General features: G+C 45.3%; 1 protein-coding gene across 4 annotated transcripts; it reads left to right on the top strand.

Annotated features, from left to right (window-relative positions):
- Positions 1-8678: 8678 nt before the first annotated feature.
- Positions 8679-54317, top strand: LOC309521075 (carbonic anhydrase 15-like). 4 transcript variants are annotated; one of them, XM_082203372.1, is made up of 11 exons: positions 8679-8873; positions 8908-9008; positions 12145-12419; positions 37588-37608; positions 38178-38213; positions 42365-42535; positions 43409-43569; positions 47667-47759; positions 48672-48738; positions 49913-50079; positions 52510-54317. In XM_082203372.1, the coding sequence occupies exons 3-11, from the start codon at positions 12350-12352 to the stop codon at positions 52720-52722; spliced, it is 999 nt and encodes a 332-aa protein (XP_082059498.1). In that variant the 5' UTR covers positions 8679-8873; positions 8908-9008; positions 12145-12349; the 3' UTR covers positions 52723-54317. The 4 variants fall into 4 exon arrangements, with proteins under 4 accessions (XP_082059498.1, XP_082059497.1, XP_082059499.1 ...); XM_082203371.1 differs by lacking the exons at positions 8679-8873; positions 8908-9008 and having other exon boundaries at positions 11812-12419; XM_082203373.1 differs by lacking the exons at positions 8679-8873; positions 8908-9008; positions 37588-37608 and having other exon boundaries at positions 11813-12419.
- The last annotated feature ends 71795 nt before the right edge of the window (positions 54318-126112 follow it).

The raw sequence follows: 126112 nt of genomic DNA, 5'->3' as shown, positions 1-126112 counted from the left end.
ATGTGCATTTTTATGAACATTCCCTTAATGCACTAATTTTTGCACACATACATGTACGCTTGCATTCCCAAATTTGGAGGAGGGTTGCATTTCAAAAACCAGCTCCATTTGAGTTGGTGTGTTGCTTTGGAAATTGCAAGGTGGGTAGAAAATAGCTCACTCTCCTCCTGCCCCCCAATTGCAGCGTTTAGTTCTGAGTGCCATTCTCTTTTGGTTACACAAGTCACCCCCACAGATAGGTAAGAGGGAAAAGTACGCAGACCCTGAGATTTGCAGAAGCCCCGGAAGTCTATGGGAGATTTTAAAATATCTCTGTATTGGGGAAGGAACCCTGACCCCACACCACCCAATGTGTGCTGCAGAATGCTGTTATTTTTATTTATTCAATTTATATACTGCCATTCACCGCAAGATCTTGGGGCAGTTCACAGGATGAAAACACCAGGTGAAAACACCAGGAAACAGTTAAAAGAACAACCCCACTCCCACAATCACAATCAGAAGGCTGTAGAATGATGCGGGTCATGGGACGCGGGTGCTCGAAACACCTGGTGCTACCTTGATACAGCTGTGTGCTTCTGTTGCTGGGCTCTTGAAAATGGCTTCTCCATGCAAACCAGGAAACTACCTCTCCAGAAAACGGAATGGCTCTTCTTTTCTTATCTCTGTGGACGTCATGAGGCGGTTGAATGTGCATGCATACTCCATCCGTTTCCCTCATTCCCACCACCCCGGGCACTGGCAACCCACGCTATGCCACTGGGTGCTATAGTAGGTGTCGCAACTATGCCATACAATGGAAGGCAAGATGCAGGGCTGAGGAGACAAGATATTTTGGCTTTGTGCAAGGCACCACTGAAATTTCAGACGCCAAGGTCTGCCACTGGTGAGTTTTGAGGAAATGGGAAGTGGCCTTGCACTGAGTCAGACCATTGGTTCATATAGCGTAGTATTGTCTCCACTGAAGAGCAGCAACTCTCAGGAATTTCATTTCTCCAGCCCTGCTTGGAGATCAAACCTGGGATGTTCTGCATGCAAAACAACTGATCTACCATTGAGGTACAGGCACATATAAGCAAGAGCAAAAAAGGAGAGTTGAGATCATGCAGGTAACTCTCTTTTTATTGTAGGCAGGGGTGTGCTCCAGGCATAAGAGGGCAGGAAGGTGAAACACATAAATTCTGGGCATGATTATTGTGTCCTCCGGGCCAGACGTTCTCCCCCGTCTTGTACCTGAGTCACTCTTCAAGGAGATGCACGAACCTCGCTGCCAACGCTGCATTTAATATCGGCTCAGGCTGCGTCAGCCAGGAGCCTCTTTCAAGGCAATCACATTAGGGATGGGAAACTTTGTGCCAAACCAGTGAATGTCCTCATTTGCAAAGATCCGGCCCTGCAGAGCCCAGGCAGGCTCCCCGAATTTCTGTGATGCACAAGAGAGCTAGAAGCAGCCTGTCTTGACTTGCCAAGTTGCCAAAATATTCTCTCTCCCCCCCCCTTTCAGGGTTGTCTTAAAAAGGAGAGATGCTCTGATTTCCCAGCCAGTTTAACTGTGAGCAGAGAAGGAGATGTCTGCATGGACCCCTTGAATTTGGTTTGGGTCTGGAGCGCACCACGACTTCAAGTCTCATTTTGACCAGTGCAGATTTCGAAAGGAAGCCAAGGTGGGGGGCAGGAAAGGGCAGCTGCCCTCCCAGATCAAGTAAAACAGGTGTAGGTAAACTCCGGCCCTCCATATTTTTGGGACTACAATTCCCATCATCCCTGGCCACTGGTCCTGTCAGCTAGGGATGATGGGAATTGTAGTCCCAAACATCTGGAGGGCCAGAGTTTGCCTATGCCTGAAGTAAAACAATAGAAATACTAAACTAACTGACCAATCATGTCGGTTCTGCCCCCCCCAACAAAAATCCTGGCTTACACCCATGATCACTGCTATTTGTCCGTCTCCAAAGGTGCAATCCACATCCTTTGAATGACAAACCTCTCATTGATTTTCTCTTTTAAAAAAAATGCTATATAAAGCCAAGAACAACAGAAAAAAAGAGAGAAAACCCTTAACCAACAGAAATAAAATTCACATCTCGGATTGATTGATCAGTTATATTCCTGGCTTTCAGAATGCGTGCGCCTAATGTGTGTGTGACTAAAATGAAAATTGGACTTATCTAAGTTGTGATTCAAAATTTTGGCCACCAGAAGCAAATAGACAGGGGAGAAAAGCACGGTCAATTTCAGGGGAGCAAACTTTCTTTTGTGGCTGTGGGATATCTTATAACCATTGATCTTGTTTTGATATCTGTTGGGAAAGATGTACTGCCTATATGAAGGTGTATGTTTGAATCAGGACTGATATATTCTTGTTGTTAATCTGAGCTGAAATTTCTTTTGGTTATATTTGCGTATATATGTTTGTGTCTATATGTGCATATTTGTGTGTATAAAATGGGGAGGGGAATAATTGCAATTCTTTCTCGATTCTGTCAGAAGATATCAATGTGATTCTCCTCAAATGACAGATACATGGCAGGACCAATCCCCAAACGTGGAAGCAACATTGCTTAAGAGGCTAAAGAAGGGGAAAATGGATTTCTCGGTTTAAAAAGAATTTTGAATCTGAAGGGCAAGCTCTGAAAGGAGATTTCAGGGCCCTCCTAAGCATGAAATCACGTTGCGACTCTGAGTATATTTCAATCTCCTTTCTTGCAACTTAAAGCCATTGGTTTGAGTCCTACCCTTCAGAGCAGGGGGGAAAATTTCCCTACCAGAGAAGAATGGCAAATCAAGTTGTTGGATTATGCCGAAATGGCTTAAAATGACTGGAAGAATCAGAAATCAGGAAGACCAAAATTTTTATTAGGAATGGGAAAATTTTTATAACTTGTCTTAAAGACCATTGTAAACAGTTAAAATCGTTAGTAGGATTGGAATGTCACTTGTAGTTTAATGGTGTATTTTGGACACAATGGAGAGGTAAAATATTTGGATTGTTATAAAAGATGCAGGAGGAAATGATTAAGAAAAGGACCCACAAAGGGGAGGAGGGAAGTCCAAGAGATTCCTCGGAATCTTGCTTTTTATGTTGTATGTTGTATGTTGTTGTTGTTTAGTCGTGTCTGACTCTTCGTGACCCCATGGACCAGAGCACGCCAGGCACTCCTGTCTTCCACTGCCTCCCGCAGTTTAGTCAAACTCATGCTGGTAGCTTCGAGAGCACTGTCCAGCCATCTCGTCCTCTGTCGTCCCCTTCTTCCTGTGCCCTCCATCTTTCCCAACATCAGGGTCTTTTCCAGGGAGTCTTCTCTTCTCGTGAGGTGGCCAAAGTCTTGGAGCCTCAGCTTCAGGCTCTGTCCTTCCAGTGAGCACTCAGGGCTGATTTCCTTAAGAATGGATACGTTTGATCTTCTTGCAGTCCCTGGGACTCTCAAGAGTCTCCTCCAGCACCATAATTCAAAAGCATCAATTCTTCGGCAATCAACCTTCTTTATGGTCCAGCTCTCACTTCCACATATCACTACTGGGAAAACCATAGCATTTACTATACGGACCTTTGAAGGCAAGGTGATGTCTCTGCTTTTTAAGATGCTGAATGTATGTTGGATATGTGACTGTAAAATTTCAATCTGAAAAACCAAATAAATAAAATTTTAAAAAGAAAAGAAAACAAGCTTGTTCCTTCTTCCATGTGACAGTCCGGAAGATAGCTATCATGTCTCCTCAGTCTCAGTTTTTGCGGATTGAATTTGGGATCTTCTGCATGGAATAATAATGATGATGATGATGATAATAGGACCCTGTCCATTTGTCTGCATTTTCCCAGCCACTCTAGATGCCAAAGCAGACTCTGTGCGCCTCAGCTATGGCCCCAGATAAGACGATTGATCCCACCATGGTGAAACTTCATTGGGACTAAAGGTTTGTGAGACAGAACATCAAGCTGAGCATTGGGCTAGTTGGCTGTGATTGCGACCATCTGTTCAGCCAGGTAGCTGAGGGTTAATTGCCTCGGAAAGAAGGCTTTTGTCTTAAGCTTGGGGCAGCTGCAAAAATCGCCTGCCCCCACCGCTATCCAACACAATCAGCCATTGAGCGCAGAAGAACAGGGAATCCAGAGCAGGGCCATGGAGCTGGGAGGAGTCCTGAGTACTGGGCTGTTCTCTTCCACCTCTGCAATCCTGCCAACTGCTGCAAAGATCAGCTATGCTAGCAAATGCCCCTGGTAAGGGGAATTTGGCTGTGCTTGCATTTTCATGGGGTTCTACCTTTAATTTGGAACCGAATGCAAACAAAAGGGGACAACTATCCTAACGTGGATTTCTGGGATGCGGGTGGCGCTGTGGGTTAAACCACAGAGCCTAGGACTTGCTGATCAGAAGGTTGGCGGTTCGAATCCCCGTGACGGGGTGTGCTCCCATTGATCCGTCCCTGCTCCTGCCAACCTAGCTGTTTGAAAGCACGTCAAAGTGCAAGTAGATAAATAGGTACTGCTCCAGCAGGAAGGTAAATGGCGTTTCCGTGCGCTGCTCTGGTTTGCCAGAAGCGGCTTAGTCATGCTGGCCACATGACCCGGAAGCTGTACGCCGGCTCCCTCGGCCAATAAAGCAAGATGAGCGCCGCAACCCCAGAGTCGGTCACGACTGGATCTAATGGTCAGGGGTCCCTTTACCTTTTATCCTTCTAACTGTGTACGTCTCTGAATTTCGCGATGCAGTTCTGTAACCAAAAAGGGGCGCACAAACATATGTACTTTACGGAAAATCATGCATTAAAATGCGTATGCTTTTAGTAAAAGTAGCATGGGAAAGAACATTGCGTTACAGATAAGAGCTTGCAAAGGTGTGTCTTTTAGGTGCATGGATGGTGGGGAAATTTGATCAAGGTCTCATTTGAAGCTGAACCTATCAAATCTGCACTTTCTGAAAAGATTATGAGAACGGGATCAGAGCTATCCCTCAAAATTTGAACTCATCGGAATTTAGCTATGGAGTTATCCAAACAAACAATGTTTACCAAAATGCATATATTAGGGGAAAGCTTGCCTAAAAATGAATATATTGGTGAAGATAACACAGGCACAAACATATTCTGTTAGGGGAAGTTGCTTTAGAAATGTGTATGGTAGTCAAAACTGCATATGAAAAAGTGTGTGTCAGAAGAAATTCACACTAAAATGCTGATGAATTTTCAGGAGGATTTTTTAACCGCCCCCCAATTTCTTCAAAATGGGGAGAACTGAATTTACGACTGGGAAAATGAGAAATGGAGAGAACAGAAATTCACAGAGCCCTCCATCGCTAGTGAGAAATGAAGGGAACTGGGAGATGAGGATATATTCTGCAGAGCCAAAAAAGGTTCCTCTCTCATGTCTTCGAATTTGGGCATGTTTATCTGGTAGCTTCTATGTTCCCTGCTGTAGTAAGGTTAAAGCTTACTGGGAAATGATATACAATGCACTGAAAAGGATGTTCAAAATAACTTTTGTAAAAACAAACAAACCCAGAAGTATTTATTTTGGGAATTATGGAGACAGAACTACCTAAATTGTATAGAAATTTATTTATGCTACTTGCCCAGAAGTGGGAAGAAGCAGAAGTCCCAGTAAAGGAAGAACTGATACAAGAAGTGATGGAATATGTAGAAATGGCGAAACTTACTGGAAAAATAAGGAATCAAGATAACAAACTTTTTAATAAAAGAATGGAAATGGTTTATTGAATATTTACAGATAAATTGCAAACAGATAAAGACATGAGCAGGATTACTGTAATAACCTGCAGTTTCATTAGAGTGTATATTTAAGGTAGATAATGAAATGAGCAAATTAAATGAGCTTGGATATGCAGTAGATTAAATAAATAAGTAAATTTAAGGAACTGCCGAAAGAGGGGTGGGGGGGAGGAAGTCAAACTTTGAAATGTTGAATTGATTGTAAACGAATGGAATGTATAAACTTGAAAAGTATAAATAAAAACTTAAAAGAAGAAGAGGAGTGGTACAGGTCCCACAAGGTAGACTCAATGTGGGACTCTGAGGCTCCTGAAAGGTTGTGGTTCGGGTTTCAGCCCTCTGCCATTTATGATCTTAAGCATGTAGCATCGATCTCCTGTCATTTCATGGCTCAATGAATTGCGCCCAAGTGCTGAGCTAGCTAATTTGGTAGGTGGATGCAGAACTCAGCGTTTTGAGATTTTCAGCTTCCTTAAAATAGTAATACAGTGGTACCTCAGGATAAGTACTTAATTCATTCCAGAGGTCCGTTCTTAACCTGAAACTGTTCTTAACCTGAAGCACCACTTTAGCTAATGGGGCCTCCTGCTGCTGCCCCGCCGCCGGAGCACAATTTCTGTTCTCATCCTGAAGCAAAGTTCTTAACCTGAAGCACTATTTCTGGGTTAGCGGAGTCTGTAACCTGAAGCATATGTAACCTGAAGCGTATGTAACCCAAGGTACCACTGTAATTGCAAGCTTTCAGTGCTTCTAGTATGTGGCAAAGTCTCAGAATCCAGAACTAGGACTGATCAGGATACCAAGGGTTCTTCGTTGCCCCAACCACTTGTTTACTGGCATAAGTTTTCCTGGTATTTGAATGATTGGTATTAATAATTGTATTATAAATTGGTATTGTCATAATGAGGCCATTATTGGATTGTAATTGAAAACTAATAAAAATCATTATTAATTGTGCAAAATGAGCAGATATTTGAGTTTTCAAAGAGAATACTGATGTAGAATCTGATTTTTCTTGGGTTTTTTTTTTCCATTTTGCTTTTAGCTCACAGCCCTCCTATTACATTGTAAATCATGTTGCATGTATTGATCGATGACAATAACGGCTGCATGCACCCAATTAATGTTGCTTACCATTTCTCAAAAATGACACTTAGGGCATGTGACTTCTCCTAAAACATAACAATGCAGAGAATGAGCTCTTGCCAATATGGTGTTGTTCAACTGTACATTAAAGGTAAAGGTAAAGGGACCCCTGACCATTAGGTTGAGTCGTAGCTGACTCTGGGATTGCGGTGCTCATCTCGCTTTATTAGTTGAGGGAGCTGGCGTACAGCTTCCGGGTCGTGTGGCCAGCATGACTAAGCCGCTTCTGGCGAACCAGAGCAGCGCACGGAAACGCCGTTTACCTTCCCGCCAGAGTGGTACCTATTTATCTACTTGCACTTTGACGTGCTTTCGAACTGCTAGGTTGGCAGGAGAAGGGACCGAGAAGGGGAGCTCACCCCGTCGCGGGGATTCGAACCGCCGACCTTCTGATTGGCAAGTCCTAGGCTTTGTGGTTTAACCCACAGCGCCACCCGTATCTCAACTGTACATTAGGCTATGTGTATATTCCACATCCTACAAGTTACAATCATAGCCTGAGAATCTGATTCCCCTGTATCTTTAAAATATCATGCAGCTAGCCCTCATGGTGGAGGAGAGACCATGCTTGAAATGCCTTCACTATGCTTCCTGATCTGGATTCCCTTCTGCTTCCTCTTCTTTGTCCAAAATTCCAAGTGCTTTGAACTAACGACTTGTTTTAAAAGCCAGTGCGCTAGGCAGAACAAAGCAATAGTAAATTAGAGCCTCTGTGGTTTATTTAACAAAATGCATATACCACTTGATTGTCAGAAAACCTCCAAGCAGTTTACAAGAAATGCTAAAACTATCAATAAAAACAGTTAACAACAGTCAAAAACAGATACAGTGGTACCCCGGGTTAAGGTATTTTTCGCTCTATAAGACGCACCAGACCACAAGACGCACCTTGTTTTAGGAGGAGGAAAACAAGGAAAAAAATATTCTGAATCTCAGAAGCCAGAACAGCAAGAGGGATCGCTGTGCAGTGAAAGCAGCAATCCCTCTTGCTGTTCTGGCTTCTGGGATAGCTGCGCAGCCTGCATTCGCTCCATAAGACGCACACACATTTCCCCTTACTTTTTAGGAGGGAAAAAGTGAGTCTTAGAGAGCAAAAAATATGGTACTTAATTCGTTCCGGAGGTCCATTCTTAACCTGAAACTGTTCTTAACCACTTTAGCTAATGAGGCCTCCCGCTGTCACCGCGCTGTCGGAGCACTATTTCTGTTCTCATCCTGAAGCAAAGTTCTTAACCTGAAGCACTATTTCTGGGTTAGCGGAGTCTGTAACCTGAAGTGTATGTAACCTGAGGTAGCACTGTAATTAAAATTAACAGTAAAAAGAAAAAGATTAAAACACCTCAACATCTACATGCCCAAACATAACAGTTTTAAGCAGGTGCTCACAAGAGTGCAGCCAAGTCCTGGGTTCAAATCTCCCCAACGCCATGTTTTCACATCTTGCCTCTGGCAGCCCTGCATCGTCATTCCATCTATTAACCTCTGCTGCCGTGGGAGGAACGGAATATGCTGGGAAATGGTATAGCTGGCTCAGTGGCGTAGCGTGGGTTGTCAGCACCCGGGGCAAGGCAAGTAATTTGCGCCCCCTAACCTGTGGATTTGCGCCCCCTAACCCGTGGATTTGCGCCCCCTAACCCGTGGATTTGCGCCCCCTAACCCGTGGATTTGCGCCCCCTAACCCTTATCCCCAGATGTTGCGCCCAGTGCGGCGCCCCCCCCCGCACCCCCTACGCTACGCCACTGAGCTGGCTGGCGCTCTGAACAGGAGCCGCAGTATTTTGTTGCAGGACCCCAGTTCTTTGCAACATTGTCTTGTAAGTACTATCTTCGTACTCAGAAATAAATGGGGCTATTTTATCCAACCCACAGCTTTATGGGCTTTTCAAGGGAGGTGGTTCAAAGTTGATTTAAGTAGCTTTAAAAGGGAGGGGAGGTTTAAAAGTCCACCTGACAGCTCCCGGAGTCCTTTACTGATAAAAGTTGGCAGATATTTTCAAAGGGTGAGCCTTTTTATCAGGGTAATTTGATCATTAGCGCTCCTACTCACACAGCAGAGACTCAGTTGAGACTTGACCCGGCGCCATCTTCCCCAGAACTCCCATTTGTTGGGATAAGACGACAACCCTGTACGGTAGGTCAGAAAGGGTTTGTTATGCGGCTGGGCAAGCTATGTCCCTTGGTTTAATTTTGTGGCACTGGAGAGTGGGGTAGAATGGAGGAAAAGAGGGTGGGATAAAGAGAGAAATTGGATGCACACAGACACACATTTCGCCCTCTAACCTAAGGAAACTATTGTTTTTAAATTAAGCTTTCTTTCTTTTTTTTAAACATAATTTTTATTGAATTTGTCCATGCTTCATTTAATTCAATACATTTTCCCATCTATAAGACAACCTCATGTATAGGACGGCCCCTATTTTGGGGGACTCTTATTTTGGGGGGGAGATGGCACAGAGTTGTTCAGCTTTTTTTGGCGGAGGATTGCCCAGAGTTGTTTAGGGGGAGATTGCAGAAAATCGCTCACCCACACACGTCCATAAATCCACCTTCTGCCTGTCCCATCGCTGGCAGAAGCTGCTACTGCTGGAGCGTCGCCCAATCAACACCACCCATCAACACAGCAACCAATAGCATGCACAATAGCCGCTGACAGCTTTGGCAGCAACCAATCAAGCATCCACTCTATGCACTACCCATGTATATGACGCCCCCAACTTTTTAGCATGATTTTTACAGAAAAAAACATAGTCTTCTACACGGAAAAGTACAGTAATTTAAGGTATGGCATGCATATATATATATAGTTTCTCAAATTAAAGTTTTACAATCATATATCCAACATACATCTTAAAAACAAGATTTCAAAGAATCTCCTGGATTCCCTTCCTCCCCTTAGTGGGTCCTATTAGCAATCATTTCCTCCTGCATCTTTTATGATAATCCAAATCTTTTACCTCTCCATTGTGTCCAAAATCCACCATTAAACTGCAAGCGTTATTCCAATTGTACTAATGATTTTAACTGTTTAGAATGGTTTTTAAAGTAAGTTATAAATTTTCCCCATTCCTTATTAAAATTTTGGTCTTCCTGATTTCTGATTCTTCCGGTCATTTTTTGCCATTTTGGCATAATCCATCAACTTGATCTGCCATTCTTCTCGGGGAGGGACTTTATCTTATTTCCATCTCTGGACCAATAATATCTGTGCAGCCGTGGTCACATACATACATAAATAGTCAATTCTGCTGCCTTGGGATTTTGGCACCTAGAATTCCTAAAAGGAAGGCTTCAGTAAGGCATGGCTTATATAGAATGACTAAAACAGTAATGCCAGTACAGAAATAAGTAAGTAAAAATGTACTATTGAATAGAAGGCAAACACCTGTTTGCTTATCTGCAGTAAGGAGCAAGGGACATGTTCTGTATCTTAGATGCAAACTGTATACCTGAAGGAGCATCTCCACCCCCATCGTTCTGCCCGGACACTGAGGTCCAGCTCCAAGGGCCTTCTGGTGGTTCCCTCACTGTGAGAAGCCAAGTTACAGGGAACCAGGCAGAGGGCCTTCTCGGTAGTGGCACCCGCCCTGTTGAACGCCCTCCCATCAGATGTCAAGGAAATTAACAACTATCCGATTTTTAGAAGACATCTGAAGGCAGCCATGTTTAGGGAACCTTTTCTATCTAATGAATTATTGTACAGTGGTACCTCGAGTTAAGAACTTAATTCGTTCTGGAGGCTGTTCTTAACCTGAAACTGTTTTTAACCTGAAGCACCACTTTAGCTAATGGGGCCTCCCGCCAGTGCTGTGCTGCCACTGCACGATTTCTGTTCTCATCCTGAAGCAAAGTTTTTAACCCGAGGTAATATTTCTGGGTTAGTGGAGTCTGTAACCTGAAGTGTATATAACCTGAAGCGTATGTAACCTGAAGCGTATGTAACCCGAGGTACCACTGTATTTTAATGTTTTGTTGGAAGCCACCCAGAGTGGCTGGGGAAACCCAGCCAGATGGGTGGGGTATAAATTATTATTATTATTATTATTACTATTACTATCATCATCATCATCATCATCATCATCATCATCATCATCCTAAGCTCCCCTTGAGACATTCTCCTTATTGTGCAATTATGCTGATTTGAGCTCATGAAGGTACTGGGGCCATTATACATGATGATACGGCTTTCATTATTTGTTTGCCAGTGTGTTTTTTTGGGATGGACACACTGCTTTGTGTCTATTGCATGCATGTCTTGTAACATCTTGCTGAAATCCTGTAACTTTTTATACCCCAAATCCGATTTTTTTTGTCCTCTTCCCCCCACCCCCAGCAAGAGTGCTCATCTAGACAGTAGTGACACAGCAACATTGGGGGAGCGTCGTAGAACGAAGAATAAAGCAAAAATGATCACTCTATTGGTCATGCACTGGCATCAGTGAGATATAGCAGAATACCCCCCCCCCAAAAAAAAAAATCACCACTCTGGACTGGTCACAAGTTTTGCAATCAGTTTGCTTAATGCAACAGAAGGATAGTTAAGACATCCTCTTTTTTAAAAAGGCATCCAGCAATTTTTAAAAATAAAAAATTCCCTAAGTCCAAACCGGGTCTGTAATTAACCAGATCGCAGGACCTTAAATAGGGACTGCTTACCAGAAAGATAAGAAATCAAGATAACAAACTTTTTATATAAACGAATGGAAATGGATTATTTAATATTTACAGATAAATTTCAAGCCAATAAAAACATTGGTAGGATTATTGTAACCTCCTGCAGTTTTATAAGAGTATATATTTAAAGTAGATAAATAAATGAGCAAATTAACTGAATTTGGATCTGCAGAAGATATTAAAAAATAAATTTATGGAACCGACCGCAGAAAGAGGGGGGAGGAAGTCAAGTTTTCAAACGCTGGAACGATTGTAAAATTAATGAGATGTATAAACATGAAAAGCATAAATAAAAACTAAAAATAAATAAATAGGGACTGCTGTTGGATATAGCAAGCCTTTCTTGTCCGTAAGATCCTTTTGATCACATTGGCATCGCTTCCTTCCCACCCCTGATGTCAGATATCAGGGCTGGCAAATATACATTATTTTTCAAGTGAGGGTTAACCCTCCTGTTGCCCCTCATTTTTAGCCTTGCTTCTTGTCAGGAGACAAAGAGTTAAGCGCTCAGCCTTGGTCTCCTTGCGATGAATATTTAACAGCAGCCGGTACAGAAGAGCTGGCGCTGGAGATCTCTTCTTCCCCGGCTTCTCTTGACAGCCGTGGCTGGTGTAGAAGGAGCTTCCTCCGGTCGGGGGATTGATGCCCGGGGACTTTCTCCACAGCAGCAGGAGGAAGAAGAAGAAGAAGGGCGCAGAAGACAGACCTGAGGACACCGCTTGCTGGATCCTTCCCCCTGCCTGGGGTTTCCAGCGCATCACATCCCTCGGGGAGTCTCCTGACTGCCAGGACCCGTCTGGCTGCAATGAGGATGCTGCGTCTTCCTGGGATAACTTTTCTCACTTTGCCTTTTGTCATTCAGGCGGGCACAGCAGGTGAGCTGGTCATTGAGAGATGATGCTCTTTATCTCTCTTCTGAATGGATGTGGTTAGGGATGGGTGCTTTAGTCAAATTTCAATTTCTCGGTTCGGTCCAGTCTTCCCTTCCGCTCTCCACCTTTTGCCCATCAATTTACATTTTAAAGCAAAACAAAACAAAATTCTCAGTCCCCGTGAGAATTCGTGTTAGTGTCAATATCCTCGTTTTTCTTTGTAACCTTACCTAATACAAACATTTTTTTGGGCAAAGCTGGTTCCTCATACACCATTTTTAAAAAAGCACACCAAATATATGCATTTTAAGGCAGGTTTTGCTCGTGTGTGTGTGTGCGTGTGTTTAAAAAAATACATGTTACCTGGCTGGAAAAGTGCAAATTTTGATGAGTGGCTGTGGTCTGGTTCAAATCGGGTAGAGTTTGCCTTGAATTGTGAACTGAACTGAATACACCCCCCCCCCCAAATCACGAGTTGGAGGGACCTTCTCAAAGTGTGGGTGGATTGCTGGTCAATAGTGCAGTTTAGACCAGGGTTCAGCAACCCCTTATCTCCCACCTGGACCCACATTGCTCTAGACACCTGTTGGTCTTTGGCCAACTCTATTGAGGCTCCTCAGCGCTTCCTGATGCTGTTGTACCGAGACAGAAAAACCTCCCTCAAATTCCGGACTGGGCTGCCATTGTTCGTTCTCAGCTGGGTGTCAATCTCAATTAAGCGCCGTGCTTTGTAATTTGCAGATGGGCTAAAAGAGAGGCGTCCCTGTGCCAGAACTTTGAAGTCTTCTCCTCCATATTTAACAGGAGTCACTGATGGGTTCTCCTGCTGTGTGTGAGAGATGGAGATACTTTTAAATGAATCAGAGGGCTGATTCATGGCAGGTAGTATGCACACCTAAGCCTTGAGAATATTCAGACTGGATCTGTGGCCACATTGTAATGGCCACATGGCCGTCTCTCTTGGCACATGCTGGAATCATTCCAGCATGTGCCCATGCTTGTTGCAAAAGGCAGGAATATGTTGGTGCATTGGGATTGAGGTCCATGCTGGAGTCGTTGACAGTGTGTGCATGTCAATGTAAAATTTGGCCACGCATCTTGACTCCAGTGGATTTGATTCTCAGTGTTATGTACTGAGTTGAATAGGATCCAAAAGGCAGCAGTCTGATTGGTCCTAGAACAATAGGATTCAGAATGCAGCAGCCTGATTGGCTCTAGAACAATAGGGTCCAGAATGCAGCAGTCTGATTGGTCCTAGAACGATAGGGTCCAGAATGCAGCAGTCTGATTGGTCCTAGAACAATAGGATTCAGAATGCAGCAGTCTGATTGGTCCTAGAACAATATGGTCCAGAATGCAGCAGTCTGATTGGTCCACAGGAGCCACCCAATCCAGCTCCAGGTGGAAGTGAATCCGCAACCAGATTCGCCTACAGGTGAATCCCGGAATTAGCCAATCACTTGGGGCCCATTGTGTAAACAATGTATATAAAGCAGGCATTCTGGGGGAACTTTCATCCCTCCTCACCACTATGAGCTGAATAAAGAGCATGAAATCCACTCTCGACTCTGAGGATATTTCACTCAGGTTGGGTGTAAATCCAGAGTGATGCAACAGGGGAATCAACCACATATGCCAATTAAAGCCATTTAAGGGGGCAGTTGGTGGAAGTTGATTTGGAGTCACTCTGATTTGCTGATGGGAGGCGATTTTTCTGAACCGATTTCTCAGCTATGGCGAGGGCACTCAAGGATCGCAGTATACAGAAAGCTGGTAATCAAAAACAAAACAAATAGAGAACAGTAATAATAAATGTGTGTTATTCCAACAGAAATGACAATGGGTTACATTCCACGTTAGTCCTACTCAGAGTAGATCCATGGAAGTTGACGTACATGACTGCTATTATTTATTGCACTTATTAGTCACCTTTTAAAATGACCAGTAAACTTAAAGCCATTTACAATATAATGCAAAAGTTTAAACTAATATAAAACTAAAACAAATAAAAGCTAAAAACATGTGTATACATAAAAAGCAGTCTAACACACCCCACCTGCTCATGAGGGCCACAGCATCTAAAACATAATAATAATAATAATAATAATAATAATAATAATAATAATAATAATTTATTTATACCCCCACCCATCTGGCTTGGTTTCCCCAGCCACTCTGGGCAGCTCCCAACAGAATATTAAAAATATGATAAAATATCAAACATTAAAAACTTCCCTAAACAAGGTTGCCTTCAGATGTCTTATAAAAGTCAGATAGTTCTTTATCTCCTTTACATTGTGATGGAAGGGCATTCCACAGGATGGGCGCCACTACCGAGAAGACCCTCTGCCTGGTTCCCTGTAACCTCACCCAGAGGATGAATTTAGGTTTACTAATAATCCCAGTTCCAAATTCTGTAGAATTTAGGTGACTACAACCCAATGAAAATAGGAATAAAAAAGTTTGCTTTTGGAACAGACATGCACATGACTGTGCCCTTGCTGACTCCACTCACTAACCACCTGCCCACCCCTCACATTAACCCCCTAGAGTAGTAGCAGACCTTGGGGTCCCAAATTTCAGCGGCACCCTGTGCATTGCCAAAATTTAGCGCCCTTTCCTTTCATTACATATTATGGTTGTAGCACCCCTGGTGGCACACCCAAGGCTTTGTGCCCAGTGTGATCGAAAGGATCACATTCCCCTCAATCTGCCTCTGCCTAGAGTTTCCCCACCCCATGCTAATCCCGCTTTTCTTTGCCTCTTGAAATTTCCTCCATGAGAATCCAGGACTGTGATGTGGCACTGCCAATCCTCCAGTGGGAGCTGTGTGATGACGACCTTACCTTTTTATGTATATAGCAAGATACAAGCAAGGATGCAACTAAAAACTACCCATTTTAACTAAAGCATGTGTCTTGCACTAAACAACTACAGTCGAACCTCTACTTACCACCGCCTCTTCTTACGGTTGTTCCAAGTCATGACCACGGCAAACCTAGAAGTAACCGGTGGGTTTGCCACCGTTCACGCATGTGCACAACAGCACCTCTCCCAGCAACCCATTTCGACCTCCAGACGGACCTCTGGAATGGATTATGGTCTCAAATAGAGGTTCCACTGTATTGTTATGTTCTTAAGAACGCAGGAGAACTCCACTGAGCCTTATGTCTGTCCCTTTCCACACATATCCAACTATATTTTATTCAGAATAGAACCATTGAAATTAATAGGCCTAGGTTTGTCACGGCTATTGTTTTCCATGCATGTACTCTGTGTGGGGCTATCTTTGGATATTACTTGTGGAGTTACACACAAACGCACACACATGTACACACACACACACACACACACACACACACACGGAAGGACTGGACCCTTACTTTCAGGAAGAGATAAACAGTTGGTTAAAAATAAAATATTTCTGGCCCAAGTACTACCCTGAGAGACCATTTCATTTCTAAGTGAGAAATTAAAGTGCACCACCACTTGAACCACAAACATTAGCTTTCTTTCTTGCATGGTGTCTGCCAGCTGTGGCTCCCAGATCTTCTGGTTGTTAAGCTAGCTGTTTCTAATTTTGACACAGATATAGAAACATATATTTTTTAATGGAAGAGCATTCATCTTTGACCCTCCAGATACTTGGAATGAATGTCAATGACCAATACTTATGCGCTCTCTCTCTCTCTCTCTCTCTCTCTCTCCCCCTCTCTCTCTCATTTTATTGAATCTCACACTTGTAATGAAATATATATGCATACGAAATGATTAAAAAAACCCAATGAAATAAGACAAACATATACGGTAATAATAACAATTGGAGCAAATATGAATGACACAGGACAAATAATCCAAAAAAATATAGCAGAGGAAATGTGGAGTGTCAATAAGTACTAAGAGCGTTATATTTCTTTTTATCTCTCAATATAATAAAAACGTAAGGATGTCATTGTGCAGCCGCTATTGGATTTGCATGGAGTCAGGGGAGCAAAAACGAAGGCAGGTTGTGAAACAGCAGCGGCTGAGAAGGGAGTGACATTAAGAGGGGGAAAGTGGTGATTTAAAACAACGACCCAAATTTGAATAAGGTTGGGGTGGGAGAACCCGAGAGGGAAATGGCAGTTTTAAACAAGGGCAGAGGTTTTCAGTAAAGAACTATGGAATACTTGAAGACTCTATATCCTTGATGTTTCTCAAGCGAGGCGGCTTAGGAACAGAAGAGGGAGAAGTTGGAATACACAGTGAAAGGAGGAATACTGAAAGGGGGAAAAGTGCCTGCTACAAACAATGGCTGGAGTTTGAGTAAAGTGTGGATGGAGAGACACTGAGAGGAAAATGGTGGTGCTCAACAACAGCCAGGGACTTGACTAAAGCAGGGGCAGAAAAGTACTAAGAGGGAAAAATTGACCATTTTAAACATTGGCAGAGATTTGAGCTGGGGGTGGCGCTGGGATCAGTGAAGGGGCACTTCAAAACCAGGGACTGAGTACAGTGTGGTCGGAAACTCTCTTGCCGTGTTAGCTTTTGTGTTGCACCTTTTTCTGTTATTTCTCTTTGTCAATAATAATAATAATAATAATAATAATAATAATAATAATATATTTAACCCACCCGCCATCTGGCCAGGCCTTCCCAGCCACTCTGGGTGGCTTCCAACAGGATATTAAAAACATGATAAAACATCAAACATTAAAAACTTCCCTAAACAGGGCTGCCTTCAGATGCTTTCTAAAAGTCAGATCATTGTTTATTTCATTGACATCTGATGGGAGGGCACCACTACCGAGAAGGCCCTCTGCCTGGTTCCCTGTAACCTCACTTCTCACAGTGAGGGAACTGCCAGAAGGCCCTCAGAGCTGGACCTCAGTGTCCGGGCTGAACGATGGGGGTGGAGACGCTCCTTCAGGTATACTGGGCCGAGGCTGTTTAGGGCTTTAAAGGTCAGCACCAACACTTTGAATTGTGTTTGGAAATATACTGGGAGCCAATGTCGGTCTTTCAGGACTGGTGTTATATGGTCTTGGTGGCCACTCCCCGACACCAGTCTAGCTGCAGCATTCGGGATTGGTTGCAGTTTCCAGGTCAAATTCAAAGATAGCCCCACGTAGAGCGCATTGCAGTAGTCCAAGTGGGAGATAACCAGAGCATGCACCACTCTGGTGAGACAGTCCGCGGGCAGGTAGGGTCTCAGCCTGCGTACCAGATGGAGCTGGTAGACAGCCGCCCTGGACACAGAATTGACCTGCGCCTCCATGGACAGCTGTGAGTCCAAAATGACTCCCAGGCTGCGCAGCTGGTCCTTCAGGGGCACAGTTACCCCATTCAGGACCAGGGAATCCTCCACACCCACCCGTCCTCTGTCTCCCCAAAACAGTACTTCTGTCTTGTCAGCATTCATTCTCAATCTGTTAACTGCCATCCACCCTCCAACTATCTCCAGACACTCACACAGCTAGTTACATTTTTTAAAAAAACAGCTCAGCAGTGCCCAATCCGCCAACGCCCCCCAGTGACCCCAATGATCTCTCACCCCCTTTGTCCTTCACTTTCACTTCCTGTGAATCCATTGGCTATTATCTCTGAGCTCCCTGGCATCACTAGGAGGTGGGTGGATGGATGAATGAAATGAGCGTGCAGTATTTTCTCTGCAGTGCCATTCAATTTGTAGCTCAGCAGGGATGGCGTTGCTTCCTACCGTCAAACACATTTGTTCTCTGCCAAGCAGGATATGAGTGTTGGTTTTTTTTTTTACTTGGAGCCTATTACTTAACAAAGGAGGAGGAAGAGGAGGAGGAGGAGGAGGAGGAGGAGGAGGAGAAAAAGAAGGAAAACCACCAACAACCTGAGTCAACAAGTTTGGAGCTGATTCAGTGTAATCTCATTGGAATTGGTGGGTATTTACTAGGAAGGGTTTGGGTGCTCAAAAAATAAAAAAAAAAATTAAAAATATTAGCATGGAAAAGATTCACTGCTGCAAGTGGCAACTGAGATGATTTAGCTTTAAAATTTGGGGATGAAATCAATGGTGCCTGGTAGGTTATATGTTATAGGTAGACTAAATGTAATGCTGAACACTACCCTGGGATCTTGTGATAAAGGGTCACATATAAATTAAATTAAGAACAGCAGCAATAGTAATAAGTGCTATTTTTCTAGAAAAAGAGGCTCTGGAGCTCACCACGAACTTCTCACTTGTTTCCTTAGAATGGCAATGGCATCCACCTAAAAGGTGCTGGAGCTGAGCTCTGGTGAGCTCTGGTTGAAAAAAGTAATAATAATAATAATAATAATAAGCAGCTGCTCTATCATTGAGCTACAGTTCATCCCCTGAATACAGGAATCTGTCTGCTGGCAAGTCCAACCATTGATCCATCTACCTCAGCATCCAACAGCACTGATGTTTACGATGCATCAGTCAAATCTAAACCGTGGAATAATAATAATAATAATAATAATCCCCCCCCCCTTTATATCCTGCCCTCCCCAGCTGAAGCTGGGCTCAGAGCGGCTAACAACAGTAAAATGATACAACATTCTAAAATCATTTCATTATAAAATCAGTTCAAATCAAATTGATGGCAACCATTGGGCTAGAGTTCTGTGAAGATTGCCAAAGGAGGGAGTCAGGCTGTGCCCTGACCAAAGGCTTGGCGGAACAGCTCTGTCTCGCAGGCCCTGCGGAAAGATGTCAAGTCCGACAGGGCCCTAGTCTCTTGTGACACAGTGTTCCACCAGCTTGGAGCCGCAGCCGAAAAAGCCCTGGCTCTGGTTGAGGCCAGCCTAACCTCTCTGTGGCCTGGGACCTCCAAGATGTTTTTGTTTGAAGACGGTAAGGTCCTCTGTGGGACATACCAGGAGAGGCGGTCCCGTAGGTACGAGGGCCCTAGGCCATATAGGGCTTTAAAGGTTAAAACCAGCACCTTAAACCTGATCTTGTACTCCACCGGGAGCCAGTGCAGCTGGTATAGCACTGGGTGAATGTGATCCCGCAGTGAGGATCCCATAAGGAGTCTCGCCATGGCATTCTGCACCCGCTGGAGTTTCTGGGTCAGTCTCAAGGGCAGCCCCACGTAGAGCGAGTTACAGTAATCCAGTCTGGAGGTGAGACTTCATAAAAACATGTCTTACTGGGCCAATAAGAAAATTCCATTTTTGGACAGCAGATAAAGACAAGCTTAAATAATTATCTTCCTTCATTTAATCTAACTGACAGAGCAGTCCTAACCAGATGTACTCAGAAGCAGATCCTGCTGGATATGGCAGACAAGATGGCAAGCAAAATGATCAAGGGGATGGTCTGACTTTCCTACGAGGAAAGACTACAGCGCTTGGGACTTTTTAGTTTAGAGAAACGGCAAGCAGGAGGTGACATGCTCACTTGGATGACAAATCCATGGGGTTCAAGGCTATCAGCGGCTACTAGTCATTGTGGCCAAGTTCTCCCTCCACTGTCAGAAGCATTATGCCTCTGAACGATTATCAGTTGCTTGGGAATTGCAGGTGGGCAGAGTGCTGTTGTGTTCATGCTCTGCTTGTAGGATTCTCACATGCTTTGGGTCAGCCACTATGAGAACAGGAGGCTGGACTAGATGGGCCAGTGGCCTGATCCGGCAGGCTTGCCTTAGCTTCTTATATTCTAGTGGGATGTGGGTGGCACTGTGGTCTGAACCACTGAGCCTCTTGGGCTTGGTGATCGGAAAGTCAGTGGATCGAATCCCCGTGACGGAGTGAGCTCCCGTTGCTCTGTCCCTGCTCCTGCCAACCTAGCAATTCGAAAGCACATCAGTGCAAGTAGATAAATAGGTACCACTGTGGCGGGAAGGTAAACGGCGTTTTCATGCACTCTGGTTTCCATCACGGTGTTCTGTTGTGCCAGAAGCGGTTTAGTCCTACTGGCCAAATGACTCGGAAAGCTGTCTGTGAACAAATGCCGGCTCCCTCGGCCTGAAAGCGAGATGAGTGCCACAACCCCATAGTTGCCTTTGACTGGACTTAACCATCCAGGGGTCCTTTACCTTTTTTTACCTTTTATATTCTAGTAGGTAGACAGGGTTAGGATTGCAGTCATCATCATCAAATTCTGTCAGCCCATTCTGGATAGTTTATTTCTTTTATATAGCGGAATTTTGGCCCCCTCATTTCCCCCTGTTATTCCCAATGCTCAGGCTGTGAGTGCTGTTGGCTCACGTAGTGAAAACAGTAACACGAGATGAAGAGATTTGCAAACATGGGTAAACCCTCAGGTTTGCAGAAGTTCAAAAAATTATCAGGAAGATAAACCCTTAGAGGAAAATTAATAAACATCACCATGAAGACCGCATGTGCTCAAGTGCATTTGGAGAATGCTCACTGTCTATTGGGAAGTGAAAAATGAAAATATGTGGGAGGGGGAAAATGTCGAAGTGATGATTCTTCAACATCAACTTCTTTGGACTGGTCATGTTGTACAGATGCCTGATTATTGTCTTCCAAAGAAACTACAGTTGTACCTTGGGTTAAGAACTTAATTCGTTCTGGAGGTCCATTCTTAACCTGAAACTGTTCTTAACCTGAAGCACCACTTTAGCTAATGGGGCCTCCTGCTGCTGCTGCTGCGTGATTTCTGTTCTCATCCTGAAGCAAAATAGTACCCAAGCTACTATTTCTGGGTTAGGGGAGTCTGTAACCTGAAGTGTCTGTAACCTGAAGCATATGTAACCCGAGGTACCACTGTACTGCATTCTGAACATAAAAATGGAAAGCGTAATGCCGGTGGTCAGCAAAAGATGTTTAAGGACTCTCTCAAGGCAAATCTAAAAAAATGTAGTATAAATACTGACAACTGATAAACACTGGCCTGCGAGCGCTCCAATTGGAGAACAGCCTTTACCAAAGGTGTCATGGGCTTTGAAGATGCTTGAAATCAGGGCGAAAGGGCGAAACATGCTAAGAGGAAGGTACGCTTGGCAAACTCTCACTGTGATCAACTCCAGCCTGGAAACCTCTGTCCCCACTGTGGAAGGTTGTGTGGATCCAGAATTGGCCTCCACAGTCACTTATGGACTCAGTGTTAAGACCGTGTTTATGGAAGACAATCTTACTCGGCTACGAGGGATCGCAAAAGAAGAAGTTAGCGGATCATTTTTTATGTCAGCAAGAACAACAAAGGACCCACATGAAGTTTCCTTTCTGGATTTGTAGCTTCTGTAGCCTGTCGGGACTGATAGGGTGGAAGGCAGGGAATAAACCAGTAGGGGACACCAAAACCCCAAAACACAAAACATTGGCAGAGCCAGTGATGACCGAAGGCAGCTAATTCTCTCTCCCTCCTCCTCACTGCTGAGTCAATACTGAAAGGAGGAAGAAGAAGCTGGCAGCCAGGGCCATGCCCTGGGCTGGTTGTCAGTAAGAAAGCAGACCAGTGGAGCCTAACTAAGGGTAGACTAAGCTTGGTGGACCATTTCACCAGCCGTCACTTTTAAACAGAAGGAAAGGCTTGCTGTCAATGACAGGACAGCTGATATTTGTTGACTTTCTCCTTCTGAAGGGCAGTGGAGTTTGATGCCATGACCACTAGATGGTGCTCTTTGCTCCTCATCATCTTTGATTTCAACTCCACTCCCTGGCTCTTACTTACAGTCTCAGCCATGGGTAGCCCTTTCCTCCATCAATTTGTCCAATCTTCTTTTAAAACCAGTCAATCCCTCTTCCCAGAGAACTCTGGGAACTATAGTTCTCTGAGATAAGGAGGGAGCTCTAACAACTCTCAGCACTCTTAACAAACTACAGCTCCCAGAATTATTTGGGGAAAGCCATAACTGTTTGAAGGGATGCAGGTGGCGCTGTGAGTTAAACCACAAAGCCTAGGACTTGCCGATCAGAAGGTCGGCAGTTCGAATCCCTGTGACGGGGTGAGCTCCCGTTGCTCGGTCCTGCCAACCTAGCAGTTTGAAAGCACGTCAAGGTGCAAGTAGATAAATAGGTACCACTCCAGCGGGAAGGTAAACGGCGTTTCCGTGCGCTGCTCTGGTTCGCCAGAAGAGACTTAGTCATGCTGGCCACATGACCCGGAAGCTGTACGTCGGCTCCTTTGGCCAATAAAGTGAGATGAGTGCTGCAACCCCAGAGTCGGTCACGACTGGACCTAACGGTCAGGGATCCCTTTACCTTTGTAACCGTTTGAAGTGGTAGGATGCTGCATTTAAGGTGTAGAGCTGGTGGGGTCTCGGACTGCATCTGATACCCTTCAATATTCTCTGCAAAGTGGAGATGATAGCACTGTTAGAGTGGTGGAGCACCTTCAGTTTTGGGGGCCTCGTCAAATGTTCCATCTTCTGGAACTGGCCTTCCCAGCTGCCATCACTTGGACCGTCAAAGGGAAGCGCTCTACAGACCAGTCACTATGAGAGACAGACAGACAGACAGACATGTGGGAATGTAGATACCAGGAGAGGATATATTGATTTAATAGCATCCTTCCTAAATCACGCTTGTGAGTCAGCAGCAGAGTGACATTCCCCAATATATAGCAGGAAGCTAGTTGGTAGATGCGTTTGAATCTCTTTACGTAAGCAATCCAATCTGGCTTTGTTCAAATTGGGTTTTGTTCCCGGTAAGTCCCCTTTTAATCTCTCCTAAAAAGAATAAAGCTTCTTTTAAAAGTAACAATAAGTTTACTCACATTCAGTTCACGGTTGGATCCCTGAAGGCAGGCTTTAGCTTAGAGTTACAGAAGAGGGTTTGAGTTCATCCCATATGGGAATGAGCCCATGTCCTGCTGGCTGAGAACTAGCAGACAGCAAAATACATCAGTTTCAGGAGAGCATGGCATTAAGAAGAAGAAGAAGAAGAAGAGGAAGAAGAAGAAGAAGAGGAAGAGGAAGATGGCTGCGTGACCAGCCCCTTTTATGGGGTCTTCCAGGGTCATGCCCACCTACCTGGTCACATGCAGGGGGAGGAACTCCAGACCAGGTGTGACAGGAAGTCCTCCTAGTTGGAATAATACCCCCCTGTGTGTCCACTCTGGGCAAACAGGAAGTGTTGTAAATAATAATAATAATAATAATAATAATAATAATAATAATAATAGTAATAATAATAATAATTTATTTGTACCCCGCCCATCTGGCTGGGTTTCCCCAGCCACTCTGGGCGGCTTCCACAGAGACCAAAAATACACTAAAATGTCACACATTAAAAACTTCTCTGAACAGGGCTGCCTTAAGATGTCTTCTGAATGTCAGGTAGTTGTTTATTGTTTTCACATCTGATGGGAGGGCGTTCCACAGGGAAGGCGCCACTACCGAGAAGGCCCTCTGCCTGGTTCCCTGTAGCTTTGCTTCTCGCAATGAGGGAACTGCCAGAAGGCCCTCGGCGATGGACCTTAGTGTCCGGGCAGAATGATGGGGGTGGAGACGCTCCACTTGACTGCTTATGTTACAGCCCACAAGACAGACAGACAGACAGACAGACAGACAGACAGACAGACTTTAGCACTAATGGAAGATCAGGCTCTGTTCCGTCCCCCACGGTCAGAGGCAATATGCTTCAGAATTCCAATTCCTGGGAATCACAAGCGAGGACCGTCGCTGCTGCACTCATGTGGCACTGCCTCCTCAGCCTGAGACCGGGTGCTTCAATTTTCCAGTGCCAAACTGAGTTTAACAGACTTTGAAAACTTGCTTTCCTCCTGGAGAAAATAATAATAATTCTGGATCTGCAAGATAAATCTCACTTAAAACAAAAATTTGGAAAGTTGGAACGAAAAGGATTTGCTTGAGGGTTCTCCTCAACATCTCTACCTGCCTGTGTCTCTGCTCTGGTTCAGACACAGCTGTTGCCAACCAATAAACGAATCAAAGGCTCCTCTGGTTTTTCTCCAGCTGGGAAAGGCTGGAGTAGAATGACTGATATCTAATAAGTGCACAGTGAGGAGGCCACAGGGTGGAACTCACCCCGTTCTTGCTGCACAAAACAAACTTCCTCATTACTTCCATCGGTCGTAGCCTGAGAAGGCAGGGTTGGCAGCGTTTGGGTGTGTGTGTGTTCAAGAGTCTTATGCTACCTGTGCTCATTTCTCTGGGTTCACTGCCTCTTGGATGACCTTCCAAGCATGGGGGATACCAGCCTGCCAAACAGAGCTGAGTCCAAATCGGACACTTGCTTTTCCTGGTTGCTTCTATGGAGAGGGAGAGAGGAACCTAGGAAACTACCTTAAACTCTAGCTAGCTCCATACTGCCTGCACTGACTGACAGCAGCTCTCCAAGATTCCAGGCAGGGTTCCTTCCCTACCTGGAGGGAAACCTAACTGGAGGTGGAACCTGAGACCTTCTGATGTTCTGCTGCTGAGCTCTGGCCCTCCCCCTGCTAAGAAGCAGCCATACTGATTCAGGACCTGGGACCTCCAGGAGGCAGTGAGGGCCTCCAGCTTTGATCATCATCATCATCAACATCATCTGTTATTTATACCCCACCTATCCACCCATCTGGCTGTGTTTCCCCAGCCACTCTGGGCGGCTCCCAACAGAATATTAAAAACACAAGGAAACATCAAACATTAAAGTCTTCCTTAAACAGGGCTGCCTTCAGATGTCTTCTAAAAGTCAGATAGTTGTTTATTTCCTTGACATCTGGTGGGAGGGCATTCCACAGGGTGGGTGCCACCACCGAGAAGGCCCTCTGCCTGGTTCCCTGTAGCTTCACTTCTCGCATTGAGGGAACCGCCAGAAGGCCCTTGGCGCTGGACCTCAGTGTCAGGGCTGAACAATGGGGGTGGAGATGCTCCTTCAGTTATACTAGGCTGAGGCCATTTCAGGCCTTAAAGGTCAGCACCAACACTTTGAATTGTGCTCGGAAATGTACTGGGAGCCAATGTAGTTCATCCAGGTCAGGTGTCATGTGGTCTCGGCAGCCACTTTAAAAGATAATTGAACAAATTCATGGAGGAGAAAGCTATTGATGGCTACGAGTCCTGATGGCTATGCTCTGCCTCCATGTTTGGAAGAAGCAATGCTTCTGGGTACCAGTTGCTGGCAGCCTTATGAGGGGAGAGATGATGCTGTGCTCACATCCTGCTTGAGGGTTACTTGCAGGAAGTTGGTTGAACGCTGGGAGAATGGGATGTTGGACCAAAAGGGTTGTAGGTTTGATCTAGCTGGTTCTTATTTTCCTTTTTTTAATTTTAAAGATATTTATTGAGATTTTCAAAATATTACAAACAAGGAAAAAATAAAGTAGAAGCAGAAGAGAGTACAAAGGATAAAAATACTTGACAAAATAGAAAAAAGAGAAAAAAGAAAAACCTACCCCTTCCCACCATATAAGAAAAAGTTCCAAATGAGAAAAAAAGAAAAAGACAGAAAAAGAAGAAAAAAAAGAAGAATGCAAAAATCACAAAACTTTAAAAACATTTAAAAAACAAATTCATTATTTTCAAAACCTTAACTGTCATTACCTTCTTTCTTAGACCTCCTCCCTTTCTTTGTATCCTAGTTATTAATTATCCCAGCAAATCCTTGACCTTATTTCTCTATAATAAAATAAACCTTAAAACTTAAAACTTATGTCTTATCCTTACCAACTTCTCATAATCATAATATTCTTTCGTAATTCTTTAAACATCTTTGCTAAAGCCTAGCTGGTTCTTCTTTTCCAAGGAAGAGGGAGCTAGGAGGCAATGACATCCCCTGGACAGGTTTTAGGAAGGAAGGTGGCTGGAATTGGCTGAGGGCTGCTGATGTTGCTGGAGGAACTGCCTCATTTGCAGGCCTTAACTCAGGCATAGGCAAACGTCCCTCCAGATGTTTTGGGACTACAACTCCCATCATCCCTAGCTAACAGGACCAGTGGTCAGGGATGATGGGAGTTGTAGTCCCAAAACACCTGGAGGGCCGAATTTGCCTATGCCTGCCTTAACTGCACAACTGCTAGAAAGGGCCCAGATCCTGAGCTGAACTCTTTCTTGCCTTTGGGGAAATGAGAGAGAGAGAGAGAGAGAGAGAGAGAGAGAGAGAGAGAGAGAGAGAGAGAGAACTGGTTGTCAGTTTGCATTTCTTAGTGCAGAAAGTATTGATCTGATGTGTAGAGATCTTTCCTGTTCTAATTACTTCATGGGGGTTCTGGAAGCTTCTCTGTGTGATAGAAGCAGAAGGTTCATGATGTTTGGGTTATTCCTTCAGAGAAGCTGAATACAGTTTGCTTAAATTGGGTCTGTTATCTCTTTCTGTCGAGGTCATGCTGACTATAAAAGTAAGGCCAGAATGAGAGGCTGGGTTTCACTCTTTTCTGTCTCTTTTTCTTCTTCTGGTATGCTGTTCTGTACATACTATACTTAGTGTTAAGGTTTTAGTCTTATTATAAGTTATTGTAAGTTTAAGTTAAGTCTGCTGCAACTGGATTTCTTACGGACAGTGACAATCCTGAATGTATTGGATTTGTGACCATTATGCTCATTTGCCTTCAGTAGCAGTAAAGCTCTGCTGAATGAAATACAGTGGCACCTCAGGTTACATGCGCTTCAGGTTACATACGCTTCAGGTTACAGAACCCAGAAATAGTGCTTCAGGTTAAGAACTTTGCTTCAGGATGAGAACAGAAATCGTGCAGCAGCAGCACAGCGGCAGCGGGAGGCCCCATTAGCTAAAATGGTGCTTCAGGTTAAGAACAGTTTCAGGTTAAGAACGGACCTCCAGAACAAATTAAGTACTTAACCCGAAGTACCACTATACAATGGACTCTGGTCTACTTTTGGGGAATCCTACAACATGTTTATGTTTTTACTCTGCTAACTATACGTTGGAATCTGCTCTGGATCAATATTGATTAGAATTTCAATGACAGTGCTTGGGGAAGCAATTTGGCTTGGTGTGGATCTTAATGCAACCCTACCAAATTCACACTTTTGAAAAAGACACACCAACTGAAGTACAGCCCTTTCCCCCCGCATTCCATACTTCTGCAGATGTTGTGATGCAGTTCTCCAACCCAATTCTGGGTACAAAATTACTTACATTAGGAAAAATGTGCCTAAAGAGGGCATAACTGTGTGAAAGCAACATATAAAAAATGCATTACATTGGGGGAGTATCGATCGCACAAATGTGTTTGTAAAGAGCAATTTGCACCGGAATGCTGACAAAAGATTTCTAACCTAATTTTTATTGGTTTTTCACAGATGCATGAAAAGATAAAACTAGATAAGCTAAACATGGGCATAAAAAAATAACATAAACATTTCCCCATCTTTACAATATTCATTCCTCTATTTAGTTTTGCTACGGGATTCTAATGATGCTGTTCCTTCAGGGTTGTATGGAAACATCTATTCCCGGCTAGATCTTCTCCAACTAAATTATCAACAGGTTTACATGTGGCGACCGACAGCTTTATAGTAATGTGGCTGATAACGCATTTTGCAAACCCTTTTCACTAGTATATAAAACAACTGAATTTCCAAGACTTAAAAAAAAGAAAGAAGCTCAGCTGGTTAGAGCATGGTGCTGATAATGCCAAGGGAGTGGGTTCGATTCCTGTATGGGCCAGCTGAATATTCCTGCAATTCAGGGGGTTGGACTAGATTACCCTTGGGTCTCTTTCAACTCTACAGTTCTATGATGCCAAAGGCGCATTTGGGAGAAACTTGTCAGGGAACTGCCATCAGCTCAGAGGCGAGAGAAGAAGAAGAGAAGAGTTTGGATTTGATATCCCGCCTTTCACTCCCTTTAAGGAGTCTCAAAGCAGCTAACATTCTCCTTTCCCTTCCTCCCCCACAACAAACACTCTGTGAGGTGAGTGAGGCTGAGAGACTTCAGAGAAGTGTGACTGGCCCAAGGTCACCCAGCAGCTGCATGTGGAGGAGCAGAGACGCGAACTTGGTTCCCCAGATTATGAGACTACCGCTCTTAACCACTACACCACACTGGAGAGGTGGATGGGCAGTTGGGTTACAGGGAGCCTCCAAAGATGGTGAGAAGCAGCACTTCCTCCGCGGAGGAGGGAAGCCACGCCTCCAGTGGGGAAGGGGTGCAGGGCTCGGAGGAGGCAAGGGAGAGCCACAGCATGGAGCAGGAGCAAAGCGGGGGGGGGGGAGGCAGTTGGTTTACGCGCAGAGAGGGGAGGCGTAGGATGGGGGTCAAAAGACTACTCTGCCGGGGAAAGTTTAAGGACCGCCCACTCCCAGATTCTGCTAGTGACTGAGCAAGACGTGGAATTGAAACGTTCTGCAATGTGAATGTTTTTGTACAGATAATAAAGCCTTGAAAAGACCAGTGGGGGTCTTGCCTGTTCGCTCATGAGCAGCCATGCCGGCACACATAACAAAACTGATTTTTTGGAACCATTTCAGTCGGGGTTTAGGCCTGGTTTTGACACAGAAACTGCTCTGGTCGCCCTGTACGATGACCTCTGTCGAGAGAGAGAGACAAGGGAAACATGTCCCTGTAAATTGTTCTCGGCCTTTCAGCAGCTTTCGATACCATTAAGCATGGTATCCTTCTGGAGCGAGTCTCCGAACTAGGAGTGGGTGTCACCAATTTGCGGTGGTTCCAGTCCTACTTGGATGATCGTTACCAGAGGGTGTTGCTTGGGAGATGCTTTTCAGCCCCATGGAACCTTCAACGTGGGGTTCCACAGGGCTCAATCCTATCCCCACGTTGTTTAACATCTACATGAAACCGCTGGGTGGGATTATCCGGAGGTTTGGAGTACGTTGTCCGCAGTATGCTGATGTCACTCAGCTCTATTTCTCCTTTACATCTTCAGGTGAGGCAGTGGAAGTGCTGGACCAGTGTCTTCCTCAGTAACGGACTGGATGAGAGCCAACAAACTGAAGCTCAATCCAGATAAGACTGAGACACTATTAGTGGGTGGTTCCTTGGAACAGAGGGATGGGAGATTGTCTGCTCTTGATGGGGTTACACGTCCTCAGAAGGAGCAGGTCCATAGCTTGGGGGTTGTTGTTGTTTAGTCGTTTAGTCGTGTCCGACTCTTCGTGACCCCCTGGACCAGAGCACGCCAGGCACTCCTGTCTTCCACTGCCTCCTGCAGTTTGGTCAAACTCATGCTGGTAGCTTCGAGAACACTGTCCAACCATCTTGTCCTCTGTCGCCCAGTGGCATAGCGTGGGGGGTGCAGGGGGGGCCGGCCGCACCGGGCGCAACATCTGGGGGTTAGGGTTAGGGGGCGCAAATCCACGGGTTAGGGGGCGCAAATCCACGGGTTAGGGGGCACAAATTACTTGCCTTGCCCCGGGTGCTGACAACCTACGCTACGCCACTGCTGTCGCCCCCTTCTCCTTGTGCCCTCAACCTTTCCCAACATCAGGGTCTTTTCAGGGAGTCTTCTCTTCTCGTGAGGTGGCCAGAGTATTGGAGCCTCAGCTTTAGGATCTGTCCTTCCAGTGAGCACTCAGGGCTGATTTCCTTCAGAATGGATAGGTTTGCCTGGAGCCTTCATTATACACCTCTGGGCACCATGCAAAGGTCTCTTTAACCAGGCCTTTGGTTGATCTGATTTACATCCTATGCCCTTTTAAAATGTGGGGTTTTTTGTGGGTGGTGGGGCTATTGGGTTGTTGTTATTATTATTTTTATTGTGTATTTTGTGGTTTTATATCTTGATTTTATTCTGTGAACCGTCCTGAGACCCCCGGGTATAGGGCGGTATATAAATTCAATAAATAAATAAAAGGTGGAATATTGGCCTGGAATAATGAGGGACGGAAACAGTTCTATCCATCCTTAGAGAGAGGCAGAGAAGGGGTAACATGCAGAAAACAGCATTCTTAGAGAAGCCAAAGACTGGAACTGAGGGAAATTGGGGTGGGGGTGGGTGGGTTTTGTGTGGGAGCGGGGAGGGAGGAAAAATGGGGGGGGGAACAAGGATGATATGTTTTTGGATAATATGTCTTGTTATAATTTTGAATAAAAAATAAAATTTAATTTTTTTTAAAAAAAGAGATGTGTAGAAGGGAAGGGAAGAACAGGGAAAGTTTTGTAGGAGAAATAAAGAGCACAGCAGGAGCAGGAGCAGCCAGAGTCCCTCGGGTCTCCTGGCTCTGGCTGTGCCTTCCCGCTACCGAAAAAGAGAGATGTGTGTAATTAAAGAAAATGGGAGCCTCATCTTCTCTCAGTCCCATGGCTGTGTGACTGGAAGTCTGCCGATAAGTCCTTTCCCCTCCTCCTGTGTTTGCAAGGCATCTCCATGTACTTCAAAGATGTTGTTTGTTTTAAGACAACATCTTCAGTAGACATCCTCTACTGAAGCATTCAGTAAGGTTTCATTTATTTTATTTATTTAAAGGAAACTGACCGCCCTGTGTGGTGATCACACAGGGTCCCCAGACGTTTCACCGTCTATTGATCCCTGTGCCGCCACTTTATTTCTCGCTGCCACCAACCAGGCCCTACCTGGTGCAATACTGAGTCCAGTCAGGGTTAAATTGGAACATAAACTTCTGTTTATTTATTGCAGTTTAACAAGCGTGTGGTTTCATAAATGGTATCAGTCAATTACAATTATGGGGTGCCTATCCAGACCTATAACTTCCGCTACCTGCTCTCACTCACTAAACCACCTCTCAGATATAGTGGTACCTCAGGTTAAGTACTTAATTCGTTCCGGAGGTCCATACTTAACCTGAAACTGTTCTTAACTTGAAGCACCACTTTAGCTAATGGGGCCTCCTGCTGCTGCCACGCTGCCGGAGCACGATTTCTGTTCTCATCCTGAAGCAAAGTACTTAACCTGAAGCACTATTTCTGGGTTAGTGGAGTCTTTAACTTGAAGCGTATGTAACCTGAGGTACCTCTCTATTTACTTGTCTTCCTAGTTCTTAACTGTTCCTGACTCACCTTACTTCGCTACACTAACTCAACCTACCCACAGACTCTATCCCAATTCACTTCCACTCCAACCAACCACCCATCTCCCAACGATCTCCTCCCTTCGCGCCTCCCAAAGCTGGTTTTATAGTCCCTCTGACTCCACCCCCCCGGGTTCTGATTGGGTAACCTGTTTAACTATTTCACCTCCAGCACTCTCATATGTTAATGTCACACGCTGTTATGAGAAAAAAACTGCTCCTTTTCCTTTATGGGGTATCCAAGAGCTTGTAAAGAGTCCTTAAGTGTGTTCCCTATCAGTAGGAGAAAATAACAGAGGCCAACCAAAGTATATTGAGAAGCAAAGCGGCTAGTAAGCCTGATCTTTATTAAACTGTTGCAACAGGGTCCTCACTCAACCTACGCAGGGAGGGAAGAGGAACCCAGAACAATGGTGTGCAAGCCCACCCTGTAGCTCAAGACCACCCACCAAAACATCATACATACATCACAGAAGGATGTGGTCTACAGCAGAAATACATCACAGGAAGTGAAACAGCAGAAATCCTGTTTGCCAGGATACCTGAGAATGGTCACTGATTGCATTACCTGGGCATCCTGGCCATTTTTTGGTGATAGCTGGGACGCGGGTGGCGCTGTGGGTTAAACCACAGAGCCTAGGACTTGCTGATCAGAAGGTCGGCGGTTCGAATCCCCGCAACAGGGTGAGCTCCCGTTGCTCGGTCCCTGCTCCTGCCAACCTAGCAGTTTGAAAGCACATCAAAGTGCAAGTAGATAAATAGGTACTACTCCGGCGGGAAGTTAAACAGCGTTTCTGTGCGCTGCTCTGGTTTGCCAGAAGCGGCTTAGTCATGCTGGCCACATGACCCGGAAGCTGTACGCCGGCTCCCCTGGCCAATAAAGTGAGATGAGTGCCACAACCCCAGAGTCAGTCACGACTGGACCTAATGGTCAGGGGTCCCTTTACCTTTATCTATGCATCAGGCGTCCTGATTCACAGCACACAGAATTCACGCCTGCAATGGGGGTCACCAACTTGCATGGCTTTTAAAATGAAGATTAGGCACATTTGTGGAGGATAAGGCTTGGGACAGAGGCTAGCAAACACAAGGGAGTTTTCTTTGCATTATTCTACACATTTTAAATAATTCCCCGCTGAAACATAAAACCACTGTATTTCTTCTGGGTCTGGAGCTATAAAATCTTAAGCGCTTTTCTGGAAGAAATAATAAGGCCAGATCTCACGAGTCTTGACAGGGACCCATATTGTGGAAATATTTAAAGAGTAGCTAGAATGGTAACTCTAGCGTAATTTCATTTTGATGAAATCTGACGTAAATACCCGGCAAAGGGCACCCGGTTAAGAGGAGATGTAAAGAAAAGAAGGAGGAGAAAGATACACACACACACACACACACACACACACACACACAAAACCACATGCAATCAGTTTCCAAAGGGGACGCTAGGAAAACAAATGCAGGCAGGTTCCAGGGATAATTAGAAGAGAAAAGCAAATATTGAATGCCGAACAAGAGATTCTCTTGGCTAAATAAAATACAGGCTCTTCAGATCTATTATTAATAGATAGAACATGAAAGCAAAATAGAAAAAATAAAAATCAACCCAAATAAAAAATAATAATCCAGGAGGGGTATGAATGTTTGAATTTAAGGAATGGGCAGATTTGTCGCTCCCTTTGAAGAGCCTGAAAGAAGGCATTAAATGGGCCTTTAAGAATGGGAATGAGTTTGGTTTTACAGTGGTGCCTCGCAAGACGAAATTAATCCGTTCCGTGAGTCTCTACGTCTTGCGGTTTTTTCGTCTTGCGAAACACGGCTATTAGCGGCTTAGAGGCTATTAGCGGCTTAGCGGCTTAGCGGCTATTAACGGCTTAGCGGCTTAGCGGCTATTAACGGCTTAGCAGCTTTAAGAAAAAGGAAACAAACTTGCAAGAACTTGCAAGACGTTTCGTCTTGCGAAGCAAGCCCATAGGGAAATTCATCTTGCGGAATGACTCAAAAAACGGAAAACTCTTTCGTCTTGCGCGTTTTTCGTCTTGCGAGGCATTCGTCTTGCGAGGTACCACTGTAATGGGACAGGTGGCTGTTAATGGTGGGGAGACTTTTTGTGTGGACTGGGGGCCACCTATCTGTCCAGGCAACCTTCCAGGGGCCACATGGGGGCAGGACCAGAGGGAAAAGTTCACAAAGCAATTAACGTAACTTTTGCCTTTGTGCAGTAGTCTAGTTTCTGTATGCAGTCATTCTCCCTCCTCCATACAGGCAGGCAAGAGGCATGAGCAGAGTTCAAAGGCACATTCTAGCCAGTCGAAAGCATACAATGGTGATGTATATCTGAGGAGGGATGTGGCCAAATGGAGAGGCCTCAGGGGCCATATTTGGCTGCTGGGCCCAAGGTTCATCATATAATGGAAGGGGGAGACTAGGACAGTCCGCTTCCTTGCACAACAGCCTTGTGAAGTGGGCCAGTTGCAACCCCCATGGCTGCCATAAGCTCATCGGAGATTACTTGATACTGTATTTTTCGTTCTATAGGACGCACATTTCCCCCTCCAAAAATTAAGGGGAAATGTGTGTGCATCCTAAAGAGGGAATGCAGGCTGCGCCGCTAAGCCCAAAGCCAGAACAGGAAGATGGAGCACTGCGGAGCGCTCCGTCTCGCTGCTCTAGCTTGGGGACAGTGCCTTCACCCCGCTGTCCTGCAGAAGCTAGCAAGGCTGTTCCCAAGCCAGAACAGCGAGACGGAGGGCTCCGTCTCGCTGCTCTAGCTTGGGGACGGCTGCGCGCAAACCTCTGCAGGGCAGCGGGGCGCTGCGCTCCAAAGGCTTCAGGGATCTTTGAGGCTGGCGGTGGGGGAAAGCAGCGCTTCCCTCCACCGCCAGCCCCACAAGCTCTGGTGAATGTACCTTGAACGCATCTTGTTTTAGAGGGGGAGAACAAGAAAAAAAATTTTTTCCCTGTTCTCCCCCTCCTATGGTCTGGTGCGTCCTATGGTCCGGTGCGTCCAATGGAGCGGAAAATACGGTAGTTTATGAGCAGCGGACAGGGATTGCAATGTCCCCTTTTGCCACTTGAAGTGAAAGCCCCTCTGTCGCTGGCACTGCAACCATGCTACCTGCCTCCATCGGCGTCCCCACTGCGCCACTTCCACCTCCAATTTCTGGTGAGATCTCACGAGATCCGTCTGTGTGTGGTGGCTCTTGATGCACTAACTCCAGCCTCAGTCCACTCCTTGTGAAAGTCCCCAAAACGTTCGAATGGTCTTTTCCTGACAATCCTCTCCAGGCTGTGGTCATCCCTGCTGCTTGTGCACCTTTTTCTTCCACACTTTCCCCTTCCGCATAACTTTCCATTAATGTGCTTCGATACAGCACTTTGGGAACATCCAACTTCTTCTGCAATTACCTTTTGAGGCTTTCCCTCCTTATGGAGGGCCTCAATGATGGCTTTCTGCACAACTGTCAGGTCAGCAGCCTTCCCCATGATTGTGCTTCCTACTGAACCAGACTGAGAAACCATCTAAAGGCTCAGGAACCCATTGCAAGTGTTATGGATTGAATAGCTACTGCACCTTTTCACAATATTCTAATTTTCTGAGATTGTTAATTTGGGGTTTTCATCAGCTGTACGCCATAATCTTCACAATTATAACAAATAAAGGCTTGACATATCTCGTTTTGCATGCCATGAGTCTATCTCATATATTATTTTCACCTTTTAAGTTGAATTACTGAAATAAATGAACTTTTCCACGATATTCTAATTTTCCTAGTTTCACCTGTATTTCACACTGCCTCCCGTTCTGGAAGTCTGATGATTTGAAACAGATCAATCACAATAGAATTGTTCTATATTTTTACAAGCTAGCCTTTAGCCCTAGATACTGGCCTTAAATTACTTGAATCATTCTGACATACCCTCCAACGTTTCTCTGATGAAAATAGGGACGTCCCATTCCATAACGATAATTTCCCTATTTATACCCCACACATCTTACTGGGTTGCCCCAGCCACTCTGGGCAGCTTCCAACATATATAAAAACATAATAAAACATTAAACGTTCCCTATAAAGGATTGCCTTCAGACGGCTCGGTGGTTGGATAACTCCATACCCTCCAACATTTCTCCAATGAAAACAGGGACATCCTAAGGAAATGTGAGACATTCCAGGATCAAATCAGAAACCGGGACGGCTTCTCTGAATCAGGGACCTCCCTGGGAAACAGGAACACTTGGAGGGTCTGTTGTGACAACTCCCCACCCACATAATGCTGGCTGGTCCATCCCTGACGATTTCTGATAGCGTGCAATGAAGTTGGACCTGACTTTATCCTCTGAGAAACAACTTGAGGGATCACTCTCGCCAAAGCACGATGTGTGGAGATTAATCACTGTGCATTCTTGGTCGCAGTCCATCATGTCCTTAATCGATGCCTCGCTGTTCTTTCTTCAGCCCACTTTGAATTCCTCTGGGGAGATGCATTAACATGCTTCACTGAACCCAAGACACCATAGATACATAAAGAACCACCCTCCATTTGGTCACCCCACCAAAATGAAGAGGGACGGTGCAATTATGTGGCTGGTTCGTTCTTTACGATCAGGGGGAGGCTGTAGCTCAGTGACAGAGGATCTGCTTTGCAGTCACAGAATCATGGAATTTGGAAAGGACCAAAGGGTTCTCTAGTCCAGTGTTTCCCAACCTTGGGCCTCCAGCTGTTTTTGAACTACAATTCCCATCATCCCTGACCACTGGTCTTGCTAGCTAATAATAATAATAATTTATTATTTGTACCCCGCCCATCTGGCTGGGTTTCCCCTGCCTCTCTGGGTGGCTTCCATAGAAACCAAAAAACACTAAAATATCATACATTAAAAACTTCCCTGAACAGGGCTGCCTTAAGATGTCTTCTGAATGTCAGGTAGTTGTTTATCGTTTTGACATCTGATGGGAGGGCGTTCCACAGGGCAGGCGCCACTACCGAGAAGGCCCTCTGCCTGGTTCCCTGTAACTTGGCTTCTCACAGCGAGGGAACCACCAGAAGGCCCTCGGCACTGGACCTCAGCGTCCGGGCAGAACGATGGGGGTGGAGACGCTCCTTCAGGAGCTAGGGATGATGGGAGTTGTAGCCCAAAAACAGCTGGGGGCCCAAGGTTGGGAAACACTGCTCTAGTCCATGGGTAGGCAAACTAAGACCTGGGGACTGGATCCGGCCCAATCGCCTTCCGAATCCGGCCCACAGATGGTTCGGGAATCAGTGTGTTTTCCACATGAGTAGAATGTGTCCTTTTATTTAAAAGGCATCTCTGGGTTATTTGTGGGGCATATGAATTCGTTCATTCCCCCCCCCCCAATAATATAGTCCAGCCCCCCACAAGGTCTGAGGGACAGTGGACCGCCCCCCTGCTGAAAAGGTTTGCTGACCCCTACTCTAGTCCAAACCCCCTGCAATGCAGGGATCTCAACTAAACCATCCATGACAGAAGGCCACCCAACTGCCGCTTAAGAAATGCCAATGTCCACAACTGCCTGAGGGAGTCTGTTCCACTATTGAACAGCTCTTACCCTCAGAAAGTTCTTCCTGGTGTCAGAAGATCCCAGGTTCAATTCCCGGCACCTCCAGGTAGGGTTAGGAATGTCCCCTGCCTAAAACCCTGGGGAGCTGCCACAGTTCAGTGTATTATAGGAATAATAATAATAATAATAATAATAATAATAATATTTATACCCCACCCATCTGGCTGGGTTTCCCCAGCCACTCTGGGCAGCTCCCAACATAATTAAAAGCATAATAAAGCACCAAACATTTAACGCTTCCAGATACAGGGCTGTCTTCAGTTGTCTTATAAAAGTCAGGTAGTTGTTTATTTCCTTGACATCTGGTGGGAGGGTGTTCCACAGGGCGGGTGCCACTACCGAGAAGGCCCTCTGCCTGGTTCCCTGTAACATCGCTTCTCACAGTGAGGGAACCGCCAGAAGGCCCTCGGAGCTGGAACTCAGTGTCCGGGCTGAACAATGGAGGTGGAGACACTCCTTCAGGTATACTGGGCCGAGGCTGTAGCCAGTCCCGAACGAGGAAGACCAATGGTCTGACTCAGTATAAGAAAGCTTCTTTTTAAGGGAAGGCTCATAGCTCAGGGACAGAGCTTCTGATTTGCAGGAACAAGGTCCCAGGTTCCATCCCTGGCAAGGGCTGAGAGAGACCCAAGGAAATGAGGCACAGAACCTTTTCCAATCCAAGCATCAGATCAAGGGAGCTCTCTTCTGAAGGTCTCTTTTCATATTCACTTCTCTCTCTGCTTCTCCTTTCTCTTACTGCTGCAGGCCCCAAGAGGAAAGGAGCAGGTATGGTTTGGCATGCTGGCTTGGGGGAGATTTGGACATTACAAGCGGAGAAAGGAGCACGACTGCAGATTTTTTTTGGGGGGGGCGGCGGGATTAAGGAGACAGTGTGTATGTGTGTGTGCGCGCGCACGTGTGCATGTCTGTGTATAATGAACGGCCTATGGCAATATTCCAGCCGAAAACTTAACGGTCCAGTCAAGTGCTCTGAAACAAAACTGCAAGATTCCTGACTGGGGTTTCATTTATAACCCATAGGACCTCTTTTTTAAAACTGGTTGCTTCTGAGCCAGATTCCCCTGCAAAAGTCCGAGGGCGGGGGCGGGAAATGGGACACCCTGTTTCTTATTGCGAGGGAATGATGGCTATTTTGGTTGCCGTGACCTCATGCGATCAATGCCCTTTTCTGCACCTTTCCCAGCTCTATGATCCTTTCGTTTGTTTCGTCAGAGAATGCATGTCTGCCCCGCTCCTTCCACCGGAAGTAGCAGGTCCTGGTTCTTGGCTGGTTCTTCCCTTCCGATCAGCTTACGTGTTTTCTTTCTTCGTCCCTCCCATGCCCTCTAATCCAGGTACCTGGTGCTACGATTCACAAGATCCTAAGTGTGGTAAGTACTTGAAATGAGGTTTTCCTCTGTCTGCACTTCCATTTCTTCCCCAAAGAGCCATAGGAAATATAGTCTGTTAAGGGTAGCTCTGTGCAGGGCAAATGACAGTCCCTGGGAATCTGGGATAGAAGTCACATGCATCAAATGTGCTTTAAATGCATGGGGTGTCTGCGCCCTAAGACAGTTTCCCCTCAACCTGGGGCCCCGAAAGATGTTTTGGACCACAACTCCCATCAGCCCCAGCTATGTCCTCCAGGCCTCTTGGTCTAGCTTGGAGCTTTCCAAACTTTCCATGTGACACACTTTTTCGACACCCATCATTTCGCGACACAGTAATTCACTATTGCATCATTTCACAAAACTTTATAATTCAGTTTTACTAGCAAACTGGAGGTTAAAAGAATCCCTTTCCATGGATTGTAATTGAAAACTAATAATACATCCACCCACAGTGGAACCTTGGTTCTCAAATGGCTTAGTTGATGAACAAATCAGAACCCGAACGCCGCAAACCTGGAAGTACCGGTAAGTGTTCCCGTTTGTGAATGTTTTTCGGAAGCTGAATGTCCAGTGCGGTTGTAGGCTTTTGTTTCTGGGGCGCCAGAACCAATTGGAAGCTGTGCCTTGGTTTTCAAATGTTTTTGGAAGTCGAACGGACTTCTGGAACTGATTACGTTCGAGAACCAAGATACCACTGTATACAGTCACACCTTGGAAGTTGAATGGAATCTGTTCCGAAAGTCCAAATCACGGGTTCTGACTGGCTGCAGGAACCTTCCAGGGTGCTCCCAGAGGCTCCAAGCTGGTTGCCTAGTAAATTATAAAGACAAGGAAAAGTTCCTTACTGTCCTTTCTTTATTTCAATCTTTACAGAGAGAGGCTATAGAACCCAGCCTCTTGGATAATGGCATTGTCCCGAGTGAATCTCCACCCATGTCTCTCCCACTTCCTCATTCATCACTTCTACGGGTGCTGCTATGTGCCCTCCGTCTTTGTCTTTGAGCTCTTTGCTCTCCTACTTTTAAGGCTCTCCGGGTTCTGGGAGATGGAGGGTCTGGGATGCTTTCTAAAGACACTGTGTCAGTCAGCTGCCGCTCCACTTCTGCCTACTCCTCTTCCATTATTTCCCAACTTTCCCCATCATCTGCCTCTGAGCTGTGACCTCCCTCCAACCCCTGTTATAGATCTATACTGTCTTCCTCTTCCTCCTCCCTGGAAAGGTCAGGATGGGGAGGTGGTCTCCACCATTCCTCCTCCTCTGCCCCAGTCCCGGACACTATCTCACAGAACAACTGAAGAATCATAGATGGGTCTTATATGGCATAAAGACGTGTCCAGTCCAAAGCCTTTTTCAGCCGGAACTCACTGGAACTCAGTTCCAGCACCTCTCAGTTGGGCGCCATTGCCGTTCCCTTGGTGAGTTCTGGCACCCCTTTTTCTAGAAAAATAACACTGGTCCAGCCTACCTAAGGGTTTCAGGCAAAAGGTGCTACCTAAATATGATGCGGATTGAACCCGAGTCCTGCTGCGTGCAAGATAGATGCGCAGCACTGAGCCACATCCCTTCTCATAACAGTCCTCTGTAAAGCAGGGATGATGTGCACTCACAATATATGTATATATTCTGCCCCTGAGCTGTAGCCAATCCAGGGATGCCTTGAGAGAAGGTGGATATAAATAGGAATTTGGAATGGAATCTGCTGTTGGTCTTCGGAGGCGATAATGCTCACCAAAATAGCTCGTTTAGCCTGTCAGACTAAAGATAGGTCCGGCGAGGAAACCCTGCTGAATTATAAATAAGAAAAAGCCCTGCTTCGTGATTATTAATGAAGGTCATCCCAGCCAGAGGGCATCTCCCGTTGGCGGCAGGAGGCAAGGAAGGAAGAACAAAGAGACTAATGAGTGTCTTGGCTGAGGCATCCATGTAGCAGAGGTTTGCTGGCGGAGGTGTTGATTTTAATCGATACAAATAGCCTCCAACTCAGGTGCAGGGGGAAGCCGTTTCCAATTCGAGGACTGCATTCCCTTCTGGGAAACCTTCCAGGAGCCGCAGGCCAGTGCTAAGTGGTGGGGCCAGGGGAAGAAGAGGGGAGAGCGACGGATGAGACTCTTACCTTCGTTGCGTGTCGAGGTCCCCCAGGCCACCCCAATAACTCACACTTCACACATCAATTTTTGTTAAAGGTTTTTGGCATGAATTTGGCCACAACTTTATTTAAATACACACACGTGAGTGGTTGCTTAGGCATTGGTTACGACTATCTGTCCTTGCCCCAGGGACAGAACTGACCTCTGGATTCCAGCGGAAGCCAGTCAGGGAGAACCAGTGGCGTAGCGTGGGGGGTGCAGGGGGGGCCGGGCGCACCGGGCGCAACATCTGGGGGTTAGGGTTAGGGGGCGCAAATCCACAGGTTAGGGGGCGCAAATTACTTGCCTTGCCCCGGGTGCTGACAACCCACGCTACGCCACTGGGGACAACCATATTGGGGAGAAATGAAACTGGGCATCAGTCCCCCATCTCTCACCCTCATGCCCCCTGGGGCTTGCACAGCTCAAGTCTGATGCCAGGGACTAGGATGAAAGGGATGGCAAGCCCCTGGATTCCTTTAACGGAATTCCCTTTCAACACCACCTTTGGAGGGGTAGGCATTTACCCCTCCACCAACCAATTTTAACCAATGCCTAACCGCCAACATTACAAGTTGTGACGATTTGCTACGCAGTAGGCAAAAACCAAATGGCAACAGCCAATCAGCCAAATGGACAAAATTCCTACCAGGCCCCTGCCCCAAGAGCAGACGACCCCATGACAGGCAAAGCAAGGTCAGAGGACAACGAAACCCCCCCCCCTTTTCAGGGAGGGTGGGCGGGTGATCCGGTGCACGCAGCCCAAGAGAAGGCCCCAGGCTGCGAGTCCTGTATTTAAGACCTCTGACCCCTCCCACACTTTAGCAACATAACATTCTCCCCAGCAACACTCCTTGCCCAATCACAGCATGTGGCCAATTTGCCCAACAACAGTGGGGTGGCCTTTTTGGCCCCCACCGCAACACGTGCTCTCTATTATGGAAAACCCATTTCCAGCCATGCAAGACCGGTCCACCCTTGAGGGGAGGTCAAGTGACCGCCTCGGGTGGCAGGATTCCTGGGGGAAGCAGATGTGGACGCCAAGGAATGCATCACCTGCTGCCACTGCTGCAGCCGCAGTGTGCTGACGTCACTTGCGCATGCTGCAGGGCTGTGACAATGCCCCACGGCTTGACCGCATAATGCGAGCACACCCTGTGGTGAGTGTGCATGGCCGCTGCAGAACTTTGGTGGCGGCCAGCCCTTTTATTTGAAATTTTTGGGGAGCCCAGGCCCCCTGGCCTCCACTACTCGGAGCCCCTGAACAACGGTGTCACAAGTACTCAGCCAGCCGCCCCATTATGGCCATCACGGTCAGGATGCTGTCAGTGGCTCCTGGCTGGTTGCCCAGGAAAGTATAAGGCAAGGAAAAGTTTCTTATTGTCCTTTTTTATTTCCGTCTTTACAGAGAGAGGCCATAGAACCCAGCCTCTTGGATAATGGCGTTGTCCCGAGTGAATCTCCACCCTCCGTCTCTCCCACTTCCTCATTCATGCCCTCTACGGGTGCTGCTACGTGCCCTCTGTCTTTGAGTTCTTTGCTCTCCTATTTTAAGGCTCGCCAGGTTCTGGGAGATGGAGGGTCTGGGATGCTTTCTAATGACAAGGTGTCAGCCAGGTGTTGTTCTGGCTCTCCCATTATTTCCCAACTTTCCCCCTCACCTGCCTCTGAGCTGTGACTTCCCTCAAACCCCTGTTGTCAATCTATACTGTCTTCCTCTTCCTCCTCCCTAGAAGGGTCAGGATGGGGAGGTGGTCTCCACCATTCCTCCTCTGCCCAGTCCCTGACAATCACATTCTGCACCAGCCCCATGGATAGCCCCACATAGAGTCCACTGCAGTCATCCAGCCTTGAGGTTACCAATGAAATGGGCTACAGTGATCAGGTTGTCCACAGAAGGCCAAAAGTTTCCCTCACCTTCCTTCCGACAAAAAGCTTTGCTTCTCCAGCTTTTGTAGAGTAAGGATTTCATCTGCCTTCGGGCCCATCTCTTCCTTTCTACCTCACTCTTCCCTTCTCCTTAGGTCCTTTGCACTGGAAGGACATCATGATAACCTGTGGGGGAGAGAACCAGTCGCCCATTAACATCGACAGAAGAAAAACTCAACGAGACAGGAACCTCGACGAGATCTTGTTTGAAGGCTACGACCAGGCGCCTCCTGGCAGGTGGAGACTGATAAACGATGGACACTCAGGTGGGCATGGAGAGGACACAGCTTCTTCTGGAGAGGCTTTCCAAGGCCACATTCACACCATACATTTAAAGCACAATGAGAACACATTAAACAGTCATGGCTTCCCCCAAAGAATTCTAGGAGCTGTAGCTTGTTATAGGTGCTTAGGAGTTATGGGTTGTTAAGAGATACCTAATTCCCTCCCAGAGCTACAATTCACAGAGTGGTTTAACTATCAATCCCACTTCTCTGGGAACTGAGGGGAATAGGAGGTCTCTTAACAACTTTTAGCACACTTATTGAACCACAACTCCCAGAATTCTTTGGGCAAAGCCATGACTGTTTAACATGGCATCCCAGTGATTTAAAGGTCTGGTGTGAATGTGGGCCAAGTGTTTTTTATATAGTACTCATTTTTGCATCCTTAAGATATCAATGACGTCCCTTCTTCTCTTTCCATGGTTCATTTTACATATCATAAATCCCTGCATATTTTACAGAAACTATACCATTCAGTATTCCATTTTTACATCCATCAAAACTTATTTACACTGTTGAATTTATCTTAATGCCGCCAACATTTTTAAGTGTACACAATTTCCCCCCATATATTCAATATACATTTTCCAATCTTCTCTAAACGTATGTTCTTCTCGTTCTCTTATTCTATATGTTAAGTCTCAACTTGAGTTGCCATTCTTCTTTGGTTGGGACCTCGCTCGCTTTCCATTTTGGGGCTAACAAAGCACGGGCCGCAGTAATAGCATACATAAATAACCTTGGGCCAAGTGTTTTCTAATGCAGGTTTAGAGAACCTTTCTGGGGTCTTGTGTTGCATTAGTGTAGTACTGTCTGTCTCTGAACTCTCTCTTTTTGACCGGGCCTCCTTGGCAGTTGTCATGAACCTAGATGGAGCATCTGCTGCAGATCAAATTAACATCACCAAAGGAGGACTTCAGGACACGTACCGGGCCTTGAGTTTCCACTTCCACTGGGGGGACCTCAGTCGAAATGGCTCAGAGCACACCGTTGATGGTCAGCAGTACCCAATGGAGGTACATTGAGCTTCCCAACTTTTATTTTGTTACCAATGTTGTGCGGCATTGAAAAGGCCCCACCTAGAATAGTCATAGGCCACATTCACACTATACATTAAAATCACTAGGATACTACTTTCAATAGTCATGGCTTCCACCAGAGAATTCTGGGAGATGAGGTTCATTAAGGGCACTGAGAGTTGTTAGGAGAGACCCCTGTTCCTCTCACAGATCGACAGTTCTCAGACTGGTTTAACAATCCCTCCCTCTTCCCAGCATGGCGCTGTGGTCTAAACCACTAATCTCTTGGGCGTGCTGATCAGGAGGTCAGTGGTTCGTATCCTTGTGACGTGGTGAGCTCCCATTGCTCTGTTCCAGCTCCTGCCAACCTAGCAGTGTGAAAACACGCCAGTGCAAGTAGATAACTAGGTACCACTGCGGTGGGAAGGTAAATGGCGTTTCCATGCACTCTGGCTTCCGTCGCAGTGTCCCTTTGTGCCAGAAGCGGTTTAGTCCTGCTGGCCACAAGGTTCAAATCCCCACTCGGCTATGAAGCTCACTGGGTGGTCTTGGGCCAGATACTGCCTTTCAGCTTAACCCCCCTTGCAGGATTGTTGTGAGCTTAAAATGGGGAGGGACAAACCACATGTACCTCCCTGAGCTCCTTGGAGGAAAAGGGGGATATATAAATGCAAGAAATAAGTAAAAATTGTTCTGCAAATCTGTGGTGCGAATGTATTTTTAGTCCTAATCACAGCGTAGACCACGTTTTCCCCAAGTACATTTATGCTCAAAGAGGTTCGTGTAAAGCAAAACAAAAATACAGTACAGTGGTACCTCGGGTTAAGTACTTAATTCGTTCTGGAGGTCCGTTCTTAACCTGAAACTGTTCTTAACCTGAAGCACCACTTTAGCTAATGGGGCCTCCTGCTGCTGCTGTGCCGCCGGAGCACGATTTCTGTTCTCATCCTGAAGCAAAGTTCTTAACCTGAGGTACTATTTCTGGGTTAGCGGAGCCTGTAACCTGAAGTGTATGTAACCCGAGGTACCACTGTAGTACTATAAAATAAAATCAAGAAATACAGTGCCTGAAATGAGCTCCGTAATCACACCATCTCCAATTTTCCAAGACTGATCTATTCAGAAATTGATCTGTCTCCAACCTTCAGGGTAGAAGTGGAGACAAGGTTCTGATATTGTTTGTTGGAATAGGGAACAGCCACTCCATTAAATGGCGTACAGTGAATAACCCTAAATCAGCTCTCTGTATTATATTTAGCAAGAAGCTACTAATTAGGCAAGACCCCTGGCCCTTCCACCTTTTGATCTTGCTAAACGATGGAAAAACCAGCCATTCATCATGATAGCTGAAATGAAGATGACATGAAAGGGTTCTTTTTCATTATTAAAAAAAAGAAGAAGACTCTGGGATGATCACAGGCAACTAGTCCTATCATTTTGATTATCTTTAACCGTCAAATACAGAGTATGAAAACAGGTTGTAAAAATATAATGAGGTGTTTTGTTTTTACCTCAGAGCTACAATCGGCCATTTTGGGGACAGCATGTCAAATGCCATAATAGTGCCATGGAAGTGAGATCGGTCTACAAAATCACGCACAGAGCAATTCCGCAAAGATAGTGGAAGTGGCGAGAGAAGGGGTAAAAGACATATACAGTGGTGCCTCGTAAGACGAAAAGAATCCGTTCTGTGATTCTCTTCGTCTAGCGGTTTTTTCGTCTTGCGAAGCAAGCCCATTGAAGGATTAGCGGATTAGCGCTATTAGCGCTATTAGCGGCTTTTAGCGGCTTATCTGCTGATCGGATCAGCTGATAAGCGGCTTAGCGGCTTAGAAAAGGGGGGGGAGGAAAAAAAACCATCAGGAACTCGCAAGACATTGTCGTCTTGCGAAGCAAGCCCATAGGAAATTCGTTTTGCGAAGCACCTTCAAAACGGAAAACTCTTTCGTCTAGCGAGTTTTCCGTCTTCCAAGGCATTCGTCTTGTGGGGCACCACTGTAGGTCCCGTCCAAACCATACGCTCATAGCATGACGTCCCTTTCACAGTCATGGAGCATCCTGGGAACTGTCATTTGTTAAAGGTTCTGGGAGTTGCAGCTCTGTGATCTCAGCACTCTTAACAAACCACCATTCCCAGGATTCTCCGTGACTACTACCATATCTTTCGCCCCATAAGACGCACCTGACTGTTAGACGTACCTAGTTTTTAGAAGGGGAATGCAAGAAAAAAAATATTTTTTTTTAAAGGGAGCGCTGGGCAGAGCCTGTCTGCATCCCAGGCTCTGCTCAGCGCTCCCTTTCACGAGCCGCGTGGAGCCTGTGTGTGGCACTTGCAGGCTTTTCCCCAAGGAGGGAGAAGCTCCCAAGAGCCCCACACACGCTCCACGCAGCTAGTGAAAGGGAGTGCGGCTCTTGGGGGCTTTTGTGGGAGGTGGGGGGAGGGACTGAGGGGCTGCCCTCTGTCTCTTCCCCTACCTCCCACAAAAGCCAGCAAGAGCTACGCGCTCTTTAAAGTGTGCGCGGCTCTTGCGGGCTTTTCTACGAGGCAGGAGAAGGGATTGACATGGCCAGTCAGTCCCTTCTCCCTCCTGGGGAAAAGCCTGCAAGAGCCGCATGGAGTGTGTGTTGGGGGCTTTCCCTGCCTGCCTCCCACCTGCATTCACTCCATAAGATGCACAAATATTTCCCCTTACTTTTTAGGAGGGAAAAAGTGCATCTTATGGAGCGAAAAATACGGTAAATAATAAGAATAAGAATAATCTTTATTGTGGTCCAAAAACCAGTAACATAGATACAGAATAAAATGCAGATTCATACAGACAACCCCCCGGGAGAGGGAGACCGAGACAATATTTGTTTAGTCTTAATGCCACCTTCTCTCTTGTACCATCTGGGCTATGATATTGCCCTTGAATCTCTGAGGCAAAGGCTTGGGACATATCACATAGCGATCTCCGATCTCAATCTCATGTTATCTGAGGTCCGATAGCAGTAGGAATTCATTACGGGGACGATTTTCCTGTATATCTTAGAAATCTGTCTGTGCCAACTTATCGGGGCCTCGTTACCAAAGCCAGATTAAATGTATTTCCATCAGAAGTGCTAAATGGCAGACTAAGAGGCATCCCTTATCAGAATAGGCTCTGTGTATGCTCTTAGGGCGTTGATTGTATGAGGCATATCCTACTGCATTGCGGACAATATGAGCAAGCTAGGGATCTATTGGGATGCAGGTGGAGCTGTGTGGTGTGCGTGTGCACCACTGAGCCTTGGGCTTGCCGATTGAAAGGTCGGCGGATCAAATCCCCGCGATGGGGTGAGCTTCCATTGTTCGGTCCCAGCTCCTGCCAACCTAGCAGTTCGAAAGCACGTCAAAGTGCAAGTAGATAAATAGGTACTGCTCCGGTGGGAAAGTAAACGGCATTTCTGTGTACTGTTCTGGTTTCACCAGAAGCAGCTTAGTCATGCTGGCCACATGACCTGGAAAAACTGTCTGCGGACAAACGCCGGCTCCCTCGGCCAGTAAAGCGAGATGAGCGCCGCCACCCCAGAGTCGTTCACGACTGGACTTAACTATCAGGGGTCCTTTACCTTTACCTTTTAAGGGATCTATTGATTAAATCCCTACTGGCAAATTGGCCTGGTAAATCTGAAGACTACTATACTAAATCTGAAGACTACTATACTAAATATCTGGACGACAAGTCTAATGATATCACAGTGGCCGTGGCAAAGTTTCTTTTGGTAGTCTTACTAAATAGTGTTTTAAGTGTAACCATAAATGATAAAGGGACCCCTGACCATAAAAGGGCGCATAAAGATGTTAAAAAGCATCGGGGAGAGAATTGCGCCCTGCGGCACTCCACACACCAAGGAGTGGCGCGACATTTCCCTCCCTAGTGCCACCCTCTGTCCCCGACCAGAGATAAAAGAGCACAACCAGTTACGGGCTATGCCCTGTATCCCCACGTCTGTGAGGCGGGGGTCCAGAAGATCATGATTGATGATACCCCTCTCCTGCTTTAAAGTCTGCCAGTGAATGAATATCCCCAAAGTTGCTCTGAAAAACTCTCATTTTGTTTTGTTTTCCACAGCTCCACATTGTTCACATGAACACCAAGTACAAAACCATCACAGAAGCCAAAGGGCACCCCAACGGACTTGCTGTCTTGGGCTTCTTGTTTAAGGTATCTCCCGAGAAGCAGCTGCTGTTACGTTATTTAAAGTACCTACAGGAGACACACATTCATATATGTTCATTCTCTATCTATCATCTATCTATCTATCTATCTATCTATCATCTATCATCTATCATCTATCATCTATCATCTATCTATCTATCTATCATCTATCTCTATCATCTATCTATATCTATCTATCATCTATCTATCTATCATCTATCTATCATCTATCTATATCTATCTATATCTATCTATCTATCTATCTATCTATCATCTATCTATATCTATCTATCGATATCTATCTATCTATCTATCTATCTATCTATCTATCTATCATCTAACTATCTATCTATCATCTATCTATCTATCTATCTATCTATCTATCTATCTCTATCTATCTATCTATCTATCTATCTATCATCTATCTATCTATCTACCATCTATCTACCATCTATATCCATCTATCATCTATCTATCTATCATCTATCTATCTATCATCTATCTATCATCTGTCTATCTATCATCTATCTATCTATCTATCTATCTATCTATCTATCTATCTATCATCTATCATCTATCATCTATCATCTATCATCTATCATCTATCTATCTATCTATCTATCTATCTATCTATCTATCTATCTATCATCTATCTTTATCTATCATCTCTCTCTCTCTCTCTCTCTATCATCCATCCATCCATCCATCCATCCATAATTTAGGTTCATTCGCAAAATTCTAAGTGAAATAAGTACTTGAAGCAAGGTTTTCGGAGGCCATGTTTACAATGTGGGGAGGAGACTTTATCCTGTTTGGTTACCTTTGTCTGCTTGATGCTGGAGGGGTAACAGCTTGAGGGCGAAGGGAATTTGCAATGGGTCAAGTACCAAAGATGCATACTAGATTTTTGCTCTGCAGGTATCTGATGCAGACAATACCAATTACAACACCATCGTCACTGGCCTGAGGAATATCACTCATGCAGGTGAGCACCGAGCCTCAGGCAATCCTTTAGAATGCTTGGATTTGGTGGATCAGGGCCACACGCACACCACACATTTTTGGGGATCTTGCTAGTGCTTGGTACCAATTGATTATTGCCTAAGGGAAAGCAACATGCCAGCAAGTTTGGGTGAATCTACCAATTTCAGTTTCTTTTCTTTTCAATAATTTTTTTTATTAGTTTTCACTTACAATCCAATAATTGCCTCATTATAACAATGCCAATTTATAATACAATTACAGTGGTGCCCCGCAAGACGAATGCCTCGCAAGACGGAAAACCCACTAGACGAAAGAGTTTTCCGTTTTGGAGGTGCTTCGCAAAACGAATTTCCTATGGGCTTGCTTTGCAAGACGACAACGTCTTGCGAGTTCCTGCTGGTTTTTTCCCTCCCCCCCCCTTTTCTAAGCCGCTAAGCTGCTTATCAGCTGATCCGATCAGCAGATAAGCCGCTAAAAGCCGCTAAAAGCCGCTAAAAGCCGCTAAAAGCGCTAATAGCGCTAATCCTCTAATCCGTCAATGGACTTGCTTCGCAAGATGAAAAAACCGCTAGACGAAGAGAATCACAGAACGGATTCTTTTCGTCTTGCGAGGCACCACTGTATTGATACCAACTGTTCAACTACCGAATTATATAATTTAGATAAAGTGGCCCTCTGTGTGCTAGATTTGATGAACTGATTATTTGCTTTATCTCTGTGCTCCAAAATCTTATTAATTTTCATTGCATTGCAGTCATAATAATAATCTCTTATACAACAACTTTTATTCATATTGACACATTAAATGATTTATAAAGCTACAAATGAGGAACTCAAACTATATCTTCATTCTTCCTGTGTGTGGCAATTATTCTGTCTGTAGTGTTTCTTCCTGTACTTGTAAGATGTTATGTCTTTCTTTCCCCTGGTTGTTGCTGTTAACCATCATGCCTTATTTTTGTAGTCTTGTGTTTCCTCTTCGCATCAATTCATTTAAAAAATAAATAAAAGTGCTCATGAAAATCCAGCAATCTTAGTGCGAATTTCCTTCACGGGCACGTTTTAGCAAAGCAGTTTCCCCTACGGCAATGCATTTCTGTACGTTCTCCATTTGAAATGGAGTTCTCGTTTCCCTTCCTCACACCCCAATTCTCTGTTTCTGTTTCTCTGCTTAGAGGATTATGTCGAGTTGGCCTCCACGTTTTCTCTGAGCAACCTCCTCCCCAACATGGCCTTACTCTCCAAATATTATCGCTACAAGGGCTCCCTCACCACCCCAAACTGCGAAGAAGTGGTGCAATGGACTGTGTTCGAAGAGAACATCCCAATCAGCAAGCCACAGGTGAGAAAACCAAACATTTCTATGTCTCTGTTGTTGCTCTTGTTTCTCCTTTTAGTCAAAAAAGGCTGTTGCTTACGAAAAACAAAAATGGCTCCCAATCTAAAATGACACAAGAAGAGCTTGCTGGATCAGGCCAATAGCCTATCTAGCGAAGCATCCTGTACATGGTACCTCAGGTTAAGTACTTAATTCGTTTCGGAGGTCCGTTCTTAACCTGAAACTGTTCTTAACCTGAAGCACCACTTTAGCTAATGGGGCCTCCTGCTGCCACCGCACCGCTGGAGCACGATTTCTGTTCTCATCCTGAAGCAAAGTTCTTAACCTGAAGCACTATTTCTGGGTTAGCGGAGTCTGTAACCTGAAGCGTATGTAACCCGAGGTACCACTGTATTCAAAGAAATACAGTGGTGCCCCGCAAGACGAATGCCTCGCAAGACGTAAAACTCGCTAGACGAAAGAGTTTTCCGTTTTGGAGGTGCTTCGCAAAACGAATTTCCTATGGGCTTGCTTCGCAAGACGACAATGTCTTAGAATCATAGAATCATAGAGTTGGAAGAGACCACAAGGGCCATCGAGTCCAACCCCCTGCCAAGCAGGAAACACCATCTTGCGAGTTCCTGCTGGTTTTTTCCCTCCCCCCTTTTTCTAAGCCGCTAAGCCGCTTATCAGCTGATCCGATCAGCAGATAAGCCGCTAAAAGCCGCTAATAGCGCTAATCCTCTAATCCGTCAATGGACTTGCTTCACAAGACGAAAAAACCGCTAGACAAAGAGAATCACAGAACGGATTCTTTTTGTCTTGCGAGGCACCACTGTACTGCCTCTGTCAGTCGAAAACACAGCCATTGTCAGCCACAGTGGTTTGAAGTCCATATTGGGTTATTGGTTTCATAATTTTTGACCCGGCAATATCTTGTGAATCACAATGTGTGAGTGTGTGCATAGCAAAAATCACAATGTGGGGGAAACGTTGAAGCCAGCCAATGCGTCTCTCGATTCCTGCAGCCCTTGTTCACTTGGCGGGCTCAGCTCTCCCCTGCCGCATGATGGGGGCAGCGAATCGCAAGAGCAGGTGCCAGCAAAAATCACGATGCAGGAAAAACCATGAAGCCAGGCCATGCCCCTACAGAGCTCCATCCCTATTTCAGTTATCGTGATATATTGGTATATGTCAGGGGTTGGCCCACGAAGACCGTTTTACCAGCCAACAAGCTGCCCCTGAACTGAGCAGCTTGCTCAGCAAGCCCCTTGTGCGCTGCACTAACCCAGTGCAGCGCGGCGCGGGGACTCGCCGAGTGGCACCGGAAATCGCGTCTGCACATGCGCAGATACCGGAAAGTGCGTCTGTGCATGCCCAGATGCCAAAAATCGCTTCTGCACAGGCACGATTCTCGGCGTCTGGGCATGCGCAGAAGCGATTTCTGGCACCGCAGACATGCGCAGATGCGATTTCCAGCATTGCGCTGCACCAGTCTGGCCCATGGCCAGTAAACCTTGCTGACCCCTGGTATATGTTGTGATATATTGGTATATATTGACATATGTCATTGAAATTCCACTCAGTATTGATCAGAGGCAGATTCCAATGTACCATGGGTTACATACGCTTCAGGTTACATAAGCTTCAGGTTACAGACTCCGCTAACCCAGAAATAGTACCTCAGGTTAAGAACTTTGCTTCAGAATGAGAACAGAAATCACATGGCGGTGGCGTGGCGGCAACGGGAGGCCCCATTAGCTAAAGTGGTGCTTCGGGTTAAGAACTGTTTCAGGTTAAAAACGGACCTCCGGAATGAATTAAGTTCTTAACCTGAGGTACCACTGTATAGTTAGCAGAGTAAAAACTTAAACACGTTGCAGGATTCCCCCAAAATAGTCCAGAGGCAATTAATATTTCATCCAGCAGAGCTTTATTTCTACTGAAGGCAAATGAGCATAATGGTCACAAATCCAATACATTCAGGATTGGCACAGACCACAAGAACTCCAGTTGCAGCAGACGTAACTTAAACTTAAAATAACTTATAAAAAGGCTAAACCTTAACACTAAGCAAACTATGTACAGAACACCACACCAGAAGGGAGAGCGACAGAAAGAGAAAGTGAAACCCGGGCTCCTTCTGGCCTTATTATAGCCAGAAGAGATAACAGGACCAGTTTAAGCCAGCTGTACTCAGCTTCTCTGAAGGAATAAGCCAAATATCACGGACCTTCTGCTTGTTTCTTTCACACAGAGAAGCCTCCAGAACCCTCTTGAATTAACTAGAATAGGAAAGATCTCTACACATCAGATCAACACTTTCTGCACTAAGAAATGCAAACTGACACTTTCCACATTCAGCGTCATATGACAAACGGTTTATAAATCTTTCTACATGCCAGCACCTAGCCCCTAGTAACTGCTAAACCATTCTCTCATTCCTCTATTTAGCTGAATGCATTTGTCAACACCCTTTACTACAAAAGTGCTGGAACAACTTCCCTGAAAATGACCAACAATTTCCGCCCACCGCAGCCTCTTCATGGTCGCAAAGTCTACGCTTCCAGAGACGCCACCGTTAGCCATGGCTCCCCGCTGGCTGTCAATCATCTCTTCCCTCTGCTTTTGGCTGTTTTGATTGGCCAGCTTTCTGGCTCCTCCTAGGTGTCTCTACCGAGTTCAATAATTACGATGGGTGATGGCTTCATGGCATCTTCATATCCATGCTTCTTCACTGTGATACTTTTCTAGCTGCTGATCTGAACGTTGAACGAGTTGGAACAAAACTGGCAGGGAGAAAAGAATGCAACATCTGACAATTGTATTTTGCTTATTTTTTTTGAGGGGGGGAACGGTGCTTTCATCCTGTTAACAGACTGGCTCAAAATCCTGAGGTGGCCTCTAGAAATCCCGTTGGCATTGCTGAGGAATTAGTGGCAAACTGGTGTTACTTAGCAAAAAAAAAAAAAGTGTGCTGAATCAAAAAATGTAGGGTGCCAAATTTACTGATGCCTGAAGGCAGCCTTGTTAATCTTTCTGCATTTTCCTGCAAAGATGGCCTGTTTATGTTCTGTGGTGAGTCCCCCCCCCCAGTGGAAATAAAGACACATGACACAAATATTAAGGTTAATGGGCTAATTAAGGCCACAACTTTATTGGTTACAGGTGATGAGCGGTATTGGCTTAGGCATTGGTCCTAACCGACTATATCTGGCTTCAGCCCGTCCGCTTGAAGTCCGGGAAGGGTTAACCACCAGTAGGGGGAGTCCTGCTGATGTGCATCAACTAGGAACTCCCCCGGGGTCACCGCTCGGGGGCGTGCCTTAGGCCCTCACCTCCATAGGCTTTGGACAGGGCCACGCCCCCTGGAATCCTTTATCGGACTACCCTTCAATATGGCACTTCCTCCCCCCCTTCCATCTACATAACAATACCAATACCAATGCCTAACCGCCAATACCAATAAAGTTGTGGCGATTTGCTACGAGGAAGGTGAAAACCAAGTGGCTGGTGCCAATTTGCCAAGTGGAAAAAATTCCTACCAGGCCCCTCAATGGCGACCAACCGAGGTCCATAGCAAGGTCAATGACGAAAACCTTAAATGGCGGGAGGGTGGGAAAGAGGAGCAGCTGGAGGAAGCAACAGAGGGAGATCCCCGGCCATGCCTGTGTTAAATAGGGCAGGCCACGCCCCCTGAGCCAGCCGATTGGCTGTCCAGGGGGTGACGCGGCTGGGGATTCCCTCAATCGCGCAGAAGCTGAGCACCAGCCGCCGCACGCATGGTAGTGGCGTGAAGCCCGCAACACCACCTCTTTTGCAGGGTGCAAGTGGCTTTATCACAAAAGTTGTGACCTACACAATTATCAAAATTTTCTGATATACCCTCCAGAAAGCACATGGTGCTTCACGCATATCAATAGTACTAGGCTGAATATATAGAGGCAACTTATGTATATAGCAAGATGCTCTTTTAGGGTTCAAAAAACTCTAATTAAACATTAGTCCTGCCCTTGAATTGCTTTGGGGACAGAACTGGACCAGGTCAGCTATTCCCTGTGTGGAGCCCCACCGTTAAGATGCTGCAGCCAACTTGTTTTTAGATGATCTCACTTCAGCAAAAGCTCCAGCTGCCCCAGTGTCCTTGTCGATTGGTACCTTTGCCATTACCCGAGTTGCTAGACATTTTGCCGGGTCTGCCTTGCTGCCAGCTAATGTCCTGTAATCCTTGCGAAGGTAGCTGCAGAATATTAAAGATGGGGGGGGGGAAACTCGATAGGTTTGATAGACCACTTGCAGAAACCAAAAACGGCAACGTTGGTGGCCATTTTCCAAGATGGCGGCAAAGTGCCTAAGCAACAAAAAATTAGTATCCTTGATATTTGAATTCAGTACGCTCCCCCCCGTACAGAAATAGCGTCACTTGCACCTAATTTTCCCCTGTCTGTTGTTAGTCTTGGAAAAGTAATCTAGCCCAGACTTGGATCCTCAGATGTTGCTGGACCAGAACTCCCATCATCCCTAGCTGGGAGGCGCTATTATTATAAGATGATGGTGGGTTTAATCTAGCAGCATCCAGTAACCCAAAGGGGAAAGGCTGGCCTAGCCTATAAGAGACACACCTCAATCTACAAGTTGTGTATAGTTGCATTGAAATGGATAGCATAGCCCCACAATTGACTCGCCAAGTTGGGGGCAGCCTTGGGAACAGAATTGTGCCAAATTTTCAACTTTGTCAGATGTCGTGATCTGCTTTGGGGAAGAGGGAACATAACGCACAATGTGAAACAAAAGCTGAAACGATGTAAACTGAAATTATAATGAATAAATCCAGAGTTCTTAGTTTTTCCATGATGGGAGGCCTCTGTCCCATTCATTCCCCATCCAAAATATTAAATATCTGCTTCGCTATCTGTCTCGGGCAGCCCCTTCCTGTTGATGTTGTGGAAGAAGTCCTTGTTAGATACATTCACACTTCCATCGTAAGCGCGCAAGCCATGAAATGCACACACATGAACAATAAGGCAACAAACATTAAGAATGCAGTGTTGTACCCACTGCAATCTCCAAGTGGCGAAAGATGCCATGGTGCTGGGGTGCTTTCCCAGGGTTCAGTTTTGTTATAAGAAGAAACCTGCTCCTTTTCCCTTATGGGGTATTCCATAGCCCATATAGAGTCCTTAAGTGGGTTCCCTATTGGTAGGCGAAATAACAGAGGCCAGCCAGAGTATATTGAGAAGCAAAGCGGCTAGTAAGTCTGATCTTTATTCAAGGAACTGTTGCAACAGGATCCCCCCCTCACCACACGCAGGAGGGAGCAGAACCCTGAACAATGGTGCACAAGCCCTTATATAGACTTTTGAAACTGCCCAACTTGTAGCCCCAGACCACCGCCTAAAACATCATACATCCATCACAGAAGGAGGCGGTCTACAGCAGAGGAGGCGGTCTACAGCAGAAATCCTGTTTGCCAGGCTACCTGTTAATGGTCACTGACTGCATTACCTGGGCAGCCTAGCCATTCTTTTCATACTTTTCATACTGCTCATAATACCAAGTTCATAATACCTAGTTGGTTCATAATACCAAGAACTAACTTAGTTGGTCTTTAAGGTGCTACTGGAAGGATTTTTTTTTATTATTTTGACTATGGCAGACCAACACGGCTACCTATCTACGACTGGAACCATGGAAGGCACCACATTGAGCCGCATGAAATGGAAGTCCATCAACCTCACCAAGAAACATGCACAGGTACAGACTGATATCTTCTTTCTTACTAAATGCAAGAACCTGGACATTATACCCAAGGGTCTTAGAATTAAGAACCCTCTACAATCCACGTATCCCACTGAATATGCAAGAAAACTATGCAACACTTTCTCTAAGAAGCTGCTCAAACATCTGATCAGCGTTCTCTACTCTAAACAGAAGCTAATTAAGGAGGAACTCCTTGTATTAGACAACTCTATCAGGAACCACCAAGCTTGGCAAGAGTTCCAAAAGGAAAAACAAAACATTTACCACTCTCAACTGGAGCTACTGAAAAAACAGAAAAACAAGAAACTCTCTAACCTTTCCAACCTACAGGCTACTAATCAAAACAAGATCAACAATACCAAGAACTAACTTAGTTGGTCTTTAAGGTGCTACTGGAAGGAATTTTTTTTATTTTGACTATGGCAGACCAACACGGCTATCTATCTACGACTAGCCATTCTTTTGTAATGGTTAATAATACTTTAGTTCCTTAATCCAGGTCACAGGCTCACCCTATCCATACACAAATACGCCCTTAAGACAGGATTTGCAAAAGACAATGGGAAGGCTTTCCCCATTTCCCTCCCTACTGCAGAGGAATATTTGAAGTCACTGGGAGAGTCCAAATGGCTCCAGGATTGCTCTCCCATACTATTTCAGACACATGGTTCATCTCTTTAGACATGTGTGCATTTATGAATATTTATTCTATATTTGAGACCTTAAAATTCTTACAACAGTTTCCTTGGAGGGACATAGCTGTCAACTTTCAGATTTGAAAATAAGGGATCAGCAGCCTCACCTATCCGGGATAGCAGCAGGAAGCAGCGGGAAACGGCGCTGGAATAAGGGAATTTCCCGCAAAAAAAGGGAAGGTTGACAGCTATGTGGAGGGAAGGTCAGTGGAGACTGTGGTGTCTTGAGGACATATGCCCTAGGGAGCAGCTGAGCCACTGTGTTTTGCGCTAGCGGCAGCCTCAAGTTGCAAGCCCTATTTCATCAGGACGGCCAGTATGCTGTGAGCTCAGGGAGGGTGGGCGAGTGGGTGGCCAGAGAAGAACTTCTATCTCTATCCCAGGACAGTAGCTCACTTGCTAAAACCTTCAATATCAGGAGACCCATCTCAGTCATGTATTGGTATCTGCACATTTGCACCCACCCACGAGTCTCAGCTCAGTGGTTGTCAGGTGCCAGAGGATCCAATCCCCACAGTAGGTTGCCAGGAATGGATAAGACAAGGAAAGTTCTTACCAGTTGCTTTTTATTCAATATTCACAGAGAGAGGCTTAGAAATGGGGCCTCTTGGAGTAATGGTGTTGCTTCGAGTGAGTCTCCACTTCCTCCCTCTCTCCCTTCATGTGTCATCACCATGGGTTCTAAGATGTGCCCTCTGCCTCCGAGCTCTGTAATAAATGAAAATCTGCCCTTATTCCCTTATGGGGGACACAAGAGCCCTTATAGAGTCCTTTGTAGGTTCTCCATCGGTCGGAGATAAGAACAGAGGCCAACCAGAGAATATTGAGAAGCAAAGCAGCTAGTAAGCCTGATCTTTATTGAACTGTTGCAACAGGGTGCTCCCTTCACACGCAGAAGGAAGAGGAGGACCCAGAACCAAGGTGTGTCCGCCCTTAAACAGACATTTTACATTGCCCGCCCTGGAGTCCAAGCCCACCCCTAGAAGCATCATACCTACATCACAGAAAGGGCGGGCTAAAGCAGAAATCTGAGTGTGTTGTTTACCTCATAATCTGAGTGGGTTGTTTACCTCCTGTCTGGCAAGTTACCTGTTAATGCTTACTGGATTGATACCCTGGGGAGCCTGGCCAGTCTTCTGTAATGATAGAATCATAGAATCATTTTGTTGTTTAGTCGTTTAGTCGTGTCCGACTCTTCGTGACCCCATGGACCAGAGCACGCCAGGCACTTCTGTCCTCCACTGCCTCCCGCAGTTTGATCAAACTCATGCTAGTAGCTTCAAGAACACCATCCAACCATCTCATTCTCTGTCGTCCCCTTCTCCTTGTGCCCTCCATCTTTCCCAACATCAGGGTCTTTTCCAGGGAGTCTTCTCTTCTCATGAGGTGGCCAAAGTATTGGAGCCTCAGCTTCAGGATCTGTCCTTCCAGTGAGCACTCAGGGCTGATTTCCTTCAGAATGGAGAGGTTTGATCTTCTTGCAGTCCATGGGACTCTCAAGAGTCTCCTCCAGCACCATAATTCAAAAGCATCAATTCTTCGGCGATCAGCCTTCTTTATGGTCCAGCTCTCACTTCCATACATCACTACTGGGAAAACCATGGCTTTTACTATACGGACCTTTGTTGGCAAGGTGATGTCTCTGCTTTTTAAGATGTTGTCTAGGTTTGCCATCGCCTTTCTCCCAAGGAGCAGGCGTCTTTTAATTTCGTGACTGCTGTCACCATCTGCACTGATCATGGAGCCCAAGAAAGTAAAATCTCTCACTGCCTCCATTTCTTCCCCATCTATTTGCCAGGAGGTGATGGGCCCAGTGGCCATGATCTTCGTTTTTTTGATGTTGAGCTTCAGACCATATTTTGCGCTCTCCTCTTTCACCCTCATTAAAAGGTTCTTTAATTCCTCTTCACTTTCTGCCATCAAGGTTGTGTCATCTGCATATCTGAGGTTGTTGATATTTCTTCCGGCAATCTTAATTCCGGCTTGGGATTCATCCAGCCCAGCCTTTCGCATGATGAATTCCGCATATAAGTTAAATAAGCAGGGAGACAATATACAGCCTTGCCGTACTCCTTTCCCAATTTGGAACCAATCAGTTGTTCCATATCCAGTTCTAACTGTAGCTTCTTGTCCCACATAGAGATTTCGCAGGAGACAGATGAGGTGATCAGGCACTCCCATTTCTTTAAGAACTTGCCATAGTTTGCTGTGGTCAACACAGTCAAAGGCTTTTGCATAGTCAATGAAGCAGAAGTAGATGTCTTTCTGGAACTCTCTGGCTTTCTCCATAATCCAGCACATGTTTGCAATTTGGTCTCTGGTTCCTCTGCCTCTTCTAAATCCAGCTTGCACTTCTGGGAGTTCTCGGTCCACATACTGCTTGAGCCTGCCTTGTAGAATTTTAAGCATAACCTTGCTAGCATGTGAAATGAGTGAAATTGTGCGGTAGTTGGAGCATTCTTTGGCACTGCCTTTATTTGGGATTGGAATGTAGACTGATCTTCTCCAATCCTCTGGCCACTACTGAGTTTTCCAAACTTGCTGGCATATTGAGTGTAGCACCTTAACAGCATCATCTTTTAAAATTTTAAACAGTTCAGCTGGAATACCATCACTTCCACTGGCCTTGTTATTTGCAGTGCTTTCTAAGGCCCATTTGACTTCACTCTCCAGGATGTCTGGCTCAAGGTCAGCAACCACACTACCTGGGGTGTACGAGACATCCATATCTTTCTGGTATAATTCCTCTGTGTATTCTTGCCACTTCTTCTTGATGTCTTCTGCTTCAGTTAGATCTTTACCACTTTTGTCCTTTATTATGGTAATCTTTGTACGAAATGTTCCTTTCATATTTCCGATTTTCTTGAACAGATCTCTGGTTCTTCCCATTCTGTTGCTTTCCTCTATTTCTTTGCATTGCTCGTTTAAGAAGGCCTTCTTGTCTCTCCTTGCTGTTCTTTGGAAATCTGCATTCAATTTCCTGTACCTTTCACTATCTCCCTCACATTTTGCTTGCCTTCTCTCCCCCGCTATTTGTAAGGCCTCGTTGGACAGCCACTTTGCTTTCTTGCATTTCTTTTTCATTGGGATGGTTTTAGTTGCTGCCTCCTGTATAATGTTGCGAGCCTCCATCCATAGTTCTTCAGGCACTCTGTCCAGCAAATCTAAATCCTTAAACCTGTTCCTCACTTCCACTGTGTATTCATAAGGGATTTGGTTTAGATTGTATCTTACCTGTCCAGTGGTTTTTCCTACTTTCTTCAGTTTAAGCTTGAATTTTGCTATAAGGAGCTGATGATCTGAGCCACAGTCAGCTCCAGGTCTTGTTTTTGCTGACTGTATAGAGCTTCTCCATCTTTGGCTGCAGAGAATATAATCAATCTGATTTCGATGTTGCCCATCTGGGGATGTCCATGTGTAGAGTCGTCTCTTGTGTTGTTGGAAAAGCGTGTTTGTGATGACCAGCTTGTTCTCTTGACAGAACTCTATTAGCCTTTGCCCTGCTTCGTTTTGATCTCCAAGGCCAAACTTGCCAGTTGTTCCTTTTATCTCTTGATTCCCTACTTTAGCATTCCAATCCCCTATAATGAGCAGAACATCCTTCTTTGGTGTCACTTCAATAAGGTCTTGTAAGTCTTCATAGAACTGGTCAATTTCAGTTTCTTCAGCACCAGTAGTTGGTGCATAAACTTGGATTACTGTGATGTTAAAAGGTCTGCCTTGGATTCGTATCGAGATCATTCTATCATTTTTGAGACTGCATCCCAGTACAGCTTTCGCCACTCTTTTGTTGACTATGAGGGCCACTCCATTTCTCTTACGGGTTTCTTGCCCACAGTAGTAGATATGATAGTCATCCGAACTGAATTCGCCCATTCCCGTCCATTTTAGCTCACTGATGCCCAGGATGCCAATATTTATTCTTGCCATCTCATTTTTGACCACATCCAACTTACCCAGGTTCATGGTTCTTACATTCCAGGTTCCTATGCAATATTTTTCTTTACAGCATTGGACTTTCCTTTCGCTTCCATGCATATCCACAACTGAGCGTCCTTTCGGCTTTGGCCCAGCCGCTTCATCAGCTCTGGATCTACTTGTACTTGTCCTCCGCTCTTCCCCAGTAGCATGTTGGACACCTTCCGACCTGAGGGGCTCATCTTCCAGTGTCATAACTTTTATATGCCTGTTGTCTTTGTCCATGGAGTTTTCTTGGCAGGGATACTGGAGTGGCTTGCCGGTTCCTACTCCAGGTGGATCACGTTTGGTCAAAACTCTCCACTATGACCTGATCATCTTGGGTGCCCTGCTCAGCATAGTTCATAGCTTCTCTGAGTTCTTCAAGCCCCTTCGCCACGGCAAGGCAGTGATCCATGAAGGGGCATAGAATCATAGAATCATAGAGTTAGAAGAGACCACAAGGGCCATTGAGTCCAACCCCCTGCCAAGCAGGAAACACCATCAGAGCACTCCTGACATATGGTTGTCAAGCCTCTGCTTAAAGACCTCCAAAGAAGGAGACTCCACCACACTCCTTGGCAGCAAATTCCACTGTCGAACAGCTCTTACTGTCAGGAAGTTCTTCCTAAGGTTTAGGTGGAATCTTAGTGATAAACACTTAGTTCCTGAGCCAAGTCACAGGCTCACCCTATTCATACGCAGACATACCCTTAAGACAGGATTTGTGAAGGAAAAGACAATGGGGAGGCTTTTCCATTTGACTTTGCAGAGAAAACACCTGGTCAGTTTGGGAGTCAAAATGGCTTCATGGCTGTTCTCCTGTGCAGCTTCAGACATGTGGCTTATATATTTATGTACGTGCTTGCTTGGTACATTTATAAACCTTTATTATATAGATAAGACCTTAATTTTTTTATTTCAGCTCTCTGCTCTCCTACTTTCAATGCCTACCAGGTTCTGGGAGGCGGGGTCTGGAATGCTTTCTAAAGACACTGTGTCTGTCAGCTCCTCCTCCTCTCCCATTCTTTTTCAGCTCTTCTCCTCATCCCCCTCTGAGCTGTGACCTCCCTCAAACTCCTGCTGTAATTCTGAACTGTCTTCTTCCCTGCCCAGTCCTTGACAGTGGTAGAGAGTTGGTTTTAGATGCAAAAGTTCCCAGATTCAATCCCACCATCTCTAGGCAGGGCTGGGAGAGAACCCCATTTGAATTATTGGAGAGCCACTGCAAGTCTGTGTCGACAACCCTGAGCTGGTTGGACTTGGTATCTGGCAGTGTCCTATGTTCCTACGTCCTTATTCTGCTCCTGCCTGGAGGAAGTTCTGCTCTGCCAAGTCAAGCAATGATCAATGGATGGTCCTTTAGAAGGAACTAATTATAGGCTGAGAGCGACTGAAATACGATGCGAGCAGAGCTGTGAAAAATAGATGGAGCTGCCACGTTAGCTTGTCACCCCCGTTCCACTCCATAACTTGCCCCAGGTTAGAATGGGGAGTTACAGGGAAGAGGATCGATCAAGTCTTTCCCATAGAGTTGGTAATCGGAGCAGGGAAGCAAAATGAGGATGGGAGTGAGCAAAAGGGCCTGATCCCAGCACTCTTTAGGGCCTCTGCAGGGGTCATTTTTATTGCATGTATGCCAACACCTCGTGCTCCTTGGAGGAAACAGATAAATATGAAAGTACCAAACAGGAGAGAGAGAGAGAGAGAGAGAGAGAGAGAGAGAGAGAGAGAGAGAGAGAGAGAGGCAGGCTATGGAATGTCATCCTATCAAATTGTAATAATAATATGATATAAGTTAAAAAAACTGCTCCTTTTTCCTTATGGGGTACCCAAGAGCCTACAGAGTCCTTTTGTAGGTTCTCTATCGGTAGGAGAAAATAACAGAGACCAACCAGAGAATATTGAGAAGCAAAGCAGCTAGTAAGCCTGATCTTTATTAACTGTTGCAACAGGGTGCTCACAATCACACGCAAGGAAAGAGGAGGACCCAGAGCCATGCGTGCAAGCCCTTATATAGACATTTTAAATTGCCTGCCCTCGAGTCCAAGACCACCCCCAGATACATCATACCTACATCACAGAAAAGACGGTCTACAACAGAAATCTGAGAGCGTTGTTTATCTCATGTGTGGCAAGTTACCTGATTGTATTATCTGGGTTTGGGCCACTCTTTTGTTATAATAACTACTTAATTCCTGAATCTAGGTCACAGGTCACAGGCTCACACCCTGTTCATATCTTGAATGTGCCCCTAAGACAGGATTTGTGAGATAATGGGGAGGTTTCCCACTTTGACCCTGCAGAGAAATATTTGAGGTCAATTTGTTCAGGACCTAATCTGTGGGGTTTCAGACATGTGGTTTATATATACAGTTATGAACATGTAATTTTTTAATATATAACCTTAAAGGAAAAGCGGACCATTCCAGGATCAAATCAGAAACTGGGATGGCTTCTGTAAATCCAGGACTGCCCCTGGAAAGTAGGGACACTGGGAGGGTCTGAAAGGGTCTCTGGGACATGGAACAGCACCATTCTACATTGCAACATTTTGCTGCGAATCCCATCGGTAACAATCCACTTTCCTTTCCAATTTGCACCACTGGAAGTTTGCATTATTTACTTTCCCTAGGCCTGCTGCATAGATTTTGCTCCATTCCTCTCCCGGGGCTTTTAGCACGACTCTGCCATTCCCACCAATTTAAATTTCAAAGGAGCTCTGAGGAGGAAAATCCCATTGAGAAAAGCAGACAGAATAGGCAAACCTCCAACCCCCCCCCTCCCGTCATTTGTCAGGAAAGCAGAAACCCAAGGAAATTGAGCTCTTCTGCAAATAGCAAACCTGTTAAGGAGACACTGAAATTCCCCCTTTTTGTTCTCCCTAATTGCAGGTTTAAATTTAGCACCGACAAAGAAAGTTCTCCTGTTCCAAAATTAGCTTTGAGAAGAGGCCAGCTGGATCTCAACGTGCATAAAAGGAAAACAAAACACCTACATGCTCGCAAATTAGACTTTTGCTGTGTGTGGTTGTTTTGATTTTTAACAAAATCTTTGGCCTATTAGCCTTGATTCTAATTTCAGCAGGGCACCAAGAGTGGGTGAGATTGGGCCTGGGAGAATAATAAAGGTAAAGGTACCCCTGCCCGAACGGGCCAGTCTTGACAGACTGTGGGGTTTGTGCGCCCATCTCACATCTATTGGCCGGGGGCCAGCGCTGTCCGAAGACACTTCCGGGTCACGTGGCCAGCGTGACATCGCTGCTCTGGCGAGCCAGAGCCGCACACGGAACGCCGTTTACCTTCCCGCTGGTAAGCGGTACCTATTTATCTACTTGCCCCCGGGGGTGCTTTCGAACTGCTAGGTGGGCAGGCGCTGGGACCAAGCAGCGGGAGCGCACCCCGCCGCGGGGATTCGAACCGCCGACCTTTCGATCGGCAAGCCCTAGGCGTTGAGGCTTTAGCCCACAGCGCCACCCGCGTCCCCTGGGAGAATAATAGGGATTACTTATTTAACCATTCTGAAGTTTTAACAATCAACCCCTTTTCCCAGGGGATTTTGGGAATTGTAGCTCTCTGAAGAGAATAAGGGGGTCTCCTAACAACTCTCATCACCCTTAACAAAGGGTCCCTTCTGCTACAAATATGTACAGTTCTGCTATTTAAATGAAGAATTATAATTAGGGTTTCCATCTTGATTTAAATATATTTTCTGCTTTTGTGTTTTAAACTGCTTTTGTTGTAAACAAAACCTGCCCTTCTTCCCTTATGGGGTATCCAAGAGCCTGTATAGAGTCCTTAAGTGGGTTACCTATCGGAAGGAGAAAATAACAGAGGCCAACCAGAGAATATTGAGAAGCAAAGCAGCTAGTAAGCCTGATCTTTATTAAAGCTGTTGCAACAGGGTGCTCCCCTCACACGCAGGAGGATGGAGGAGGACCCAGAACAAAGGTGTACTTGCCCTTATATCAACATTTTAAATTCCCTGCCCTGGAGCTCAAGACCACCCCTCCATACATCATACATACATCACAGAAGGGGTGCAACCCAAGACCACTCCCCACCAACATCATACTTACATCACAGAAAAGGCGGTCTACAACAGAAATTTGAATATTGTTGTTTTTCCTGTCTGCCAGGTTATCTGATAATGTCTTATCTGATTGCCTTTCCTGGTAGTCTGGCCATTCCTTTGAGATGGTGATTACCCAATTCCTGAGACAATGGGAAGGTTCCCTCACCCCCTCCCTCCTTCCAGAGAAAACATTTGGTCAGTTTGGGAGTCAAAATGGTTTCAGGACGGTTTTCCTGTGCTGCTCCAGACATGTGGTCCACATATCTATGTACGTGCTTGGTTGGTACATTTATGAACATTTATTATATATATAAGACCTTAAATTTTTTATTACGATTTTGATAACCTTATATGTAAATTTGCCTTGAATTAACTGTAAGGTAGCAAGGCAACTTAAGGATATGCAGATCCCAACCACCAGAGCTGGACACAAGCCCCATCTGCGCTATATGTTTAAAGCAGTTTCATACCACTTTAAATAATCAGAGCTTCCTCCAAAGAAATCTGGGAACTGTGGTTTGTTCAGGGCTCTGAGAGTTGGTGAGGAACCGCTATTCCCTGAACTAAGACCCAGAGTGGTTGAACAATTAATCCTCTACCTATGGAACTTTGGGATTTGTGAAACAAGCGGACACTGGTGGTAAAGACCTATTCATCCAGCCGGGACAGCCTGTCAGAGCAAAAATATCTTCAGGTGTTTCTGGGATGTGCTGGTAGGGGGTCACCTGTTAGATCTTAGGGACGTGGGTGGCACTGTGGTCTAAACCACTGAGCCTCCTGGGCTTGCCGATCGGAAGGTTGACGGTTTGAATTCCTGCAATGGGGTGAGCTCCTGTCCCAGCTCCTGCCAACCTAGCAGTTCGAAAGCATGCCAGTGCAAGTAGATAAATAGGTACCGCTGCAGCGGGAAGGTAAACAGTGTTTCTGTGAGCTCTGGTTTCCATCACGGTGTCCCGTTGCACTAGAAGTTGTTTAGTCATGCTGGCCTCATGACCCGGAAAGCTGTCTGCGGACAAACGCCAGCTCCCTTGGCCTGAAAGCGAGATGAGTGCCGCAACCCCATAGTCACCTTTGACTGGACTTAACCGTCCAGGGGTCCTTTACCTTTTTTACCTGTTAGATCTTGAAAGGCATGCTGTTTCACAGAATAGTTGGTTCTGATGAGGCATCAGCAAAGTTTGGGCTTGGGAGGGGGGAAGATGATCTTTGGGGTGTGAGGGAGGCAGGGTTGACTGTGTTTATTTGTGTCAGAGTTTGTAAATTGCCAGTTTAACAATCAGTACGGTTCACAACGATCCCAAGCATGCCCTTCATTGTGGGAACACAACAGCTCAATTACACTCGAAGCCATCGAACGAACGCCTGTCACTCTGCCGATCCCAGCAGCTTCCCGGCGAAATGATTGAAGTGGCATCCTTACGAGATTGACTGTACAGAAAAATACGCAGCAGGAGATGACTGTGTCTTCTCTGATGACTGGTGGGGATGTTTTGTCCCAATGCGTCAGATCTTAACCAACTGATGAAGTCTTTGATTCTTTCAGGAAGGAAAATTTGAAGGTGGAGAGCACACTATTTTGTCAGTGTTAAGAAGCTCTCTGAGCAGTTCGTGCTCTATATATTTGCACACTCAAAGGAGAATTCCGAAAGAAGTGTTAACGGGTGGAAACTGAGGGTGCTTGCTCCTTCGTCCCATGTCCAGAAGCGAAATCAATCCAATTGTTTTCAGTCTGCAAATGAGACATAGCTGATTATATCTCCCCCCGTCAATTTGCATAGAGTTTTCTTTGCATTAAAATGAATGAGGTGGAATAACGTGCAGTGGTACCTCGGGTTACATATGCTTCAGGTTACATACGCTTCGGGTTACAGACTCTGCTAACCCAGAAATAGTGCTTCAGGTTAAGAACTTTGCTTCAGGATAAGAACCGAAATTGTGCTCTGGTGGCGCGGCGGCAGCAGGAGGCCCCATTAGATAAAGTGGTGCTTCAGGTTAAGAACAGTTTCAGGTTAAGTACGGACCTCCGGAACGAATTAAGTACTTAACCTGAGGTACCACTGTAATGGTAATAATAATAATAATAATAATAATAATAATAATAATAATAATAATAATTTATACCCCGCCCTCCCCAGCCAAGACCAGGCTCAGGGTGGCTAACAACCAATAATAAAAACAAGTTGATTAAAATACAACTTAAAAAACAAGACTAAAATACAACATTAAAATATTAAGTTGCAGCCTCTTCACAGGAGGCAAAAGGAAAAAAAGAAAGAGGGGGAGGGAATCAAATTGACTCTAAGCCGAAGGCCAGGCGGAACAACTCTGTCTTACAGGCCCTGCGGAAAGAAATCGGATCCTGCGGGGCCCTAGTCTCATGAGACAGAGCGTTCCACCAGGCCGGAGCCAGTGTTGAAAAGGCCCTGGCTCTGGTTGAGGCTAATCTGACTTCCTTAGGGCCCGGGACCTCTAGGGTGTTGCTATTTATGGACCTTAAGGTCCTCTGTGGGGCATACCGGGAGAGGCGGTCCCGTAGGTACGAAGGTCCTAGGCCGTGACATAATTAACAACACAAACATGAACTAAATCAACTTACTCCCCCCATCCTTAATCGGGAGACATAGGAAACTCTTAACTCCCATGCATCCTGGCAGAAAATAAAGATGCTTCCCTCCAGACCTTAATAGCAAGGTCTCTCCTGACCTAAATGAGGACTCCTTGTCATTGGTCCCCACTTCTGGTCCACCCCCATCCCGAATCAGGAGACATGGGAAACACTAATTCCCATGCATCCTGGCAGAAAATAAAGATGCTTGCCTCCAGGCTTAACCATGAAGCATCTCCTGTTTTCAGTGAGCCTTCTTTACCTCTGGTTCCCTTCTCCTTCGTATGGGTAACACAAGACTTGTTTATGCATTACATTGAACACAGGTCCAAGCTGTCTCTCTCTCTCTCTCTCTCTAGGTAAAGGGACCCCTGACCATTAGGTCCAGTTGTGGCCAACTCTGGGGTTGAGGCGCTCATCTTGCTTTATTGGCCGAGGGAGCCGGCGTACAGCTTCCGGGTCATGTGGCCAGCATGACTAAGCCGCTTCTGGCAAACCAGAGCAGCACACGGAAACACCATTTACCTTCCCACCAGAGCGGTACCTATTTATCTACTTGCACTTTGACATCCTTTCGAACTGCTAGGTTGGCAGAAGCAGGGACCGAGCAACGGGAGCTCACCCCGTCGCGGGGATTCGAACTGCCAACCTTCTGATCAGCAAGTCCTAGCCTTTGTGGTTTAACCCACAGCGCCGCCCGGTTCCCCACCTCTCTCTCTACACACAAGCTTATTTATTCAGGTCACCTAAATTTAAGCAGAGACTATGTACTCACTGGGCGTTACATGTGAACAACTCAATATACTGCTCAAAGTTTTCCTGTACACAGATGACCCACTTGTTGTATTTCACAAGTGGGAGGAGTTGGCAGGAAAGGTTCGCTGATAGCAAGGGGGAAACTGTTGCAAGGCGGGGCCCAAACCTCTGATAATAATTTGGGCTGGACATGTAATGGGCTATGAATTTCCAAAGTGTCTGTGTAGGGGCTGATGTATTTGTTCATAATCCAAAGCCCTCAAGGGCCGATACCGGCCATCATTGTTAGTTTGAAGCTACAGAAAGCACTTATGCTTGCTAACAGACAACCTCCCTGATTTATTAGGTCTGCATGGTGTGTTCTGTCAAGAGTGCCAGAAATTCCCTGCTGATCTATTACTCACCCAGCAGCTCTCAAACACTCCTAATTGATGTAACAGAAACATATTGACGGTGACACAGTAACGTGCTCTATGATAGGGTTACAGAAATGGATTAGACCGTTGTTCCCAGAGCTTCAGTGCCTGTTGACGAATGAAAATGCACCTTCCTTTATCTTGCATCAGATGCCACTCACAGATCAGTGTTTTTTCCCCTCCCCAGATCCCCAGATCTCACACTGAAATTAAGAAGGCTGGTTTATGCATTATCCATATATCACAGCACCCGTTGTTTGAATGCTCCATGTTGTACCAGTAAGTTATCAAAACTCCAATTATGCGTGTGCCTGGGGTTACTAAGGATGAACAAATCTGTCAGTTTCAGTTTCTCCCAGTTTCTCATTTTACCAATCCTTAACTTCAGTTCTCCACACCAGTTTGCACTGTTTAAACAAAAAATTCTCAGGGAAATCTGCCAAATTTTTTGGTGTGATTTTCTCTTAGTAGCCACATTTTTCTACGTAATTTTGCCTGATACAGTGGTACCTTGGGTTAAGTACTTAATTCATTCCGGAGGTCCGTTCTTAACCTGAAACTGTTCTTAACCTGAAGCACCACTTTAGTTAATGGGGCCTCCTGCTGCTGCCGCGCCGCCGGAGCATGATTTCTGTTCTCATCCTGAAGCAAAGTTCTTAACCCGAGGTAATATTTCTGGGTTAGCGGAGTCTGTAACCTGAAGCGTATGTAACCTGAAGCGTATGTAACCCAAGGCACCACTGTATTCACATTCTTTGCAGAGCAGTTTTCCTAATACGGTGTATATTTGTTTGTTATTTACACTGACATATGTATCTGTGTGCCAAATACAGTGGTACCTCGCAAGACGAAATTAATTTGTTCCGTGAGTTTTGCCGTCTTGCGATTTTTTTCGTCTTGCGAAGCACAGTGTTGGGAAAGTTTTGGAAAAGCTTCAAAAATCACCAAAGTCTTTAAAAAACTCAAAAAAGGCTACCACACCGCGTTCTATGAGTTGCTCCTCAAAGTCAAGTCGCAACTGTATTAACGGTGTTAAGAAAAAGGAAACAAACTTGCAAGACGTTTCCGTCTTGTGAAGCAAGCCCATAGGGAAAATCGTCTTGCGAAGCAGCTCAAAAAACCAAAAACCCTTTCGTCTAGCGAGTTTTTTGTCTTGCAGGGCACCACTGTATTGTTATGCATTTTTTTGCACAAATTACTTGGCTTCAGAACTGCATTACAAAAATTCAGATGATGCTGTATTTTGAAGGATGTCTGTTTTTCAGTTTGCATATTGTTTCAGAAGCTGCAGATTAGGTTAGTTTGCCTTTAAATGCAAACTGAATAACATTTCTCCTCAGTCCTCAATCAGTAAGTCCCCTTCAGACTGGAGTAGGGTTGGCATACGAATCAGGCTGCATGTAGGATGTTTTTATATATATTTTAAAAAGCTTTAAAAATCCAAGAAAAGCCCCCAATTTTTGGGGGGGGAGTTTGTTTGGGGGGGAATGGAGGTAGCTGACATGGTACAGTTCAGATATTGCTGGACTACAACTCCCATCATCCCCCATTGACCATGCTAGCTGGGGCTAGCTATATATCATTTTCATATAGTTTTTTCTTAAACCATAATATGCTGTCAATTTTTTATCCATATTCCACAATCTTCTAACAATGCTTCTAACTCTATATTATGACCAATGTCTATTGCCCAATGTATCAATGAGGATTTTACTTGTTCATCCTTTGTTTCCCATTCCAATAGTATTGTACATTTTAGACAGCACTTTAACATTGCCGTATTTTTCGCCCTATAGGACGCACCGTCCCATAAGGCGCACCTAGTTTTTTTGGGGGGAAATAAAGGAAAAAAATTATTTCCCTCCCAGGCGCGGGGCTGGGGCGGGGGAGGCCCGAGCTTCCCCCGACCCCAGCCCCCAACAGGCAGCTCTCTGCAAGCCGTGGGAGCCCAGTGCTGGCTCCCGCTGCTTGCGGAGAGGTCCGTGAAGCCTGGACGCGCTGATCTCAGGCTTCGGCATGCAGGCAACTCTCCGCAAGCAGCGGGAGCGCTCCCGCTGCTTGTGGAGAGGTCCGCGAAGCCTGGAGAGCGAGAGGGGTCGGTGCGCACCGACCCCTCTCGCTCTCCAGGCTTCAGCGAAAGCCTGCATTCGCCCCATAGGACGCACACACATTTCCCCTTCATTTTTGGAGGGGAAAAAGTGCGTCCTATAGGGCGAAAAATACGGTACATTCTAATAGGCCTCTCTCCAGTTGTGATACTTGTTCCCTTTACCCTTTACCTTTATGGCTTCCAATGGAGAAAGCCAAAGTGGTGTTTTTGTCTCCAAAGAGTTTTTATATTTATCCCATACTCTACATAATTCCCCCCCCCCCCGATTATATGTTTTGTAAATCCTTTATGTACTTTCACCTTTTCATGCCACAAGTAGGCGTGCCAATGGCTGGCATCCCCTTTTCAAGCCATCAAAGTTGGTGGCTGCTGCCCCCACATGGCGGTGACTCCCATAGCCCCATTGCTCAACTGTTTGCAGTGTGGCATATTTCCTTTCATCTGTTCCATAGTCAAATTTCACACAATTCAGGTGCATTAGATTCCCACAAGGTTGTAGTATTAAGAGAGAGAGAAAGATGAGAGATGGGAATTATATCGACTGACATTCCTGCTGCTAGGAAAAAAGTTTTCTTATATGCAACCGCTGTGGTCAGAATGATTATAGCAAAAAATTGGAAGGGAGAAAAAACTCCCTCAATAAGAGAATGGCAAATAAGATTTTGTGAATATATAGAATCAGCAAGACTTACAGCAGTGGTAAGAAGTCAATCAGACCAAAAACTGATAGAGGAGTGGACTTGGGTGAAGGAATACATCAAAAAGCATTGTTCTGGTATTAATATATCAATATGCAATGAATGAAACTTATGGAGTAAAAAATTAACAAGAAATGGGTGTAAGATGAGATAGTCAAAAATAATATTGATAACGCAGCGAAAAGAAGAAAAGAAACAAAGGAAGGCACATATAGGTGGAGGGAAGTCAAAATTTATGTCTATGTTTAGTTTGTATGTTTGTTTTATTTTTTGTAATCTAAGTTGAGAGGTGTATGTATCTATGGATAATAAGTTTGTTTAGTGTTCTGGTTTGTGTTTGTAAGTATTGCATTTATCAATAAAAGTTTAAAAAAGAGAGAGATGAGAGAGAGAGATTTCATCTCCACATTTGCTCCACAACATGCATTCTTTTGGATAAAGAAAAACAAACAAACAAACATAAATTCCAAAATCCGTAGCAAGGCAATGCCTTTATTAGGCTAACCGAAAGATCACAGAAAGGGTGAAGGCATTCATAAGAATTTAATGCATAAGAACATAAGATGAGAAAGGAAACCCCACGTGGACCCTTTGTTGTTCTTGCTGAAATGTGCAGAATAAAAAATGATCTGCCAACAGAATGAAATCTCATATGTGATATGCAGGACCTGCCACAAAATGCTGCAGAGCAGTGTGCTGAATTTCAGTACGCCAACTCTCCATGCTCGTTTTTGTGATACCCACTTCCTTTCCCCCTCCCACCCAATTTTCATTTTTCACTTCCCAATGGAAAGTGAGTATTGTTGGGTAATTTTTTAAAAATTTAAATACTAATAAACTATACATTAAAAAGATGGCAAAATTGATCAGAAAGCTCAGGAACCAAGAATACCAAAACATCAACAAAGAATGGGGAAAATTTATAATTTATCTTGGAGACCATTGTAAGCAGATGAAAACAGTAGCAGGATTGCAATAACATTTGTAATGTAGCAAGTACTATGGAGATACAGTGGTACCTCGGGTTAAGTACTTAATTCGTTCCGGAGGTCTGTTCTTAACCTGAAACTGTTCTTAACCTGAAGCACCACTTTAGCTAATGGGGCCTCCTGCTGCCGCCATGCCGCCGGAGCACAATTTCTGTTCTCATCCTGAAGCAAAGTTCTTAACCCGAGGTAATATTTCTGGGTTAGTGGAATCTGTAACCTGAAGCGTATGTAACCCGAGGTACCACTGTAGTGGAGTTATATAAAACACAGACTACTGAAAAAGTTGCAGTAGAAAAGGTTTAACAATAGGACCCATGGAGGGGAAGGTGGGAAGTCCAGAGATTCGGAGGAATTTTTTAACTGTTGATGTGTGATTGTATTGTTATAATTTTGTATTGGGGGCGCGGGTGGCACTGTGGTCTAAACCACTGAGCCTTCAGCTTGCTAATCAAAAGGTTGGCGGTTCAAATCCCCGCAATGGGGTGAGCTCCCGTTGCTCTGTCCCAGCTCCTGCCAACCTAGCAGTTTGAAAGCACACCAGTGCAAGTAGATAAACAGGTAGCGCTCCAGTGGGAAGACAAACAGTGTTTCCGTGCGCTTCTCTGGTTGCGCCAGAAGCGGCTTAGTCATGCGGGCACAAGACCTGGAAAAACTGTCTGCGGACAAACGCCGGCTCCCTTGGCCTGAAAAATGAGATGAGAGCTGCAACTCCAGAGTTGTTTGTGACTGGACTTAAATGTCAGAGGTCCCTTTACCTTTAATTTTGTATTTGTAAGATAAAAATTATTTCAAAAAAACAAACTAACTATACATTAATAAGAAGTTCATCAAACAGATATGTGAAGTGGTTGCAACAGCTCAGTGGGTTAGAGCATGGTGCTAATGATGCCAAGGTTGCAGGTTCGATCCCCGTATACGACAGCTGCATATTCTTGCATTGCAGGGGGTTGGACTGGATGATCCTCAGGGTCCCTTTCAACTCTTTGATATGACATGATAAGGCAAGCAGATGGGCAGATGGCAACTGGTGGGACCTTACCCTTAATGGCTCAGCCTCCACTGAACTAAGTTCTACTTAGAGGAGATCAACTGAATGTACCTAAATTAATGAGGTCTACTAGTCTTGTAATGAGACTACAGTGGTACCTCGGGTTACATACGCTTCAGTTTAAATACGCTTCAGGTACAGACTCTGCTAACCCAGAAATAGTACCTCAGGTTAAGAACTTTGCTTCAGGATGAGAACAGAATTCTTGCTCTGGTGGTGTGGCAGCAGCAGGAGGCCCCATTAGCTATAGTGGTGCTTCAGGTTAAGAACAGCTTCAGGTTAAGTACGGACCTCCGGAACGAATTAAGTACTTAACCTGAGGTACCACTGTACTAGTCTTGGATGCAGCTCTGCACATTGACGTTTCACGGGCAGCAAACATTAGCCTTGTAACAAAAGCAGACCTTGCATGTTTCAAAACATATTTTTTTTGCACCTGTGATACAAAAGCAAACACACCTTCACCTACCAGCATCCAGGAGTCCTCACCTTTCAGCAACCCCCCCCCCGAAGATAACTCTGTGGGCTCCCCCTCTTGCTACGCCGTTGCCTGCAACTTTATCCTGCAAGCCCGCTTTTGTGGGGGTGCATCTCCTCCCGGCTGTTGACTGTCTAGCATGCTACCCACTTGTCACAAGATTACCTTTCATCTCCTTTTAAGCGCCGGCCACTTTAAGGCTCGCAGGGCTGGAACTGATAGCAGGGCTCACCGCGAGAATATTCAGCAGGAAGATCAAGCGCTTGGCAGAGAAAAGCTGCAGCTTAAAAGCCTTGAGCTGTGAAGGAAGCAGTGGCCGGAGGCGTTTTCTCACAGCTGCTCCACAGAGAAGGAACTGGAGTCCCTCTACGTGATGCTGGACTTGGAGCTGGCCCTACCATGAGGCAAGGCAGCTGCCTCAGGCGGCTGATATTAGGGGGCAGCAGCAACAACAACAACCCCATGGCTTTTCTTCCTGGTCCGCCCTAGTCATCCCCTTCTGATGAAGGGCAGAGCTGTGATGGCCACATGGCAAGTCCTGCACCCCCTAAAGTAATGGAAGATGCCCCCCTTTCTAGAACTGAAGAAGGAATCAATCGCTGGCGAAGTTAGCTTCCATACACGGGAATGGAGTGAGGTGGGGAGGCGCCATATTAGGCCAGTCCTGGATGGACTCCAGCTGCCACCATCCCTGGTCATTGGCCAAGCTGGCTGGGGCTGATGGGAGTTGGAGTCCAGCAACATCTGGAGGGCTGCAGTTTCCCCACTACCAGGGCCGGATTTAGGTTTGATGAGGCCCTAAGCTACTGAAGGTAATGGGGCCCTTTATATGTCCAGCTGTACTTTGTCAACAACAAATGGTTGCTGATTTTTGTATTGAATATATGCTGTAAGGTAATTTATGGACCCAATAGGCATGTAAAGCCATTTGCACATAACAAAATATGTATTTTATCAAAGTTTTATCAAAGCAATTGTTGAAAAGTCAATGCAGAATGCAAAGTCTATGCAGAATGTAGGCAGCCTATATATAGAAATGAGCAAACCAGTGATATTTTAGGGGGAAGTACTGTATTTTTTGCTCTATAAGACTCACTTTTTCCCTCCTCAAAAGTAAGGGGAAATGTGTGTGCGTCTTATGGAGCGAATGCAGGCTGCGCAACTATCACAGAAGCCAGAACAGCAAGAGGGATTGCTGCTTTCGCTGCGATCCCTCTTGCTGTTCTGGCTTCTGAGATTCAGAATATTTTTTTTCTTGTTTTCCTCCTCCAAAAACTAGGTGCGTCTTGTGGTCTGGTGCATCTTATAGAGTGGAAAAATACAGTATGTTAATAGTGAAATACAATTAAGAAGTATATTAATTGTGAAATAATTACTAAGCTCTAACTTAAAATGATTTTTTTTAATAACAAACTTAATAATGCAAACACATTGGCATTTGGTAATAACAAAAGTTCTTTTAGAAACACAACTTACAAAGACTCATAATTTTGGGGGGGCCCCCAAGAGAGTGGGGCCCTAAGTTATAGCTTGTTTAGCTTATACATAAATCTGGCACTGTCCACTACTCTGAGAACAGCATAACACCCTTCCCCTAATACTATCAATTTGGTATGCAGCTGAACTGGACTCTCTGGCCAAATTCACACCAAGCATTTATAGAGCACTAGGCTACTGCTTTAAACAGTCAGAATGGTTAGGAGACTTCCACGACCTTCCCAGAGCTACAACTTCCAGAGTTCCTTGGGAAGAAAGACTGATTGCTACACCACTCTGGGAACTGTAGGTCTGTGAGGGGAAAGACGTCTCCTATCAACTCTGAGTGCCCCAAACAAACTACAGCTCCCAGAATTCTTTGGGGGAAGCCGCAAGTGGTATCAAAATCCTTTAAATGTTTGGGGTCACTGTGGCCCTAGACCTCTGAGGCAAAGGTGGCGACATGGGAAGGAGAAAACAAGTCAACAAAATCCTGAGGAAATATTTTTTACCAGCCAGGGAGAAACCAAAGATCGTCATTGTTCTGAGCATGCTACCTTCATAAGACTTGTAGTGGTTCCCAAACTGCCAGGTGACCAAAGTTCACAAGGAGCGTCCATGCTTTCCTCATTTCCCTTCATTAATGCTGAAGGGTAAGCTTTGGGCTGATCAGTGAGGTCTGTTTTCGTTGCCTCCACATGGTGGATGAGGTGCCACTGTCCTGGAGGCTACTTTGCTGCTGTAGGTCCTGGAAGCGGGAGGTGCCATCATCTTTGTGGGGTGCTTCTTGGGGGCTGCTTTGGGGATCGCAGGTGGCAATATAGTGATATTAGGCTGCCCAGGCTCCACAGGGTCTGAATTCGATCTGGACAAGCTTGAGACAAAGCCGTTCTGAGCTGTGATGGTGTTCACGGCTCGGAGCATCGCCTGGTTCCTGCTGGAGATGGGCAGAGGATGGAGTGTCGGCACCGACCAGGATTTGAATTTCTCTTCTGTCGAAACCTTTGCACTCCCCAGCTTGGAAGCCAGGGCAATTCTGTGGTGGCTCCCGTTGAGCTGGTCAAGGAACCGCTCATCGAGCTCCTCAAGGGGACTCAGGTCTGAAACCTGGAGGAAGTGATGGTCATTATAGGCCTGGACAGTCTCACGGAGGCTGCTCAGCTCTTCCACGACCTCCTTCTTCAGGGACTCGATGCTGGCTGTTACCTCTCCCTTCAGCTCTGCCAGCTCCCTCTGCAAGACTTTTTCTATCTCTGCAGGAAGTCCGTTGGTACAGGAGCAGGCGCGGGTGGTTGGGTAACTATGCAGTCCACAGGCTGGGCAATGCTCATCCAACCCCGCATTGCTGCTGGCTGGTGATGCTCGATCATCTCCTTTCCCGTGGACCATTCTCCCCACCAGCTCTGCCAGCTGACTGCCCAGGTTTTGATCTTCTTGCTGTTCCTGGATGGAAAACTGGGCTTGGAGATGACTCCGCAGCTCGGCCATACGCTTTAGATCTACACTCTTGCTCTTGGACTTGGGAAGTTCAGGGCAGAAACTTTCCTCTTGGCCTTTGCCTCCACCATCTTGCTCTTCTCCTCTTTCTAGAGACGCAGAGGACTTCTTGCGTCCACCATCTTGCTCTTCTCCTCTTTCTAGAGACGCAGAGGACTTCTTGCCTCCACCATCTTGCTCTTCTCCTCTTTCTAGAGACGCAGAGGACTTCTTGCGTCCACCATCTTGCTCTTCTCCTCTTTCTAGAGACGCAGAGGACTTCTTGCCTCCACCATCTTGCTCTTCTCCTCTTTCTAGAGACGCAGAGGACTTCTTGCCTCCACCATCTTGCTCTTCTCCTCTTTCTAGAGATGCAGAGGTCTTCTTGTCTGCATCATTTTGCTCCTTCCCTGTTTCTGGAGATTCAACGGACACCTTCTCTCCATTGTTTTGCTCTCCTCCTGTTTCTTGAGATCCAGAGGATGCCACATCCTTCTTTTTCTTCCCCTCTTTCTTCTCCTTCTTGTGGCCTGTGGAAGACTCTCCCTCCTTCCGCAGCTCCCCTGTCGCTGCGTGAACGAGGCGGACATGATTCCAGGCCTTGGGGCCCTCCGAGGTCATCTCGCACCTACAAAATTATGTAGCAGCAGATAACAGCATGTGTGGCTGTTTCTGCCTGCACACTGGAAGCTGAGTGCTTGACTCTTACCTAACAGATCAACAGATGAGTGCTGGAGAATCCCACAGGGAAGGTGCAGAGGGACCTGGAGGGGGGCGTGGACTAAAGCTACTGCTATAGTTACCGAGACGCCTTGGCCTTCCAAAGTTTGTAGCTGCAGTGAATTCTCCAGAGATGCTGCAGCTTACGATGTCGAGGATAGTCTAGCAACCCGGCAAAAAAGGCTCATTTTTGAGAAGAGGACAAAATGACTTCTCCCACATTCTATGGGATTTTTATCCTCACCGCTCTGCCATGGATCTCTAATTAAAGAGAGGATAGCAGACCTTCCAAGTGTCCCTGTTTTCCAGAGACAGTCCCAAATTTACAGAAGCCGTCCCAGCTTCCCTATACAGTGCTGCCTTCAGATGTCTTCTGAAGGTTGTATCGTTACTGGTCTCCTCGGCTCGGGGGTCACATAACTCCATGCCCTCCAACATTTCTCAGATGAAAATAGGGACGTCCTAAGGAAAAGCAGGATATTCACCAGTGTTATGGTTTAAGAGAAAATTATATGAAAATTGACCAGCTAACATGATCAATGGGGGAATGATGAGAGTTGTAGTCCAGCAATATCTGAACTGCTGCAGATGGTGACAGCAGCCACGAAATTAAAAAAACGTTTGCTTCTTGGAAGAAAAGCAATGACAAACCTAGACAGCATCTTAAAAAGCAGAGACATCACCTTGCCAGCAAAGGTCCATATAGTTAAAGCTATGGTTTTCCCAGTAGTGATGTATGGAAGTGAGAGCTGGACCATAAAGAAGGCTGATCGCTGAAGAATTGATGCTTTTGAATTATGGTGCTGGAGGAGACTCTTGAGAGTCCCATGGACTGCAAGAAGAACAAACCTCTCCATTCTGAAGGAAATCAGCCCTGAGTGCTCACTGGAAGGACAGATCCTGAAGCTGAGGCTCCAATACTTTGGCCACCTCATGAGAAGAGAAGACTCTCTGGAAAAGACCCTGATGTTGGGAAAGATGGAGGGCACAAGGAGAAGGGGACGACAGAGGACGAGATGGTTGGATAGTGTTCTCGAAGCTACCAGCATGAGTTTAACCAAACTGCGGGAGACAGTGGAAGACAGGAGTGCCTGGCGTGCTCTGGTCCAGGGGGTCACGAAGAGTCGGACACGACTAAACGACTAAACAACAACAACAACAATCTGAACTGTACCATGTCAGCTACCTCCAATTGTGGGTTGCCATATCTGGATGAGTTGTTGGGCCTTTTTGGGAACATCTCCCCCCTCCAAAAAAGGAACAATTTCTTGGATTTTGAAAGCAGCACAATTTATATGGCAGCCCTGCTCCCGTCTTACGAATTGGGGAGAAATGTTGTTCAGTTTGCATTCAAAGGCAAGCTCACCTAATTTGCAGCTTCTGAAACAACATGCAAACCAAAAAATAGATATCCTCCAAAATGCACAATCATCCGAATTTTTGTAATGCAGTTCTGAAGCCAAGTAATTTGTGCAAAAAATGCACAACTATCTTTGGCACGCAGATGGAAATAACAAAGAAATATGCACTGTATTAGGAAAACTGCTCTGGAAAAAATGTGAACATAAGGACACTTGGAGGGTACATTATGAAGGAATAGGGCATCTCTATTTTCATTGTATTGGGAGGCGGGTGGTGATGTGGGTTAAACCACAGAGCCTAGGACTTGCCGATCAGAAGGTCGGCGGTTCGAATCCCCACGGCGGGGTGAGCTCCCGTTGCTCGGTCCCTGCTCCTGCCAACCTAGCAGTTCGAAAGCACGCCTGTGCAAGTAGATAAATAGGTACCGCTCTGGCGGAAAGGTAAACGGTGTTTCCGTGCGCTGCTCTGGTTTGCCAGAAGTGGCTTCGTCATGCTGGCCACATGACCTGGAAGCTGTACGCCGGCTCCCTTGGCCAATAAAGCAAGATGAGCGCTGCAACCCCAGAGTCGGCCATGACTGGACCTAATGGTCAGTGGTCCCTTTATCCTTTACCTTTATTTTCATTGGAGAAATGTTGAAGGCTATGGGATAGGGAGCCTTTTTCAGTTCAAGGGCCACATTCCTTTCTGGGCAACCTCCTGGAGGCCACATAGGTAAGACCAGAGACAAATGTAAGCAGAGCAAGGAATGCAAAATTTACCTTTGTCCAGTAGGCTAGTTTCCACACATACTCAAGCTACCCCTTTTAAGCCTCAATTGCAGCAAGCAAGAAACACAACCAGAGTTCAAGGCAAGGCAACAGAGGTTGTGAAGCAAAGCCAGAGATGGGATGTGGCTGGGGAGGGTGCAGAGGGCCAGTTAAAGTAGTCTGGAGGGCCGTGTTCAGTCTCTGGGCTTGAGTTTTCCCAGAAGCAATCAGGAAGCAGGTCATAGGAATTACGAAATATCATTTTAACATATGATCACAGTGGAGAGACTCTTGTGTGGACGAAGATCGAATAATATAATAATATAATAAGAGAACCCCTTTTGGAGTTTTTGTGTAGAAAGGAAAATAAATTCATCTATTTGGATAGGAAGATTGCTAAAATATTGCCTACAGTAGATCAGTTGGTAGTCATTCTAGAGTGAATATTTTGAACATTTTCTTTTATGAAACTGACAGATGGAAAATCGGAAGTCTTTTTTACTTCTCTCCTTCTATATTTGGGGTCCCCCCCTCTGCTTTTGTTTTTATTTAGATTAGTTTCTTTTATCTTATTGTATTATGGAAAAGCTTTAATAAAATTTTATTTTTTAAAAAAGGAAGCAGGTTATAGGAAAGACAGGCAGAGCATCCTAAGAACAACCTAAGCATTTATTTGTTGAAAAGTAATGTAAGGCACAAGGGACATGGGTGGCGCTGTGGGTTAAACCACAGAGCCTAGGACTTGCCAATCCGAAGGTCGGCGGTTCGAATCTCCGCGACGGGGTGAGCTCCTGTTGCTCGTCCCTGCTCCTGCCCACCTAGCAGTTCGAAAGCATGTCAAAGTGCAAGTAGATAAATAGGTACCACTCCGGCGGGAAGGTAAACAGCATTTCCGTGTTCTGCTGTGGTTCGCCAGAAGCGGCTTACTCATGCTGGCCACCTGACCCGGAAGCTGTCTGCGGACAAATGCTGGCTCCCTTGGCCTATAGAGCGAGATGAGCACTGCAACCCCAGAGTTGGTCATGACTGGACCTAATGGTCAGGGGTCCCTTTACCTTTACCTAATGTAAGGCATGATACACTTAAAGCAGTATTATACCACTTTAAGCAGGCGTTGTTTATGGTTTATGCCAAAGAATCCTAGGAGTTGTAGCTAAGAGAGCTACAGTTCCCAGAGTTCTGTGAGAGGAGGGATTGACCTTTAAACCACTCTGAAAATCGTAGCTCTGTGAAGGGAATAGGGGTCTCCTAACAATTCTCAACACCCCTAACAATTTTCATTTCCCAGGATGCTTTGGGGGAAACCACGGCTATTTAAACTGGTATGAAACTGTTTTAAGTGTATAGTGCAGACAGGGGCCTAAGTATAATTGCATAATGGCATTTGATATGGACTTTGCATCCTTTACTGTGAAGAGTGTTCATTTCATGCCTGTTAGGGAGACAAATCATGGGCCAAATGAAAGGAAGTGGCTACAATCGCTTTGGTGTTCTCTGTGTCCTTTGCTTGTCCGCTTGAATCTGTCCTCTCCCTTTAAGATATAGCCTTTCAAGATAATAACATGAAATACAATTGCTCAGTCGGCCTGTCCATGAGACGCATGCAAAATACCTTGATAGGCTTTGATCCTAAGCTAAGATAATTTCAAGAAGATTCAAGAAGATCACAGATAGAAAGTTTCCTGTCCTCTCATCCTCTCTGCGGCAACACCCTCCAAAAAGTCTCTCCAGAAGGTCAAGAAATCCCCTTGAACAATGAGGGATGGGACATGGCGGGGCTGTTGGAGTGGGCAATTGCCCCCAAATCAGACTTGGATTCCAACTTAAGTGGAAAGGCACAGCAACACCATCGGGACAGGGGAGAGAGGAACATAGGAAGTTGTTTTACGTCAAGTGAGGCCATTGGTCCACCTTGCTAAGTTGTTGTTGTTGTTTAGTTGTTTAGTGGTGTCCGACTCTTCGTGACCCCCTGGACCAGAGCACGCCAGGCACTCCTGTCTTCCACTGCCTCCCGCAGTTTGGTCAAACTCATGTTGGTAGCTTCAAGAACACTGTCCAACCGTCTCGTCCTCTGTCGTCCCCTTCTCCTTGTGCCCTCCATCTTTCCCAGCATCAGGGTCTTTTCCAGGGAGTTTTCTCTTCTCATGAGGTGGCCAAAGTATTGGAGCCTCAGCTTCAGGATCTGTCCTTCCAGTGATCACTCAGGGCTGATTTCCTTCAGAATGGATAGGCTTGATCTTCTTGCAGTCCATGGGACTCTCAAGAGTCTCCTCCAGCACCATAATTCAAAAGCATCCATTCTTCGGTTGTTCAGCTTAATTCCATACATCACTACTGGGAAAACCATTGCTTTAACTATACGGACCTTAGTCAGCAAGGTGATGTCTCTGCTTTTTAAGATGCTGTTTAGGTTTGTCATTGCTTTTCTCCCAAGAAGCAGGTGTCTTTTAATTTCGTGACTGCTGTCACCATCTGCAGTGATCATGGAGCCCAAGAAAGTAAAATCTCTCACTGCCTCCATTTCTTCCCCAATAACTGGCAGCAGCTGTCCAGGGTTTTCCCCAGCCTTAACTGAAGTTGCCCTGATTATTTTCTATGACATATTGGAGTGTAATGATAATTCAACAACAGACCTGACATGGTAGCACGGGAACAATTGGGAATACGGATATAAAATTTACAGCATGTTATGGTCTAAGAGAAAATTACATGAAAATGATACATCGATGGTATCTAACACTAAGTAAGTTGCAAAAATGGATAAATCTAAATCAAATAAGTGTCAGAAATGTAAAGAGAAAGAGGGTTCTTTTTATCATATGTGGTGGTCTTGTAGTAGGGTTAAAGCTTACTGGGAAATGATATATAATGAAATGAAAAGTATGTTTACAATAACCTTTGTAAGGGAAAGAACTACCTAAATTGTATAGAAACATATTCATGTATGATACTACAGTGGCAAGAATGTTACTCTCCCCAAAATGGAAAGAAGTCCCAGCAAAGGAAGAATGGATACCAAAACTGATGAAATATGCAGAAATGGTGAAACTTACTGGAAGAATAAGGAATCAATATAACAATTCTTTTATAAAAGAATCGAAATGGTTTATGGAATATTTACAGATAAATTATAAACTGATAAAAACATTGGCAGGATAATTGTAACAACCTGCTGTTTTATAATAGCGTATACTTAAAGAAGATTAATAAATGAGTAAATTAAGTTAATTTGGATATGCAGAAGAGATGAAAAACAAATTTAAGGAACCACAGAAAGAGGGAGGAGGAAAGTCAAGTTTTGAAATGTCAAAATGATTGTAAAATTATTATAATTATTATAATAATTCAACAAGCCTGAGCACTCCTAGTCTCCGTGTTGAAAGGGGTCTTGAGGGGTGTTCCTCTCAGTCGCATGGTTACAGCAGGAGCCTGACCTCTCAGCTCCACAGAAATCTCTATGCTCTTCCATGTATTGTTTGCATCTGCGCCCTGGTAAGTTAATTGGGAGCTGAGGTGCTGTTTTCATTCTTTTGTCCTTGCTGTGTGGGCTCATTACGGATCCCTCAGTGCACCCTCCCTTTCCCCTGGGCCTCCTCATTGGCATGGCCACTCAAAATGCACACAAGAAGGCTGAAACCCGTAGGTGTCTTTTGGCATGGGAGCTGCGGCCGGCAGTGACCTTGGAGGGACGTATCTGGGCCTGAGACGCCTGCAGGAACAACAGCGTTATGCTGTGATAATATAATGGGGAGAGGGGTGCAACAGCTCAGGTTTCTGCCTTGATGTATCTCAGATTCTTGTAACTAGAGGCCCTGGGATTTGCAACAGTGGTGAACTTGGGAGAAAACATGCCAAGTAAAATGGACCGATTCCCCCCCCCAATACCGTATTTTTCGCTCTATAGGGCGCACCGGACCATAGGGCGCACCTAGATTTTAGGGGGGGGAATAAAGGGGGGAAAATGATTCCCCCCCAGCCCCAAAGAGCAAAGTAGCCAAGACAGTGAGCTGGATGGATCCCTCTAGCTGTCTTGGCTTCGTTTTTAGCTGTGGGGCTGGGGCTGGGGAAGCCCGAGCTTCACTCCCGGAGCTTGCGGATAGCTGCCTGAAGTTGGCGCTGCGCTCCCCGGGCTTCGGGCTGCAGGCTGCTATCTGCAAGCCTAGAGAGCGAGAGGGGTCGGTGCACACTGACCCCTCTCGCTCTCCAGGCTTCAGCGAAAGCCTGCATTTGCTCCATAGGACGCACACACATTTCCCTTTCATTTTTGGAGGGGAAAAAGTGCGTCCTATAGAGCGAAAAATACAGTACCTTGTGATCACAAGTTCAGTCTCAAGGCACATGATGCTGTCACCTTACTCAGCGGGTCTGGTGAGCTATTCCATAAGAAGACTCTACTCGATCATTCCAGTGGTCCATCACGCTCCCACATTGGCCAACCAGTTGCCTATGGCATACCCTCCAACAACCTTGAAACCGAAATCCAGGATGCCATCTTTCCGGACGCCAACTCCCCGGTTTTTATTGTGAGAGCGCTGTGGGCACTTTGCTTGCCATGATCTTGCATGAACTCATGACTGTCAGGGCAGCAGAGGAAACAACCTCCAGTGCAGGTTGCCAGGAACGGATAAGACAAGGGAAAGTCCTTACCATCTGCTTTTTATTCAATATTTACAGAGAGAGGCTTGGAATAATGCCATTGTCCCTGGTGACTCTCTACCCTCTTTTTCTCCCACTTCCTCATTCGTCATCATCTCCCCTACAGGTGGTGCTGAGGGCCCTTTGCTTCTGAGTCCTTTGCTCTCCTACTTTCAGGGCTCACCAGGTTCTGGGAGAAGGGGTGGGATCTGGAATGCTTTCTTAAGACACTGAGTCCGTCAGCTGTCTCTCCCCTTGTACTTCTTCCTCCTCTCCCATGATTTCCCAGCTATCCCCCTCATCTTCCTCTGAGCTGTGACCTCCCTCAAACCCCTGTTGTAATTCTGAACTGTCTTCTTCTTCTCTTAAAGGGTCAGGCTCAGGGTGCAAGGAGTGTGGGGCACCTGGGTGTTGAATTCTGGGGGGCGCCGGCACTGAAGCCACCTAAGTGTATTGTATTGAGCTGCTTTGCGACAGCGGGGGCAGCGGCACCTTTGACACAACTGATCTCGCGCCGCCTGCCTGCTAATACTGCTGCAGGTAGAGCCTTCTGGAAAGTCTCACTCACCAAAGCCGGGAGGAGAGGGAAAGAGGAAAGAGGGTGATACAGAAGGGAGGGGGGCATGTCTTCTTCACCTCCTTCTTCGCTACAATATATCCATTTATTTTCAATGTCAAAAGGGACTAAAATCTATAAAATTCATAGGAAATCAAAGTGCCAATTTGCTCAATTTCTCTAAGACTCCATGACACCTCCCCTGTCCTCCATAATCCCTCAAGCAAGGTGTCAAGACCCTAATCCTGTCAAATCACTCTGCCAAGCCTTTCCTCCGGGCAAGGCCAGGTGGCAGGCTATGCATACATGGACCATTGTCTTCTCATCACCGGGACTCAGGATGTGCTTATCTGCGCATATCTCCAGCTCTGCATATTCCCCCCTCCCTCCTCCATATGTTAATCCTGTGTGACCCAACCTCTTCTTAATGTATTCATGATGTAATCTGTGTAACCCAACCTCTTCTTAATATATTCATGATGTAATCTGTGTAACCCAACCTCTTCTTAATGTATTCATGATGTAACTGGGATGTATTTTGCACTGTATTCTGGGACATGGAGGGAAATTTCAAAAGTTCATGTCACCCCTTTCTCGCTGTTCAATCTCGTCTTGAACCTGTTGCACAATAAACTTGGATCTTCTGCAGTTTGCTCCTGTCTCCGGCTGAGCTCATTTTCTTCCGCAGGGACCCACGGACCTAGTCCGACGAGCTGGGTGGCAGAGTAGCCCCACACCCAGATTTTACCGTAACAAGGGAGAGACAGACAGAAAGAGAATGCACCTATCTACCGACGGGATAGATTGCTGCCACAATTATTCTCTGGTTTGCCTGCAGGAGAAGAGGGCAGCACTGTACACTCTTGCCCCCAGGGCCAGATGATGAGGCCCTAAGCTACGGAAGATAATGGGGCCCTTTATATGTCCAGCTGTACTTTGTCAACAACAAATTGTTGCTGTTATTTGTGTTGAATATATGCTATATGGTAATTTGTTGACCGGGACGCAGGTGGCGCTGTGGGTTAAACCACAGAGCCTAGGAATTGCCTATCAGAAGATTGGTGGTTTGAATCCCTGCTCCTGCCCACCTAGCAGTTCGAAAGCACGTCAAAGTGCAAGTAGATAAATAGGTACCGCTCCATTGGGAAGGTAAACGGCGTTTCCGTGCGCTGCTCTGGTTCGCCAGAAGTGGCTTAGTCATGCTGGCCACACGACCCGGAGGCTGTACGCCGGCTCCCTCAACTAATAAAGCAAGATGAGCACCGCAACCCCAGAGTCGGTCACGACTGGACCTAATGGTCAGGGGTCTCTTTACCTTTAATTTATTGACCAACACAACACAAAACACTGTTGCTGTATGTAGGTTTTATTTTATTTGTGTTTTTTTTTAATCTTATATTTTGGAAATGTACATCCAGTTCCTCCCCTTTAAATATTTTTGGAGGCCCCAAAAGAGTGGGGCCCTAAGCTATAGCTTGTATAGTTTATACGTAAATCCTCCACTGCTTGCCCCCATTACAAAATTTGTAGATCTGGCACTGGCTGCAGATCTGATTTCCTGATATTATCTTCAGGCTCTTTCGCCTCAGAAGCCTGGCTTGTTTGCAGTGCAATTATAAGCAAGCAACTTTGCGTACCCTTTGTGTTATGTTCTGAGTTGGAGTTCAAACGGATAGGATGATACAGCAGTGAGAGAGCTCCCAAGGGTTCCATTTTAAATATAATTTGGCAAGAAGCGCTTCAGCAGATGAAAGGTTCCTTCTTTTATTTCTTCGGTATGTCTTTTTCCTCACTTGATCTCCACAGGCCACAGGTGGAAGGGTTAAAAGCCGTTTTTCACGTGGAACTCTTGCAGGATAAACACAACAATCATTTGTAAAAAAATTCATCCTCCGAGGAATTCAGGAATGGGTGTGTCATACCCACCAGTGATCTGTGCCCTCTGGAAAGTTGCCTCGAAGGGAATACAGTGGTACCTCGGGTTAAGTACTTAATTCATTCCGGAGGTCTGTTCTTAACCTGAAACTGTTCTTAACCTGAAGCACCACTTTAGCTAATGGGGCCTCCTGCTGCCGCCGTGCCGCTGGAGCACGATTTCTGTTCTTATCCTGAAGCAAAGTTCTTAACCTGAAGCACTATTTCTGGGCTAGCGGAGTCTGTAACTTGAAGCGTATGTAACCTGAAGCGTATGTAACCCGAGGTACCACTGTATTATGGCTCCTGGGTTGAAAAATGTCCCCCACACCCTTTTTATCATATGTGGTGGGCCTGTAAAGTGCCTTTTTTATTAGGAATTATAGGTACCAATATTCCAAAAGGTCAGAGAATACTTTTTATGTACGTGACAACAGCTGCATGGATGTTATTAGCCCAAAGATGGAAGGAACAACTAATCCCGACCAGGGAGGAATGGCAACCCAAGTTGCTAGATTATGTCAAAATTACAAAACTAACTGGGAGACTCAGGAACCAAGAGGACAAGAACTTTAAAAAAGAATGGGGAAAATTCATAATCTACTTAGGAGACCATTGGAAGCAAATCAAAACTTTCGCTGGACTTTCACTTGTAAAATAACAAAAACTATGGACGATCTATAACATGGGTAGGCAAACTAAGGCCCGGGGGCAGGATCCGGCCCAATTGCCTTCTAAATCTGGCCCACAGGTGGTCCGGGAATCAGCGTGTTTTTACATGAGTAGAATGTGTCCTATTATTTAAAATGCATCTTTGGGTTATTTGTGGGGCATAGGAATTCATTCTTTTTTTTTTGTTTTCAAAATATAGTCTGGCCTCCCACAAGGTCTGAGGGACAGTGGACTGGCCCCCTGCTGAAAAAGTTGTAAACACTGTCATTAGGACCCTGAAGAATTTATTATTTATACCCCGCCCATCTGGCTGGGCCTCCCCAGCCATTCTGGGTGGCTTCCAACAGAATATTAAAAACATAATAAAACATCAAACATAAAAAACTTCCCTAAACAGGGCTGCCTTCAGATGTCTTCTAAAAGTCAGATTGTTGTTTATTTCCTTGACATCTGACGGGAGGGCGTTCCACAGGGCGGGCGCCACTACCAAGAAGGCCCTCTGCCTGGTTCCCTGTAACCTCACTTCTTGTAGGGAGGGAACCGCCAGAAGACCCTTGGGGCTGGACCTCAGTGTCCGGGCTGAACGATAGGGTTGGAGACACTCCTTCAGGTAATACTGGGCCAAGGCTGTTTAGGGCTTTAAAGGTCAGCACCAACACTTTGAATTGTGCTCAGAAATGTACTGGGAGCCAATATAGGTCTTTCAGGACCGGTGTTATATGGTCTCAGCGGCCGCTCCCACTCACCAGTCTAGGTGCCGCCTTCTAGATTAATTGTAGTTTCTGGTGAAAGGGACTTCAGAAATACAGACCAGGAATGAAAAAAATCAGGCAGCAAAGTTTCTTAAAGAAAAAGTTTTTTTCTTTATTTGGATTTTTGTCAGACAAAAAGCAAATAGGGTGCATTCAGGAAAATGAAGAATGCCCACCCCTCCTTGGAGGTAGCTAACTCATATACCCTTTTTGCAAAGCACAGTTCAGCCCCTTGGCATCCCTTTAGCCAATGATTGACAATTTCCTATGGTCATTAATGCATATTCATTAAAGCTCAACCAATTAATAAATTGGTGTGTCCTTTCGGTTCCAAGTTGCCTATTCCACTAGGTGGCGCTACTGGCTTATAACCTATTTATTAGTTCCAGGAAATACCCCTAGCTGGTGTTTCCTAGAACTGCGTCCTGTGGTTTTGACAGTTTCTCTAGGCGGTTAGCTACGTCCTGTTTGTCAGGGGTCGTTTCTCAGAAATGGCTTAACCTCAGGTGCAAGCTACCCTAACCGCATCCTTGCAAGCTAGCTGCCTCTACAAAAGGTGGCAAAGTGGTAAACAGGAGAAAGAGAAATGTGCTTTTAGCTTTTTAGATGGCTCTATAATATGGCTTCAGAGGTTCTTAGCCTGGCTTTAGAGGTCCTTAGCCTGGCTCTCCATTGGTCATCCTGACCTTCAGCCCTGCATTCCCCCCTTTCCATCACGAAAATGCTGACCGGTCACGGTTCCCCATTTTCGCTTGATGGACCTATAGGTACAATATCATAGAGAGCCAGGAAATGTACACTTCTGTGGATACACGGGCCTCCCTCTATGACCCTGTCAAGTCTTCAAATATGGTGCTGGGGAACCACGTAGGTGGTGTTCAGAATCTTGACCTCGCACGCATACCCAGCACTCAGACCTGTTCAGGCTCTTGGCCACAGCCGTGGTCATGTTCAGGAAGGTGTTCTCCCTCCACCCGGTGGCCATCTGAGAGGTGAGAACCATCAGGAGGCAGGGTATGATCCACATCCTGACTCGAGGGATCTTCGGTGCCCCAGAACAAAGAACTGTACCACCAACACAGAAATACCACAAAAGGGTAATACCGCAGGCCAAAGGGATGGGGGCCCACGAAGGCCAGGTCATGTGGGCCTCTAACTCCTGGCCCTACTGAGGCGTGAACAGCGTCTACACACAAAACGTTCCCACTCTACACAAGGAAAAGTGGCCGCCTGGCACTGATACACTGTTAGGCCTCGGGAGTTATAGGGATGGCAATAGACTCTGTAAAGTTCAAAGGCTGGTCCTACTGGGTGGAGGTCACCTACGTGGTCTCTGACCAGGGCCTATGGAGGCTGAAGCCTGGGGTGGCAACCCTTATGCAGCCACAAGAATACCCTACCACATTCAAGGGTATTAGATGTGGAGTTACCAGGCCCAGTTGTTCAGGCAGTATTCTGGGATTTTTGGCAGGCTCGAGCCACCACGACAACCACAGGTGGGGCTGCAGGATTTACTGACACTTGTTCAGCAATTTCAATACGCACCTGGTTCAGGCTCCCTCCCCTGCAATATTTGCATTAAGATAGGCTCCGTCCCATGCAACACCTGGATTAAGATTAGGACCTGGTCTACCAGATGGGGTTGGTACAGTGCTCTACCCCCCCAAGTGACAGTTGGTTACCCCCCCACACACACAATAGCAAGAGCGGTCCAGAACTCAATAGATTTCGACCGTCTCTGCAACTTCCCGTAGGAGCAGTACCCATGTGTGCTGGACAGTGGTGTGGAAGAAAAGCCACAGTGGGGACTTCCGGTTCGGCGCCAGCGCTAATGGCTGCTCTCTCTCCGAGCTCCGGAGAGAGGACGGCTCTGCGAGTTCGGGTCTGACCCGCTTCGGCAAGCGGGGGACCCTTAAAATCACAGGAACGGATCCTGTGAACAAGGAGATTCGGTGGGCACCCGAAGCGCCCCCTCTTTACCGCAGAAAGAGCCTTTTTAAAGGCTCCGGAACGACAACGGGGGAGCGCGGTGCTGAGAATCGCTACCCAGCCCGCAGAGTGAAGCCGCGTCGCCATTAGTGGAGAGCGCCGATTCCCTTCCTGAATAATCTGGATAAAAAAGACCCGTGAGTAAGACTGAACCTCTATTCGAATTAAAACTACCTGAAATTAGGCTGAAAACGGGAAAGGCAAAAATTAAGGAAGTCTGCCTTCCCCCGACTGCATGATAATCAAAGCAACGAAAGTTACTAAGCTGCATCCGTAAGGGAAAATCGTTTTTAAATGCTTGAATCCGACATTTGGACTTTGACTATCCCCTCCAGCTTGCAGGGCAGAGGGGAGGAAAAAGTGACTTTACAAGCTGCATGACTAATTTAAAAGAAAAGGAAACTTTCTGCAGCCTCCAACCTGGTACGAACTGCTCATAAAACAAAAGGAACACTGAACTGACTTCAGATTCCTGTGAAAGCAACAAAGTGGAAGCTTTACTGTTTATTTGTTACAAAGTTTTGGGACTTTGTGGATACATTATATCAGGGAAGGCTGGGACTCTATTTACTAGGAAAGTGTTGCATTATACTTATAGAAGCCTCCTGATAAATTTGCTTTTTAACACTCTTTATTAAAGAGCCATGAAAAACTAAAACCCAAAGTACAAGATTGGCTCCACTATTATCAAATAATGGAGGTTTTTAAACAAGACAGGAAAATTGGCTTCCAGGTGGAAAAATCAAAACTCGAGACAGAACTGCTAGAACCCAATACTAAGAATTTGTCAAGAATGTATAACTTGCTGTTGAAATGGAACACACAAGATGAAATAGTTAAATCAGCTATGATTAAGTGGGCACAGGACATTGGTCATAATATTATGTCTGCTGACTGGGAAAGGTTGTGGAACACCGGAATTAAATTTACGGCATGTAGTGCCTTAAAGGAAAATGTGATGAAAATGGTATACAGGTGGTACATGACCCCAGTTAAGCTAGCAAAAATTTACCATTTGCCTGACAATAAATGCTGGAAATGTAAGGAAACTGAAGGTACTTTTTATCATCTTTGGTGGACATGCCCGAAGATTAAGGTCTTCTGGGAGATGATATATAATGAAATGAAAAAGGTATTTAAATATACCTTTCTTAAGAAACCAGAGGCCTTTCTCTTGGGCATTGTCGGCCAATTGGTGCAAAAAAAGGATAGAACATTCTTTATGTACGCAACAACAGCAGCAAGAATATTGATCGCAAAGTATTGGAAGACACAAGATCTACCCACCGTGGAAGAATGGCAGATGAAAGTGATTGACTATATGACATTGGCGGAAATGACGAGCAGAATTCGAGACCAGGGAAAGGAGACTGCGGAAGAAGATTGGAAGAAATTCAAGATTTATCTTAAGGACTACTATAAACTTGATGAAGCTTAGAATGTCGAGATTCTATAGAGAGAAAGGGTTGCAGTAATATAAGATTAGAATAAGAAAGGACTATGATGAATTAGAGTTGGAAAAAACATTTATAAGTTGCTATAAAATTTGGACATGAGGATGCAGAAAGGGGAGGTATGGGGAAGTCCGAGGAAAGAAGTTTATGAAATGACATTATGAAATTATACTTGTTTGCTTGTTTGTTTTCTTTTTTGTGTTTGTCTGTTATAAAAACTTTTGTAAAACTAATAAAAAATATTATAAAAAAAAAAAGAAAAGCCACAGTGGGGTAGTGGGATGTTTCAATACGGCAACCTCATCAAAGTCCTGTTCCCAATAGCCAATGAGCACGCCGTTTCTTACCACTGGCAAGACGAACCAGTCGTAGCAGAGGTCCACAGGCCAATAGGGTCGGTATGGCTCGGTGGGGTCAGGACAATAGGACATAGAGCAAAAAGGGCAGTAGGACATAGAGCAAATCAATACAGAACATAATAGAGAAAAAGGGGAAAGTCCTTGTGAAAGTCCTTGTGATGATCAGTCGCAGGATCTTGTTGCCCGTGGCCCAACGCGTTTCCGGTAGCGTCAGACACAAGGTGATGATCAGACGCGTGTGATGCATTCTCACCGCAGTTGGGATGGAGAGGAGGACGGTATACGGGCCTCGCCACTTAGGGATGAGGGGGTTGCGCTTCCACGCTGTCACCCGGCTGGAACTGGTGTACCGGCTCAGCGAGACTACACGGTGTAGGCTCGAGGTAGTACCTGGAAAGGGAAGCAAACACACACGGGGACAGGAATTGCACTTGTTCCTGAGTGATGTGATCCCCCACCCGCCCCAAACTGGCGGGGATGTCTCGGACGAAAGCGGGTGGTCTGCCATACAAAAGTTCAAAGGGTGATAGTCTCAGTCACAACCATAACACCAAGAAGCAGAGAGAGACACAGAGAGGAGGACATTATTTTATCATTTGTGTTCCAGATGATGATAAACACCTACTTTTTGATGAATCTTTCCATCTACATTCCTAAGAATGCTACATTATTATCAAAATGTTTTTTGTTGATTTTTAACATACACGAAAATAAGATATATTTTAGTATAAATGATTGAAATTAATTTAAGATGATGATGATTTTGGTTCATTGCCAGCCTCTCACCCTGAGGCATCTTCATCTTACTGCTTTTGGCAAATGCCGAACACATTGCCCTGTCTTTTGACACCTGAGATGAATGTTTTTAGGGCTCACCTTATTTCTGTGATGGTAAGATGTTTTAAATTGTTCTTAACATCAGGCCAGAGGGACGCGGGTGGTGCTGTGGGTTAAATCGCAGAGCCTAGGATTTGCCGATCAGAAGGTCGGCAGTTCGAATCCCCGCGACGGGGTGAGCTCCTGTTGCTCAGTCCCTGCTCCTGCCAACCTAGCAGTTCGAAAGCACGTCAAAGTGCAAGTAGATAAATAGGTACCGCTCTGGCGGGAAGGTAAACGGTGTTTCCGTGCGCTGCTCTGGTTCGCCAGAAGAGACTTAGTCATGCTGGCCACATGACCCGGAAGCTGTACGCTGGCTCCCTCGGCCAGTAAATCGAGATGAGCGCCGCAACCCCAGAGTTAGTCATGACTGGACCTAATGGTCAGGGGTCCCTTTACCTTTACCTTTAACATTGGGCCTTAGTTGTCTCAGCCCAGGCTCGTATGCTAGGCTGAAGTGTGGGTTAATCATAAAAATACAGAAGTTTTGGGACAGATATCCAGCTTTGTTTCTAACCAGCACACAACCTGCTAGTTTCCTGCTGAAATCCTGCCACTTTTCATACCACCAATGTCCTGGTTTATTATTATTTCCCCCCACCCCTGGTTTCATTGCTATTTAGCTCCAGAGTGCCCCTTTAGATGGCAGTAACATTCAGGAAGCATAATCGAACTATGAATTCAGAGGAAGGATGTGTGGACAGTTCAGTACAAACCTACCACTAATGTGCTATTATGGCATCAACGAGATGGATCCAGAATAAGACTGAAAAAAAGATTGTCAATCTGGAATGGCCACAAGATGATTGCATGAAATTTCCCCAGTAGGAACCAACGGTTGGGGAAGTTTCCTGAATGGGAAACTTTGCCCACCAGAGAAAGCTTCTGAGGCTGCATTCACACAGCACATTTAAAGCACATGTCTCGCCTCCCCTCAAGAACCCTGTGAACTGTTACAAGTGCTGGGAATTGTAGCTCTGTGAGGGCTTACCCTCCAACATTTCTCTGATGAAAATAGGGACGTCCCATTCCATAATGATAATTTTACTATTTATACCCCACACATCTTACTGGGTTGCCCCAGCCACTCTGGGCAGCTTCCAGCATATATAATAACCTCACCATCATCAAACCTTTTATTGGCATCACATACAAACATCCAGAACAAATCAATACAGAATTACCACTTCCCTGGTGGCATAAAACATTTGCTAAAAGAAAGGAGGCAGAGCAGTCTATCGTCACATCTCTAGGTCTCCAGGGAGATCAGACGTCTGCAGTATATTTAGCCACTAACTTGGCGAGCTCCTGATCATTCCCCAGTAATAGAAAATGTATGACCTCCAACTCTGGTTTCTATTTGGGGATACAGAGTTGATGTAGAAATTGCTGATGGAGATCAGCATATAAGTGTTAGGGTTTCCACCAGGTGGTCTTCACATGGGCAAGTTCTTTCTCCTTCCACCCTGTCTGAGAACCATCCCCAAAGGAGGTTGGATGGATTTGAATTAACCCTGGCCAACAAAAATGCCCTTCTTTCTTGAGGGTTAAGCAGAAATTCAAGGTAATTGTGGTTAGTTTAATGTGCCCAAGAAAGTTGAAAATAAAGAGGGGAACATGTTTTCTCTGCTGCTACTGTTAGTTCTTGGCATTCAATATCCCACAACCTAGTTTTCCCCTATACAGGATTGCCTTCAGATGGCTCGGGGGGCAGATAACTCCATACTCTCCAACATTTCTCCAACAACAATAGGGACATCCTAAGGAAAAGTGGAACATTCCAGGATCAAATCAGAAAATGGGATGGCTTCTTCTTCTTGGAATAACAGGTTTGGAATTGCCCAAGAAAAATGTTAAACTATTTTTATATGCCACAACTGCAGCAAGAATTTTGTTAGTGAAGAATTGGAAAACACAAAAAGTACCAACAGTGGAAGATTGGCAGATGAAGACGATGGATTTTTCTGCGCTGGCCGACCTGACTGGAAGAGACTGCAATCAGAAGGAGGAGGAGTACCAGGAAGAATGGAAGAAATTAAAAGACTATTTAGCTAAATATGTCAAGATAACTTAATTGGAAAAGCTTGCAAATACTAGATAGGCTTAGGATTTAAGTATGTAAGGATAGGATTTAAGATGTTTAAAGCTAAATTAGAAAGAATGAAAGATGTGAAGTGCTTAAGTTAATTTTTTGAGAAAATTGATTTTGGAAAACTGTTCAAATGAAATATAATGCAATTCAACCAAGGGGATTTGAGGAAGTCACTTAATAATGTCACCAAGATTCAAACAGGATATATGTATATGTGTTTGTTTGTGTGTTTTGAAATTTTTGGAAAATTAATTTGAAAAATTTGAAAAGAAAGAAAGAAAACTGGGTGGCTTCTCTAAATCAGGGATGTCCCTGGAAAATAGGGGCACTTGGAGGGGCTGTAAAGGGGTAAACTACATTTACCAGGATTCTTGGGGCGGGTGGGGGGCGAAGTCATGTGCTTTGAATGTATGATGTATATGCAGCCTGAGAAAGGAAGTCGGTGTGAACACTTTGAACTCAAAGCGAATAAGAGAACTGTAGGAATGAGGAGCAGATTGATGGCGAAATGCAGGAATGCTCTCCTTCTCTGGGGGTCTATCTGTCAGAGGAGTGCTTAGTTATCATAGCCTGTTTGTTTCTTATAGGAGTGGCTGGGCATTCAGTATTCTCTCCCTCCCTCTCTCCCTCTATTATGAAGCAAGCCTCCATCCCTTTGATTTGTGGAGAGATAAGTCAAAAGCCTGCAGGCACTCAATTACTCGGCAAGGCAGTCCTTTCAGCAGAGGCACCAGGGCATTAATAAAGCCATATTGTATGCAATCACGTATCGTGCTACCAGCATCCATATAGCAATTTTGCATTGCATCCTCCTCCGGCTTTTCTCGTCACAAAATTTCTGACAAAGGGTTTGCTTTGCAGCACAATTAGGAGCTGGATGGCAATGGCTTGCACAGCTGCTCAGTGTGACGGTGCGCATTTTGTATGCAAAAGGTTCCAATGCCGGCATATCTGGGTTGACCTAGGAGAGAAACTCTGGAGAATGGCTTCTGGTCAGTGAACATAAGGTTTGTGTGAGGGGTTGTTTTGTTTTGCCTGAGGACCACATTTCCTTCTGGACAACTTCCACTAGCCACATGTCAGTGGTGGGCAGAACACTGAATATTGACCTGAGCTTTGTGAGTGCGGCTTTCTCCTGATTGAAGTGCATAGTGTTTGAGGAAATGCTTGTTTACAAAGCTATTGTACTACCAACTTTACTGTATGCTTGTGAAACACAGACCACTTATAAAGGCCATCTCCAGCTCCTCGAAAATTTCCATCAACGGTGTCTCCGAAAATTTTTACACATCACTTGTGAAGACAGGTGAACTAATGCCAGTGTACTGGAAAAAGCAAAGATCAGCAGTGTTGCAGCAATTATTCTTCAACATCAACTTTGTTGGACTGGTCATGTTGTGACGATGGCTGATGATCATCTTCCAAAGCAACTACTCTATTCCGAACTTAAAAATGGAAAACGTAATGCTGGTGGTCAACAAAAGAGGTCTAAAGACTCTCTCAAGACAAATCTAAAAAAAATGTAGTATAAACACCGAAAATTGGGAAACTCTGGCCTGCTAGTGAGATGGTGGCTAGGAGACCGAGTGAGAAAAATGAAGGCAACCTGCAATCCAGATTAGTCTCCAGGGAATGTGTGCTAATTATGCTGGTTTTTCTTTCTCCATATTTATGCATTGGCTGGCTGTCCAAACATCAAAATATATGTGTCTCATTGAACGAGGCATAAATGCATACTAATAATGACAAACACCTCCTTTTCCATCTCTACCCCCTTCCCTATAGTGTACTTTCAATAAGCCCTGTGTTTCAACTTCCCAGCTTGGCTCTCCGCCTCCACAAATATCTGACATCTGAGGCGCAAGCCGCCTAAATCTATTCTCCCCCACTTTCGTAATTGCCAGTAAAGAGCTCATTAATTTGGGAAAGGCTATTCCCCCTATTCTTTCTTCCAATATTCTGCAGCCATTAAGGGTAGATGCATGGTCCTAAGGGCCAACTTTAGAATTGATCTATTATTGAATGCAGATCTACAACAGCCAATTAATTTGACATTTTATTTTATTTTAAGGATGGGATTTTCTGCTTTGTTCCTGAAGATCAGAGCTGAGCATTCACCCCTGCCCCACAGATAAACCAAGGGCGCTTTGTAATGCAGTAATGAACTTTACTTTCCTCTGTCTGGAAAAGTTGTTTAGGAAAACCACCCGGTTCAAACTTACTCCATTGCATAACCTCTACTGAAAGGTGAATGGGAAAGACTGGGCTGACTGGCTACAGCTAGTTTGGACAGACCCAGTCTAGGAAATTCTTGCTCCCGTCTGCTGGGAAATGGTAGTATGTATTTGAAAGCTCTCTGCTCTCCTCTAAATTAACAGTTCACCCCTCCCTTTATCCTCCTGACATTTATTCCCAGCAGGCAATAAGTAAGGCGCTTAAACACCTGCAGCGATCTCTTGAGGTCTTTCCTAAGAAGAAAAAGTCACCCTGGTTACCCTAGTCAAAGGCAACTAACAAACACAGGAGCCAATGAACCACACAAAGAGGAGTTTTGCTGCATCAGTCCAAAGGCTGATCCAGGCAACCAGCCTGTTTCTCACGAGAAGCTTCTATGTGTTATCAGCGCTACTTAAATATGGAGTCAAGAGAGAAAAGAAATCCAGACAGCACTTTACTGGGTAAACCGAACAAAAGCAGCACATCATACGAAAAGGAGTAAACAGAGAGGTGTTGCTTTTGTTTTTTCCCTTTTCTTTTAAAAAAATTATTTGGTTTTTCAAATTAACGTTTTACACTCACATATCCAACATATGGTGATGCTGTGGTGTAAACCACTGAGCCTCTTGGGCTTGCTGATCGGAAGGTCGGTGGTTCAAATCCCCGTGACGGGGTGAGCTCCCGTTGTTCGGTCCCAGCTCCTGCCAACCTAGCAGTTTGAAAGCATGTTAAAGTGCAACTAGAGTGCTACCTCGGGTTACAGATGCTTCAGGTTACAGACTCCGCTAACCCAGAAATAGTACCTCTGGTTAAGAACTTTGCTTCAGGATGAGAACAGAAATCGCATGGTGGCAGCAGCCTGGAGGCCCCATTAGCTAAAGTGGTACCTTAGGTTAAGAACAGTTTCTGATTAAGAAAGGACCTCCAGAACGAATTAAGTTCTTAACCCGAGGTACCACCCCCATGAGGTAAATGGTATTTCCATGTGCTGCTCTGGTTTTACCAGAAGTGGCTTAGTCATGCTGGCCACATGACCCAGAAAAACTGTCTGCGGACAAACGCTGGCTCCCTCAGGCTGTAAAGCGAGATGAGCGCTGCAACCCCAGAGTCATTCGCGACTGGACTTAACTGTCAGGGGTCCTTTACCTTTTTTTAAATCCAACATACAATATAGAAACACAGAATCTCCTGGACTTCTTTCTCTCTCTCCCCTCCTTTCCTCCAAGCCCTGGGCAATGAACTTTCCACCAGGGTCCATGTTAGTAATTACCCAAGCCCAGAATTACCATGAAGGTCAAGCGACTGCTGTTCTTGGAAATGAATGAGGGAAGAAGGACATTTTCATGCCTGACCTTTCCTTAATTATTTCATTAGGGCAAGTAGTGGTCCTTCCTACATTCCATCCAGCCTAATTGTTTGGGTTGGATATGACCTCATTACACAAAGGGCCTTGTGGGGGCAAGAACATAATGTAAGAACATAAGGACATAGGCCTGCTGGATCAGGCCAATGGTTCAACTAGTCCAGAATCCTGTTCTCACAGGCGCCAACCAGATTCCTGTTGGAAGCCCACAAGCAAGGACAGATCTATTATGGAACTTATGAAGCTTAAGCTTTAGGGCTCCTAATCCTAGAGGGGTACCAGAAGCAACTTTAGTCCATGTTGCTTAAAAACTTTGGGTCTAGTCGATCCAATTTGAGTTGCGTAATTACAGGCCTCAGCCCTGTATACCCGAAGGAGCGTCTCCACCGACATCATTCAGCCCAGACACTGAGGTCCAGCTCCGAGGGCCTTCTGGCGGTTCCCTCACTGCGAGAAGCCAACTTACAGGGAACCAGGCACAGGGCCTTCTCGGTAGTGGCGCCCTCCCATCAGATGTCAAACAGATAAACAATATTTTCCTTTTAGAAGACATCAGAAGGCGGCCCTGTTCAGGGATGTTTTTTTATTTTTTTAAAAATACTTTTTATATGATTTTAAAAAGAAATAAATGTACAACAAATTCCACTGCAAATCCATAAAAAGAGATTGCTCTGAATCTCAGCCCCCATCCTTTCCATGGGTCCTAATATCAGTATTTACAACTGCATATTAATCCGTTATCCATGTTTTTTATCCATCTGAGTTATCCATAGTTTTCTGTTCAGGGAAGTTTTTAATGGTTGATGTTTTCCTGTGTTCCTAATACAGTGGTACCTCGGGTTACATACGCTTTAGGTTACATACGCTTCAGGTTACAGACTCCGCTAACCCAGAAATATTACCTCGGGTTAAGTACTTTGCTTCAGGACGAGAACAGAAATTGTGCTTCGGCGGTGCGGCAGCAGCAGGAGGCCCCATTAGCTAAGTGGTGCTTCAGGTTCAGAAGAGTTTCAGGTTAAGAACGGACCTCCGGAACGAATTAAGTTCTTAACCTGAGGTACCACTGTATTTTGTTGAGAGCCGCCAAGACTGGCTGCAGCAGCCCAATCAGATGGGTGGCATATGATGATGATGATGATGACGACAACAGTGCTGGATCAACCCTACTGGATCTATTCTCAATGTATCCAACCAGATGCTTGCGTGGGAATCCTGCAAGCACAACCTGAGCACAACAGCATTTCTCCCCCTTGGGCTTCCCAGCAGCCTGTGTTTGGAGGCATACCGTTGCTACAGCTCCCACATACTATTTGTTCCACATTTGTAAGAAATTAATCTTTTAGTGTGGGAGCACCTGCACTTTGACATCATACAGGCACCTTCACTGTCCACTTTTAGGTGCCCGCTAAAAACATTTTTCTTTAGGCAACCCCACCCAGATATGTAGAATGCTGACATGTGTTTTGATCTCTTTGTAAGCTGGCTGTGGGTTTTGTGTATCTTTGGAGTGTGTTTGTTAAGTTGTGGGTGAACATATCAGACGACACTGCGATTCTTCAAACAGCTCTTGTTTATTCACAGGCCAGAACAGAACTGAACTGAAGGGTTCAGCCAGCTACAAAGCAACAGTAACCACTTTCTGTAACTATCCAATCCCTGAACGTCACTTTCGATCCCTTATTTGCATATGTGGACCTGAGTGAAAACTATCTACAGTATCCCCCTGCTGGCCCAGGGTGAGAACTTCAGTACATAACAGTTTTCAAATGCCTGTCTTGCGTTGATAATTTTATTCTTTTTGAAAACCGCTTTGGGATTTCTTCTTCTTCTTTAAAAAGCTGTCTGCTGCTGTTAACAATTGCGAGCGGGCCCTGCGACAAAATGTTGTGGCTTGGAGTCCTGCTGTCCAGGATTCTCGCCGTTCCATTTTCCCACCCCCAAAGTCTGGCAACTGTCATTGGGCAATGACCTTGTCCGTTTTGGGTAGTTAAGAACATCGCAAGAATCTGCTGGATCAGGGCAGCAGAGATCTAGGGCAGCAGCTTGTTCCCAGAGTGGCCAACCAGAGACCCACAAGAAAGACCCGAATACAGAAGTACTCTCCCCACTGGAACGTTCTAGCAAGGTAAAGGTAAAGGACCCCTGGACGGTTAAGTCCAGTCAAAGGTAACTATGGGGTTGCAGCGCTCATCTCGCTTTCAGGCTGAGGGAGCCGGCGTTTGTCCACAGACAGCTTTCCAGGTCATGTGGCCAGCAGGACTAAACCGCTTCTGGTGCAACGGAACACCGTGACGGAAACCAGAGCTCACAGAAACACCGTTTATCTTCCTGCCGCAGCCGTACCTATTTATCTACTTGCACTGGTGTGCTTTCGAAATGCTAGGTTGGCAGGAGCTGGGGCAGAGCAACAGGAGCTTGCTCCGTCACAGGGATTTGTACCCCTGACCTTCCAATTGGCAAGCCCAAGGCTCAGTGTTTTAGACCACAGCGCCACCTGCATTCAGCTTCTCCTTTACAATCAAGTGATACATAAAATTTATGAAATGAAGTGCCATAACAGTATACGTAATAATTACTAGAACATCATAAGCATATAAAACCCAAAAATGGAGAGCAAAGGGCCACCGTGGAATCAATTACGTTCTGTAAAAACACCTGCTGAAATTGAGACTTTTTCAGCAGGAGATGAAATATCGAAATCATAGGTGCCTCTCCAGCGTTAGACCATGCTGCTGCTGCCAAAGCTGTTTGCCAGATGTGGCTGGTGACTTTGCAGGAGTCCGGCGCCTGCAGCTGCTCCCAGCCACCTCCTGCCGTGGAGGCGGAAAGCAGGAAAATAGCAAACAGTGCTTCGAAAAATAGAGAGAATAAGAGTGGGAGAGGGGGAAAGGGAAGGCTGGAGAGCAAATTAATGAGAAAACGTGGAGGTGAAGGTAAGGCCAAGTAGCCAAGGGGCCAGAGAGTGCCTGGAAGACGTGGAACAATTAAAAACAGAAAATAGCTAAGATGTATTAGCTGAGTTAATTGAGGTGAGGGCTAAAGGAGAGAAGAGGAATGACAAAAGCCCCAAGGGCATTCCCCCCCTTTTCCTTTTGGGGTGGTGGCATGTAGATGGTTCACCTTGGAAGTAATTGCCTGTCAAATGTTCTGACTTGGGTTGTGTTCGGATGTGGTGTTTATATGCTTTTCCTGGTAGTGAATCTCAATTGTTCTTATGCTGGAACCACCCATCAGCTGATGATGTTGTTTGATTGACAAGTGAGATGCCTTGGTGAGAGCTATTGTGGCACATACCCTACAGCATTTCTCTCATGAAAATAGGACATCCTATTCAATAATAATAATAATAATAATAATAATAATAATAATAATAATAATAATAATAATAATAATATTGGCAGTATGCCTCTGGACATCAGGTGGTTAGTAGGAGAATGTCACACTACCCAACATTTCTCCAATGAAAATAGGGGCGTCCTACAGTCGTACCTAAAAGGGACATGGGTGGCGCTGTGGGTTAAACCACAGAGCCTAGGACTTGCCGATCAGAAGGTCGGCGGTTCGAATCCCCGTGATGGGGTGAGCTCCCGTTGCTCAGTCCCTGCTCCTGCCAACCTAGCAGTTCGAAAGCACATCAAAGTGCAAGTAGATAAATAGGTACCGTTCCGGCGGGAAGGTAAACAGCGTTTCCGTGTGCTGCTCTGCTTCGCCAGAAGCGGCTTAATCATTCTGGCCACATGACCCGGAAGCTGTACGCCGGCTCCCTTGGCCAATAAAGCGAGATGAGTACCACAACCCCAGAGTCGGCCACGACTGGACCTAATGGTCAGGGGTCCCTTTACCTTTACCTTTACAGTCGTACCTTGGTTTTCGAACAGCTTAGTTCTCAAACCCAGAAGTGACTGTTCCACTTTGTGAACTATTTTTGGAAGCTGGACATCTGATGGGGCTTCCGCAGCTTCCGATTGGCTGCAGGAGCTTCCTGCAGCTAATTGGAGGCCATGCTTTGGTTTTCGAACGTTTTGTCAAACTTTTTGCTCTCCACTCAAAGAGTCAAACCAATTCAGTTTCTCCTGGCCTGCTGAGGTATTTCCTATCCCTGCCTTTTTACAGGAGACCAGGAAGAGGAAGTCAACCTTTATTGCAGAGTTGAATTGTTCCAGGGAGATGATCTTTGCCCTTTTCACATTTTACTTGGGCCTGAGTTATGAGCTTGTATAGGACCACAATGGGCTGCTCCAGTTGGCCTGGAAGATAACTGGAAGCTAATGAAGTCTCCATGGACCTCTGGAGACTCAATTTATAAACCTGACAAGTGAGATACTAAAAAATAATGTTGGCCTGGTGTGCTGTTAATCTGGTGAGAACCTTAGGCGAGAAAGTGTGGTGGTTAGTAAAAGGTAAGGATAAAGGACCCCTGGATGGTTAAATCCCGTCAAAGGCGACTATGGGGTTGCGGCACTCATCTCGCTTTCAGGCCGAGGGAGCCAGTGTTTGTCCACAGACAGCTTTCCAGGTCATGTGGCCAGCATGACTAAACCGCTTCTGGCACAACGGGACACCGTGACGGAAATCAGAGTGAATGGAAACACCATTTACCTTCCCACCACAGCAGTACCTATTTATCTACTTGCACTGGTGGGCTTTCAAACTTCTAGATTGGCAGAAGCTGGGACAAAGCAACAAGAGCTCACTCTGTCACGGGGATTCGAACCACCGACCTTCTGATCAGCAAGCCCAAGAGGCTCAGTGGTTTAGACCACAGCACCAAGAAGCCGTAATACAAAGGCAAATGAGGATATAGCTACCAGCAGCCAGCAATGTAAGACTTGCCGCCATCTTGGGCTAAGTGAGGACCTCAGAGGACCTCAGTGAGAACCTCTGCCTGGTGATGCCTAAAGAAACCAGGTGCCAGACAGTGTAGATTAGTGGTTAGAGTGCTGGATTAAGACCCAGGAGGTCAGGGTTCAAATCCCCACTCAGCTATGAACATCACTGGGTGACCTTGGGCTGCAGCCACAATCTCTCAGCCTAATCTTCTTCACAGGTTCGTTAGTGGGATATGACGGGGCGGGGAAAAGCCATGTATCCCACTTTGTGTTGCTTGGAAGAGCACTTATAATTATAATAAAAACAATTTATTAATTGCAGGGGGAGGTGTTAGTAGGTTGCTGTCTTTATTTTGATTATATATATAGTCGTACCTTGGTTGACAAACAGAATCTGTTCCGGAAGTCCGTTTGGCTTCTGAAAATGTTTGAAAACCAAGGTGCAGCTTCCGATTGGCTGCAGAAGCTTCCTGCAATCAGTCGGAAGCTGTGTTAGCCCTGTCAGACGTTTGGGTTCCAAAGAACGTTCGCAAACCAGAACACTCCTGGGTTTGCGGCGTTCGGGACCCAAAACGTTTGAGTTGCAAGGTGTTCGTCAACCGAGGTACGATTGTATTGTGGTTTTGTATTTTGATTTTGTTTTTGTTCTGTGAACCACCCTGAAATCTCTGGGTATAGTGTGGTATATAAATTCAATAAATAAAATAAAAATAAATAAATATCTTCTGCTCTTGACACGACCCTTGCGTGTGATTGCTCTGCACAAATCTTTCACGAGTGGCTTTGAGTTACAGTGGTACCTCAGGTTACATACGCTTCAGGTTACAGACTCCGCTAACCCAGAAATAGTCCTTTACGTTAAGAACTTTGCTTCAGGATGAGAACAGAAATCGTGCGGCAGCAGCACAGCGGCAGCAGGAGGCCCCATTAGCTAAAGTGGTGCTTCAGGTTAAGAACAGTTTCAGCTTAAGAACAGACCTCCGGAACGAATTAAGTACTTAACCCAAGGTACCACTGTATAAGACTTCCAAATAATTCCAAATCATCGTTCAAATATTCAAAAAAAATCTGAATAATTAAAGCATTCTAAACAGATAATTCTAATTAATAATATTAGTACAGTAGTAACAACTCATGCCTCCATATTATAGATTTTATTGTTGTTATTATTATTACATTTACATTCCACTTCCTCCCCCCACAATGAGCAGGTGTAATGATAGATTGTTTAGTGAGGAATTACGCTGCCATCTGGCGGCTCACTCAAGTTTGGACTTTTCTCCTTGTCTTTACTCCTTAAAATCAATATGACGTTATATCAGATCAAAGTCACAAAGGTATTTAAGACTATTGGTGACGCACCTTGAGCAACCTTAAAAAACGGGGATGGTGGTGCAAGACTAAGGTTGGACCAGATCTGAAATCCTGCCATTCTAGACCTTCTCTCTGATCTAGGAATAAAGAGGGGAGACACAGATCAGAATTGCATTCCTTTTACACGTTTTAACTTATGCAGATAAGGGACAATCACTAATGCAGCATACATCTGTGCATTTTCCCCCGTACTAAAAGTGAAGGAAGCACATACGATGAACAAGCTAAGCTCAAAAGAGCTGAGGTGATCGGCTGTGCATTTTCAAGACCTGAGATGCAACTCAGTTCAGATTAGACCAGGCATGGCCAAACTTGGCCCTCCAGATGTTTTGGAACTACAATTCCCAACATCCCTGACCACTGGTCCTGTTAGCTAGGGGTGATGGGAGTTGTAGTCCCAAAACATCTGGAGGGCCAAGTTTGGCCATGCCTGGATTAGACAATTACAAGCAATTGGCTGGGATTTAATTGAAGCTCCTATTTAGCTCTAAAAAAATTACCCCATATGTTCTCACCTCTGTTTGGTTTTTAGTATTTTTTGTTCATTTGTTTCAGATGAATGTTTACAACCTGCTTGATCTCCAGATTTGAGATGGTTGCGGGTGGGCAACGCTTCAGATTGATCACGATGCCTCGACAGCTGGCGGAACTCTACTTAAATGTCACTACATAAATACGCAGCGCTATTATGACAGTTTATTAATGAACAGCGTCTCTGGGGACAGAATCTAATACGGCGGCTGAAATGTTGCTAATGAACCCCCGAGGGATCATTGGACAGCTCCTCTGTCTTCTGTTGTGCAGCAACTACACGATCTTGAATTTAGCTGTTGCCTCTTTGGAATAAGCGAGGTGTTGCCACTTTCGCTGGGAGAAACCTTTCTCCACCTCCCTCTGTCTCGCTGGGGTGCCAATGTGCCCATCAGTACCTCAAATGGTGCCTGTGAAATGTCTCGGTAAATATCTTCTCAAAAATCCACGATGTAACTCTTCCAAACAACTCTTCTTTGATAGACCAAAGTTATGGAGCTTTTTTTAAAAGACGCTCCCCCCCAAATGATTTCTGCAACTTTTTTCACATTTTCCATTTCCATTTAAATACCTTTATTGTACATCAGAATCTCTAAACATACAATACAATGCATATATCAAACAATACAATACACACATCCATATTTACAAAACATACATTACCAGTATACATACCCAACGTGAACACATCCTCAGCGAATTGACTTCCAACCATTCTCATTGTGCTAGTTTATATTTATACACATAGTTTATAATCTATACACATTTCATTTTGGATGCTCTGTTCTTCCAAATATTTTCCAAGCTAATTTTGTATTCTCTTTATTTTCTAGATTCATTCAATGTCTATCAGGAGACCTACCTTCTCCACATAGTTTTCAAGATATTCTTTAAAGACAGTCCATTCCTTATCAACTTTTTGTAAGGTGTTTCCTCTTACTCTCCCTGTTGATTTAGCAATGTGTAAGTATTCAATCTTTTTTTGCTAACCAGTCTGTTTTTGTGGGGACATTATTACTTTTCCAGTTCTTGGCAATTAAGATCCTCATCGCTGTGGTTGCGTACATGAATAATGGTCTGACTGTTTCCTTAATCTCTTTGGACATGATACCAAATAGGAAGGATTCTGGCTTTTGTGTTGTTTTTTTTACAAAAGAGAATCTGAAACTTTTTAAAAGTTCATTATAAAGAAAAAGGTAATGAACTTTTTCACATTTTTCACATATGGCCCCCATTGCCATACGTCGGTCGACATTTTGCTGATTCCGGGAATTTCCTCCTTGCAACATTTTTAAGGGCAGAATCCTGGATATGTCCAGGGAACCCCTAGCGCTTCCTGCTCAGTCTGAATTTAGACGGGCTCCACTTCTTCTGCACTGAACATGCCTGTATTTTGTTGGATTATTACTACAGTAGTACCTGTAGTTACGAACTTAATTCATTCTGGAGGTCTGTTCTTAACTTGAAACTGTTCTTAACTAGAGGCGTGCTTTTGCTAGTGGTGCCTCTTGCTGCCGCTACGTTGCCGGCACACGATTTCCGTTCTCATCCTGGGGCCAAAGTTCTCAACTTGAGGTAACTCTTCCAGGTTAGCAGAGTTTGCAACCTGAAGCGTTTGTAACCTGAGGCCTTTGTAACTCGAGGTACCACTGTATTATTTATTGGCTGCTTTTTTTTTTTTTTTTTAGGAAGGCAATTCAAAGCAACCACCAAGTATAAGTAAACAAACACATTTAGTGGTACCTTGGGTTAAGTACTTAATTCGTTCCGGAGGTCCGTTCTTAACCTGAAACTGTTCTTAACCTGAAGCACCACTTTAGCTAATGGGGCCTCCTGCTGCCGCCGTGCCGCCGGAGCACAATTTCTGTTCTCGTCCTGAAGCAAAGTTCTTAACCAGAGGTACTATTTCTGGGTTAGCGGAGTCTGTAACCTGAAGCGTATGTAACCCGAGATACCACTGTACAGCAAAAAGAAAAATCTAAAAGACTATCCTATTGTTAAAACCAGGGTGAGCGAGCCTGGGTCAATGAGATGTGGAATATCAGCATTCTTTATCATTCAGGAAGCGTCCACAAGTAGAAAAGTCTCCCTGCTGCAAAAATTACATTAATTATTTTAATAATAATTATTATTGATTTTCTAATTTACATTTTAAAATGTTCATTTAAACAATCTTAATTGATGACTTCCCTTCTTCTCCTTTTGTTATTCAGCTTGGGTACCACACATCCCTGCATATTTTACATAATCCAAACCCTTCAGTATTCCAATCTTGCGTCCATCTAACTTATTTGCACTGTTGAATTCTTCTTTATGCTACCAGCATTTTCACATGTACGCACTTTTCACCCATATATTCAATAAACATTGTCCAATCATAAAAGTGCATTCTTCTTGTTCTCTTATTCTATATATTAAGTCTGCAAGCTGCACATATTCTGTCAGTTTAAGTTGCCATTCTTCTTTGGTTAGAACCTCGCCCATTTTCCATTTGGGGGCTAACGAAACATGGGCCGCAGTAGTGGCATACATAAATAACCTTTTTTTGACACCTGGGAATTTCGGTCTGAATTATCCCCAACAAAAATGACTCTGTTTTTTTTTTTGGAGAGGTACTTTTAAACACCCCCTAATTCATTGTAAATTATTTCTCAATACTTTTTTACCCTTTTACAAGTCCACCACATATGATAAAACGTACCCTCAACCTCGTTACATTTCCAGCACTTATCTGATTCGGACCCATAAATGTATAGGCTGCAAAAGTCACATTAGATCTGCCTTCCACAACCTGGTGCCCTGTAGATATTTCAGACAGCAGCTTCCTGCATCCCTGTCCATTGGCCATACTGGCTGGGGCTGATGGGAGTTGGAGGCCAACAATATTTTTAGAAGACCACAGCTCCCTTCTCTGTGTGCTAAGAGCAGCTGGTTTGTATTCCCAACCATGGCAAGGCTATTCCTTCCCTTCATTAAATCAGGCAAGCACATGAATATATATAAACCAGCTGTTTCCCACCGATGGATCCCCAATTTTGCTTTAAGAGCCCCACAGCTAGCAAAATCAGATATTCCCATTGATTCCCTCTCTTCAATTAAGTCTGCCTATCAAAAGGAAACAGAGCGCTTTGGAGTAGATGTTACATCCATGTATTATTCATTGATTAGTCATTCGTAAAATTCTCACTTACAAACTGCGGTTGAGCAAACCCTTTAATCAATAATTAGTGAGGTTTCCTCCCCCTGAAGCAAAACAAGAACTTTGGGGTTTGAATTACTCTTTCTTTTTATTCTTCAGGTACCTCGAAAATAGGAGGAGAGCTTGGCGAGGCCATGTGTTTCCCTGTATGTTTCCGAGCACAATTCAAAGTGTTGGTGCTGACCTTTAAAGCCCTAAACGGCCTTGGTCCAGTATATCTGAAGGAGTGTCTCCAACCCCATCGTTTTGCCCGGACACTGAGATCCAGCGCCGAGGGCCTTCTGGCGGTTCCCTCATTGCGAGAAGTGAGGTTACAGGGAACCAGGCAGAGGGCCTTCTCGGTAGTGGCGCCTGCCCTGTGGAACACCCTCCCTTCAGATGTGAAGGAAATAAGCAGCTATCCTATTTTTAAAAGACATCTAAAGGCAGCCCTGTTTAGGGAAGTTTTTAATATTTAATGTTGCATTGTTTTTAACACTCGATTGGGAGCCGCCCAGAGTGGCTGGGGAAACTCAGCCAGATGGGTGGGGGTAATAATAATAATAATAATAATAATAATAATAATAATAATAATAATAATGTGGTGTGGCAGAGAGCATTCTGGTGCAAGAGTCATCCATGTAGATCACTTGCCATGAGCCATGAATCCAGTAGCATCCTGATACAGAGACAAAGGCTGTAATGCCTCCCACAGGATCTCACTGGTCTACTGGCACTGGGCACTTACCAAGCAGGTTATGAAATGGAGTACCCATTTTCAGGCCAGAGGTCTGGTCCACTAAGGCTCTGAAGTCCTCCACAAAGGGGTAGAGCCTAGAAGAGGCAGTCTGGAGGCAGAAACTGAAAGGACCTCAGTCTGCTCTCAACCTCTGCTGGAACAAGTTGCTCACTCAGAGCTGTCCGTGGTCCTGAAACTCCTGACCTGATGTTAAAGGTAAAGGGACCCCTGACCATTAGGTCCAGTTGTGACCGACTCTGGGGTTGCGGCGCTCATCTCGCTTTATTGGCCAAGGGAGCCGGTGTAAAGCTTCCAGGTCATGTGGCCAGCATGACTAAGCCGCTTCTGGCGAACCAGAGCAGTGCACAGAAACGCCGTTTACCTTCCCACCAGAGCGGTACCTATTTATCTACTTGCACTTTGACGTGTTGGCAGGAGCAGGGACCGAGTAACAGGAGCTCACCCTGTCGCAGGAGCTCACCCTGTCGCAGGGATTCGAACCCCTGACCTTCTGATCGGCTAGTCCTAGGCTCTGTGGTTTAACCCACAGCACCACCTGCTTCCCTAAATCGTACTCGCCCGAACAGGGACATGAACCCTGGACCCTCAGATTTAAAGTATGATGCTCTACCGACTGAGCTATCCGGGCGCTCTGATGTTACTTGGCCACAGATGGAAAGAAGCAGAAGTCCCCGCAAAGGAAAAATGGATACAAAAACTTATGGAATACGTAGAAACGGCGAAACATACCGGAAGAAGAAATCAAGACAGCAATTTTTTAAAATAAAAGAATGGAAATGGTCTATCGAATATTTGCAGATAAATTGTAAGCAGATAAAAACATTGTAATAACCTGCAGTTTCACAAGAGTATATATTTAAAGAAGACGAATAAATGAGCAAATTAAGTTAATTTGGATATGCAGAAGATATTAAAAATAAATTTAAGGAACTGCAGAAAGAGGGGGAAGGAAGTCAAGTTTTGAAATGTCATAATGATTGTAAAATTAGTGAAATGTATAAACTTGAAAAGTATAAATCTTTTTTAGAAGAAAAAAAAGAAACTCCTGACCTGATTTCTCTGTGAGATCTGGCCTCAGACCAGAGCTTGTCATCAACTGGTGGTGGAGGATCTGGGCCTGTTGCTATCGCTTAGTTTAAACTACCTTGCTCAGGGTTGTTGTGAGGATAAAGGAAAAAGGAGGATATTGTATAATATGAATCTGAGCTCTGGGGATAAAGAGAGGCACTGAGATATAACTAGTAGTACTAGCACCAGCTCTCCCAACATCTATACTCCATATCACTAATGGTTTCTCTGCTGACTTGGAGAACTAAGAAGCAATGCCCCACCTTTAATTTGGATTGAACTCGAGTTTTTAGTTCTTTCTTGCATCAAAACCACCTTGCCAAGTTACTAAGCTTACTGCAGCATCGCAGAGGCTGGAAATGTGCAAGTCACCCTGCAATCCATTAATGTATTATTCATCTGAGATCCCCCTTGAAATGAATGCCTCCAGCTTTCGCAAGCTCTCTGATCAATAATTAGTGAGATTTCCACTAAAACTAGGAAGAACCGAACCCGCAGGACACGGGCACATTTTGCTATAATTAAAAAGATCTCCATATACGTATATGGCTTGGATAGCTCAGTTGGTTAGAGCATGGTGCTGATAATGCCAAGGTTGCAGGTTCAATCTCCGTGTGGGATAGTTGCAGATTCTTGCACTGCAGGGAGCTGGACTAGACGATCCTTAGGGTCCCTTCCAACTCTTTGATATGACATGATAAGGCAAGCAGATGGGCAGATGGCAACTGGTGGGACCTTACCCTTAATGGCTCAGCCTCCACCAGACTAAGTTCTACTTAGAGGAGATCAACTGAATGTACTTAAATTAATGAAGTCTACTTTAAGTGGTCTCTCTCTCTCTCTCTCTCTCTCTCTCTCTCTCTCTCTCTCATCTTCTCTCATCTATCTATCATCTATATCATCTATCTATCTATCTTTCATCTACAGTGGTACCTCGGGTTACATACGCTTCAGGTTACATACACTTCAGGTTACAGACTCTGCTAACCCAGAAATAGTGCTTCAGGTTAAGAACTTCGCTTCAGGATGAGAACAGAAATCGTGTTCCGGCTGCGCGGCAGCAGCAGGAGGCCCCATTAGCTAAAGTGGTGCTTCAGGTTAAGAACAGTTTCAGGTTAAGTACGGACCTCCGGAACGAATTAAGTACTGAACCCAACGTACCACTCTATCTATCTATCTATCTATCTATCTATCTATCTATCTATCATCTATCATCTATCTATCTATCTATCTATCTATCTATCTATCTATCATCTATCTATCTATCTATCTATCTATCTATCTATCTATCATCTATCTATCTATCTATCTATCATCTATCTATCTATCTATCTATCTATCATCTATCTATCTATCTATCTATCTATCTATCTATCTATCTATCTATCATCTATCTATCTATCTATCATCTATCTATCTATCTATCATCTCCATAGAAGACTAATGTGGTGCCTCTTCCCAAAGATGCACCAGCTCCCATCAGTTCATGCTAGCATGGCAAATGGTCATGAGGTCCAACCGTATCTCTATAACCCAAGGACAGTGGCGGGGAACATTTTTCAGCCCCAAGTGCCATCATTCCCTTTGGGGCAACACTCTAAGGGGGCACATGGCAGTGGTAGACAGGGTTAGAAGTGGGTGGAGCAATCAATGTCAGTATTTCCTGTGTACAATAGGCTACTTTTTAAAGACAAGCTCATAGACTTCTTTCTCCTGCTGACCATTGGTGGTACAGTTAGTAAGGTGGATGAGTCAGATCCAATCCCTGGCAGCTCCGGAGAGGCAGGTGGAGCCCATGAACCAGGCAGCAGTGCTGGTGGGGAGATGAGATACGGCAAGTGAAATCTCACCCCCATGACTCCTCCCAGGATCTCCTCCGATGGATTCTCCCAGCTCAGCTAGAGACCTTCCCAGCCCATTGGATCTCTCCCAGGGTCCTCTGTGGGCAACTCCTGGCCTGGCCAGCCTCACACTCAGAACCATGACACAGGCAAGCAAAAGGCATGATCAATGTTCAAGTGTTTGTACACATTTTCCAGAGGAGATTGTTTAGAAAACCTCCTAAAGAATTTAGGACTAATTGGGGTCTATTTGGGGGGGGGGGAGACTTAATGGCTGAAATAGACCATGGAATCATAGAATTGCAGAGTTGGAAGGAACTATGAGGACAATTTAAGGGACGCGGGTGGTGCTGTGGGTTAAACCACAGAGCCTAGGACTTGCCGATCAGAAGGTCGGTGGTTCGAATCCCTGCGACGGGGTGAGCTCCCGTTGCTCAGTCCCTGCTCCTGCCAACCTAGCATTTCGAAAGCATGTCAAAGTGCAAGTAGATAAATAGGTACCGCTCCGGCGGGAAGGTAAACAGCGTTTCCGTGCGCTGCTCTGGTTTGGCAGAAGCGGCTTAGTCATGCTGGCCACATGACCTGGAAGCTGTACGCCGGCTCCGTCGGCCAATAAAGCGAGATGAGCGCCGCAACCCCAGAGTCGGTCACGACTGGACCTAAAGGTCAGGGGTCCCTTTACCTTTACCTTTATGAGGACAATCTAGTCCTACCATCTGCAATGCAGGAATATTTTGCCTAATGTGAGGCTCAAACCCACGACCCTGAAATTAAGAGTCTCATGCGCTACTGACTGAACTATCTTGTGCTGGTTATACACCACATGTCTATATTTGTGGGTTTTCTCGCTGGCCATATTTAAACCCAACATTTGCACCTGATTTCTTCTCTGCTTAGGAAGTCCCTGAAGATGGCAGCAGAACCCAAGAAATGGAAAAACAAAGTATTCTGGTTGTGAAGTCAAACCTATGCTTGCCAGCAGAGGTCAGACGTACGCACAGTTGGTAACGCCTGCCCTGAAATAAAGGAAGTTGACAGAGTAATCTCACCGCTCTTGGCAGAGTGAAAGCCTCGATCGAAAAAGTTGCGGTTTCTAGATAGCTTGCACCACAGACAGCAAGGAATCAATTACTTGGGGTGGGGAAATTCCTTTTCAAGGAAGTGAGAAGAAGAAGAAGCTAGAATAGATTTATAAAAAATAGAGTTATGATAGAGATGCAGAAGGGAAAATCATTATATTAAGATCCACAATGGGGTGGGGAGGGAAGTCAGAAGGCATTATATGTTTATATTTTTAATTCATGTATTTACGTAAAATAAGAAAATGCAAAAATAAAATTTATAAAAGTGGGGGGGAGTGCACAAAGTGGATTTGGAAAATAGGGATTTTCAAAAGCAATACGGAAGAGCCCCGACCTTTCTGGTTTCAAATCAAAATGAGGATAGACAAGGCATGTATATCCAATTCCATCTCCGCTTGGGAGATGCCTGAAGATGGCAGCAGAAGACAAGAAATGGTAAAGTTATTCTCGTTTCAAATCAAACAGAGGATAGACCGACACTTGCCAGCAGAGGTCGGAAGTACGCAAAGTCTGCCGCAGCACCACCTTTGCAGAGAGTGAAAATCTCAATAGAAACAGCTGTGGTTTCTAGAGGGTTTGCATGACCGACTTCAAGTGATCAATTCAGGGAGGAAAAGTTCCTTCTCAAGGAAGTGAAAAAGCAATCAACTAGAATTGAAAAACTCTCACTGGCACCTGTGTATTAGATGCCCTGGCCACAAAAAAATATTAACGTTTATTACGTGCCCTTTCTCAGAAGGTCCCAGGGTGGGTCACAACCATCTAAAATACAACATTAAACACAGTTTTAGACAAATTGCAGTCAAGCTACCAAGTACAGTTAGGTCTGGCCTCACCGTTGGGCATCCTTGGGCAGTTGCCAGCATCAGTGGCGTAGCGTGGGTTGTCAGCACCCGGGGCAAGGCAAGTAATTTGCGCCCCCTAACCCATGGATGTGCGCCCCCTAACCCGTGGATTTGCGCCCCCTAACCCTACCCCCCAGATGTTGCGCCCGGTGCGGCCGGCCCCCCTGCACCCCCCACGCTACGCCACTGGCCAGCATCTCAACCAACCAACCAACCAACCAACTGGACTCATTGCTAAATTGTGGGGTGCCCCCCTTGAATTCATCATGTTGCTTTGAGCAGTGTCAACGAACTGGGTCTACGTAGCTGCCAGGATCGGAGGCAGCATGTGCCTGAATGCAAGTCAGAAGGGAACAAGAGAGGGCAAGGACTGCTGCCACTCTCGTGTTCTGCTTGTGGCACCTGGTGGATCACTGAGAAAAACAGGATGCTCGACTCAATGACCATTGTTCTGATCCAGCAGGACTCTTCTTAAGTCCTTAGTTTATAGATGTGAAGCTAGGCTCCCTCCCTCCCTCCCTCTCTTTCTTTCTTTCTTTCTTTCTTTCTTTCTTTCTTTCTTTCTTTCTTTCCTCCAATTTATATTAGGTAAAGGTAAAGGTACCCCTGCCTGTACGGGCCAGTCGTGTCCGACTCTGGGGTTGTGCGCCCATCTCGCTTAAGAGGCCGGGGGCCAGCGCTGTCCGGAGACACTTCCGGGTCACGTGGCCAGCGTGACGAAGCTGCTCTGGCGAGCCAGCACCAGCGCAGCACATGGAAACGCCGTTTACCTTCCCGCTAGTAAGCGGTCCCTATTTATCTACTTGCACCCGGGGGTGCTTTCGAACTGCTAGATTGGCAGGAGCAGGGACCGAGCAACGGGAGCGCACCCCGCCGCGGGGATTCGAACCGCCAACCTGACGATCGGCAAGTCCTAGGCGCTGAGGTTTTACCCACAGCGCCACCCGTGTCCCAATTTATATTACTTTTTGCTTATTCACACTGAACTGCATTTGCCATTTTAATGCCCATTCACACACTTTGGAGAAGCGCATACAATCTTATTTTTTTGTTTTTACTGCCATGAATGGGTAAAGGTAAAGGACCCCTGGATGGTTAAGTCCAGTCAAACAACAACAACAACAACAACAATTTATTATTTGTACCCCGCTCATCTGGCTGGGTTTCCCCAGCCACTCTGGGTGGCTTCCACAAAGACCAAAAATAAACTAAGATGTCACACATTAAAAACTTCCCTGAACAGGGCTGCCTTAAGATGTCTTCTGAATGCCAGGTAGTTGTTTATCTCTTTGACATCTGATGGGAGGTTGTTCTACAGGGCGAGTGCCACTACCAAGAAGGCCCTCTGTCTGGTTCCCTGTAGCTTTGCTTCTTGCAATGTGGGAACCCCCAGAAGGCCCTCGGCACTGGACCTCAGTGTCCAGGCTGAACGATGGGAGTGGAGACGCTTCTTCAGGTATACTGGGCTGAGGCCGTTTAGGGCTTTAAAGGTCAACACCAACACTTTGAATTGTGCTCGGAAACGTACTGGGAGCCAATGTAGGTCTTTCAAGACCGGTGTTATGTGGTCTCGGCGGCCGCCCCCAGTCACCAGTCTAGCTGCTGCATTCTGGATTAGTTGTAGTTTCCGGGTCACCTTCAAAGGTAGCCCCACGTAGAGCGCATTGCAGTAGTCCAAGCAGGAGATAACTAGAGCATCCCTCTGGTGAGGGAGCTGGCACCACTCTGGTGAGACAGTCTGCTGGCGGGTAGGGTCTCAGCCTGTGTACCAGGTGGAGCTGGTAGACAGCTGCACTGGATACAGAATTGACCTGCGCCTCCATGGACAGCTGTGAGTCCAAAATGGCTCCCAGGCTGTGCACCTGGTCCTTCAGGGACACAGTTACCCCGTTCAGGACCAGGGAGTCCTCCACATCAGCCCGCCCCCTGTCCCCCCAAAACAGTACTTCTGTATTGTCAGGATTCAACATCAATCCATTAGCCACTATCCACAGTCAAAGGCGACTATGGGTTGCAGCACTCATCTCGGCTGAGGGAACCGGCGTTTGTCTGCAGACAGCTTTCCGGGTCATGTGGCTAGCAGGACTAAACTGCTTCTGGAGCAACAGAACACTGTGATGGAAACAAGAGGGCACGGAAACGCCGTTTACTTTCCCGTCACAGCGGTACCTGTTTATCTACTTTCACTGGTGTGCTTTCGAACTTCTAAGTTGGCAGGAGCTGCGACAGAGCAACGGGAGCTCACTCCGTCATGGGGATTCGAACTGCTGACCTTCTGATCGGCAAGCCCAAGAGGCTCAGGGGTTTAGACCACAGCACCACTCACATCCCTACAAAATAATACAGTGAAGATCAATGAAAAGTTTAAAATTGCAGTGAAAAAAACCTCACACCTATAATTACACTGAAAACCTTTCAGGACAGGACATAGCAAGCAGAAACAAATATGCACACCCCACAACTTCACATTGTTGTATTTTCAAAATGATCCGGTCAAATCACTCAGAGCAGTTATTTCAATTGGGCATTATTTACTCTCCTGTGAAAGATAGTGAAGCATTTTACTAATCTTACCTCCAGGGGGAGCTCCTGCTCAATATGTCAAGCTATATGGCTTGGACTCTTCTTGTTGGCATTGAGAGACAATGGAGTGCGCCTCCAGGGGTGAAGTCAAACTGCTGTGTTACCATATGGTTACCAGATGTCCCTGTTTCCCGGGGACAGTCCCTGGATTTACAAATCTGTCCCCGGACAAAATCCGTCCCCGGAATGTCCCCGTATTTAATTTAATGTCCCCGGATTTATATTTTAAGTGTTGTAGATTTATTACTAGGGAATGAATGTTGCGTGATTGGTTCAACAGCACAAGACACATCATATGGGGACTTCCGGCGAGGCAAAATGGCGGGCGCCATGGCAGTGAGCAGCTCCTGAAGCCAGCCAGAGCCAACTGCGCTACCAGGCTGGCTCTGGGCTGCTGAGGCTGCCACTGCCACTGCCGAGGGGGAACCAGGGACGCCCGGCGCATCAACTGGGGGAGCCGCTGACACACACACCCCTGCGACCCTGCGAGCCGGTAGTGAGAGCACCGGGGCACCCGGCCGACTGCCCAGCGGCACTCCAGGACCAGGAAAACCCCGGAGCTGATGCAGGGAGAAGGAGGAGAAGAGAAGGAGAAGGAAGAGAGAGAAAGAGGGAGGAGAAAAAAGAGGGGAGCCCCAACCTTGCTGCCGCTGCTAAAGAGGAGAGGTAGAGCACTGGGAGGGCAAGGACACATGGCTGAGCCCAGGCCTGACCCGAGCCGACTCCATGGCAGTTAGCACACCAAGAGAGCGGCCCAGAGGAAGGTTGCATGACAGACGAGACCACAGAAGAGAAGATATTACTTCTTTTTTCGAAAAACAACAACAAACAAACAATTTTTAAAATAACTATTTTTTTTCTTTTCTTTTTTAAAAAAGTATCTCCGGATTCTTTGAAAAAAATCTGGTAACCTGATTTTATTTTATTTTATTTTTTAAAGATTTTTATTGAAGTTTCACAAATTATATAATAACAAACAAGACAATAATACAAACAAACAAACAAAAACAAGTATAATTTCAATCCCTTATTTTCTTGTAACTTACTTCCCCGGCTTCCTCATACCTCCCCTTTCTGTATTCCAATTTCCAATTATTAATTCAGCAAATCCTCTCCCTTGTTATCCATTTAAATTTTTAGACTTTCTTTTCTTTTTACTTAATCGTTACAACTAGAAACCACATAATTTCTAAACCCATGTCCTTCTAACATTCAATAATTTTACAATGTTTCCTAAGATAGTCCTTAAATTTCTTCCAGTCTTCTTCCGCTGTCTCTCTTCCCTGGTCTCGGATTCTGCCGGTCATCTCTGCCAGTCCCATATAGTCTATCACCTTCACCTGCCATTCTTCCAAGGTGGGTAGTTCTTGTAACTTCCAATACTTTGCGAAGCAGCACCAAAGTGACCTCCCCGGAGCACACACCTGGGCAGTCTGCATGGAGGTCATGGGCTGCCCAGACCACAAGACTCCCCTCTTGGCCTTGCCAGTGTGGTCCAAAGGAAAGCAGAGCAATACATTTGGCACCAGCTTAGCTGCAGGAGCTGCTGGAAGGAGGCGTACAAGGAGACATCCCACCATCTTAGGGACCCAACTCTGGATTTGTGTAGGCTTTGCTCCTGAGCCTTTTCTTCTCCTGAAGATATCCTGCAAGGCAGCGGAAGTTTAGGATCAGAGTTTCCCTGGGGTACTTTCCCAGGTTGATGAGCCCCATCTGCCCTTCACCTTTCTCTGCCGCTCATGTAAAAACTGCTTTCTTGACTGCTGGACCCACTATTGGTCTCGTTCCACTCAATCTGCTGAAGCCTGTTTTTGCATGCAGGGAAAGTCCCAAACTCATGGTGGGTTTGAGACCCATCAGCTGTCCTCACCTGGTTTAGCTGGTCAGTTGAAGCCATTTCCCGAGGTGTGGCTACTGTCGCATGCTGACAGCTTCTAGGAGCCACAGGTGAATACTGGGTGAAGGGGGGGCAAAGGTAGACAAACTACCCCAAAAGAAACACAATGTGCCCCCCACCACAGCTGCTACCCCTCTGGGATGTGGCTGGAGCTATGGCCTCTTGGACTTGCTGATCAGAAGGTCAGTGATTTGAATCCCCGTGACAGGGTGAGCTCCTGTTGCTCTGTCCCAGCTCCTGCCAATCTATCAGTTCGAAAGCAAACCAGTGCAAGTAGATAAATATGTACCGCTGTGGCAGGAAGGGAAACAGTGTTTCCATGTGCTCTGGTTTTCGTCACGGTGTTCCATTGCACCAGAAGTGGTTTAGTCCTGCTGGCCACATGACCCAGAAAGCCATCGGTGGACAAATGCTGGCTCCCTCAGCCTGAAAGCGAGATGAGGGCACAACCCCATGGTTGCCTTTGACTGCGCTTAACCATCCAGAGACATCAGCTTGCTGACAAAGGTCAGTATAGTTAAAGCTATGGTTTTCCCAGTAGTGATGTATGGAAGTGAGAGCTGGATCAAAAAGAAGGCTGATTGTTGAAGAATTGATGCTTTTGAATTATGGTGCAGGAGGAGACTCTTGAGAGTCCCATGGACTGCAAAAAGATCATACCTCTCCATTCTGAAGGAAATCAGTCCTGAGTGCTCACTGGAAGGACAGATCCTGAAGCTGAGGCTCCAATACTTTGGCTACCTCATGAGAAGAGAAGACTCTCTGGAAAAGACCCTGATGTTGGGAAAGATTAAGGGCATAAGGAGAAGGGGACGACAGAGGACAAGATGGTTGGACAGTGTTCTCGAAGCTACCAACATGAGTTTGACCAAACCGCGGGAGGCAGTGGAAGACACGAGTGCCTGGCGTGCTCTGGTCCATGGGTCACGAAGAGTCGGACACAACTAAACGACTAAACAACAACAAACCATCTAGGGGTCCTTTACCTTTACCTTTACCTCCCCCTCCCCTAACACACCATACTATGTGCCTGTGTATATATATATATTCAGTATGAATTGTGGCTTAGGCATATTTACTCAAAAGTAGCCCACAATGTGTTCAACAGGGCTTACTCCCAGCTAAGGGTAAGACTGCATTGTGTTTGACCATATATTAGAAGCCAAAAAGTACCTCAAGTTTGCAGCAACAGCTAATTGGGCGGGGGGTAGTATTGGTTTGCATAGACCAGCCAAGTAAGTGCTCTTCTGTTCTCAAAGGCAAAGGAACCTTTCTTCTAGTACCAAAATGGACACATTCTACACAGATGCTAAAGCATCCCTGCATCCGGCGTACATATCCAGTATAAAGTCTGCAATGCCAGTAATCTGAAATGATATTTTGAAGTGTGATGTGCCACTTAATCATTATAACCATTTCTCCTTTCATTCGCACAATGCAAGGGTCAGAGTAGAGCCATTGTAATGAATAGATTTGATTTAGTCTTATCCATTAATTCCAATGGGTCTACTCTGTGAGCCTCCAGCTGTGGCCAAGCTATAGCTCCCATTGAAATCTATGTGGCTTTTTTCTGAGTAGACATGTATAGGATTGTGTTGTTAATAGCTGAAGATACACATTCTGAAATCAATACGGTCCCTGTTCATCCATAAGATTTCTGGCATCTTCATCTTCTTATTTATGGCATGCATATCCTATTTTTATTGTGCTGGTTTTTATTACAGTTACACATCCCACGTCTCACTAAATATATTGAATTTAAAAAACAACAACAATCAATGCTATTATATTTATAGTTACTGCAACCGGGATTGGCTCCCAATGTGGGTTACAAGCAAATTCCAATATTGTGTCTGTATGCTGTGGGTTAAACCACAGAGCCTAGGACTTGCCGATCAGAAGGTTGGCAGTTCGAATCCCTGCAACTGGGTGAGCTCCCGTTGCTCAGTCCCTGCTCCTGCCCACCTAGCAGTTCGAAAGCATGTCAGAGTGCAAGTAGATAAATAGGTACCGCTCCGGTGGGAAGGTAAACGGCGTTTCCGTGCGCTGCTCTGGTTCGCCAGAAGCAGCTTAGTCATGCTGGCCACATGACCGGGAAGCTGTACGCCAGCTCCCTCGGCCAATAAAGTGAGATGAGCACCGCAACCCCATAGTCGGCCACGACTGGACCTAATGGTCAGGGGTCCTTTTACCTTTACACATTCCACCAAAGTGCATTTATTCATTTATTCAAATATTTATTTAATTCAATTTATATCCCACCATTCCTCCCAAAGGAGCCCTGGGATGGCAATAGTTGGTTGCATTCGACATTAACCATACTCAGAACAGATTCTTTGAAATTAATGGACTTCACTGAGTGAGACTGTGTACCTTTAAGGCACATTTGAAGCACATCCGTTCTCTCCAAGAATTCTGGGCACTCTAGTTTACCCCTCACATAGTCACAATGCCCAGCCACCCTTAAGAAACTACAGCGCCCAGAATTCTTTGAGGAAAAGAAGGGGCTTTGAATGGGCCTTAAAGGTATAGTGTGTACACAGTCTAATGTAGCTTTATTTATTTCATTGGGTCTTTTCTGAATGAAATGTAGACCACATTCACACCATCCATTAAAAGTACTGTGATGACACTTTATTTTTATTTATTTTAATATATTTTTAAATTTGATTTTCCAGATTGAAATTTACATTCACATAACAACATAATATATGAAAGCAAAATTCCTGGACTTCCCTCCTCCCCTTTGTGGGTCTTATTGTTAATCCTTTCCTTCTGCATCTTTTCTAATAATCCAAATTTTTATATCTCCATTATGTCCAAAGTTCATCGTTACACTGCAAGTGTTATTCCAATCCCACTAACAATTTTAACTGTTTACAATGGTTTTTTTAATAAAGTACTGTGATGACACTTTAATCAGTGCTTCTCAACCTGTGGGTCCCCAGATGTTGTTGGACTACAACTCCCATCATCCCTGAGCTCTGGCCTTGCTAGCTAGGGGTGATGGGAGTTGTAGTTCAACAACATCTGGGGACCCAAGGTTGAGAAAGGCTGCTTTAAGCAATCATGGCTCCTCCAAAAAGATTTCTGGGAGCTGTAGTTTGTCAAGGGTATCAACTGTAGCTCTGTGAGGGGAATAAGGGTCTCCTAATTCCCCTCACAGAGCTACAGTTCCCAAAGTAGTTTAACAACCAGGAAATCTGGGAATTTTAGCTCTGCGAGGGAACTAGGAGTCTTCCAACACTCTTGACAGCTCCCAGAATTCTTTGGGACCGTTTAACAGTGCTTTAAAGTTTGAGGTTCACTCTTCTTCCTTCATGTTTCTCTTTCTTGCATTTTAAGCTGCCCTCACTATAGCCAGTTTACTTGTTTTATTCCCTCTGTAATCATTACATCAGGTGTGGGGAACTGTTGACCTTCAGATGTTGCTGAACTACAACCCCCATTGGCCACAGCAAGCATGATGGGAGTTGTAATTCAGGCACATCTGATTCCCTATGCCTGATTAAAACCTACTGCTGAACGGTCCGAAAAGACTCTCCAAAAGGTTCTTCATCTCTTTGTTTGTTCCATGTGAGCTGAGTGATGCATTTTGTTCCAGATTCTCAGACGAGAGTCTTTCGATCTTACTTGAAGTGCTTACGTGTGTGGAAGTTCATCTGAGCTGAAAGGGTTCCTTGCCTCGACCACTAGGCGGCCATAAAACCTAGGTTTCATTTTAGACCCCATCTCCGATTGACTGCTTATTTCCTTGCATCAGAATTACACTGGCTCCACTTACTGCAGGAGCCTAAATGTATGGCGTTAACGTCAATAGTACTGTGCAAAAGATTGCAGTCTTATGTTAAAAATTGTTGTTGTTGTTAAATAAATCAGTATGCACGCTAGGCTTTAAAAACGACAACACCTTGTTTTATTACCCAGGACTGCTGCAATTTGTTGTCTCCATTTGCTTGAATTATTTTGATGCTAGCAATATGACATTTGAGGTGTCTTTCATGATCCCCTTAACGGAAGTGGATTGGTTATTGGCAGTGCCAGATTTACGTATAAGCTAAACAAGCTATAGCTTAGGGCCCCACTCCCTTGCCCCCCTCCCCCCAATATGCTTCTTCCTAATTGTATTTCAGTTCAACAATTGCTTTGATAAAATACATATTTTGTTATGTGCAAATGGTTTTAGATAGCTATTTTGTTGTTGTTTAGTTGTTTAGTCGTGTCTGACTCTTCATGACCCCCCTGACCAGAGCACGCCAGGCACTCCTGTCTTCCACTGCCTCCCACAGTTAGGTCAAACTCATGTTAGTAGCTTCGAGAACACTGTCCAACCATCTTGTCCTCTGTCATCCCCTTCTCCTTGTGCCCTCCATCTTTCCCAACATCAGGGTCTTTTCCAGGGAGTCTTCTCTTCTCATAAGGTGGCCAAAGTATTGGAGCCTCAGCTTCAGGATCTGTCCTTCCAGTGAGCACTCAGGGCTGATTTCCTTCAGAATGGATAGGTTTGATCTTCTTGCAGGTCCATAAATTACCATGTAGCATATATTCAACACACAAAAACAGTGACAATTTGTTGTTGACAAAAGACAGCTGGACATATAAAGGGCCCCATTACCTTCAGTAGCTTAGGGCCTCCTCAAACCTAAATCTGGCCCTGGTTATTGGCCACATGCTCACCATACATTTAATGCACTATAATACCAGTTTAAACAGTCATAGCTTCCCCCAAAGGATTCTGGGAAGTATAGTTTGTTAAGGGTGGTGAATTGTATCCAGAGGTACAATTCCCAGAGTTCCTTAAGAAGTGGGATTGATTGTTAAACCACTTTGGGACTGTGTTTGGGGAATGGCTGCTGCCTCTGTATAAACCCCTTGTAATGCCTCACTACAGGCCCCTAGATGAGATTCCCCCAAACCCTGTTGAACAGATCACGAGTGATCTGCTGAGAAATAAGTCTAATAGTTCAAAACTATGCATTTCCAGTCAGAAGCAAGTCTCATTGATTGCAGTGGAACTTGCAGGCCCCCTCTGCACTAAACACTTAAACAGTCATGGTTTCCCACAAAGAATTCAGGGAACTGTAGGAAAAGGACCCACAAAGGGGAGGAGGGAAGTTCAGGAGATTCTTCAGAATTCTCTTTTTATGTTGATTGTTTGAGAATTATTTGAAAATTGTTAAAACTGTACTGTAAAATGCTGTACTGCAGCTCCCATCAGTCCCTGTTAGCATGGCCAATGGCCAAGGAATGATGGGAGTTGTACATCTCCAGGACTCCAGGTTCCCTAGTCTTGTGCTATGACCTAGATCTGGGTTTCCCAAAATTGGGTCTCTAGCTGTTTTTGGACTACAATTCCCATCATCCCCAACCACTGTTCCTGCTGGCTTGGGATGATGGGAGTTGTAGTCCAAAAACAGCTAGAGAGACTCAAGTTTGGGAAAACCTGACCTAGATGGACTAAATGATTGACTGGTGTATTTGTTCATGAAATATTTCATGCATGCTCCTGAGCAAACCATTATTGCTATTATTGCTATTGTGATTGTGATTATACCTTCTTATTATTCCTATTTGGATTTCTTTCCTGGATGCCTATCTGCTTAATTTATACACTCTGGTATTCTAACTCACATTGCACATAAAATGGACTGTACTAATTAGGTTGTAATCTTGCACACACTTACCTAGGAGTCCCATTGATTGACATTGGGGTAAACACCTTAAGGATTGCACAGTCTGAAATGTGAAAAACGAATTTCTAAGATAAAGAGTAATTAAAAGATACACAGCAGCGACAAGGTCTGGTTCTTGATGGAGTAAACAAGTCCTCAATTTGAATCAAATATGCAACATTTTGATGAACTCGGCATATGTTGTTGGGGTGGAGGGAAATGGTTCTCGCTGTCCTATTTTTAGGAGCCATCTGGTGGCCAACAGAGCTAGTTTCTCTGGTTTCATGCCTGGTTGTAATTTTAGCAACGCTAAGAGGTGCAAAAACAAGCCTTGGGTGTTTGGGCGAAATTCCGATTGCAGCCTCTGTAGATCATGATTAAGGATGGAAAAAAAAGCCATTTTATTTTGCACAATTGCTAGGGCATTATCGATTTGCACAGCACTTTGGTGTAATGGTTCCATCTCCCTGCCTGTGGAATGCTCTCCCCAGGGAAGTTTGCCTGGTGCCTTCATTATACACCTTTAGGCGCCAGGCAAAAATGTTCCTTTTTAACCAGGCCTTGGGTTGACCTGATCGACATCCTTTACCCTTTTAAAATGTGACTCTCTTTTGCGATGGCTGTTAGTGGATTGCTGTTTTTATTTTTATTTTATATATTGTGATCTTTTCTATGAACTGCCCTGACACCTCTGGGTATAGGGCGGTATAGAAATTCCAACAACAACAACAACAACAACAACAACAACAACAACAACACAAGAGGATGATGACTAGTTTTGCAGGACACAACTCAGGCTGTGTATGCATCATTCCTCCCCTACACAGAATCCCGGGAACTGTAGTTCACTTATTCATGTGGCACATAGCTAAACTATGGAACAACAACAACAACAACAACAACAACAACAACAACAACTTATTATTCATACCCCGCCCATCTGGCTGAGTTTCCCCAGATACTTGTTCATTTCTTTGACATCTGAACGGGAGGGCGTTCCACAGGGCGGGTGCCACTACCAAGAAGGCCCTTTGCCTGGTTCCCTGTAACCTTGCTTCTCACAGTGAGGGAACTGCCAGAAGGCCCTTGGAGCTGGGCCTCAGTGTCTGGGCAGAACAATGGGGGTGGAGACGCTCCTTCAGGTACAGTGGTACCTCGGGTTACATATGCTTCAGGTTACATATGCTTCAGGTTACAGACTCCGTTAACCCAGGAATAGTACCTCGGGTTAAGAACTTTGCTTCAGGATGAGAACAGAAATCGTGCTCCAGCAGCATGGCAGCAGGAGGAGGCCCCATTAGCCTAAAGTGGTGCTTCAGGTTAAGAACAGTTTCAGGTTAAGAACGGACCTCCGGAACGAATCAAGTACTTAACCCGAGGTACCACTGTATACTGATTCCTGAAGTAGGCAGTGAGGGCCACCAACTTGGTTGGCTTTAAAAGAGAACCAGAGGCATTCATGAAATATAAGGCTACCCATGGCTACTTGGAATGATGGCTATGCTCTGCCTGCAAGGCCAGAGGTGGCAATCCTGAATATCCCTTGCTCGGAATCACAGGAGAGGAGAGGGGCTCTTTTGCTCAGGTGCTGCTTCAGGGTTACCCCTCTTCAGGTTTATTACCCCTCTTAAGGCTCCCAAACTATTTGAATTCCTTAACTTCCTCAGCTCATAGATATGCCTTTATAAAGGCAAGATTCAACACCTTCCCATCGAACGTGCTGAGAAATAGATTCTCCAATGGACAGATATCGCTCTTATGTGATTGTAATAGTGGGGCACCCGAATCGTTGCATCACATAATTTTTGACTGTGCTTTTCACTTACCGGCCAGGAGCAAGTTTCTTGCTCAATATCTTAAGGGAATTGCCGATGATACGATTGAAGCCAAACTGAGATATCTACTAATTGATGATGACCCCCTAAAATCACTCATGGCTGCCAGATTCCTGATCAGCGTCCTATCCGTAAAGAAGAGAAACGGTCTCCTGTGTGATTCGGACAACCCCTTTAAACCATGACCTGTGTTTTAGGTGATATCACCATTGTTTTAAACCATGATCTATGTTTTAGGCGATATCACCATGGATATCCCTGATTAATTTATGAGCAGAGGGCGATGTATAGGTTACAAAATTATTGTAATGTAT

Source organism: Podarcis vaucheri, assembly GCF_965113315.1.
Source record: "Podarcis vaucheri genome assembly, chromosome: 16".
Lineage (NCBI taxonomy): Eukaryota > Metazoa > Chordata > Lepidosauria > Squamata > Lacertidae > Podarcis > Podarcis vaucheri.
The sequence above is the reverse complement of the archived record's forward strand: the minus strand, read 5'-3'. Positions and strand labels throughout refer to the sequence as shown.

Excerpts from the sequence above, each read along its gene's own strand:
- LOC309521075 (XM_082203370.1), top strand. The coding sequence starts at position 37,934 with ATGGGACACCCTGTTTCTTATTGCGAGGGAATGATGGCTATTTTGGTT. Across the intron at positions 48,739-49,912 it reads GAGGAATATCACTCATGCAG|AGGATTATGTCGAGTTGGCC; the intron begins GTGAGCACCGAG and ends TTCTCTGCTTAG. Across the intron at positions 50,080-52,509 it reads TCCCAATCAGCAAGCCACAG|CTGAATGCATTTGTCAACAC; the intron begins GTGAGAAAACCA and ends TCCTCTATTTAG.